Genomic DNA, 144179 nt, shown 5'->3' with positions numbered 1-144179 from the left:
TTGGATCTACATTTGGTTTCTTGATGAGAGGCTGACCGACTGCCTGTTTAAAATAAGACAGCACTGTGCCAGTAGCTAGCGAGATATGACGCCATTGTGCCAATGGATAGCAAGCTGTTGAGCATAACTAGGATACCGGGCCTACTACTAACCTAATAACCACACCAGAAACCTCTTTTATCGCTTTTAAACCGCCTGGGCTCCGGTTCAAGCTCCAGCTTCGTTCTGAACCCTCTGAACCTTGGTGCTCTCTGGCAAACCACCCCGCGTTTACACCCATTTAAGCAGAACCAACATTCCACCGTCTCCAGGCGGAGGTAGAAATAATGCGTGGAGAGCGAGCCTCAACGCGCGAGCACACACAAAAACACACACACGCACTGTATACGTTTGAAATGAATCGTTCCAGCAAAGTAGGCTTCTATTATTCTAATTACTGTTTTAATGGGTAAGTAAGTCCTACTGTAGAACATGACATATTAGCATGACATCTGATTTATTAATGCCAATAATAAACGACAACCGCAATTGGCACTTGAAAAGTGTAAATGATGGATTAGTCAGTAGCAATTCATGGCAGCCCATTTAGCTCAGCAGGTTAGTTTCCCTGCCTGTGGAGCGAAAGGTCCTGAGTTTGAATCTTGGTAACTTTTTATTTTCTTTGTAACGTTAATTAATTTATACACTGGTGTCCCAAAAAGGACAATAACACTACCTTATGCATACTGCACCTTATGTGAATACTGTGATACTGTATATTCCAGTTAGTTAGATAGTAAATTATATTGATTTATTTGTTTACACTGCTTGTGTCGTTTTTACTACCTGTACCCCCCCCCCCCCCCCCCCCATCCCCCATGCTGCTATGATGCCTGAATTTCCCCAAGGGGATCAATAAAGGAATATCTTATCTTATCAACCAGAGTGTATAAATTAATTAACGTTACAAAAAAGAATAATTTACCAAGATTTGAACTCCACAGGCAGCGCACTAACCAGCTGAGCTAAACGGGCTGTCATGAATTGCTACTGACTAATCCATGATTTACACTTTTCAAGTGCCAATTGCGGTTGTCCATTATTGGCATTAATAAATCAGATGTCATGCTAATATGTCATGTTCTACAGTAGGACTTACTTAATATGATACCCATTAAAACAAGTCATTTGAATAATAGAAGCCTACTTTGCTGGAACGATTCATTTCAAACGTATACAGCGTGTGTGTGCGTGTATTCTTTTGTGTGTTGGCTCGCGCGCTGACTCGCTACTACTCGTCTTCACAGCCCACTATGACACGCCCACTGATGATGTCACGGTTCGCAAGGAAAAAACAACTATTTTCCGGTGCCAGCTGAGCACCGATTTGTCACGTTCTGAACCAATTAATCCCGGTCTGAACGCGCCGGCCGGTGCGAGATTACGTTCGGGAACCGGCTCCAACACGGAGCCTGGCCGGTGTAAAAGGGATATTTGAAGAATCTAGTGGGGACAAGGTCATGAGGGGGACAGATTTAAGGCTTCATTTGGGCTGTGATATCCTCCAGGAGAGATGACGTGATGGGTTGTAAGCAGTCCAATACAGCAGAGATCTCTGAGGATACCGCAGACAGAAGGGTACACTCTGTTCGAATGACAGAATGTACACTGATGAATACAACTGTATTGTAGTTATGGATGTTTAAATAGCTCCCACGTCCTTAACTGCCTTCTGATAGTTGACCAATAGGACTCGCAGTCCAACCTGGAGCTCATCATTCTTCCACTTTCACTCCGCTTCTCTGAACATTTTGTCTTAACCCTTGCACTACCACACTACAGACAGTTAACTGTTATGGGGGAGACAGTGGCTCAGGAGGTAGAGCAGTCGTCTGGTAATCCGGAGGTTCCCGGTTCGATTCCTGTTTCTCCCGGGCAGCGTGTCGAAGTGTCCTTGAGCAAGACACTTAACCCCTAATTGCTCCTGATGAGCAGGTTGGCACATTGCATGGTTGCCTCTGCCGTCGCTGTGTGAATGTGTGAGTGAATGGGTAAAATGTGAGGAACAAATTGTAAAGCGCTTTGGATAAAAGCGCTATATAAATGCAGCCATTTACCCTTTACCATTTAGTGTGGTAGTGAGGTTAACCTTATGTAGTGTGGTAGTGAAAGGTTAACCTTATGTAGCGTGGTACTGAAAGGTTAACCTTATGTAGTCTGGTAGTGAAAGGGTTATGGCCCGAGTGCTTTCATTAAGCCAGGGTTGGACCGAGGGTTTCGGAAAAAGTCTAGTTCTATGAGGCACAGTTCTTGATGGCTAATATCGGTAGACAGGTGCCATCAAACAGGGAGATTACGTTGAGGATGTGTGAGCTGATAGGAATTGAAGGTGTAGGGTGTAAGAGGGACAGTGTTGGGAGAGTTCACTTTCTACATGAACTAGTTCAGTTCACAGTTCACACATTTTAAAATGAACTAGTTCAGTTCATAGTTCATAATTCAAACATTTTAACTAAAGTTCATGGTTTCAAAAATTAACTAGTTTATAGTTCTCTTACTAGTCTACTGGCCTATTTAGGAAATCCCTGAACATGAACTTGCATCAGTTTGTGATAGATTATTAGTTACTAGTTATTTCAAAGTACCTCATATTTGGTACCATTTTGAAGCTAACAACTAGGGCTTTCCAATGATATAAAATATGTGTATGATTATTGTTAAAGTTATGTGATGTATACGATTGCATGTAACTGTCTAACTGTTTCCACAAGAGGCCGCTATAGGCGGAGCTATTGACGCTGGCGCCAGGTAAGAGGGTATTTAAGGGATTGTTCCCTCCCTCTCTGTCTCTTCCCACCTACCTCACACAGAGAGAAGGTCTCATGTACTGTGTACCAATGTGATAATAAACTACGCTGATTAAAGGCTGAAGTGAGAGGACCTTGTCGTCATGATAAGTTATTGTCGCCCCATATGGCGCTTTTCCACTGCATGTTATCTACTCTACTCTACTCTACTCTACTCTACTCTACTCTACTCTACTCTACTCTACTCTACTCTACTCGCTTTAGGTACCTGGTACTTTGTTCCTTTTCCACTGCAGGTACTAAAATAAAGTACTCAGTTTGTCTCCGTGTGGGGAGGCGGGGCTGCTGGTGTACAGCTGAGAGCTCCATAGCTCTGTGAGAGGTCCAGCATAGCTATGTCCGTGAGCTAGTAGGCGCAAGCCAGAGTAAAACACAGTTTTCAATCAATCAATCAATAACAACATTAACGAGACTCTCGTTGTGTCTATTCTGCTAACGCTAACTGTTGTGAAGGGCCAGATTAAACCGAATATATATATTTATTTATATATATATATTTAATTGTATTTGTATATTCTCTAATATTCCCTGATATCCCTTGTATATTCCTTGTACAATATGCATTGAATATCCATTCTAGCCTACTGAACATCCCATAATAGTCTCCATTCTACTATTGGTCGAGACCTTGGTGCCAGGCTGCCATACCCCCCAGACCCAGTTCAAACGTACCGCTCAACATGTACGAACAAGTCCTAGTTCCGCGTAGGAATCTGGCTACCGCACCACTAATGGGACTATTTGTTCATAGTGCGTATATATACTGCGCTACTAAAGTAGGACTTCCTTTTCAGTCCAGTTTCTTACCCTCCAATAGAGTCACAGACGTAAAGCCTCCCCGCGACGCCACGTGTGGGAGTAAGGCCAAGTTCGCCTACCATCGGTATTGAGACATCGTGTATATTAATATTTGAATAGTCATATTTGGCACTATATCGTCGAGTTGGACGTAGTCTATTAAGCTAATAATAGTCTGTTAATATATAGTGCTTCGTACGGTGAGAATACTACCGTAGTCAGTACCCCATTGTTTCGGGCAGAGAACTGGCTGCTTATCCAGGGTGGTTGACCCCACGTGAAGCTGCACCCGAGGAGCCCCAGAGCCGACGAGCGAGTGGACCTGTATACCGGATTATTCTACCGACGACAGCCCGCCTTCCCAGGCACGGATTATGCTTTGTATACGTTGATTATTCCATGGATAAAGACCCCCGACACTGCCGTGTGTTGGAACCCCCCCCCCTGGAGAGGACGCAAGGTGAGGAGACGCTCTGCAAGACGAGGTCGCTTCACGTCTCTCCTCCGTGGACCGGAGGACGCCGGCCCACAAAGAGTCCATCTGCTTTCATCTGTGCTCCAAGGATCGCCGGCGCATTGAACGGCACTACAGTGGGTTCACCTGGGATACCCTTGGCCGGATGAGGCAGCCGGATTCTACCCCCCCCCCCTTCCTACTCCTGTCGGCTTACAAGCGACCGGATTAACCCCCCCTAGTGTATCCAGTCTATAATCATTAAAGTACCATTGCTGTTATTCCTTAAACTATTCCAGGTCGTATATGTACCACCTGCGCCTTCAGAGATTGGACATTCTCTATTGATATACCGACGAATACTCTTGCCATAAAAGTGCATACTAATTCCCATTCATAAATGTGATTGATTTGATTAAGTGCTTGCTCTACACACCATCGCTGTGTAGAAATAAAGACCTATTTCTAATTCGTACATTTGTGTTGGATCCGTTTCATCTACGTGACAGTGTTCATCATAATATATTTATGCCGAGTACTGGGTGGCCGAATATTAAGTACAAAGGTAGTGGTAGTAAGTATCATATCTAGTAATACAGTCAGGGAATTGTACCCCTCAGTTACACTAACGTTACCTCTCATTGTGTCTATTCTACAAGCGTTAACGTTAGCTAGGCTGTCTATGCTAACGTTAACGTTAGCATTAGGCTAACAAGCTGTAACGTTACCAGTCGCGTCTATTTGCTAACGTTAGCATTAGGTAATAACCGGTTTAAAATGGATGGTGATTACCTCACGTTGTGTCTATTCTACTAGCATTAACGTTACTCATACAAACAATCAATAGCGAGTTATATTGATCACGCTATGTACGATAGCCATGCTAAAACGCTAGCACAACATTAGCACAACATAACCTTAACCTTAACAAGTCAGCGATCTTTTTACGAGACTAAACTCTCTGCTCGGTGGCAAATTGTGTTGATGTCGGTTTTGTTTAATCAATAAATGAGGCAGAATACACAGTGACTGTATCGTTTGTTTATTGAACTTGTGCCTGCTGCAACCATAATGAAATCCTATGCGAGACATTAAAGATGGCGGCTTTCTGTTTTCGTTCAGACTCTCCAACGAGTGACGCGTCTCTCTTCTGACCAATCAGTGGTCTGCAGTGTTTCACGTGACTTTTCTAGTACCAGTTCTACCCGCTTGGCTCGCGCTTGGAACCACGACAGAGCAGGGACTAAAATAGTACCCAAAAAGTACAGAAAAAGTACCTGGTACCAGGTACTTTGGTAATGGAAAACCAAAAATACCGAGTAGAGTAGAGTAGAGTAGAGTAGAGTAGAGTAGGTACCATGCAGTGGAAAAGCGCCAATAGTCAACAGGTTATGGGCCCAGATCATGCAGGGGCAAAATAATAAGGGTAGCAAGTTTAGCTAAAGTATAGGCTAGTTTAGCACCAGGAGCACCGCGTGGCTAAAGCTAAGCTAACAGGGGAGCTAAAGCTACACCTACTATCAAAAAGGGATGGCGACCAAAGGGAAGAGCAAATGGCCCTTGTTCAACAGAAGAGCAGAGGACTATGAGCTCTGGGAAGAGCGAATGTTGTGCTGCATGCACGGTGTGGGACTGAAGACAGCGATCTTGATGGCCCCCATGGGAGAAGTAACAGCGGCCGCTCGAGCCCTGGACACCAAGCAAAATGCCGACGCATACTGCGAGTTAGCACCACTGCTAGATGACACAAGCTTGGGGCTGATATTCCGCGACACTAAGGACAAAGGCAGAGAGAGCCTGAAAGTGTTGAGAGAACATTATATCGGACGGGGAAGACCCCGAATCGTATCCCTCTACATAACACTAACCGCGCTGAAGAAGGCGCACACCGAGACTGTGACCGAATACGTCATCAGAGCTGAGCAGATCATTACGGCGCTTAAGAGTGCAGGAGAAGCACCAAGCGATGGACTAATGATGGCGATGGTTATGAGAGGACTACCGGAGCTGTACAAACCATTCAGACTACTGGTGACACACGGTTCAGCGGACATGTCGCTGGGAGAGTTCAAGGACAAGTTGCGAAACTTTGAGGCCTCAGAAGACACACACCCAGTCGCCGCGGAGGCGGGAGAGAGGGTGCTGAAGGCCCGGGCGGCACCGAGAGAGAAGACCAGACCCACGACGGAGCTGGCGTGTTGGCGATGCGGAGAAAAGGGGCACCGGAAAGATAACTGCACAAAGACTGTTTGGTGTAGCTTCTGCAAATCCACGGGGCACACAGACAAAGTGGACAAGATGGCGGCTGTGGACAAGATGGCGACGACGGTGGACATGAGACGAGTCGAGACGACGTCCGGAGAGTAGTGGGACGAGAGGACTTCATCTTCGGGGTGCAGACAGCGTACGTCACCCAGCCAATGCAGCAGCAGCAGGCTCAAAGGAAGGGACTGATCGTGGACACAGGTGCGTCGTCCCACGTCATCAACGACAGGAATCGATTCAAGAACTTTGACAACACCTTCGAGCCGGAGAGACACAGCATGGAGCTGGCGGGAACATGTCTATGTTCCCCAGGTCCTATGTTCCCCGGGTTCTATGTTCCCCTCTTTTTTTTTAATAATTTTTTTGATAAAGGGTTCTATGTTCCCCCGTCCGCAAAAGGGTTCTATGTTCCCCGGGTCCTATGTTCCCTGGGTCCTATGTTCCCCGGTAGCCGCAAAAGGGTTCTATGTTCCCCGGGTCCTATGTTCCCCCTATGTTTCCCCGGTAGCGAGTGGATTCCAAAGATAGTCACTTTTATAGATAATTAATTTGTATCTCAACGGAGTCACGGATCTAGTCGGGCCACGTAGCATTATGTCGACAAAAATCTAATACAATAAACAAGTGTAAATCAAAGAATTTAAAACAAAGTTTAGCCTATTAAATCGTTTTTATAAGCGTTTGTTCTTATTTGCGGTCTGTGTGTGTGTGTGAGTGTGTGTGTGTGTGGAACACAGTGCAGCCCTCGTTGACGTCTACATGACAAAAGCTGTCATATCTGTGGCAGCACAGACAATCTGACGCAATTGACAAGCTTTACGCAAGCTGAGGTAGAGACTGTATTACGCACGCTCCCCAATAACAGTGCATCTGGCGTGGACGGTGTCTCCTATGAACAGCTCAGAGCTACGCAGCCTGACATTTTAACATCCATATTTAACATCTGCTTGGTGAACAGGATTGTCCCTGATTCATGGAAGGCCGCTCTCATCTATAGAATCCCCAAAAAAGGCAATATCCCGACGATCCGTCAACCTGGAGAGACATTTCCCTTTTACCCACCATCTATAAAGTGTGGCATGAATGAACATGTGTTTTGTCTCAAAACGGGTATCGACAACTTTAAGCACGGGTCTAGTGAATACTTTGCTGTTTTTCTGGACTTCCGTGATGCGTTTTGGAACTTACACTTGTTTATTGTATTAGATTTATCTGTGACTCCTCCTGTGGGCACAACAGCAAAGACAGCGGGAACAATGGACTGAGTTGAGACTGCAGGGGAAGATTGCGTGTCTCCCTGCTGCGGACCATTCTGTCTCTCACTCTGTGTTGAAAAATGTTGCCATAGATGAGTGCATTGTTATCTTTACTCTGAAAGTGAGATTACAGGTCTTACCATCTAAACTGAATCTCTCCATCTGGTCATTCTCCTCACTGTATTCATCATGACAATAACCAAATAGCTGAAACCATGTCCCACATCTTAAATGGTTGCCATGTATGCAGGGGCCTCTACATAAGTAGGCATGACAGAATAGTAGATTTGATAGCAAAATATATCTCTCTTATTTTTAGGTCCTCCATCACGCTGTTTATTCAACTGTGAAGCCAAGCATGTTTAACCTGTGCAATGATGATTCCATGTTCTCTATTACAGCTAACACCACTGATGTATTTGTGGTAAATGAACACCTTAGGGAGGTGTCCATTCTTGAGGTTGGCTGTACTTTTGACTATAGCTTAGAAGAAGCCTTCCTAACCAAAATGCTGAAATACCAACAGCTACAGCAGACCATCTCACAGCTAGGCTACAGAGGGGCCTACAAATAGCCGGTCTCCCCAAAAGGAAGGCCAAGCAGTTAGCCAGGTACTGCTCAGTATCAGCAATTATAGGAAGCCGCTCAATTTGGAGGAGGCGCTGTTACCTTTTCCCATGATTCTGCCATCAATGCACCTTGTACCTGACTGTTCTTTCATAATTTTCTGACTGCACTCGCACTGTTTATGTCCTTTGTATGAGGCCTCCTTGTACTTCTGTTCATGTGGACATAAATAAACATTTCAAATGTGTGTGTGTGCCTTTCACCGAGGAGGACTTTCACTGCAGTACACAGCTGTTTGCCTTTAAGAACCAATGGTTCTCGAGCCGTAACGGCACATGGGGCAGGAGCCTATCTCCTGTTTCCGTAGCGTGAGGCAGCTTGATGTACACGTACACCCCTTGGACATGACGCTAGTATGTCGCAAGGACTTCCCCCCAAACCAACCCTTGATGCTGAGTGTCAAGCAGGGAGGCTATGGGTACCATTTTTTAAATAGTCTTTGGTATGACTCGGCCGGGGCTTGAACTCCCAGCCTCCCGAACTCAGGGAGGACACTCTACCCACAAGGCCACTGAGCCGGTAGTACACAGCTGTAACGTCATATTAAGATCAAATCGCATTCCTATTCTGCAATTACATAAATAAATGTGTTTTAGGATACACAAAGTAACATACACAAAGTATATACTGTCATGAACCAAACTCAAGGTACAGACAAAAAAAGAAAAAAGGGAGACCACACAAGTACTTCTTGTGCATCCCTAGCAATGGGGGAGCACACTGGGCTTAACCCTTAGAAGTCTAACCTAAATAGCTCCTCCTCCTGAGAATTTCCCCCTTTTTTTTTGTTACATAATATAAAATTACAGATTCATACCTTCAAAATAAGCCATCAATTGTCAAATTTGAGACGATAGTTTTCAATCAATGTCCTATCAAACATTCTGGTAAAATCCTAACACCTTTTCAGTATAGGACTTTGAACTAGATCCAAGTTCATTCAGCTATCTGATGAGAGAACTACACTCCCAGAATTCAATGTGATCATTGTCACTAGCACCATTTCACACCTGAGCAAAGGCCCAGTCATTCCTTTGTTATTCCAGTGAATGGACCCAGCAGGAGGCCTAGCCTGTGTGTGTTTCTGTGTGTGTGTGTGTCTGTGTCTGTATCTACAGTACTGTACCATATCAAAAAAAAAAAGCAAACTAGACTAGATGTAAATGTAATGTGTAAATGTGTAAATGTAAATGTGTGTGTGTGTCTGTCTGTCTGTGTATGTGTGTGTGTGTATGTGTGTGTGTGTGTCTGTGAAACATGTCTTGTACTCATTTAATTTAAAACTAAATACAGCAATGTGTAACTGTAGATTTCAAATGGCTGTGCAAATAGTTGTTTTGTTTGGCTTTGACAATGTAAACGTATGTTTCCTATGTCAATAAAGCCCATTTGAAGGAGAGAGAGAGAGAGAGAGAGAGAGAGAGAGAGAGAGAGAGAGAAAGAGAGAGAGAAAGAGAGAGAGAGAGAGAGAGAGAGAGAGAGAGAGAGACGACGTCATCTTTCCTTCACAAAGCGCCTCGGTATACTCGTTCAGGAGTTTCTGTTGCACATAGAAGCAGACTCGACACAAGTTTCGTCTCGACGCTGCCTCTCCCTATATCTCTCTCTGAATATGCACTATTGTATCAGTACAGTAAAGAATACACGTGTAAAAAAAAATCACGTTAAAAAAAAAGATTGAATGGGATTCGAACTTGTCAAGAACAGACCGCAGTAGCGCGGGACCGCTGCTCTGCGAGGTGAGCTGAAGCGCCGAATGAAAATCATGGAACAGTAACAGGCCACCTCTCTACTCTAGACTAGAGAGCTGTCATCACCGTGAATGAATGAACTGCGAACTGCAGGACTATTATTATCAACGACAGACAGTGAGAAACACAACCCCCCCCCCCCTCTCGCGCTGAAGAATATGCATATTAGATCACTCAGTGATTAACACCTATGCGCTGTGTGTGTGTGCGCGCGTGCATGTACGTGACGCGTTGTAGTTTCGGGGGAATACAGGGATATTTAGAACTATACAATTGAGCAAGAATTAAACATATTTACAAGTCGTATTATGTTTAGCAAGTAAGGATACATATAGATTACACTATTATGCACTCGAAATTGTCTTTGTGCTATTTTTACAGATTTTTGAAAAACGGGACTTCCTGAGCATTTGTGAGAGATTCTAATTATTTTGTTCTCCGCCCACGGGAGCAATAGGCCCCGTTGACTTCTAAGGGTTAAGAGATGAAATGATACATCATGTTTAAAGCCATATAATTTTAACTGTTTACTATTTAAAAATTTTTTTTTTACCCATGTTTAACATTCATAGCCTATTCTCAAGATATCTGTAAAAAATTACACATATTTTCGAATTTTAACCACTTAAATTAGTGTTTGTTTGATACCACATCAGTTTTTATTGAAAAAACCCTGATAAACCGCCATATTCACCATATATCTATTATTTTTTTCCAATACTTTACAGCATATCAAAACGGGACAAAATACCTGTGAATAAGAATCTGCCATTATAAAAAAGAAAGGTAGACTATTTCGGTCAGAAATAGCGGTCAGAAATAGCCGAGAGTCTAACGTTAGAGAGGACCGGTTATAACTCATATTTCTAGCGGGGGTACAGTAGACTTAGTTGCCGGTATATTTCTCAACACAAGAGCCCCTCCCATGGTAGAGCGAGCCCTCTCTCGTCTCACCAGTGAGCAGCCGGGAGCAGAGGGGCGTGACCAATCACAGTGATCTATCTGGCTGGTGACAACTCACACAAGTGGGCTCGCTCTGTGAGAAAAGTATATTCGACCTGCATACAAATATTAATTTCTACATTTTATACATAATATCCCAGCGTTTCAACCAGCTGCACATTATACTCACATTATGTAACTGAGGGGTACAATTCCCTGACTGTATTGATAAGTATGGTATCATTAAACCACTACCGCTTGATGTACTTTAACTTCTGGCCATCCAGTACACGATATCTAAGTATGATGAACACTTTCCCACATATGAAATCAGGTCCACACAAATATAACAGTTGAAGGTTTAATATAGCAAAAGGTATATACAACATTCACTTAATTACATTTATGATTTGAATGCACTTGTAAGGCAAATGAGTATTCGTAGGCAAATCAACACTGAATGTCCAATCTCTGGTTACGCAGGAAGCAAGTATACAACCTGGTTCTTTAGGGAAACTATAGCGATGGTACTTAAGGATTATAGCGGGATACTAAAGGGGTCCTGCTGGTTGTAAGTCAGTAAGGGGGGGGGGGGTTTGGAGAGCCGTCAGCTGCATCCCATCTGGCCAACGATTCCTGGGGAGAATTCAGGTACAGAAAACAGTGCCCGCAGGATCTTGATCCACAGATGAATACACTTGGGCCCTCTTGTAGACGGTAGCTGTAGGTCCACAACGAAGGAGAAGCGAGGCGGCCTCGGTCTGGGTTGAGCGCCGTCTCACCTGGGCTCCTCTCGGGGGTAATTCCAACACTCACTGGCGTTGGCTGTTATCCGCTCCACAAATCAAAGCACCCAAAGCAAATAGATATTCCATGCCGTATAGGCTCAGCAGTCGTCCGGGTAGGTAATCCAATGTGCAGGTCCACTCGTCCTCGCCCAGAACTCCTCGGATGAAAGCACCACGCGTGGTCTGCCCAGCCTGGTTAAGACTCTAGATAACGCGAGGAAACGATGGGGGTGCTGCTCACTTTAGAACTTTAACCGAACGATGCACCATACATAATAGACTATTATTACTTAATAGAAATACGTCCCACTCGACGGTACAGTGCCAAACTATGACAATTCAGCTATGAATTTACACGAGGTCTCAATGCCTATTCTGGGGCCAAAATAGGCCATACTGCACCACACGTGGGTCGTGGGTGAGGCTTCACGTCTGTTACTAGGTTGGAGGGTAAAGGACTAATGGACTAAAAAAGGTTCTACTTTACTTGCGCCCTATTTATATGCACGGTGAACAAATAGTACCATTCGTATTTCGGTAGCCGTATTCCTACGCGGAACCGGGGCTAGTTGGGACATGTTCGTCGGCACTATTGAACTTGACTCAAGGGGCCTGTCTGCTGGCGCCAGGTTCTTGTCCAATGAGAGAATGAACTATTATGGGCTGTAGTAGACTAAAGGGATATTCAGTGTATATGTACAAAGAATATACAAGGGATATCAAACGATATGCAAATACTATTAAATATATATCCATAAATAAATATATATATTCGGTTTAATCTGATCCTTCACAACAGCCGCACCCTAATTAGTCCCACCTAATTAGCTAAGCAGAGACAGATTAACCGCACCGTCTACCACTCAAGGTCCGCTGTAAGGGTCAGTCAACTCACAAAGTCGTGGGGTCATGGTCGTCATCGATAGTGTCTGGGAGTCTTGGCAGTTCTATTAGCCTCGCCACGGGTCGTGTGTAAGTTCGCCCTTGGACGAGCACTTCAGCTGCTCGGACCTTGCCATCGGCACCGGTGATCACTTTGCTTACGCGGCCAGCCGGCCACATAGCTCTGGGTAGTGACTGGTCGATAATCATGACGACTGTTCCTTCTGTCAAATTGTCTCTCTCTTTTACCCACTTCTGGCGGGTCTGTAGAGATGGTAGATAGTGGAGTAGGAAGCTATTCCAAAACTTGTCAGCCAGTACTTGACTGTACCTCCACATTCTTCGGCCGTTCGCTTCTTCAGGCCTGTACATTGTCTGGGGTAGCGCGGGGTCCAGCCGCCCCATCAAGAGTGTGTTGGGGGTGACTGGGTCGACATCTGCTACATCACTTGAGACGTAACCGAGGGGCTTGGAGTTCAATACTCCCTCGATCTCCGTGAGGACTGTCATTAGGACTTCTTCCGCCACAGTCTGGGCCCCAAGCACGGCGTACAGGGCTGTCTTTATAGAACGTACTTCTCGTTCCCAGGTTCCACCGAAGTGGGGTGCGTTCGGGGGATTAAACTGGAAGTCAATCTGGGATGGAGCGAGGTGGGTCTTAAGTTCTGGGCCCATAGCTTGGAAGCTCTCTCTCAGCTCTCTTTCTCCGCCTTTGAAGTTTGTCCCGTGATCAGACAACAATGTAGACGGTTTTCCTTTCCGCGATGTGAATCTTCGGAAGGCCATAAGGAATGAGTCTGTGCTCATGGTTGGAAGGAGTTCGATATGTATCGCTCTGGTGGTCATGCATTTGAATACAATACCCCACCGCTTCTCGGTTCCTCTTCCTTTCTTTATATACAACGGGCCAAAACAGTCCATGCCTGTGGAGTGAAAGGGCTTGTCGCCGAGTCGGAGGCGACAGGGAGGTAGGTCAGCCATCCGGGGTATGCTGGGCTGCGCGCGCCACTTTCGGCAGTCTAGACAGGTTCGCTGGAAGCGTCGCACTGCTTCTCTCCCTTGAAGTATCCAATAGCGACGTCTGATCTCCGCGAAGACTCTCTCTGCTCCTGCGTGGTGCACATCCTCGTCGTATTTCTTTATGATCAGCTCTGTGACCTTGTGTCGGCTGTTCAAGACTATCGGGTACTTAACGTCATCCGGTAGGTCGGGGGCTCTCCGCAGACGACCACCTACTCTGATGAGATTATGGGCGTCACTCTCGGGTGCCAGGTGGAGCAGTCTGCTGTCTGATGGGACGGGCTTTCCTCCCTGTAGACAGTCTAGCTCATCGGGGAACGAGTCTCTCTGGGCTCGTTGTAGTAGAAGAAGTTCTGCTTCTTCGTAGTCAGCTGCTGAAATGTCAGTGGTGGGCTGAATCTCTGGGTGGTGCCACAGGAATGTCTTTAGCTGCGCACTCTGTAGGGTGAGGCAATCATCTATGTTGGGGTCTGTGGAGGCGACTGTGCTCAATCCACAGAACATAGGTTTCTTGTTTTCAGCCTCCTCTTTACTCGCTTCCCGTGGGGTGGGCGTAGGCCACTCTTCTTCCGGGAGCTTGAGGAACTCTGGTCCGTCACTGTAGATGTTGTGACGGGTGAGGTCATCTAGGGACATTCCCCGGGTGATGACGTCAGCTGGGTTGTGTTTGGTGTCCACATACCGCCAGCTTGCTGCTTCTGTTAACTCTTGAATCTCTGTGACTCTGACTCCCACGAAGACCTTGTATCTGCATGAATCAGACTTGATCCATGTGAGTACTGTCGTAGAGTCTGACCACAAGATTGTTCTTTGCACCGGGATGGTGAGTTCACGTTGGATTAACGTGGCTAGATGCGCTCCTGCTAGGGCTGCGCAGAGCTCTAGACGCGGGATAGATTGTTGCTTTCGTGGGGCTATTCTTGAGCGAGCCAGGATGAAAGCGGTGTGTATCTCTCCTCCCTTCTCTTGGGCACGCAAGTAGGCCACAGATCCATAGGCTACTTCGGAGGCGTCGCTGAAGACGTGTAGATCCATCTTGCATGTCTCTGGCCTCACTGTGGGTGGGAAGTAGCTGCGGCGTATGTTGACGCCTGGGAGTGAGCAGAGTTCCGTCTCCCACTCTCTCCATGTGGAGGCAAGGTGTGCGGGTATTGGGTCGTCCCAGCCCTGGTCCTTGTCCCATAGTGCTCGTACAATCATCTTTGCCCTGGTGGTGTAAGGTAGAATACATCCCAACGGGTCATATTGTCTGGCGAGTGTTCTGTACACACTCCGTCTGGTGGTCGGTATCGCCGTCGACCTTCCCTGCTCCGTGGTCAGGGGTTTGTGTCTATAGTGGAGCGAGTCTGTTTTGAAGCGCCAGACTAGTCCTAGTGTCATTTCTTGGGCTTCTCCTGGGATGGTCGCCATCCAGGTCTCGCTACTGGCTGCCTTGTCCGCGGGGGAGAGGCTGCGCAATACTTGCGGGTCGCTGCTGGCCCACTGCCTGAGATCAAAGCCGCCTTTGATCAGGGAGGCGCGTAGCTTGAGTAGGAGAGCCTCGGCTTCTTCTTGGGTCGAAACGCTTTGTAAACAGTTGTCCACGTAGAAACTGTTCTTCACACTGTGTCGGACCTCTTCATCTGCTGCTGGGTCCTCTGCGACGTGTTTCTGCAGTGCAAATGTAGCACAGCACGGGCTGCATGTGGTTCCGAAGGGGAGGACTTCCCATTGGTAGATGGCTGGGTGCTCATCTCCGATCCTCTCTCTCCATAGGAACCGCAGTAGGGGCTTATCCTCCTCCACTAGTCTCACCTGCAGGAACATCCCTTTGATATCCCCGCTGATAGCCACCTTGTCCTGGCGGAAGCGTAGTAGCACGCCTAGTAGAGAGGGGCCGAGTGTGGGGCCGGGCAAGAGCTCTTTATTCAGATTCTGGGATCCGATCTGGTAGCTGCAGTTGAACACAATGCGATCCTTGCCGTTGTGGTGGACCTTGTGGTGCGGCACGTACCATGATTCGGTCGTCTGATCGGCCTCTTTAATGTCAATCTTCATTACGTGTCTCGCTGTGATTAGCTTCTCAATCTCAGCGCGGTACACACTCTCTTGAGCGGGGTCTTTGGCTAGGCGCCGCTCTGTGTTCAATAGATACCGCTCCGTAGCTTCTTTCGTGGCGTGAAAGGTGGGCATTCCCTCTCGCCTCAGGAGTGGAGTTGCGTATCTCATCACTCCACCGACTGTGACTCTCTTTGTCCCTTGCTCGAGGAGGTTTATGGCGTAAATGTCTTCTTTAGAACGAATGTCTTTCTTTTCGTTCTTAAAGGGCATTGTCTCTAGTGTCCATAGCCTCTCGACATGCTGCAGGAGAGTGGTGTCTTCTTCTGTCACTCTGGAGTGGAGGCAGCTAGTGGCTGCTGTTCGGTTGAGAGATTTAGCGAGGGGGCCTTGTAGTGTCCATCCTAGGCGGGTCTCGACTGCTGCAGGACAGCCTCTGGGTCCTGTATGGACCCGGTCTATCGGGACTATGAGGTCTGCATGGTCGGAGCCTATCAGCAGGGTCGGGGTGGCGCCGTCTATGAGCGGGATAGGTAGTTGACGCAGGTGCACATATTTATCCATCAGCTTGGCGATGGGGTAGGTGTACTGTGATAGTCCTATTTCTTGGCTGGTGAAAGCATTTGTAATCCTATACCGTCTCTCTGGCTGCCCGCTTGCTGCGATAGTGAAGGAGACATTCTCGCCTTTTATCGTCTTTAAATCTCTTCTTATTGTCCGAATCGTCATCTGGTTCTCGCTCCCCCGCAGTCCCAGCTGGGCCGCAGCGGATGCGAGGAGAAGGGTCTTCTCTGACCCGTCATCAAGGACGGCGTAAGTGTCCATGACTTTATCTTGGTGGCTCAATGTTACACGGACTACCTTTAAGAGCACTTGGGCGCCGCTGCTGCTGGCGGGGTCAATGTACATGACACTTGCCTTTGTGCTGCTCGATGGTACAGGTGCAGGCTTTCTTCTGTTACTGTCGTGTAGGACATCTAGATGGGCTCCGTCACACCGACTGCACCTCTTCTTTAGGCGGCACTCGGCTGCCATGTGACTGCGCGCACATCGGTAACAGCGCCTGTTGGACTTTATCCATTGACTCACTTCTTCTGCATTCATCTTCTTGAACAGGTCACATTGTGACAGCCAGTGTTCCTTCTCGCAGTACGGGCACACCATCTTCCACTTCTCTTTTCTCGAGGGGGTACTGTGGTTCTTACTGCTCGGTACTGATTCTGATTGGTGCATGACAGTCACTGATCTTCTTCCATCGTTTACTCTCCTAGGTCCCTCTCTGGAGCTTGGTGTGCTCCGCACGAATGTATCCAAGCGTAGGCTGCTGACTTCTCTCGTCAGGAAGTCGGCTAAATCGAGGAGGGATGGTTCGGGACCGTTAGGATCACGGTGGTCTCTTTGCCGCCTAAAGCGCTCTTGTCTGGCGGGCGGCAGCTTCTCTAAAATCCTCTCGACGTTAGAGTTGGCGTATAGCTCGTGCATACCCTTTTCTCGTTGCGCTCCCAGCATCCCTACCAGGGACTGCACTTTTATAGACAGGTCGTCTAGTGAGCGATTGTCTGTTGCTGGGGGTAGGCGGTCAATATGCCTTATCTCTTGGATTACGTAATCCCATATACGTCCATATCTCTGGTCCAGCGCTGCTAGAGCCGCGGTGTATGGGGTCGTAGAGGTGGCATAGGCTAGCGCTATATTGTGCGCTCGGGGTACTTTCAGGTGCTTCAGTAATATTGCATACTTGTGGCGTTCGTCAACGACATCCACCATCATTGTCTCTAAGCACATCTGGAGCTCCGTGTACTGTGCTCGATTCTCATGGGTGAAGTCTGGAAATGTCGGTGTGCCAATGTATGACGCCGTGGATGGCTGGCACATCGGTGAGCGTTGGGAGAGAGGCCTCCTAGGCGAGTCTCCTCTTGCGCCTCTCTGTGGGCTGGTACCGGCAGGGTACCATGGCCCGCTGGTCCAGGTGCTGTTCCTCGGGGCTGGTCGTGCGTCATGCTCACCCGTGAATAGAGTCGGGGGTCTGTAGCGCAGCGCCGCGGGGGTATAGCCTGGGCTGTACTGGACCTCCTGGTCCGGTGGAGTACTGTGCTGTCGTCGGGCTTGGTTCTCCTCCTCTCCCTCTTCTTCTTCTGTCAGGTCCTCTAGATCCTGTAGTCGTTTATTTAGCCTCTCCGCAGTGTATGCTGCTCCTTCCTTGTAGCTGGGTCTCGCTTGGACCGGTCGGGGAAGGGGGTCTGCGGGGGGTATAGGCTCTCTCTGGTGGTCAAGTTCAGGGTCGCTTGGTCGGTTAGGGGATGCTGCCCTTGACTGTTGTCTCGACGAGGCCCTTGAACCCCTGGCGGAGGGAGAGGGTGTTGCCTTGGTGATCAGCTGCTCCATTAGCTGCGCTTGTAGTCTGTCGCGCTCGGCTTGTAGTCTGTCGCGCTCGGCTTCGCGCTGGATGAGAGCGATGTCGCACTCTGCTTCTCTTTGGGCACCGTCAGCGGCGCGCTGGGTGTCGGACCGGTCTCTTGCCATATTCTCTTCCGTCTGAAGGCGTCTCATCTCCAGGCGTATGTGCTCTTCTTCGCTCCGCTGCTGTGTTTGGAGTCGATCGCGTTCACCCTGAAGTCGATCGCGTTCACCCTGGAGTCGATCGCGTTCGGTAGAGGCTGTCAGGCTGACGAGGAACGCCTGTGACAGCATCCTCTCCGCCTCGCTGGGGGAAGACGCTTGTAGAGGTGAGCCGCTCCTGGCTGTCCTCGTTGGGGAGTCCTGGAGCTCTATCTCCTCGGCGCTCTCCTCATCTTGTTCCGTGCAGGGTTCCACCTCTGGAGGGTTGTCTTCCTCCCGGAGCTGGTCGGGGACTACTTCTTCGGTATTGGCGGGGGGTAAAGGCATGTCTGTTCCCTCCTGGTCCCCACCGTGAGCTTGGTCAGTTACATTAGAACCCACTAGGGCCTCTGTGGTCGGGGTAACCTGGTCGTTAAGGTCAGACATAATTTTACTTTCTACTTTTACCGCGTTTACCGTCTGTAGAAGGCTAGGTAGTTGACTGACAGCGTAATCCTCTAAGTACTGAGGTGTCTGTCGTCTGCGCCGCGGGCGTTCTACGTTAGGAGGACCGTTTCGTGGAGTGTTCATCATAGGCCATTTCAATATTAATAACACTATATTAATATTACACTAGTTACCCTCCGGCTCGAAGGACCAATTGTAACTGAGGGGTACAATTCCCTGACTGTATTGATAACTATGGTATCATTAAACCACTACCGCTTGATGTACTTTAACTTCTGGCCATCCAGTACACGATATCTAAGTATGATGAACACTTTCCCACATATGAAATCAGGTCCACACAAATATAACAGTCGAAGGTTTAATATAGCAAAAGGTATATACAACATTCACTTAATTACATTTATGATTTGAATGCACTTGTAAGGCAAATGAGTATTCGTAGGCAAATCAACACTGAATGTCCAATCTCTGGTTACGCAGGAAGCAAGTATACAACCTGGTTCTTTAGGGAAACTATAGCGATGGTACTTAAGGATTATAGCGGGATACTAAAGGGGTCCTGCTGGTTGTAAGTCAGTAAGGGGGGGGGGGGTTTGGAGAGCCGTCAGCTGCATCCCATCTGGCCAACGATTCCTGGGGAGAATTCAGGTACAGAAAACAGTGCCCGCAGGATCTTGATCCACAGATGAATACACTTGGGCCCTCTTGTAGACGGTAGCTGTAGGTCCACAACGAAGGAGAAGCGAGGCGGCCTCGGTCTGGGTTGAGCGCCGTCTCACCTGGGCTCCTCTCGGGGGTAATTCCAACACTCACTGGCGTTGGCTGTTATCCGCTCCACAAATCAAAGCACCCAAAGCAAATAGATATTCCATGCCGTATAGGCTCAGCAGTCGTCCGGGTAGGTAATCCAATGTGCAGGTCCACTCGTTCTCGCCCAGAACTCCTCGGATGAAAGCACCACGCGTGGTCTGCCCAGCCTGGTTAAGACTCTAGATAACGCGAGGAAACGATGGGGGTGCTGCTCACTTTAGAACTTTAACCGAACGATGCACCATACATAATAGACTATTATTACTTAATAGAAATACGTCCCACTCGACGGTACAGTGCCAAACTATGACAATTCAGCTATGAATTTACACGAGGTCTCAATGCCTATTCTGGGGCCAAAATAGGCCATACTGCACCACACGTGGGTCGTGGGTGAGGCTTCACGTCTGTTACTAGGTTGGAGGGTAAAGGACTAATGGACTAAAAAAGGTTCTACTTTACTTGCGCCCTATTTATATGCACGGTGAACAAATAGTACCATTCGTATTTCGGTAGCCGTATTCCTACGCGGAACCGGGGCTAGTTGGGACATGTTCGTCGGCACTATTGAACTTGACTCAAGGGGCCTGTCTGCTGGCGCCAGGTTCTTGTCCAATGAGAGAATGAACTATTATGGGCTGTAGTAGACTAAAGGGATATTCAGTGTATATGTACAAAGAATATACAAGGGATATCAAACGATATACAAATACTATTAAATATATATCCATAAATAAATATATATATTCGGTTTAATCTGATCCTTCACAACACATTATGTGCTCATTAGAAAAAAGAATTTACGCATATTGGTCTGGACATGGCGAAACGCACGTTTATAAACATACTGAAGAAAAAAAGACAAATGGATTTCTTTCTTTCATTTTATTTTACAAGTGTTACAAACGCAATCACTGTGGTGTTTGCACACTGACTTAGTGCACATGTGACAATGCCTCTCCATTCTCGTTTTCTTCCCATGGCAGAGATAACACTGCCGCTTGGGTGGTGGTCTTGCCGCTGCTGCTGCTGCTGCTGCGGGTGCCGCTTGTTGCCGGGCGGTGTGCCTGGCATCCTGCACAATGCCAGCAGCGCTTAGCCCGCGGGGCAACCTCTCTCTGATTGCCACCAGCGGCATGAGGAGCTTGGTTGCCATTTCATCGATGAATAGTCTCCGTCTGTACTTCACCCCGACGTTCCAGCCTGGCTCTATGGCTAGCCACAACACCAAGGCGTTGTAGAGGGACACGTCCAGCATGTTCGCGAAGAACTTCATCGGCCAGCGACGCGTCCCCCTACGGCAGCTGTATGTCCCCACAAGCTGAAATTAAAAATAGAAACCAAATAAGATAAAAACGCAATAAAAACGCAAGTCTATAAAAAAAATTAAAAATATCTCCTCCCTAATTTTCACATCATATATCGATAAATAAAGAGAATAATTACACCAGACATGCACTATAAAACAATACATACCTTGTCCAGGTTATCCACCGCCCCCTTGCAGTGGTTATAATCCAGTATAACCTGGGGCTTCCTGTGCTCCTCCACGGACACCTGTTTAGAAAGGACTTTTATTAGTTTTTATGCATCATGTTGTTCTGCTGTGTTCTTTTTTTATATACATCTATTTATATTGTATTATTCTGTGGCACTCTGAGATTATCAGGAATGTAGGGTGCGTTACAAATTCAATATATTATTACCTCCTCCTCCCGGTGCTTTGTGCTCAGCATGAGCACATTCCTCCCCTTCTTCACCACATAGCTCACGGCCGTGGTGTTGGGCGTGAAGCAGAAGCGGGAGTCCAGCACTGGCCTGTTCTTTATGGTGCGCAGCTTGGGTGGCATCTCAGTCCTGTTGGTTTTGATGGTGCCCACCAATGCCATCTTCCGCTGAAGGAGCTCCATGGCCAGCTCATAGGTGGTAAAGAAGTTGTCTGTGGTGAGGGTGTGGCCTGCCCCCAGGCCAACCGTTAGGTCATTTACCACCCGTTTCCCCTGCTTCTTCTCAGGTGGGGCATCAGGGCGTGGTTTGCCCAAGTATGGCTGCATGCAATAGGCATATGTGGTGTCGACATCACATAGGACCCAGAACTGGGGAAGGTGCAGAAAGACATTTCATTAGCGACTCAGTGTGTGTGTGTGTGTGTGTGTGTGCGTGCGTGTGTGTGTGGCCATCTCGCGTGTGCTAGCATGCATGACAAATAAAATACTTCTAGTCAAACCAATTATTATTATTACCTTCAGCCCATACTTGGCCGGCTTGTTGGGCATGAACTGCCTGAATGGGCAGCGTCCCTTGAATGCGACAAGCTGCTCGTCGACGCAGATGTCGGTGCCCGGGTTGTAGGCCAGGGGGAGCCGCTCCACCCACTTGTCCCACACCTCGCGGATAGGTGCCATCTATATAGTCAAACAAGATAAAAATTAGATGAGGCCAATACAATTAGTCTCACATCATACATCATACATAAATAAATGCACAGATTAGCAACACGAGGCATGAAATAATAAATACCTTATCGGGATCACCGTTAGGTCGTTGACGACGCGCCTGACCCCTGGTCGTCCGGTCGTCATATCGGATGGCACGAGTCAATTGGCAGAACCTCTTCTCGGACATCGTCGCCCGGAATATGGGCCGGCCGATGCGCTCGCTCCACAGACTCCTTGTGGCTTCGCCCCGGGAGCGGAAGACACCTGCCAGCAACAGTAGCCCAATGCGGGCCTTGACCTCGATCAAATCAGTGTCCCTCCACTGGCCATACGCACGGCGCCCTACAAAATATATGCAAGAGATTTATTTATTTATTTATTATCACATATACAGATGACATGATTATTTACAATAAAAGTAATTACAAATTACTAAAATGAAATAACTAACCGTGGAGGTTGGTCGCGTCCATGACCATCAGACATATTTCATCAGTGATGAAAAATGTGAAAGAGTCCAACATCTCACCGATACGAGCGATGGCGTACCTAAAATGAATAAAATAAAAATAGAATTACTTACTTGTCCTATTTACCTATTATCATATACACTGTATAGCACTCAACACTTTCGTACAGCTAAATGACCAAATGTATACCTCGTAATCCCGGGCCGAGGTACGGCTGTCGGCAGGTAGCGAAGTGTCAGGTCACTGACAGGCGACCACACCAAGCCGCTGCGGGCAATCCAGCCCGGATCACCGGCACCAACCACGGCGGCATCACCGCTGTCCTCCTCCTCCTCCTCGTCCTCCTCCTCCTCCTCCTCCTCGACCTCGTCCGGACCAGGGACCCAGTCGGCGTCATCCCCTTCGGAATCACTGTCACTGCTAGACGCGGGACCTTCCTCTCCGAGTCCGAGCGAGTCGAATATAGCGAGGGCCTCGGTCGCGTTCATGGTCAATGGACTGGTCAGGAGTACACTACTGACTATGTGTGAATGAATTACGTGAATGAACGAATGTGTGAAATATGAATGAATGAATGAATGAATGAATGTGTGAATGTGTGAATGTGAATGCGCTAAATCAATGCTAAATGCTACAGGTAAATAGCTAAAGGTAATCTATGACTTGTCTGGGCTTGGATGAATGAGTAGTGACCCCGTTATTCTGACAGAGTAGACTTTTTATGTGATTCTTCCCTTCATCAGGCCGATCAGGCGCACCTGCGGTAAACAACGGGCCACCTCCCCGAACAATTGCTTTCATCAGTCGCACCTGCGTAAACAACCACTGCCTCCCGCGAATATTGTTTTGGCCCACTTTGCCGTACATGATTGAAGCTTCTGTGCATGACCTGGAGCTCACACACACGACCCCCCCCCCCCCCCCCCCCCCCCCAATATTGTTTTGGCCCACTTCAGGGGAACGTGTTTGAAAGTGACCCTGTCTGTCCCCATGCTGCTCTTTCATCTGCACACACACACACACCCACACACCGGAGCAGTAGACTGTGGCCGCATTCCCCCGGCCTCTTGCATGGTTAGTAGCCGGTGGTCTGCAGTGTTATTACGCCACCTTGTGTTCGAAATCGGCATCATGGGTCTTTGATTGATGGATTGGTCGAAAGCTTTGTTGTACAACACTGCATTTTATATTTATATCGAGAATTTAACGAATGAGAGCAGATTTAAAAATGGTTGAAAATGCCGTTTTAACATTGGAGTGGATGGGAGTAGAAAAAGGGACCAAGGGTAAAGAAGGCAGTAAATACTGTAACTATTGTTTTAGAGTGTTTCATATTATAAGCTTTTCACACAATGAACATATATGTAAAATTAAGATATTTACCCAATTTCATGAAATAATAATAAACACAGACACCGCTGTGCTCACACACACACTCAAAATATCTCAAAAAAGTTGAAAACATGACCAGGGGTACACAAGGGTTAAGGTTTTTAAAGAAAAGTAATTTAATTGTGTGTGTGTGTGTGTGTGTGTGTCTTGCTTTTGTCTTGTAGACGTCAACGAGGGCTGCACTGTGTCCCACACACACACACACACACACACTCACACACACTCACACACTCATACACACACACACACACACACAGACCGCAAATAAGAACGAACACTTATAAAAACTATTTAATAGGCTAAACTTCTTTTAAATTCTTTGATTTACACTTGTTTATTGTATTAGATTTTTGTCGACATAATGCTACGTGGCCCGACTAGATCCGTGACTCCGTTGAGATACAAATGAATTATCTATAAAAGTGACTATCTTTGGAATCCACTCGCTACAGAGGAAACATAGGGGGAACATAGGACCCGGGGAACATAGAACCCTTTTGCGGCTACCGGGGAACATAGGACCCGGGGAACATAGAACCCTTTTGCGGACGGGGGAACATAGAACCCTTTATCAAAAAAAATACCAAAAAAAAAAACGGGGAACATAGAACCCGGGGAACATAGGACCCGGGGAACATAGGGATGACCCCGAGCTGGCAGACGGGAAGCGCACTTACGGGTTGGCGCAAGGGAGGGGAGACGCACAGGTATGCCTCATAGACAGTCAGGGGCGCCGGTGTACAATGACGATAAAGAACGCTCTCTACATACCCTCGTTCCCACAAGAACTATTCTCTGTAAAATCTGCTACTGCAAACGGTGCCAAAGTGTTCTTCAATGAAGGTACAGATGTTCTTGTAGAGCCTGACGGTAGGCGATTTAACATAGAGGTGTACAAGAGAATGTATTATCTACAAACAGAGTGTAATGTCACGATATTCAGACATGGCATGAGATCATGGGTCATTGTAATTACGAGGATTTACTGAAACTGCAAGCAGTGACAGAAGGCATGCACATTAAAGGTGAAAAGCGTAGACCTGACAAAGAATGTGAAGTGTGCATAAAGGGGAAGTTCACTCAATCGAGAAACAGAAGTCCCACAGAAAAAGTAAAGGTACCACTTGCGCTAGTTAACACAGATCTAGCCAGTCCAGTAAGCAACGAGTCCATAGGTGGCTTTAGATATGTACAGTCTTTTACAGATGTGTGTACAGGGGCAGTGTTTGTTTACTTTCTCAAAGCAAAGAGTGACACACTCCAGGCCACGGAGAAATTCCAGGCAGACGTAGCCCCTTATGGCAACATAAGATACTTGAGGTCCGACAGCGGAACCGAGTTCACAAATAGAGAGTTCCAATCACTGTTGAGAAGGAACAAGATAAGACACGAGACGTCATGTCCGTACTCCCCGCACCAGAACGGGGTGGCAGAGAGGGAAGGACGTACTCTTTTCGAAATGGCTAGGTGTAAGCTAATAGCTGGTAACTTACCTAAGAGTCTATGGCATTATGCGGTACAAGAAGCCGCTTACACCAGAACCAGGTGTTTTAATAAGCACACGGGCACCACCCCGTATACAGCACTTACAGGAAAGAAGTGTAATCTAGCTAGAATGCACAAATTTGGATCAGTGTGTTATGCTTACCAGCAGGACAGAGGAAAGCTCGAGTCCAGATGTGAAAAAGGACTCTTTGTAGGGCACGACAAAGGAAGCCCCGCTTTTCTATTCTATTATCCCGGTAAAGGGAAAGTGCAAAAACACAGGCTAGTCAAATTTGTCACAAAGACAACATGTGAGAACGAGACACAGTCAGAGGAGCCAGAGCTGGACACAGTGTGAGAAGAGCATTTATGCAGGTGAACACCAGGAAGGCGGCTGGCCCAGATGGAATAACAGGATGCATACTTAAGTCCTGTGCTAACCAGCTAGCCCCTGTGTTCACCACCATATTTAATCGATCCCTGAAGGAGTCAGTGGTCCCTGCCTGCTTCAAGATGTCTACCATTATCCCGGTACCAAAGAAACCCTCCCCAGCAGGTCTCAATGACTACAGACCGGTGGCACTCACCTCTGTGGCCATGAAATGTTTCGAGAGGCTGGTCAAGGATCACATTTGTGCCTCCCTCCCCAGTGATATGGACCCTATGCAATTTGCATACAGGCCAAACAGGTCCACTGATGATGCGGTCTCCCAAGTACTGCACAGCACCCTCTCTCACCTGGACCGCCAGAAGGGGGGCTATGTGAGACTGTTGTTCATTGACTACAGCTCAGCGTTCAACACCATAGTCCCCACCAGACTGGTGGACAAGCTGATCGAGCTGGGTCTGAGCTCCGCTCTGAGCGCCTGGATACTGGGCTTTCTGAGTGAAAGACCCCAGGCGGTCAGGGTGGGGGGTCAGACCTCCAACACCATCACCCTGATCATCGGGTCCCCCCAGGGCTGTGTTCTGAACCCCCTGCTGTACTCACTATACACACACAACTGTGTGGCCAAGTTCAGCTCCAACTCCATAGTGAAGTTTGCAGACGACACGGTGGTGGTGGGGCTGATCTCGGACAACGACGACAAGGCCTACCGGGAGGAGGTTGAGGTACTGGAACGCTGGTGCCAGGACAACAGCCTGCTCCTGAACATTGGTAAAACCAAGGAGCTGATCGTGGATTATAGGAGAGGACAGCAGGAGGCGGCTACGTGGCATAGTGGGCAAGGCGCTCGCCACGAATGCGGAGACGCTGGACTCGCCTGTTCGAGCCCAGCGCTCCACATTGCTTTCAGTTTAGCTGGTCGTTCATACTAATACACATTGGCCGTATTAGGGGGTGGGAAACTGATGGGTGGGGATCGGGCGTTGTGGACAGCGACTCCTACAGGTCGGTTGGTGCGCCTGCGCAGTAGAATCAGGAAGTGTCGGGGGCAGCGTGAGCCTCCCACGCGTTACTCCTCGCCACTGAGAGATCGAGCTGCGCAGGTGAAAAGATGCGACTGCTGTTACCTCAAGTACCGGAGGGGACTTGTGCTATGTATGACTTAGTCCACATTGCAGCCGGCTTGTGGGAGGCAAGAAACAGCGTTCGTGACAGGGGAGGGTTGAATTGGATGATACGAAATTGGGATGGGAGAAAAATGTAGAAAATGGGAGAAAAAGTGGATCAAAAAAAAGGAGAGGACAGCAGGAGACACACACACCACTGAGGATAAACGGGGCCACCGTGGACAGGGTGAGCAGCTTCAAGTACCTGGGGGTCCACATCTCAGAGGATCTGACATGGTCAACACACATAGACACAGTCGTAAAAAAGGCGAAGCAGTTAAGCTGTCAGAGACAGTTAAGGAAGTTCAGAGTATCGGGGAAGATACTCCAGTCCTTCTACTCCGGAGCTGTAGAGAGCATCTTGACTGGAAACATCACTGCCTGGTATGGAAACAGCACGGCACAGGACAAGAAGGCCCTACAGAGAGTGGTGCGCTCTGCCGAGCGTACCACGGGTATTGCACTACCTCCCCTGCAGGTTCTATACAACAAGAGGTGCAAATCCAGAGCCTGCAGAATAATGAAAGACCCTCACCACCCCAATAACAGCCTGTTCCAGCTGCTGAGGTCAGGCAGACGCCTGCGAACACCAGCTACTAGGACAGAGAGGCTTCGGCTCAGCTTCTTCCCCCAGGCCATCAGAGCCTTGAACAATGAACACTGAGGGTCACAGAACACTGAACTCTCCACACACAAGCACACATTAGCACACACACGACACGCACGCTGTGCACGCTCGCACACTAGCAGCCACTTTAACATGAGAAAGCACTCACTCATGCTGCACACGCCCACACTTATGGCCACAAAGGAAAGGTCACTTTAAAAATAGTATAGTAACAGTGTATTGCACTACCAAGGGACCTAGCATGTCCTTCATGCTCTGTAAATAACTATGTACAAATACCGTGATGTCCCACTATGTTACCTGTTTATTGCACAATGTTGTTTATTGGATTCCATTATATGTTGTACTACTGTATTGCACATCGTTGCGGGCAAGACCACCCGCATTTCATTGTATACTTGTATGCCGTGACAAATAAAACTCTTGACTTGACTTGGACTCCAGAGTAAGTGGTGAAGAAACAGAGACACCTCAGCCTAGTGTACCTCTGACATTAAGTCTAGCTGCTCAAGTCAGTGGATATTAACCGTGTTTCGGGAGCGACGTGTTGTACTGTTGTTGTTGTGATGTGGTCGAGCCGCGTGTAGCGTCTAAATTAAAGGGGTGTTTGTTGCAACGGTGAAAATTAAAGGGGAATGTGTTTGTTGTGGAAAATTATTCCGCTCTGTGTGACAATAAATACATTAATGATGATATATTATATGTAATTTAAAACCAAAACTAAGGCCTCCGTATGAGTTTAAGACGTGGACATGGTCATGTTTGTTGAATAAAAATTTTCTTTTTTTGACTGCCGATTTTTATTATTATTTTTCCCGATCCCCGATACTCTGAAAAGCACGTGATCGACGCCGATTCCGATCACGTGATCGGATCGGGACATCCCTACTTAACAGCATTGATTACTGCTACAGAGTAGTGCGTGGAGTACCTCAGACCTTTAAAGAGGCGATGGTGTCCCCTGAATCAAGAAAATGGGAGAGAGCAATGGATGAGGAGATGAGGTCCCTAGAGGACAACCACACCTTTACTCTAACCAAGTTACCAGAGGGCAGACAGACAGTGGGAGGAAAATGGGTGCACTCAATCAAGGAGGGTATTGAAGGCCACGACAAGTACAAAGCCAGGTTTGTAGCTAAAGGTTACAGTCAGAGGGAGGGGATAGACTACAGTGAAACATTCTCCCCCACAGCCAATCTGACCAGTATAAGGGTAGTGGTTCAGAAAGCAGCTGAGGACAGTTTGATTTTACACCAGATGGATGTGAAGACAGCCTACCTGCACACACCCATAGATAGGGAGATATATATGGAACAACCTGAAGGTTACGAGAAGAAAGGAGAGAAGCTAGTGTGTAAGCTAGAGAAATCCATTCACGGCCTGAAACAGTCTGGGCGAAATTGGAACGAGATGCTTCATACATGTCTCATTGAAGATCACTTCCTACAGAACCCAGTAGACCCCTGTGTTTACTCAAGGTAGTCAAAAGAGTCAGGAAAAGTGATAATTGTCATTTGGGTGGATGATTTGATCATCGCAGCAGACAACACTAGAAAACTAGAGCAGGTGAAAAGTATGCTCTCCACCAGATTCAAAATGAAAGACCTAGGCAGGTTAAAGCATTTTCTAAGCATGGACTTCGAACAGTCTGCCAGTTGTGTGAAAATATCCCAGAAGAGATATGTGGAGAAGATCCTGAAACGTTTTGACATGAAAGAATGTAGAACAAGGGAAACACCATGTGATCAAAAGCTACCAAGAGGATGCTCAGAAATTGACAAGATGTAAAAATGTACAGAGGAAGCTGTAGGTAGCCTCATTTATTTGACAACATGTACTCGCCCGGACCTATGTTTTGTAGTGAGTACCCTCTCTGATGACAACAGCAGAGAGGGTAGGATCTTTTAACTGAATACATCATTTACACTGAATACACTGTGTACATCATTTTGAAGTGTGTGACTAAATTGTGTTGTGGAAATTGTTTGTAATTAGTTTCACCCAGCTGACAGAAACTGGAGGTGTGGCCTTTTGCTGCAGGTGTCACTCATCAGTAATTAGTGATAGTGATTTAAAGACTTGCTGGCTTAGCGTCGAGAAACGAAGAGGGACAAAGAGGAGGAGTTTTCCTGGAGTTATCCGCCGATCCACCCAGTGCTAAGTACACCATAATCCTATATTTCCCTCCCACTCTGCTATTTCCCTACTATCTCGCTTCCTCCCTACAATCTTCTCCCTGCCACTCTTGACACCACAATGTTCCTCATACCTATATCCACAATCTGCTCCTCCAGAACAGACTCAACCCATCCACGCCAGTTTGCTAGCAACCCGGCTAATCTCTCCTACCCTCCTACAGCCACTAATACACCTGTCACAGTACGGGGAGGCTTATGGAATTGTCAATCAGCAGTCAAGAAAGCTGACTTCATTACTGCCTACGCCCATAGTCTAAATCTGCAGCTCCTGGCTCTAACTGAGACCTGGATAACCCCCAATAACTCATCAACACCTGCAGCATTATCTACAAACTATAACTTCACTCACACACCTCGACCCTCCAGACGGGGTGGAGGCACTGGCCTCATGACATCTCCTTCATGGGCTACAAACCTAACACAACTCACAGAACTGTCACTCTCCTCCCTCGAATATCATGCAGTATCTGTCTCTAATCCTTTCAATCTCACCATTGTTACACTCTATCGCCCTCCAGGTCCCATCGATCACTTCACAGATGAGCTGGACATGCTTCTAAGCTCCTTACCGGAAGATGGTACTCCACTCCTTCTATTGGGCGACTTCAACCTGCCTGACTCATCTCAGTCGGTCCCAGTGGTCTCCATCCTACAACAATTTGACCTGACTCCCACTGCCATGCCTCCCACCCACAAAGCAGGCAACTCCTTGGATCTCATATTTTCCCGTAACTCCAGCATCATTAACACCACGGTAACTCCCCTACATGTATCTGACCATTCCTTCATATCCTTCTCACTAACTCTCATGCTTAACCGAAAGGTCTTCACCCCAACTCAAACCGTCTCACTCAGACGTAACCTGCCCTCCCTATCCCCCTCCACCCTCTCCTCTGACATAATATCCGCTCTACCTTTGAGTGACACCTTCTCTGCTCTCCCCACAGAGATGGCAACCTCCACCCTCCTCTCAGCCCTTGCAACCTCCTTCGACAAGCTCTGTCCCCTCGTTGAGAAATCTGCCCGCCGTTCCCCACCCAGTCCATGGCTGACGGATGCAGTGAGAGAACAAAGACAGGTCCTGAGAGCGGCTGAGAGGAAGTATAGAAAGTCACGCCTCACTGCTGACATCGACACATATCACAACCTCTTGTTAACATTCTCCAAAACCATTACTAATGCCAAAGCTTCTTTCTTTCACCATAGGATCGAGGCCTCTGCCAAGAATCTTCGCAAACTGCATGCTACCATGTCCTCCCTCCTCACTCCCCCCCCCCCCCCACCCCCTCCTCCCTCATCTTTTTCTGCCGAAGACTTTGCGATCTTCTTTGAGGAAAAAGTGGAGAACATCCGCAGCTCCTTCTCCCAACCCCCACCCATTCCAAACGCTGAATCGAGAACCTCATCCTTCACTCTGTCATCTTTCTCTCCCATTACAGAAGCCGAGACCCTGACACTGGTAACGTCGAACCGTCCGACTACATGCCAGCTGGACCAGCTTCCCTCCCCACTCCTCCAGACCATAGCACCGGACATTGAAAGGCAAAAGCGAAAGGCCTATCCTCTGTCCTGATTTTCCTAGATCTATCTGCAGCCTTCGACACAGTCAACCATCAGATCCTCCTCGTGGCCCTCGCAGGAATGGGAGTGGCTGGATCTGCGCTGACATGGCTGACATCATACCTCAACGACCGCTCCTACCAAGTGTCATGGAGAGGGACTCTGTCGGCCACCCGCCCCCTCCGGACGGGTGTCCCCCAGGGCTTGGTCCTAGGACCCCTTATCTTCTCCCTCTACACTAAATCACTGGGTAACATTATCACGTCTCATGGCTTCTCATATCATTGTTATGCCGATGATACTCAACTCTTCCTCTCCTTCCCTCCCTCAGATATCCACGTCTCTGAGCGGATCTCGGCCTGTCTGTCCGACATCTCCGCCTGGATGACGACCAACCACCTCAAACTGAACCTAAGCAAAACAGAATTGCTCCACCTGCCGGCCAAATCCTCCCCCCTGACCGACCTCTCCATCACAGTCGAGAATGCAGCTGTGACCGCGTCGCCGACCGCCAAGAACCTTGGTGTTGTGAAGGATCAGATTAAACCGAATATATATATTTATTTATGGATATATATTTAATAGTATTTGTATATCGTTTGATATCCCTTGTATATTCCTTGTACATATACACTGAATATCCCTTTAGTCTACTAACAGCCCATAATAGTTTCATTCTCTCATTGGACAAGAACCTGGCGCCAGCAGCCAAGCCCCTTGGTTCAAGTTCAATCGTGCCGACGAACATGTCGTTACTAGCCCCGGTTCCGCGTAGGAATACGTCTGCCGAAATACGAATGGTACTATTTGTTCACAGCGCATATATATATGGCGCAAGTAAAGTAGAACTTCCCTTAGCCCTTAGTTCTTTACCCTCCAACCTAGTGGCAAGACGTTAAGCCTCACCCACGATACACGTGTGGTGCAGTATGGTCAACTTGGCCTCAGAATGGCATTGAGACATCGTGTGGATTAATAGTTGAATTGTCATAGTTTGGCACTATACCGTCGAGTGGGACGTATTTCTATTAAGTTAATAATAGTCTATTATGTATGGTGCATCGTTCGGTTAGAGTTATAAAGTGAGCAGTACCCCCATCGTTTTCCGCGCGTTATCTAGAGTCTTAACCAGGCTGGGCAGACCACGTGTGGTGCTTTCATCCGAGGAGTTCTGGGCAAGGACGAGTGGACCTGCACATTGGATTACCTTACCCGGACGACGGCGAGCCCTACACAGCTTGGATTATCTACTTGCTTTGGGTGCTTTGATTTATGCCATGGATAACAGCCAACACTGGTGAGTGTTGGAACTACCCCCCGAGAGGAGTCCAGGTGAGACGGCGCTCTACCCCGAGTGAGGTCGCCTCACGTCTCTTCGTTGTGGACCGGCAGCTACCGTCTACAAGAGGGCCCAACTGTATTCATCTGTGGACCAAGGTTCTGTGGGCACCGTGTTCAGCACTCTGAATTCTCCCAAGAAATCGTTGGCCAGATGGGATATCGCCGGCGGCTCTCCTAACCCCCCCCCCCCCTACTGACTTACAACCAGCAGGACCCCCCTTTAGTATATCCAGCTATAATCATTAAGTACCATCGCTATAGTTCCCTAAAGAACCAGGTTGTATACTTGCTTCCTGCGTAACCAGAGATTGGACATTCAATGTTGATTTGCCTACGAATACTCATTTGCCTTACAAGTGCATTCAAATCATAAATGTCATTAAGTGAACGTTGTATATACCCTTTGCTATATATTAAATATTCGACTTATACATTTGTGTGGACTTGGTTTCATGGTGGGAAAGTGTTCATCATATCTATATCATGTACTGTGTGGCCAGTAGTTAAAGTACATAAAGCGGTAGTGGTTTAATGATACCATACTTATCAATACAGTCAGGGAATTGTACCCCTCAGTTACAATTGGTGTTGTCCTCGACGACCAGTTGAACTTCTCTGCTCACATCGCAGCGACAACCAGAAACTGCAGATTCCTCCTGAGCAACGTCAGAAGGATACGCCCCTTCCTGACAAAAGAAGCCACCCAACTCCTCGTCCAATCAACAGTCATCTCCCGCCTCGACTACTGCAACGCACTGCTAGCTGGCCTCCCGGCCACTGCCACCAAGCCTCTTCAACTCATTCAAAACGCAGCGGCCCGCCTGATCTCAAACCTACCGAAGTCGGCCCATGTCACCCCACTTCTTAGGGACCTGCACTGGCTCCCCATTGCTGCACGTATCCGCTTCAAGGCCCTCGACCTAGCATACCGTGCGGCAAAGGGAACCGCTCCCGCCTACCTCCGGTCAATGATCTCTAACTACACACCCTCAAGACCCCTACGCTCTGCATCTTCTGGCCGCCTTAGACTTACTCCTATCCAAGCTCCCAGAGGGTCATCAAAGAGAAGCCGCCTATTCTCAGTCCTTGCCCCACAATGGTGGAATGAACTACCCATCCCAGTTAGGACAGCCGAATCCCGTCCAATCTTTCGCCGTCGACTAAAGACTCACTTCTTCAACCATTATCTGAAATGATAAAAAAAAATTAAAAAAATCTAACCCTGACTAACCTTACTGTCATGCATTTGTCCTAATAAACTAACCTACACTGTAACACGCAACACTTTGATGAACATTGTTACTCAGCTGATAGAGTTGTACCCTTCTTGCTGTCTTGTCGTACAGAACTTGTAAGTCGATTTGGATAAAAGCGTCAGCTAAATGACTAAATGTAAATGTAAATTGTCACAGCATTTTGCTGACCCCACAGAGGAGCACTGGATTACAGCAAAACTTGTTTTTCGCTATCTCAAATTTACAGCAGATAAACAGCTTTGTTTCAGAAAGAGCAGTGAGGGCTTAGGGCTTAAAGCCTACAGTGATGCAGATTGGGCGGCAGACGCCACAGACAGAAGAAGTACCACAGGGTATTGTGTGAGTTTGAACAAAGACAGCTCACTGGTTTCGTGGAAAACAAAGAAACAGCCCACAGTGGCACTATCAACTTGTGAAGCCGAATACATGGCTCTAGCTATGACAATACAGGAATGTATTTATCTAGAACAACTGCTCGAAGGAATGGATACCTATGTATATAAGAAAACTGTTGTTTATGAAGACAACCAGGGAACCATTGCAATTGCGAGAAACCCTGTGCGCCGACAGAGGTGTAAACATGTGGATATAAAATATCATTTCATCAGATCTGTCATCAGAGAAGAAAGGATGACACTTGTTTATTGTCCTACAGACGACATGGTTGCAGACGCTATGACGAAGCCTGTTTCCAAACTGAAATTGAGAAGATTTGCAGAGGTCATGTTTAGTGTGTAAATATTGCCTGTTATGTAGTATTGACTGCCATATCCTTTTTGATGCTCTGAACTGTATTATTTTCTTTGAAGATTGTTTTTGAAAAAGTTGTACAGTATACAAGACAGCCGTAAGTGGGAGTGTTAAAGTTATGTGATGTATACGATTGCATGTAACTGTCTAACTGTTTCCACAAGAGGGCGCTATAGGCGGAGCTATTGACACTGGCGCCAGGTAAGAGGGTATTTAAGGGATTGTTCCCTCCCTCTCTGTCTCTTCCCACCTACCTCACACAGAGAGAAGGTCTCATGTACTGTGTACCAATGTGATAATAAACTACGCCGATTAAAGGCTGAAGTGAGAGGACCTTGTCGTCATAAGTTATTGTCGCCCCATAGCTAACTCTGTCAACAATTATCATCATAATTTTTATTATTATGATTCATATGTAGTTGCACTTGAACTTGTTGAAATTAAACATGGAAGATACAAATTTATTTTCAAGCACTTTCCTTACTTGTTTTAAATGTATGTGTAATTAATGGAATGTAGACAATCTTCTTGGCAATATAGAACAGATTAGAAATAACATCTATTGTTCAAAAGTTATGAATTAATTAATGAAACTAATTTAGATAAAAAAAAAAATATTACATAATTATTGTGATGGTAATTATAAAACTTTTATGTGTGTGTTAAAATTTGTCTTCAAACTTATCCCATTCTCTTCCTAGAGCCTTGTCTTGCTCCATACTCTCTGCCGATCTAGAACCATCTTTCCTGGGTAGGGAAGTAGCGTGGCTCTCCCTGGCTCTTGATGTTGTTAGCCAATGCTAGCATGGGAGCTAGCGTCCAGCAGCTAGGCCTTGGAGACACTCATCGTCAATTCTAGGTTGATAAAATGAAATGTTATATATACGAATATGACCCACTAATGAATACACTAAATACAGCAATGTGGCTATTTGAAAACACTGAATTTGCTAAATAAATACGTCAATTGTGTTCACGTTAGTCAAACGTTAGCTCGCAGCTAGCGCCAATGTTACCGCAACACAAAGCATGGCATCCTGGGTGATTATTTTACTTCACATCAGTACTTTTGAAACAAACTTTTTGAGTGGAAAATATGACCAGAATCTCTGGAAAAACATCTCACAAAGACTATAGACGGTCATAAACGTTAATGAATGCTATAATAAGGCCAACAAATTAGTATAAACAGTACTTACACGGTCGTTTCAAAATGCACGAACAAGCTCTGATTCCCCGGAGAAATAAATTCTATGACCACAAGCTCTGGAAAAATCTACCAAAGAACACGAACGCCGATTCGGGAGCGATATATATAGTCCCTCTAAGACCTGCATACTGATACTGGCGGTGATGGTGGTGATGGGTCTTACTGACAAGTAGGGATGCCCCGATCACGTTTTTTGCCACCGATACCGATCACGATCGTCGTGAGCCATATCGGCCGATACCGATCCGATACCGATCGTTTTTGATTAAAAGAAATTAAAATGTAGTTTATATAAAATATATATATTATATAATTAGACTTGTACTTGTATTATCTGCGAGACATCGCCACCACGCAACAAGCTCCACTGTCTGTGTGTACTCTAGTAGCCTCCAGCTACGACCAGGATTCTCCGGAGCTGCAGCTGGACCTATACTCGAGTAGCCTCGAGCTACGGCCAGGATTCTCCGGAGCTGCACCTGGACCCTATTGGTATAACGTCACTTAACTGTGCTCAGCAAGCGCTCAGCTCGAATACGCATCAAATCAGTGTTATAAGACATTGATATCAGGAGCTATCTGTAGCTACTGCTAGCCGGATATATAACGTTAATACAACGCCTCAGTGAATTATTTAGTTCAATGGGACATTTCGTTTTGAACAGTGAACTAACTTGCGCTAACGCGAGTTAACAGGTATCATACACGTCTCTACTATACTTGCTGGAGCGTTTGTTGATGTCAGGAGCTATCGGTAGCTGGCCGGCTAGATACCGTTCGGTTAGACAATGCCTCATCATGTATTAAACTAAAAGTGAATAGTTGACTGGGTCATTTTGTAACGGTAGCTAAGCTAACGTTAGCTCAGGGAGACGCCGTCCTCCCGTGTCCCGTCTCACTAGACTAGACCCGTGTTTACATGCGTGCGGGAGGGGCTGGAGGGATGAGCAGACGCCGCACCACCCGAGACAGAACTCAGCGACAGCGAGTGAAAATAAAGCATTATCACCAATCACGATCGCATATTTATACTGATTATCGCCCGATAACGATCGGTGGCCGATCGATCGGGGCATCCCTACTGACAAGCCATCCAAAAATGGTGTCCTTCCACCCAAATGGGACCTGACTGCATGGCAACACCGCGGCAATCTTGCGGGCGAGATTTCCGACCCTGAAGTGATTTATAGTTATTTTTTCAAGCTATTATTTGTCAAAATTATTGCCACAACTAGGGATGCTCGATATTGGCTTTTTTACCGATACCGATATACCAATATTGTCCAACTCTTAATTTCCGATACCGATATCAACCGATATCAACCAATACCGATATATGCAGGGTTTCCCTCCCCCAAAAAATTAATAATTTCAGGTAATTAACATTACATATCTCTTGTTGTGGAATTAACACAACATTATGCATACTTTTGACAATAAATAAAATCAGAATTAGTTCTTACTTGCTTGCCTGGGTAAATAAAGGTTATAGAAATGTAAAAAAATTAAAAATTAAAAAAATAAAATTTGAAAACAGATAACGATATTTTCCGATATCACATTTTAATGCCGATATCGGCCGATAGTATCGGTAGGCCGATAATATCGGACATCCCTAGCCACAACCCATATAGAACCACAGACAGCAATCAGAATACTGGCATTTCCATCACACTGTGATTATTTCTCAGTGATTCCCCTACCATTGCCTTGAAGGGGTGCCTGTGTCATGCGTAAATGTAAAGTGTCTCTCTCTGAGCGCAACACGCACATGGCAGTGGTGCGTTGGTGATTCATACCTGTGCACGCATGCATGGGAGCGCGCGTGCGTGCACAGGTATGAAATCACCAACGCACCACTGCCGTGTGCGTGTTGCGCTCGGAGAGAGACACTTTACATTTACGCATAAATGTTCCCTTGCGTGCGCACAGAATAAAGACAATGCCTAATTGCCTCTAGGAATGGAATGTAACACATTTCATTCACAAGTTTTGTGTGAATGTATCTGAGGACGTATTTGAACACACCTGGCGACCTGAGCTATTGTTATGCAAAGTAGCCAGGTGGGTACTTGGCGAGTTGGCGCATCAGTCGAGTGCAGCGCATTCTTGTGTGCACGCGCGTGTACATCCGTGCATGTGCGTGCGCATGCTCCTGCTCACAGACCTGGTTGAACGGCGTGCAACCCCGTCCCATGACCAACGCACCACTGGGTGTGTGTGTGTGTGTGTGCGCCCGTCCCAAATCTGGCACTTTTGAAAGAAGTTATACTGTGATAGAGCGCCGAGAATGAACGCGTTCACAATTACGTGCATCTAGCGGAAATACAGTACGTTCAGTTCACGTTTGCCCAAAATATGAACGAGTCCAGGAACGATCGTTCATTGAACGCGTTCAGGTACATCACTGAAGAGGGAGGCCAGAGCATCACGCGTTGCTATACAATCAGAGAACGGACATCATCGGATACTAGATTGCATATCGAGAGACCAGAAGATTAAGAGTGTGGTTTTTGGTGAGTGTGTGTTGGGCCAGACGGTGTGTGCGTGTGGGGCCAGACCCCGGCTGAACAAGGTGCAGTGAATCTACTAGACGCATATCCTTAACCACAGTTTGAGCAGTGGACATGAATATTAAAATCACAGAGTATAAGTGAGTATAAGTTAGAGGAATAGAGAGATGGAGGAATAGAGAGATGGAGGAATAGAGAGATGGATGAAGAGAGATGGAAAAAGAGAGATGGGTGGACATTAATGGAGAATAAATGGAGATAGTTTGTGGGTGGCTTCAATTAGGACTCACTTTATAAAAAATAAATACAGGGCGGCTACGTGGTGCAGTGGGCAAGGCGCTCACCACGAATACTGGAGACTGGGCTCAAACAGGTTCGCCTCCCTGTTCGAGCCCAGCACTCCACATTGCTTTCAGTTTAGCTGGTCGTCCGCACTAATACACATTGGCAGTATTAGGGGGAGGGAAACTGATGGGTGGGGATCGGGCGTTGTGGACAGCGACTCCTACAGGTCGGTTGGTGCGCCTGCGCAGTAGAATCAGGAAGCGACGGGGTGGGGCCCCTCCAAAGCCCAGACCCCTGACGCTGAAAGATCGAGACGCGCAGAAAGATGCGACTGCTGTTACCTCGAGTATCGGAGGGGACTCGTGCTATGTATGACTTAGTCCACATTGCAGCCGGCTTGTGGGAGGCATGAAACAGCGTTCAAAGACAGGGGAGGGTTGAATTGGATGATACGAAAATTGGGATGGGAGAAAAATAGAAAATGGGAGAAAAAGTGGATAAATTATAAAACATTTTTAAATACAAATAAGAAAAAGGTGAAGTTAATTTGTTGTATCAGATGGAGACTGCTTTGGCATTTTGAATAATCTCCATGCTCGGACATGTTGATATGGAGACCGTCATGGCTGAATAGATCTGTCAGATCTAAGGGCGGCTGGGTGGCGCAGCGGACATTGTGCTTGACACCAACGCAAGAGACACCGGGTTCGACTCCGGCTGTCAGCGCTGCCTCCGGCTTGGGCCGGCCGTCATACTAACTCAATTGGCGGGTGGAAGTCGATGGGTGGTAATCTCGACGTTGTGGACAGTGACTCCTACAGGTCAGTTGGGGGACGCCTGCACAGCAGAGACAGGAAATGGCGGGGGTAGTGTGAGCCTCCCACACGTTACACCTTGCCAATGAGAGTCCGCGCTGGCAGGTGAAAAGATGTGACTGGCTGCCTCCACATGTATCGGAGGGGACATGTGATGCAAGGCTTCTATCCTCCCTACGACCGGACAGTGGGGGGCACATGCGAGCAACGATCAGGACAGGGGAGGGAGAATTGGCACAAGAGGAAATTGGGATGGGAGAAAAATCACAGAAAAAGGAGGAGAAAAAGTAGGTAAAAAAAAAGATCTGTCAGATTTGGAAAGTAGCAACATCTTCCACAAAGGTTGTAATTTTGTATTATCATTAAACCTTTTATTTAACCAGGTGAGTCCCATTGAGATTATAAACTCTCTTAGAAATAAGCATTTAAAACACATATACAGTAACAGAACATGCAGCAGCAACTCACATAACCATATGCCTAAAGAAACAAGAGGAAATGGAATCTAGCTATGGGAAGCAATTACACATTCCAATTGAATCAGCCTCTTCACTACATTTGTGAATTAACTAATCGGAATCAGCTCATCTAGCTGCAAATCTGTCTGCAAGTGGTTCCAGTGCTGCAGGGGCAGCGTACATGAAGAGGGACCACCAATGGTAGTCTGTTTCCCCCAGGGGCAGCGTACATGAAGAGGGACCACCAAAGGTAGTCTGTTTCCCCCAGGGGATTTTGTGGGGCTGGGGAGGTGATCAAGGGCATCTCCGATATAGGAAGCCCTTCCAAAACCCAACGCCCGTTCTCACGCCAGAGGATTCAAGAAGAAGTATCTCATCCTATTCACATGTATGTAAAACAGAGATCCTGACCCTCCAGCTCAGCTGAGGAGTGAGGAGAGGAGAGTGGCTGCGGTTGACACGCAGACGACGACAGCAAGACGGCAGAGGAAAGTGTTGTGGCTGATGGTTGTTAACACAGCAGGAGACGATAGTTCCAATTTCAACAGGCAATTTGTTTAATGAAAGAAAGTTTTAACAGCAGAGCTATGGATCGAGCAGACGGTCACCACGGCTTGAACAAAAAACACTCTCCCTCCTCAACCCCTGTGCTTGTCAGATAAACCCCTTCTCAGCCCTGCCCCCACATGACAGATATGATGACGTGTCATATTATATCAGATATGACATGACGTACATTAAGATGACACGTAGATTTAACATCGAAGAGAGATAAAGACATTAAGAAGAACATAGATTTAACATCAAAGAGAGATAAAAACATTAAGAACATCGAAGAGAGATAAAGACATTAAGAAGAACATAGATTTAACATCGAAGAGAGATGTGATTGAGTGAGATGTGTGTGTGTATATGTGTGTGTGTGAAAGAGAGAGTCAAGATTAGTGTGTGTGTATGTGACTGAGTGAGACGTGTGTGTGTGAAAGAGAAATGAGTGTGTGTGTAAGAGAGAACAAGATGTTACAAGATTAAAAGGACAAGATATGATGTACAAGATTAAAAGCACAAGATGTGATGTACTGAAATGTCTATCTGTCTATCTTAAAGCTGTTTTAAGAACATCAGCCGGACCGTCACCCTAGTGTCTTTCAGTACTGTTAGTTGACCTATATTAAACTAGTTCACTCCATCTACACATTTTCCACAACATTCCCCCATTTGGGGCTATCCCTAGTCCCACCCAAATCATATAACCAAGAAAATGTGAACGTCTAAACAAGAAACCTAATAAATTTTAAATGTCTAACTAAACAAGAACGCTTACTTCATTCACTGGACCCCTAACGGACCAACAAAGGCTGACTACCGTTCTCACAATAAACACAAAACCGCTCAAAACAAGAGTAATAATAAAACATCAAAAAAATACCCCAACTTATAATCCTAACCTGACAGACAAATCCCCCCAACCTCCACCGCTTACCAAATGAGCCACAGTTCCGGCCGGAAACCGCGACTCTCATCAGGGAAAGGAGAAGTTGACCGTCAGAACTAAACATAGAACATCCCTCCCCAAAAAAAAATGACATTGTCTCTTCCATAACATTGAGTCCTAGTGTCCATCGCTCAGCCCCCCTTCCATGCCCACGCCATAGTCTCTTCACCGTATTGCCAAAAGTCACATTTTGCCAATACAGCAACCACCACGCCACACCTCCAGTCCCCGTAGAAACATGTCCCCATGCTTGGACGGGAGGCGCTGGTCCCGACCTCACAACGTGTCCCCCCCATCTTCACACCTCCCGGCCTGTCGAAACATGTCACGACATGCCCGGACGGGAGGTGCCCATCTTGCCCACTGCGTCAGCCCCCCCCCTTTGTCCCTTCAGTCCCCAGAACCGATCCCCAGAACACTTCTTCTCAATGCTTCCTCAGGCTCAGAACCGACACTCCGTACCATTCCATACCGATGCCCCTTCCCATTCCGGTTTGACCAGGACCATGAGTAAAATAAACAAAAATAATAAAAAATAAACCATCACTCAGACCATCCCCCGTCACTCTTAAAGGAAATAACTAATACAAAATGTCTTCAAAAAACCTTTACATGTTTTTTTTTTTTTTTTTTGAAGTAAAAGGAATAAAACAAACAAAACTGAACCAAACAGAAAGAAAATGTCCCTTCCTCACCATACGCCTAGTTAAAGGAATAAAACAAACAAAACTGAACAAAACAAAAAGAAAATGTCCCTTCCTCACCATACCCCTAATCCTCCATCCCCTCGTCTCCCTTTAAGGCAGCATAGAGCTGAGGGCATGGCCCGATTGGTGGCTCAATCTCTTTCTGCCCCACCATCAGCATTCGGCTCGTTACGTGTGAAGTTACCAGCCTACCCAAGAGAGGCATACCACAACAGAAAAGGAGAACCAATATCAACCCTGCCACCCCAATGGATATCCCCGTCTGCATCATTATGCTTCCCCACTGTCCCAATCTTTCCAACACCCCACTCCCCCACCATTCTTCATTCCGGCCAGAATTCCCCCTCAACTCCTCCCTCAAATCCTTCAGCTTAGCCATGGCCTCGGAGAACTTTCCCCCTGGCCCCACATTCGTCGGAATGAATGTGCAGCAGTACTGTCCAAACATGGAACAGACTCCACCCTTCTCCGCCATTAACCAGTTCAGAGCCTGTCTATTCTGCCACGCCACCGTACTGGTCGCGTGCATCTGGTCCCCCATTGCATCCAACGCCTCCTCGGTGTAGTTGAGATACCGCTGCTGATTGTAAAACAAATAGTTGATCCACCCGGTGTTCTTATTGACCGATATCCATGGCAGAATAGACTCAAACCCTGCCGCAATCTCATTCTTAGCCATGAACTCGGCTGGAATGCCCCTTGGCTGTCCTATGCTGTCCAGATACACCCTTGGGTCTGCCTTGTAGCTACGCTTCGTTCGAGAGATAGGAGACTCAGAAGGTCCTTCCGTCACTGATAATGGTAGGACCACCATTGGCATGATCGCCTGAACCCGGGCACATCTACCTGACCAATCTAAAGGAAGTGTATTCCTCAACCTCCTACCGCCGCAGAGCCAGTATTGGTCCGCCAGTGCTATATCCTGGACATGAAAAGGGCAAGCTACAGGCCGTGGGTTGGTATCCACTCCCTTTAACACGACCCCGTGTCCACACTTTCCTTCTTTCGTGCAGTTAGTCATGATGCTCCAAATAGTAGTGCACCGCCCCTCTGCCACCTCCCCTACGTCCCGGGTCCCCTCCTTTTGCAAGCACTCGAAATCCTTGGTCAGCCATAGTTTGACACCTCTGGGTATTGGCAACCCCGTCGCTACCCCCTGCACACGTACATCCAATTTCCTACAACGTTCCCGCATAGTGACATCCTTGAAATCCGTGACGTTTCCTGCCGCCTTAAAACGACTAGAGCCGAGAAACCCCAAACACTCTGCCTCGCACCAAGGGCGACTATTATGGGGCCCCTCCCATGCCTCTGCGTCCCTGTCACACTGAGCCCAACTGAACTTCGTGCCCTTCACCAGCAGCCTATCCGGACGTGCCTTGGAGCAGACATAACAATCCTCTATCTGATTCTGCGCGCTCGTGTACTGGACCCACTTAAACCACTCATTCCCTAAAGCCGCCCTATACATCGGGTCAGCCTCCGGGTCTTCCTCGTCATAGTCATAGTCGCCCCCATCTTGTTCCCCGGGAGGAAGCAAACCCCTCAACCTGGCCCAGAGTGAGCCCACTGAGTCCCTCAACGTTCCGGCTGTCCTCTGGAACATATCCTGTCCCCCCACCTCTTCCGACTCAGTGTCCTTGACCTCCCTTTTTCCCCTCACCCCTGTCCCCTGTGCTTGGTTCGGGACAGGCTCAACCCTCCTATCTACCCCCACCGCAGTTGCGCAAATGGAGACGTCAGCTCTCCCGTCCACGTCTACTACCTCCGTCAATGTAGCGTTGGCATATGCACGCACTATATGCCTCTCAGGACGGTCTATGCGCACCGTGCATTCAGCGGCCCAACATGAAACGGATCTTAAGTAGTATTTAGAGGCAGATGGTAGCGAGCAGAACTTCGTTGCCTCTTTTAGCGTCACCGTCCACCGTCCCACCCCTAAACTCAATCTCATTCTGTTACGCTCTGCACTCCAATGGATGATGATTACACACATATTGTGATACTGCTGAGGGCGTATTGCTGACACCAACATTGACACCGCACATTTCACAACCCGATCCTCGTTAGTATAGTGGTAAGTATCCCCGCCTGTAACGGGGGAATGGTCAAAATCAAAAACATGCCCTTGCGGTCCTCCGGGAAACACCCCTTTTGGTTGTAGTCTTATCTTCTCCCCCCCTTCCTCGATGGAGGGCAGAGGGGGTGTCTGATTCTGAGCCTGGTCATGAAAGCCTGCCGGTACTTGAGCCTGAGCGGGACCCCGTGGGACTCCTACCCACTCAAACCCGTCATCCTCAAGGACGGGTCGACCGTGACGGTTCTCAATGACGTCGTTGCCCCCGGCCGACCGTCCGCACACTGCTGCCAACATCTGCGGGAGCATCAGCAGGCACTGCACCTTCCAGTTGCCGTCTCGGGCCCTCCATGTCGGGTTCTGCATAACTGCAATCGATTGTATCCCCCAAGAGATCGCCGCTGGCCTTTATACAGTGATTGAAGTGGAACCAGGTCGCTGATCCTTTGACTTGGACTGCCGTTCCAGTTGATCGGATCACCTCGTACGGGCCCTCTCTCCGGGGTGATGACCACTTTCTCTTGTGGACCTTTACGAAGACCAGGTCCCCAGGGATCAGCCTCGGTTTGGTGGCTTCCTTCTCCGCCTCCTTCACCCCCCTTTTCTCCTTTCTCTGCTCCTGTCGAAACACAGCTTCATGTATTTTAGTCACTTGCTGAAGATATTTTTTCAGATCTTGCTCAAAAATATCTAATGCCGGGCCCCTAGCCAGGTGTCTAAATGGCGGTGCTGGCATGCTGCGGCCTGTAAGCATTTCATGCGGTGTTAGCTGTGTTTGGCGGTTTACGCTGCTTCTAATAGCCATCAGAGCAAGTGGCAAAGCATCAATCCAGTTAAGCTTAGTTTGCATACAGATTTTCAACAGTTTGTTTTTAATGACCAGATTGGCCCTTTCCACCTTTCCCTGCGACCCGGGACTATAGACACAGGAAAGGCGCTGTCTTATACCTAATTTCTGCATCAGCCCTTTAACCACCTTGTCGATGAACTCGCGGCCATTATCGCTTTGTAATATCGTGGGAATTCCAAATCTCGGAATGACCTCGCGACACAGGAACTTGATCACTGTGTCCGCGTTCTTGTGTTTAGATGGAATGGCCTCAATCCAGCGACTAAAGCAGTCCTCTACTACCAGGAGGTATCGTTTGCCCTGCACTGGCGTTATCATCGCTTTGACCCTTTTAACCTCCTTCCAGTTAAGAGTACCCTCCTCCCGTTCGGATGCACTCCTTCCCCTACTTAGATGCACCTCTCCCCGTAAGGTTTAGGCAGTCCGCTACGACGCAACAACCAGCTCCTTTCTTAGGACTGCCTTGTCCGACGTCGGCCCCTCTCCCCCAACAGAGATGCAGGTCTCCACTTCCGGCGGTAAGGTCTCCTCTCATGAACGGAAGCAGTCCCCTTATTTTACCTTCAGGTGCAGTTTAAGGCTGGGTCCCTTTCCAACCTTAGGAGAGACAATCCAGATTCCTCTGAATTGACACCCCTTACCCTTCTGCTTCCCAGTGGTTCTTTTCAAACCTGCTGATCACAGAAGCACAACTCGCCTACTAACCCTGTATCGGTTAGTAAGGTTACTGTGGCCTGACTGTACATTGAGCCAGGTGCATTCATGCCACTGTTGTCCAGTCACTCACGGTCCCACATCCCGCGTGTCTGTGACTATAAACAGGGTCATAACGCTCTCCCAACCGGCTGGCGACCCAGTCGATAGCGACCTCATAGTCCGTCATCAAGTCAGGACCCCAAGCGGCTGACTGTCCGTAGTACCTATCAGCCACTCAGTTTGGAAACCGACGGTCTTGTCCCCACCCCGCTTGCTCCGGGCATGGAAATATTGACCGTTTTCGCCAGCCTTGCCTGTTCACGGCAGGAGCTGTGCCCCCTACGGTGCACCGCCCTGCTCCTAGGTGTGGACTGTCGCCCACGTACCACCCAGTGCCCACACCAACTTACGTGCGACGTTTCCTGGGCCGACTAGACGGTACCACAGTGATATGTTATTTCATACCTCGTTACGCACGAGGGCCTTCAGTTTCTCCCCAGCACTATAGGATTGTGTTTAACGTGCGCCCAGACTCTTGCGAGCCCACTGCCGCCTGTTACAGACTAGAGGTTCGGGGTGCCTACCCCCTCCCTAATCTGTGTAGTCCATAATCAGGTGTCTGAATGGTCCCTCAGGGAGGGGTGTGTAAGCCGCCACTGTCGGTACTCCTTTGCGCACATTGCCCTGTAAGCATGTTAAACACCTGGCTAGTGTAACGTCAATTTGTGCCTGAAGCTTTGGGGACCAAAATCCCATTTTCGTGATTCGTTTCAGGGTCTCTGCTCTTGCACAGTGATCAACACCATGAGCCTCAGGTATCACCAAGGACAGAAGATCGATGGAGGCGACTATCAAACCGTTATGACTCCTCCACAGACCATCTGCCCCCCTTACAGCCCCCCTCTCCGTCCACGACTGTTTCTCGGCCTGCGTGGCTGAGTCCTGAAGATCACTCAAATTATCCTCAGTTACCTCAGTCGTCAGTTCGGCCGCAAACATCAGAACAGCCGTGGACGGCACCGCAGCCGCTGCCTTCGCGGCCTCGTCCGCCGCGTTGTTTCCCGTCGTCACAAAGGACAGGTCTTTTCTGTGTGCCTGGCACTTTACGATAGCAATGCTTTTGGGCAACTTTACAGCCTGAATAAGCGCCACAACCTGCTTGTGGTGAAGGATCGGTGAGCCGTCCGATTTCTTAAAGCCTCTTGCCTTCCAAATGGCCGCGAATAGGTGGCATACGCCATGCGCATAAGCAGAGTCTGTAAAGATGTTAACCGTGCGATCTTTAGCTATTATGCATGCTTCTGTTAGTGCTATTAGTTCTGCAAGCTGGGCCGAACATGGTTGCATGCATTGTCCGGCCTTTCTTGTTAGTGTTTCTCCGTTAGGTTTGCACTGTACGACGGCGTATCCTGACCTTAAATTTTCCCCCTCCCGACAGCAGGACCCATCCACAAAAAGTGAGAGTTCTGCTATCGCGAGCGGGTCGACTCCCAAATCAGGACGGAGTTTCACGAAAGCCTGTACCTCCACCTCGCACTCATGCGGTTGACCCTCGCTCGGGAGTGGTACCAGATCCGCCGGGTTACTGCCGTGGCATGTTTTTATCGTAACGTCCGAGTACTGCAGGAGCCTCATGTAAGCCTGTTGCCGTTGGCTGGTCAGCACAAATTTGCCTCTTTCAATCAAGTTTGCCAATTTGTGATGTGTCCAAATGCAAATGTCATATCCCATTGTCACGGCCGTTGCTTTCTCATACATCAAATGTGCTGCGGCCAGGGCCTGATAACAAGGTGGCAGACCCTGCTCTACCGGCGAAAGAGCTCTAGAGTAATATGCTATCGGTTGTTTTTTCCCACTCCCCCCCTGTGTTTGAGTCAGGACAGCTGTCGCATGCTGCGCTCTATGTGAGACGAATAGGTGGAAACACTTCTCATAATCCGGCAGCGCCAGGGCAGGGGCCTGTAACAACAGACGCTTAATGTTTATGAACGCGTCCTCCCCCTCCTCGGTCCATGTCAAGGGAGCGCGAAGCTTGTCTGTACCCGCCTCTTTTATCATCATCCTCAACGGCGCTGTCGCTATCGTATAGTCCTCCACCCACTCAGAGCTGTACCCAGTCATCCCTAAAAACGTCATCATCTGTCGGACCGTCAATGGCCTAGGTGCCTTGGATACAGCTTCGAGCTGCGTGGGTGAGATGTTTTTTATGCCCTTTTGAATGACGCGAGACAAGTACTCAACTTTTGGCTGGCAGTACTGCAGTTTTGAACGGGATGCCTTGTGGCCTCCCACGGCCAATCCACTCAAAACTTTGATGGAGTCCTCATGGCACTGCTGACGTGTATCCGAGCAGATTAGAATGTCATCTGCATACAGTAAGACCGTGCTGAGTAGTGTGTCGCACACTCCTTGCAAGTCTTCCTTGAGCGCCTTCGAGAAGTAATGTGGCGAACCCTTGTGGCAACCGGGTGTAAGAGTATTGTTTCCCCCTGTGGGTAAAAGCAAACAGATACTGAGACTCTTTTTCCAATGGAACACTGAAGAATGCCTGCGTGAGATCAATGACCGTATAGTACTGCGAGCTACTCGGGATGTTTGTCAGGAGGGTGTGTGGATTAGCGACTTCCGCCTCTGGTCCAGACACCACGTCGTTCAGCGCCCTCAAATCGTGTACCAGTCTGTACCTAGCCCTGTCCGCCTTTAGCACTGGGTGGATAGGTGTATTACATCTGGATTTGAAAGGGACGAGCACTCCTGCCTTTAACAGTCCCTCAATCTGATGTGATATAGCTTCCTCCGACTCTGGCTTCATTGTATACTGTCTGATAAAGGGTGGTCTACAACCCTTCTTTAACCTGACCTTCACTGGCTGTGCCGACAATATTAGACCCACATCTGTGTCGTGTTTTGACCACAACCGTTCTGGGGTGCGCGCCAACATGTCCTGTTCCAGCAAAGCATCCGCCTCTGGAATAACGCAAGGGTCTCCTGGTAATCTGATTACTTGCGGTTTTGCCAAAACTGAAAAGGAAATCATTATTTTTATGAAACTCCCATCTGCGCTGTTCCAAATGAGCAGAGATTCCGTGGAGACCCACCTTTGAGTCTCGGATTCCTGTATCATTGAACCTAGATGTTCGGATTCGTAACCAGGATTTATTCTCAGAGTGATGTGTGGGGCGGCGTCTCTTAGTCTATGTTGTTCCCGTAGATACTTACTTGTGTCAACCCTCAACGCCGCGCCCTGTCTCCCTACAATTATCGTAGATGAGTTAATCTGCACCTGCTCGGGCTGTCCCTGCAACCATGCCTTGTTCCTAACTAGGTCACTATTCGTCAAATACTGTAGTGTGCAATGTGCCTCCATGTTTGTTTGTCTAGACTGAGGCAGTTGGGTTTTCAGAAATGGCTCCCAGGGGTCACAGACCCTTTGCAGCTCTGCATCTATGTTGCCCAGCCAGAACACAGTGGCCTCTCTCTCCCCTGTCCCTTGTAACATCATTTGGTACACGTCTTGTTCAATTTGAATCCCCTCAGGCGTACATAGGATTTTACAGCCTAGTTTACACATTGCATCTCGTCCCAAGAGATTGCGCGGGGTGCTGTCCGAAATTAATACAGGTATTGTTATGGTCTTGCTGTTAAACGTCATAGAGATTGGATCTGACGTGGGTATTAATTGTGTTTTTCCCGAGAATCCGACCGTCCGAACATACTGTCCAGACTGGGGTAAGTGAGCGGCGTATTTTTGCTTTATGCAGGAAAAACCTGCTCCAGTGTCTGCCATCATCTCTGTTAATTTGCCCTCCACTAGGACCTGCAGAATAGGTTCTTGCTCAGCTCCCTTGGAAACCACAATCATTTGATTTCCCCCCGTCGCATTCTCTGGGCACCCCTAGTGATTACCCCCCTGGTTTCGGGGCCCTCCTGTCTCCCCCTGGTTGTAGGGCCCTTGTGACTCCCCCTGGCGCACGGGTCTTCCATACTCCGAGCCGGGACGGTATGGTTGCCCACATCTCATTTCCCTGTGTCCCTGCATGCCGCAGTTCCAACAGTGGAAACGGGGAAACTGTTGTTTGTTCCCCGGTCCCTGTGTAATCCGTGGGCCTGATTGCCCATTCCCTGCCTGCCGCCTGGGCGCCTGGTTCTGTGAACTATAGCCATAGCTTCTCACTACCTGAGGTGCAGGCGGGGGTCCCTGGTCCTGCATGGGTGGAGAGGTAGCAGATGACACCATTACTGCCTGCAGCCTCCTTTGGGGCTGCAGTTGTTGCTGAGTTAACTTCCTTGCGTCATTTCTATCCTGATCCCTGACTCTCTGCTCCTGAGCCCTTTGCTTCTCCACACTATGTGTTACATGTGCACAGAACAAAGGATAAGTCATGTCCATTAACCCCACCACGTCTTCCAGTCTATTCTTAACCACCTCTGGAAGCCCTCTCATCACACTTTCTCTAAACATCGCTCTCTGCAACGGGTCAATTTCTGGGTTGTGTCCTAGCTCACCTCTCCACTCCTTCAGTACTTTGTTCACATAGGCGCCAGGCCCTTCCGTCTCCATTATGGGGTTGCCTGCCAGTTTTGCCGGATTAATACGTGATGGATATTGATTCCTGAGTTTGTACCACAACGCCGCTCTATGCGCGTTGAATATGTCTCCATCATGGGCCTGCGTGTCGCATGCCACTCGCATCGATGTATCACCCATGATGTCCCGGCAGGCACCAACTCCTAGCAAACGCGTCAACAGGGCTTTGACGTCACCCACTGCTAGCAGAAAAGGTGACGTACTTTCCTCAAACTGCGTGATCCACCTGGAGGCTCCTTCTGAAAGGTCTGGTAGTCTTGCTATTAAGCCATCGATGTCTAGAGGTGACCATGGCATGTGAAAGATATCGTTCCCCTTTATTAGCAGGGGAAACTGGCCTGTGCTTGTCACACTTCCCACGAATGTAGGGGCGAAAGTCAGGGTTCCTGTAATGTTTCCTTTCTCCTGTCCTGGTTTCGTGTCATTCTCATCTTCCTCCTCAGTCAACAGTTTGTGTTTCTCTGATGTCTGCTGTGCCACATTTTGACGGGGCTCCTCCTCTATCTTCCTCCCCACTCCCTCCCTCTGCCTGCCCAGGTTCTCTACCTCCTCTTCCTCTGCATTATACAACTGCCGACGTGCTGTCTCGCCATATGCCGCCAGGTCTTTCGGATAGAGATCCTGCGGGGTCAGTTTGGGGGGGGTATCTCGCCTAAGGGAGGTCTCTGATCTAGCGGGGGTTTCTGACCTAGCGGGGGTCCCTAATTCCGTCTCCTCATATTCTCCTCTTATTGTCACAGTGCCCACCGGCAATTGCGTGACATAAGGTGGGGATGTTGGTTTCCCTATATCCGTCTCTCTCTGATTTAGCGCTAAAGCTTCCTGCCTGTATGCTCTCCCCTTCTGGGCGTAGAGCTTCATTACCCCCAACTCTTCTGTCCTCTTTTTCAACCTCTTTTTGCTGTTGTCGCCTGGCTTGTGGTTACGAATCATTACATTCATCTCTTCGCATAGGTCGAGATCAAAAGTACCTCCGGAAGGCCATTTTGTGTCCCCGGCCTTTGTACGCCTCTGCCAACGGACACCTACAGATACAGCTGGGAAAAGTCCAGGAACAGCTGTTTGCCTGCCGTTATGATGCCGTTTTGCGAGGTTAATGTTAACAATGACCAGCGGGGGCGCTCTCATACAGCTGGTGACAACTGCCCGACGCGCCGGCTTTTGTTCATTCATTGGAGGAGCTCCGCGCTGGACTAAGCTCGAGTTCCATTCAATTCCATTACAGCTGGTGACTTCATTCATAGGATGCTACAACGTCCTACAGTATGTCTACAGACTGCATGAATGAATGTTGCTGAATTAAAGAATGAATAAGTTAAACGTGTCAATTCAGCAGTCAAAGTGTATAATATTAAAACGTGTCAAATCTAACTTCATTAGATGGCCGACGTACGGCTCTCTTGTCCATTCATTTCATCAAAAGAAAGCGTTAGTGTAATGCTTCTTGGTAACAATAAGTTTGTGTACGCAATGTTGCTGAATAAAATAATTAACCAGTTAAAACCTGTCGAATGGAGCAGTCAATGTATATATTTTGTGTAGATAGCTAGGTGGGCTCTATTTATATTGATATATTTTGACTAGTACCGTGGTATAGTGGTTTATCCCCATTCCTTTCAAGCCGACGCCCGGGGTTTGATTCCCAGGCCTTTCTAATATTTATATTTTTTTTTTATTATTTATCAAATTAAATTGCCCGCAACGATGTGCATAATACAATAGTAATAATATATAATAAGAATCCAACCAATAGAGCGACATTGTGCAATAAACAAGTAAACAAAGTAGGGCATATCGGCATTTGTACATGAGTTAAGAGTGTTCTCACGGCGCGTCATCAAACCGGAAGTCGGCCTACTTGGCGATAAACTTGGATGTAAACAACGCGTGATTGCATCGAACTAGCAACTCTTCAAGTTCATTTTTGCTCAAAATGGTCAATTATTGCCGTGTTCTTGGCTGTACTAATAGGTCGGATAGGGAAAAGCATTTGGAGTTCTTCAGATTGCCAATTGTCATCACAAATCAAGGAGAAGAGGGCAAACAATTGTCTCAGGAAAGGAGACGTTTGTGGTTGGCCAAACTGAACCAGGATTTCCATGGCAAGACTCTTGTCAACATTCGAGTTTGTTCTGCGCATTTCTTGTCAGGTAATGTGAAATATATTCTTGGCTGGATATGATTGTTATCTCATTTCATAACCTACTACAGTAGTAGTGTAAGACTCAGTTTACGTTATGGTAACGTTACGTCAGGTAACGTTATGTGAAATATTAATAACAGCAACTATCATTTTACAGTGGAATAGTATGAGGCTGGATATGATTCTTATCTCATTTCATAACCTACTACAGTGTAAGACTCCGTTTCTGTAAATGTTCCTAAAATGTAGTGTCAAAACAAAGTGTTTCTTGTCAGGTAACGTTATGTGAAATATTAATAACAGCGACTATCATTTTACAGTGGAATAGTATGAGGCTGGATATGATTCTTATCTCATTTCATAACCTACTACAGTAGTAGTGTAAGACTCAGTTTACGTTATGGTAACGTTACGTCAGGTAACGTTATGTGAAATATTAATAACAGCAACTATCATTTTACAGTGGAATAGTATGAGGCTGGATATGATTCTTATCTCATTTCATAACCTACTACAGTGTAAGACTCCGTTTCTGTAAATGTTCCTAAAATGTAGTGTCAAAACAAAGTGTTTCTTGTCAGGTAACGTTATGTGAAATATTAATAACAGCGACTATCATTTTACAGTGGAATAGTATGAGGCTGGATATGATTCTTATCTCATTTCATAACCTACTACAGTAGTAGTGTAAGACTCAGTTTACGTTATGGTAACGTTACGTCAGGTAACGTTATGTGAAATATTAATAACAGCAACTATCATTTTACAGTGGAATAGTATGAGGCTGGATATGATTCTTATCTCATTTCATAACCTACTACAGTGTAAGACTCCGTTTCTGTAAATGTTCCTAAAATGTAGTGTCAAAACAAAGTGTTTCTTGTCAGGTAACGTTATGTGAAATATTAATAACAGCGACTATCATTTTACAGTGGAATAGTATGAGGCTGGATATGATTCTTATCTCATTTCATAACCTACTACAGTAGTAGTGTAAGACTCAGTTTACGTTATGGTAACGTTACGTCAGGTAACGTTATGTGAAATATTAATAACAGCAACTATCATTTTACAGTGGAATAGTATGAGGCTGGATATGATTCTTATCTCATTTCATAACCTACTACAGTGTAAGACTCCGTTTCTGTAAATGTTCCTAAAATGTAGTGTCAAAACAAAGTGTTTCTTGTCAGGTAACGTTATGTGAAATATTAATAACAGCGACTATCATTTTACAGTGGAATAGTATGAGGCTGGATATGATTCTTATCTCATTTCATAACCTACTACAGTAGTAGTGTAAGACTCAGTTTACGTTATGGTAACGTTACGTCAGGTAACGTTATGTGAAATATTAATAACAGCAACTATCATTTTACAGTGGAATAGTATGAGGCTGGATATGATTCTTATCTCATTTCATAACCTACTACAGTGTAAGACTCCGTTTCTGTAAATGTTCCTAAAATGTAGCGTCTAAAGTGTGCTATATTTTTCATTATTGTATTCCAGGTAAAAAGTGTCACCTGTACAAGAAAGATGACCCAGATTGGGTGCCATCTGTAAATATGACCGGAAAGCAACAGCCTTCTTCTCTGCAACCACCTAAAGAAACACAATACCAACGGCGTGTGAATCGTACCCAGCAGAAACTGAAGGTGGATGCTGCCCATGCCTTGCTTCTTATGGACATACCAGCTGCTGCTGATGATTCTGCTGCAAGTGATAATGTGTGCAGTATAGGTACTCAAACTGATATGACTGGTGATTTTATTTATTCTATGACCAATGAAGTTATAAATCTGAGAGCGGAAAACCTTCAGTTGCGTTCTGATGTGAAACAGTTGTCCTCTACCTATGACCAAAGTGCATTTGTGGGTAAAGATGAGAAGGTTTTATTTTTCACTGGTCTACCTACATTCCAGATTTTGTTAGCACTCTATGCATACCTTAGTCCCCACCTTCCTGTGAAGAAGTCGCTTAATCCATTCAAGATGCTGATGCTGACATTGATGCGACTAAGGCTTAATGTTTCTACAACCTTCCTATGTTATGCATTCAATGTGTCAATATCCACTGCTTCTAGGGTATTTACTTATTGTATTTTGCACAATCACAATGTTGAGTTTTTTTGTGGAGGACATCTTCAGTTTTGCAGGATTTTGAGAAAGCATGGCACTTGAGACAAAACACACTATATCCTATATAATTGTATTTTAATTCCTCTTGTTTCTTTATATACATTGCGTACAGCTTGTTATATTACATTTTATTGTATTTTCTTGTTCTTGTGGCCATCTTGGTCGACAGGTCATTTGTCAAGTAATTGGTCAAACGTTTCACACCGAAACGTCATGATATGATTTCAGGCTGCCAATAAATTTGGAAAAACCTGGAGTGCGTGCCTGGACATTGTTTTTCCCTATTTTTATGTGTGGTACAATACACCATTCCCATCAGAACACTTGAATAACAGAAGAGACAGTTTTGTATGTAACGTGTTTAATAATTGTTTAATAATTTTGTCACAGGAGAGATTAGCCTCTAGGATGGAACCCAGGTAGGTAATTTCATCTTTCCTTGTGACAATATTGTCACCCACTGTAACTGAGAAGTTACAAGTTGTCGAACAGAACTTGTAAGTCGCTTTGGATAAAAGTGTCAGCTATTTTCTTTTCTATTTTTTTTTTTATATCCTTTATTTATCCAGGAATGTCCCATTGAGATACAATATATCTTCTTCCAGAGAGTCCTGACCAACACGGCACACAACACGTTTCAACATAAAAACAAGGGCATTAAACAAAAAACATACAAATCAAATATGTGATAGTGGCTTAGCCACACATTTTGCAGAGATTTGTAGCAGTGTTCCATTCAGATTATCAACACCGCAAGGTTTATCTGGTTTAAGTGATAGGAGGAGCTTTTCAATATCATTTGGACTTGTGCATTTAAATTTAAATCGGCATTTCTTGTCATACATTATATGTTTTTTAATTACAGAGTCTGACAGCTTACCACTCATTGGCAACATTTGATTTATAATTGTGTTTACCTTGGAAACAAAGTAATTGTTGAAATGAGTTGCAATGTCAAATGGTTCATTCAATGTTTTCCATAGTCTCTTACTATCCCCTTTACACTCCTCCAATCTGGTTTGATAATAATGTTTTTTCTTCTGTAATTGTATTCATTTATAAATGTATAACTGTTGATTGATATGCACTGTCCCTGATCAAATAAACTGAGTAAACTCAAACGAAACTATTGTTTTATTGCACAATCGTAGCGGGCATTGTAACGTTTGGGGTTTTGCGAGAGAACCAGTGTTGCAGTGAAAGATTAAACAAGTGAGAGAGACAGATGGACAGAATGAATTAATGAAAACTTTATTTAACTGATTGCAGAATGGGTACAATACAGTATGGCTCAATACACACAAAATGTTTAAGGGGATGCAGAGCAGAGAAAGACTAGCCTGTGAAGGTGTCACATTGGATTGGCAACCCCCCACACACCATTGAAATGCTAATTGTTGGGGGACCCTGATGTAAACAAGACGAAAGTATTTCTCAGGTCTGCACCCCCTTAACAATTGTATGTATTGAGCTGGACTAAGCTCATTGAGCTGAGTAATATTATTGGCAAAACTTAGCCTGAAGTATATAATTAGGTTGCTGTATATCAAAAAAAATAATAATAATTGTTCTTGTTACTGACTCGTGTCAATCTTCCATGTTTTCGCTATAGTGTGTAGACCTTGCTACACATGTATTTCGTTCATATTGTTTATGGACAATGAGATGGGAGTGGAACTTTGTACATGCCCTTTGGGCTTCGTTCCCTCCTAGCACTGTTTTTTTAAATAATGTGCTAAATAAATAAAATAAACTAAACATATGAAGCTAAATACTCTGCTCTCACATTGTAGCTTCCTGGGGGCTTGTTCAGAGGAGGCTGAACTCACATTTCGCCGTGAACTCAGCTGTAACATTATTACTGACTGTGGATCGCTCGTGCTATCGCGCAACGTGATTGGTTGTTTCAAAACAAAGTGGGTCTGGGAAATGAAGTGTGGATTCGCGCAAAATGAATTAATATATATACATTTAATAACGTTAATTTTTAATCGTTGGGCATGGGGGGAGGTATCAAGTCTTTTCAAGTCAAGTGAAGTTGCGTAGCAACAACAGACAATAAGTTGACTCAGAATAACTCATGTACAAATGCCGATATGCCCTACTTTGTTTACTTGTTTATTGCACAATGTCGCTCTATTGGTTGGATTCTTATTATATATTATTACTATTGTATTATGCACATCGTTGCGGGCAATTTAATTTTATAAATAATAAAAAAAAATATAAATATTAGAAAGGCCTGGGAATCAAACCCCGGGCGTCGGCTTGAAAGGAATGGGGATAAACCACTAGACCACGGTACTAGTCAAAATATATCAATATAAATAGAGCCCACCTAGCTATCTACACAAAATATATACATTGACTGCTCCATTCGACAGGTTTTAACTGGTTAATTATTTTATTCAGCAACATTGCTTTAGACATGGTATGGTATTTATTTTAGACAACAAAACATACAGATCGTTATACAGTATACTGTGTAGGACGTTGTAGCGTCCGTCTAATGACTTTGCGCCTCCTGGCGGCATAAAATAGAACAGCAGCCTGGGTTCCTAATTCATTTCCACGACGTGATATAACCGTGCTCACGTCGCGGCAAAGCGCCCAGGAAAACTAAAAGCTTCATCTGTACCTTGAGAATTAGGTTTTTTAGGAGCGGGTCCGGTCTAACAGTATGTCTTCTGCTGTATGCATCTTGATTGAATTTAGGACAGGTGAGGCACCAGTGAAAACAAACCGTTATGCCAAGTGTGTAGTTGTTCATGTTTACTAACTTTGTATATGTCTTGTGTGTTTATTGCGTTGTTTAGTGTGTGTGTGTGCTTATTGTGTGTGTGTGTGTGTGTGGTTGTACTACAGCCAGGACACGGTTAACCTGGTTCTACTACTCCAGCCAGGACACGGTTAACCTGGTTCTACTTACAGCCAGGACACGGTTAACCTGGTTGTACAACAGCCAGGACACGGTTAACCTGGTTGTACAATGCTACTACTTCAGCCAGGACACGGTTAACCTGGTTCTACTTACAGCCAGGACACGGTTAACCTGGTTGTACAATGCACAGTTATAACTACTACAGCCAGGACACGGTTAACCTGGTTGTACAATGCGGTGTGTGTGTCTGTGTGTGACTGTGTGTGTGTGCGTCTGTTTGTGTCTGTGTGTGACTGTGTGTGTGTGTGTGTGACTGTGTGTGTGTGTGTGTGTGTGTGTGTGTGTGTGTGTGTGTGTATGTCGGTGTGTGTGTGTGTCTGTGTGTGTGTGTGTGTGTGTGCGTCTGTTTGTCTGTGTGTGACTGTGTGTGTGTGTGTGTGTGACTGTGTGTGTGTGACTGTGTGTGTGTGTGTGTGTGTCGGTGTGTGTGTGTGTGTGTCTGTGTGTGGTGAGTGTGTGTGTATGTCTGTGTGTGTGTGTGTGTGTGTCTTTGCACAGACGTGTGTGTGTATTGTATGTGTGTATTGTATGTGTGTATGTATGTAATCAGCAGGTTTCTTATAAACAGGTGTTAACTCCACCCGCCTGCCTCACAACCCACTGACTACCGGGACACAGGAATGTGTGTGTGTGTGTGTGTGTGTGTGTCGGTGTGTGTGTCTGTGTGACTGTGTGTGTGTGCGTCTGTGTGTGTCTGTGCTGACTGTGTGTGTGTGTGTGACTGTGTGTGTGCGTGTGTGTGTGTGTGTCTGTGTGTGGTGAGTGTGTATGTCTGTGTGTGTCTGTGTGTGTCTGTGTCTGTGTGTGTGTCTGTGTGTCTTTGCCCAGACGTGTGTGTGTATTGTATGTGTGTATTGTATGTGTGTATGTCTGTAATCAGCAGGTTTCTTATAAACAGGTGTTAACTCCACCTGCCTGCTCACAACCCGCTGACTACCGGGACACAGGAATGTGTGTGTGTGTGTGTCTGTGTGTGTGTGTGTGTGTGCGTCTGTTTGTCACAGGAATGTGTGTGTGTGTGTATGTGTCGGTGTGTGTGTCTGTGTGACTGTGTGTGTGTGCTGTGTGTGTGTGTGTGTGTGTGTGTGTGTGTGTGTGTGTGTGTGTGTGTGTGTATGTGATCAGCAGGTTTCACAACCCGGGACACAGGAATGTGTGTGTGTGTGTGTGTGTGTGTGTGTGTATGTGTTTACAACCGGCCGGTCGAGTATATAAAGGAAAGGAGTATTTATATAAGGTAAATATAGCAAACAAACAAACGCTGCCCTCCTTCTTCAAGGCCCAACAGTGGAAACAAACTAGAGTCTCGTCAAACGCTGCCCTCCTTCTTCAAGGCCCAACAGTGGAAACAAACTAGAGTCTCGTCAAGTACTGAACAGGTCAAAAACAGATTAAATGCCAAGATGACGGTAGGTCTGAAAAACGTATGTAGATTCCAGAAAAAAATGGAATTAACCCTTTAGAACACTGCCTTCCTTTACCGGCCCGTTTGTTTTTCAATCTCTGCTCATATTATCACAGCTGGCTTCTCTGTAGCTACTTATTTACGGATGCCCTATCTACTATCTTCGTTCGTTTTTATTTGGCTTAAAAAGATCACAGTGAACTCACATCTTTCTCTGAAGCGCTGTTTCTCCTAGATGAGAATGAGTGTGTATGTGTCTCTGAGAGAGTTATGTGTGTATGTGTGTGTCGGTGTATGTGTGTGTATGAGAGGGCCGGAACCTACAAAACAACCATGACACAGTTAACCACAGTTATAACAAGGAAGTGGGGAATGGGGAGAGTGTTTTGTAAAGGGTCAGAGAAAAGTTTGACCAAAAGGTCGAAAACATGCAATTAAAATTGATTAGCAAAAATGCGCATTTATAGCCTGTTAAAAGAGGATTCGCCCTAGTGTCAACACCTCACCACTCGTGTTCGTTTTCTAGTCGTCCATCCAAACCAGTCACACTTTTTCCTCCCGCAGAATCTCTCACGGATATTATAATAAAAAGCACAACGCTCACCTTATCTTTGTCGACAACCGCCAGAATGTCTACGGGAGATTCCAGGAACTGGCCGTATGAAAGGCCCGGCAGGGCGATCTACAGGTCAAGGGTCACCAAATGTTGTGGCTGATGGTTGTTAACACAGCAGGAGACGATAGTTCCAATTTCAACAGGCAATTTGTTTAATGAAAGAAAGTTTTAACAGCAGAGCTATGGATCGAGCAGACGGTCACCACGGCTTGAACAAAAAACACTCTCCCTCCTCAACCCCTGTGCTTGTCAGATAAACCCCTTCTCAGCCCTGCCCCCACATGACAGATATGATGACGTGTCATATTATATCAGATATGACATGACGTACATTAAGATGACACGTAGATTTAACATCGAAGAGAGATAAAGACATTAAGAAGAACATAGATTTAACATCGAAGAGAGATAAAAACATTAAGAACATCGAAGAGAGATAAAGACATTAAGAAGAACATAGATTTAACATCGAAGAGAGATGTGATTGAGTGAGATGTGTGTGTGTATATGTGTGTGTGTGAAAGAGAGAGTCAAGATTAGTGTGTGTGTATGTGACTGAGTGAGACGTGTGTGTGTGAAAGAGAAATGAGTGTGTGTGTAAGAGAGAACAAGATGTTACAAGATTAAAAGGACAAGATATGATGTACAAGATTAAAAGCACAAGATGTGATGTACTGAAATGTCTATCTGTCTATCTTAAAGCTGTTTTAAGAACATCAGCCGGACCGTCGCCCTAGTGTCTTTCAGTACTGTTAGTTGACCTATATTAAACTAGTTCACTCCATCTACACATTTTCCACAACAAAAGTCAATATAAAATGCAGAGAAATGGCCGTACCCCGGGCTAACGTTGTTGAACTAAGGGACTCTGTGTGGGGATGTTAGTGACTGTCTAACTGTACATATGACTGTTTACACCTGTAACTGTCTACTTGTGTATATATATCTGTCTCCACTGGAGGGCGTTCTAGGCATAGCTACCTGAGTATTCTACCATAGAGGTAACTATAAAAGAGATTGTCCCCACCCATTTCTTTCTACTCCAACGGCTCTCAACAAGAGCAGAGCTCTGTACAAAATACTGCTTATATGTGAATAAAGAAGCCAAGACAATTCAGGCACAATAGAGAATCCATGCCTCTTGACCACATTATTGATGCCCCAAAAACAAGTTCTGTTAACAAACGTCAACACAGAAACAGCAGAGAACTGATCCTATATCTTAGCGATGTACGAGGTATGAGATGGTTTCCATGCATTTTTCAAATGACTACAAACCTTGGATTTTATTTGGTACACAGTAGTGGAAAACAAACAAACATGCACTGGTGCAGACACACACATGCATGCACACACACAGATATACAGTAGACACATACACGTACGGTATAATAGAGAGGCCCTTGCGTATCTGCGTTCTGCCAAACCCTAGAGGGGAGTTATTCCTGCCCATATGTCACACAGAGGCAGTTCTTATTCATTGCTTTGTACTTGGTAGGCTGCAGACATACAGTATCCCTGAGCTGCATCGCTCCTTCTCTTTCATACAGTTTATCCCCCGCAATCCGTCTCCTCAGAAGCTTATTCAAAGACACCATCACAGCAATGGCACGCATCGAGATGTGCCAGGAATGGCAATATGATGCTTCATACTGCATCAATACCACCACAGGTATGTGTGTGCGTGTGTGTGTTTGTGTGAGAGAGAGTGTGTGTTTTCCTTATTATGCAAGTGTTCAATTAGGTTATATACACAGACAGGATGCGTCTATTCGAATCCTAACGCTAATTTGCTTCCGCGTTCGCGTTTTGCGCTCTGATTGGCCACTGACGTTTCTGGTCGCGCCAATTGTGTGACGGCAAGTTATTTCGCCGGTTAAGCTTAGGCACTCTTTCGAAGTTGATTAAGGTTAGAGTTTGTCTTAGAGCAGGGCGATAGAACACCAGCCCTGATTCCAAACTCTAACCTTAACCAACTTCGAAAGAGTCGCCTAAGCTTAACCAGTGATAAACTAGGCGTTAGGTAGTTTGCTGCTGGTCAAGGCGGAAATGGGCGCGTCACGCGATTGGGCGCACATGTCACATGACCAGAAACGTCAGTGGCCAATCAGATCGCACCAGAAACGGCAGTGGCCAATCAGATTTGCAGAACGCGGAAGCAAATTAGCGTTAGGATTCGAATAGACGCAGACAGGATCAGCATCAGCCAAAGGGGAAGACAGAATACTTATACATGAGGCAATGACAAGACGAGACACACCTGGGTTGATTACAAATGGGTACACCTGGAAAGGAAACGATAAGGACTACAAAACCAGGATATGGAACTACAGCTAGACATAACACATCACACTAGGAATACCTGATCAGGGTACAGACAAACATAAGGATTTACCCCCACACATAACAGCAGTAAAGACAATTTGCAGATAACAAATCAAAAGCTTTTGAATATTATCTGGAATATAATTTAAATCATATACTGTTGAATCGAAATTGGAGAGAATGAATATTACATTTAGAAGTTTACATCGCTCACATTCAGTTGATTTCAATAAGTAACCTTTTTTTCTTTGGCTTTTTTGTTGTTGTTGTTGTTGAATCAACTAAACCAGCCTATGACCTGTTCTGTATCCCAACTCTGTCTCCCCACGCTGGCTCCCCTCTCTCCTGCCACTCAACTGTATAAAAAAGAAAGAAACCAACCCTGCTGACCTTCTTGAATCTCAGGTGACTTGCCTCCGTCCTCACCATTTATCTCTAATCTTGCTTTGCCTCTCACTGACAAAGTAATACTGGACAATGGCAAGCTACCCACTCTTCCGGGCCTGTATTTATCAAACGTCTAAAAGTAGGAGTGCAGATCTGAGGCCAGATTGGTTCATAAATCACGGCGAGGTGTGATTTTGAAACCATTCCCACACCTCCCGCTGGATACGGTTGGTTGGTCCTCTCTTGGAGAGAGGCGTGATAAACATTGGTATTTATTTATTTTCAAAGCTCTTACTGAAAGGCTGAATTGGAATTCTGGGTTCTATCAAACCCGCTCATTGATTTGCTCATGCTTAACACTTTGTTTGCCGATCACGTAGATTTACGTTTCTGTGGCCCAGCGGTTGAGTGCCGGAAACATAGATCTACATTTTTGTCTCGGTTTTCCTTTTATTCGCTATTGCCATTCATAATCCATTGAGGCACCTTGTGCATGCTGTACTGAATGTGTCTGAGATCGCAGACGGTCAATACCGCCACCTAACGCCTTGCGGCCGGTATTGCACTCTGTGACGTACGTGGGTTGGTCATTATCATTATTACTGTATTTTGGAAGACCATGTGAACATCAGATTAGTATCATGAGTATGGGTTATGTTATTCTTGGTTGTGTGATGTGTCATCTGTTAATTCTGTTTCTTTTCTCTTTTCCCAGATACCACTCATCCCCCTGATTGAGCTGATTGCACCTGCTTGATTACACCTGTGGGCAGTCAGTTGGATGAGTGGATATAAACTGGAAGATGACACACACACGGGGCCCTCATTTATGGAAGTCACTGCCACGTTTCAGAGTGGAGTGAGGAGGCTGCCGTCTCACCTATCAGTTGCCTGAAGCAACACTGTGTGGCTGGGTGCCATTTATCACATTGAGTGTGGATTAAACCCCATAGCTGTGGTGTCCTATGATGGGCACGTGGTTGTATTGGCTATTAACACATTGGGTGCCACGCCCCCTTCCGGGAAGTGCATAGGCCTTGCCGCCCATTAACCCCATGTAAGCGCGCATCTTGTTTGTAGAGCTAAACCTATATTTTATATTATAGCTATGGATCTAATAATGCCGTAGATTGTCAGTGGATTTCTTCGAGTCAATGTGCAAAAAACAGATACTTTTTTCATCTATACATTTCCGTTTTATACCGTGGTGAATATGAGTATAGTTTGAGTGATTCTGAGTAATCAGAGAAAAAGACGCGAAAACAGCGTTTTTGTGTAATTCAATAAACACGTTGCCATTCCTCGCTTGGATCAACAATCAATCTGAAATCAACGCTAGATTATCGGTATTATCTTTCATCATGCACGCATGAAAGGGGGGTTGGAGCGGGGCGCACCTCCGTGCCATGATGTGACCAACGCCACACACACATACACACAGACACAGAGCGATCGCGGGGAAAAGAATATCGGTAAGAGATTGGTAATATATAGTCCTTACCTTGTATCTGGTGCACTGCAAAAAGAATAATCCAATTATCTGATCGCCATTCCAAATACTGGCCGCGGTAGTCTGTCCCACGTTATACAGCATTGCACATGGACGGACGGGCGGATGAACTCTTCGAGGCAACCGTGGTGACCGCTTGTCTTGCCGGAGTCTTTAGAACCCACCCCCACGCCGCAGCTCGGTAGAGAAAACAAACTACATCCTTTCAAATGGAGTGTGTCATGTACGAAGGTCTAAGAATAACAACTGGAGGGCGGCAAAAGCAGCCTCTCTCAGTAAATGCGTTCAAATCAAGGTCCCAGGTATAGGTAAAAGAAGACACAACACAAGATGTTTTCCAAATAGTAAATTATATATTTATGGTGATAGGGATTTAAACCTCCACCATAATGCAAAAAGGGGAAAAGGTAGGGGAGGACAAACAATACATACATGTAAACAAACAAACACTTAACACATTCCCCGCCAAAGACGAGTTAACTCGTTTTATTACATGGCGTTTTAACATTCGCCGAAATGCTTGATTGTGATTGGTCAATAGTGCTCGTCAGAGGTCCGTTATTACTCGATAACGGACCTCTGCCGAGCAATAATGACCGCTGTTTGCAGCTGTAGCAATCAAGACCACTGACACACACTGCATCAGTGCAGCCAATCAGACACACCTGCCGGCTGCCGGCGAAGCTGCCGGCGATGACAGCGCGGAGCGACAGAACAGAACTGCGTCTGCATTTGATCTCATCTTGTCGATGGTGTAAAATGAATTAGGTATACAGTATTGTTAGTAAGTTAGCCATGTAATAAGCAGGATAATGTATAGCCTATACTCGGTCATTGTCGCAAAATAATTGACCTTCACTGACGTTTAGAACACCTCGGCGAGGCGCCTCGGTATTCTAAACTCCGTGTCTGTCAATTATTTTGCGACAATGACCTCGTAGCTATACATTATCCCTTACATAGCCCACCAATCGTTGGCTGCCAACAACGCTTTATTCGCTATTTCCATTCATAATTCATCCAGCAAGGCTGTGGGAAAATCTGGCACTGCCTGGTGGTATTCGGCCGATGTTACACTTACTTTCTGCAGGAAGCTTGGCTCTGTGCGTCAGTGAATGTCGTCCGGGCGGAGTTATTTTGTAAAGTGGTTCCAGATACACAGTCGAGTGCATTGAATCACCTTCGAGACGCAAGAATAAGCTTTTGGAGCTTATGGCGTCGGCCAAACGGAAATACGATCTAGCAGATGGCAATCAAATAATTGGAATATTCTTTCTGCAGTCTCATCGACCAGAGGTAAGAGCAATCTAACGTTAATTCCAGCTCAATTGTCCATGTCTATCATTGCAATCGATCTGATCAACGTATGCTGTTGTACTAATGAATACCGTTATTGACAATCAATTAATCATAAACGACCCCCCCCATTTCCTGCATGCATGATGGAACGTAATATATACCGATCATATGCATTTAAATTTTTTATTGTAGCGTGTATAGGGACGAAATGCCAATGGATTAAGTATAATATGCATCGCGGCCTATTACTAGCGTTCTAGGAATTATCCTAGACCACTCTAAAACTATACTATACTATATTCACCACAGTATAAAACGACAATGTACGAATGGAAAAAATATTACTTTCCCACATCTTGAACGATAGATACCCGATGTCAAATGGGCCATAGTATTGCAGATATAGCTATAATATTTAAAGTTATATCCCTGCAAACAAGGTGAGCGACTCCCACCGTTTACAGTGATGGCGTCAGCTACTAATAATGCTTATATTGCGTGGCAGCTATTGTGTTAACACAATGGCGCCCGACCACGGAGATCTCCGTGTTTCGATTCCACCCGTTGTGGACAGAAGCACGGATATATCCGTGGCAAGTTGTTTTTGCTTTTATTCCATTTTAATAACCTATTCAAGGTCGCCGAGATGCACTGCAGATGTACCCTACTCTTTGAATTCGAGAAAGTGCAATACCGGCTAGATCCTCTTAGGGGCGCTATCGCGATAATGCAGTGTGCCCTGTGGCTGAACGGAGCAGTCTTTTTTTTTTTACTTTCAATGGAGTTGTCAGTTAGCAGGATTCTGGATGTGCAGCATGTAGCTTGGATTGTAGTTTTGGAATGTGGATTTCACTATGCAATAAGGGGATTTATCATCAGCCAATGGACATATCGATCTACCAGATGGCGATCGATAATGGGGAAATGCTCGGGGGGATCCCACCGGCCCACGGTAAGATCTTTTTCACGTAAAGTACATCCCGATCGGGCTTTGTTTTGATAGCCATCCATCCGATCAATGAATGAGGCTAATGAGGCTAACGCGGTTATTGGTAATCAATAATCAGAAACGACGTCCCCCGCCCCCCCCCCTTTCATGCATACATGTCGTCATCAGGGGCGCCTGCTCTGTCGAAGCTTTTAAATCCCTGCTTATGACCCATCTTTTCTCTCTCTCCTTCAACCTACCCTGATCTCACCTGGTCAGGGACTGACCTCTAGATTAATCTGTCTAGTTTAGTTTGGAAGTTTATTTTATTTTTCCCCATGTCTGCTTTTTTGCAGCACCACAAACATGGGAACTCTCTAACTCCCCCCCCCTCCTTCCCCCCCCCTCCCCCTCTTCCCCCCCCCTTCCCTCCCCCATCTCTCTGAGTGCCCGTCTCCCAGCGCTGACTAAGGTGATGGATGCCTCGGGGTCTTGGCCAAGATTGCAGTGACTGCTCTACATGCACCACCGAGGCCTTGGATCAGTTATTTACCGTCGTCTGTCCGTGGTCCTGTCAACTGATGTGCCAACGCGGTTTCATTGCTGGGTTAAGTACTTCTATTCTATTCACATAATATGCTTACTTCATATATCTACTCCATTCACATATATGCTTACCACTTGTATCTATTGCTATGTCCGCCCACTACAATCACATGAGCTGTCTAACGCCTGTCCCGTCTCCCTGTCCCCCTGCGAGTTGCTGTCCTAGAGTGCTGACCGGCGTGTCGGACATCCCGTGATGAAGGCCGGGAGGATGCAACCCCCTCTGCGTGCCCTCCTGTCTCCGGAGGTCTCGTAGTGGTGACCGGAGTGCCGGACGTCCCGCGATGATGTCGGGGAGTTCGCGACCCTCTCTGCACCGCCCCCTATCTCCCTGTCTCCGGCTGTCCCTGAGCAATGACCGGAGTGTTGAATGTCTCGTGATTAAGACGGGGAGGACGCAACCCTCTCTGCGCCGCCCCTGTGCCTCAAATAGATTCGCTATCAGCTCTATCTTCAATCTTTCAAAATGTTCAGTTGCTATCGCTATCAGCTCTATCTTTCAAAATGTTCAGTTGCTATTGCATGCACTCATCTGTGTTTCACTACACACTTGAGTGCATGCTTACCAACTGTTAGTCTGCAACACTACTATCACCGACATCTAAGAAGGGAGATCCCCCCTTGAATGGCCCTTCTAAGGTTTCTCTCCTCCACACTGCCTGTGGAGCATTTTTACCTATTGTTAGGTTTTAGTGAGTTTTTCCTTACCTTCGCATGGGGTATGTCTGGGAGTGCTTGCATTCTTTCATTTATTTGCATTTATTTTAAATTTGTTGGACCTTATGGTGTCCTTGTTCTGTTCTTGACTTATTGTTATGTTTTCTTCTTGACTTGTTTAAAGAAGACCTGTACGGCCCATGGGGACATTAACGTGTGTTGTTGGGCCTTATAAATAAATTTGATTTGATTTGATTTGAGGATCGTGCCGATCATATGCAGTTTGAGTTATTTCTGTAGCATATGTATAACGGAAATGCCATTGGATTTAACGTTATTAGCTATTAGCCCTGTATCTCCCCTTCCAGGAAATATCCTAGCCGAAATCCCGTATAACGCTTATATTCACGGCGCTATAAAATGAGAATGTATTGATGAAAAAAAAAAATCTTTAAGCCATTTTGAAACTCCATTGAAAGTCAAAAAAATAGTGCACCGTTCTGCCACAGGGCACACTGCATTATCGAGACAGCACCCCTAAGAGGATCTGGCCGGTAATGCACTTTTCAGAATTCGAAGAGGAGGGTAGATCTGCAGTGCAGCTCGGTGACATCGAGTAGGTTAATACAATGGAATAAAAGCCAAAACAACCTTGCCACGGACATGTCTGTGGTTGGTCCTCAACCGTTGGATTCGAAACACGGATTTATACGTGGCTGGCCCGAATGTGTTAAGGATCTTCTGACTCACTTTGAACTTCCTTAGGCGCCTAAGGAAGTAGAGGCGCTGCCGTGCCTTCTTCACTACACTGTCAATGTGTGTGGTCCATGTCAAGTCCTTGGATATGTGGACTCTGAGGTACTTAAAACTGTTCACTCTCGACCGGTGCCCCGTCGATGCTGAGGGAGCTGTAGTCCCTGGCCCCCGACCTCCTAAAGTCCACAATCATCTCATTTGTTTTGCTGACGTTCAGGGAGAGGCTGTTCTCCCAGCACCACAGCGCCAGGTTCTCTACCTCTCCCAGGTAGGCCCTCTTGTCGTTTGCAGAGATCAGGCCCACCACAACTGTGTTGTCAACAAACTTGATAATTGTGTTACTGTTCCGCTGTGCCACACAGTCATGTGTGTACAGCGAGTAGAGGAGGGGACTCAGAACACAGCCCTGGGGGGCACCTGTGTTGAGAGTGATGGATGAGGAGGTGCAGTTGCCTGCTCTCACCACCTGGGGTCTTCCTGTCAGGAAGTCCAAGACCCACTGGCGTGACTAGCAGATGTCGTAGTTCAAGCCCAGGTCTCTGAGCTTGACTACGAGATTGGAGGGGACTATGGTATTGAATGCTGAGCTGTAGTCAATAAATAGCATTCTCACATAGTTCCCCTGCCTCTTGTCCAGGTGTGATGCTGCTGTGTGCAGCACATGGGCTATGGCGTCCTCCGTGGACCTGTTGGGGCTATATGCAAATTGCAGGGGGTCCAAGTTGATGGGGAGGGAGGAACAGATGTAGCCCTTCGCTAGCTTCTCAAAGCACTTCATGGCTATGGAGGTCAGAGCTACAGGGCGATAGTCATTGAGGCAAGCGGGCGTGGAATTTTTGGGTACAGGGATAATGGTGGACTTTTTCAGACAGGTGCACAGTAAAATTCGCAGTGTCAAATATGCAGTGTCAAAGTACATTGACTCTTTCAGAGTTATTACAACAACAGTTTGAGTAAAATGCAGACAGTGTTGGTGAAATATTTCGTAGTTAATTGGCTGGTGTCATCACTACTCTGGGAAGCTCCGCCCATCTCCTTCTCTTGAAGAATGTCCAAGACACGCCATTTTCTTCACGTCGCGGCAGAGGTAACTCAGCAGGTAAGTTTCTCCTAATCACATATTAATTAATTAATTCGGTAGCTATTGGCTTCCAGCAACTTGCAAGAGGTAATGTTAATGTTGTTAAATACAATGTGGAGGGGTGATTGTGAATTGTATCGTTTGGAAAAAAAGATCGAAAAAAACACAGGGCGATACATTGGCTTAGTAACAAACATTTGCACGCCATGTTCTGAGGTAAATGTGTCCTACAGTATGAAATCAATTAACAGTTATTTGGCATTTGACCAACATTATTATTTTGTTAAGTCCACAGATTTCGGCGACAGCCAAGAAGACTGCACGCACGTGCGCCATTTAACATTGAGTGAGGCCTTGAACGTGAGCCAGCCCTTCGTGAGTTTTTTCAAATGTGTCTTGCTAGCTAATGTTAATGCGGGGAAATACCCTTGAATGATATAAGTAATCTGTACTATGAAATGGTGTGTTATGAGAGTGAGTGCATTAGAATGCATACAATATGGTTGATTGAGTTTAATGGAAGAAACACAGGGAAAATGCAAGGAAGGCCCTGTTACCAAGCTGCTAACATTGGCTTAGTAACAAACATTTGCATGCCATGTTCTGAGGTAAATGTGTCATACAGTATGAAATCAAGTAACAGTTATTTGGCATTTGACCAACGTTATTATTTTGTTAAGTCCACAGATTTCGGCGACAGCCAAGAAGACTGCACGCACGTGCGCCATTTAACATTGAGTGAGGCCTTGAACGTGAGCCAGCCCTTCGTGAGTTTTTTCAAATGTGTCTTGCTAGCTAATGTTAATGCGGGGAAATACCCTTGAATGATATAAGTAATCTGTACTATGAAATGGTGTGTTATGAGAGTGAGTGCATTAGAATGCATACAATATGGTTGATTGAGTTTAATGGAAGAAACACAGGGAAAATGCAAGGAAGGCCCTGTTACCAAGCTGCTAACATTGGCTTAGTAACAAACATTTGCATGCCATGTTCTGAGGTAAATGTGTCCTACAGTATGAAATCAAGTAACAGTTATTTGGCATTTGACCAACGTTATTATTTTGTTAAGTCCACAGATTTCGGCGACAGCCAAGAAGACTGCACGTGCGCCATTTCACGTTGAGGGAGGCCTTGAACGTGAGCCACCCTATACCCTTCGTGAGTTTTTTCAAATGTGTCTTGCTAATGTTAATGCAGGGAAATACCCTTGAATGATATAAGTAATCTGTACTATGAAATGGTGTGTTATGAGAGTGAGTGCATTAGAATGCATACAATATGGTTGATTGAGTTTAATGGAAGAAACACAGGGAAAATGCAAGGAAAAAACCCTGGGTTATATAGCTCTCCTTTTTTTGTCTGTTTGCATCTGTGGGAAATTAGTGTCAGGCTTGAATATTCAGTGACTTTGTACTTATTATTTACCTTATTGGGGACATTGATCTAAGTAAAACATTTAATAATAACTTAACTTAGATCAATGTCCCCAATAAGGTAAATAATAAGTACAAAGTCACTGAATATTCCAGCCTGACACTAATTTCCCACACTTCCCTGTGTTCAAGTTGCCCATAACTCTCTTGCAGGCTTGCTGCAAGCATGCTGTTGAAAGTACAACTGGGAGATGTCCAAAAGTTTGTTCGGATTACAGAAATAAATCTGATCGAGTTTCTGAGTGCAGGTAAGAAATTGGGATCATTGGGAAATTGTCCTCAATGTGATACTCAATGGTTATCCACTGGGTGGATCTGTGGCTTCATCTATTGTATTGCAGACAGCAATTATTCAAGATTAAGTGAATATTTAGTGAGTAGATTTAGAAATCACTGGATACATCCAATGACATTTCTGTTTACAAAAGCTTTTGTGCCCGTTTCTAGCATTTGCAAAGTTTGGTGTCCCAGCTGTAACGGAAGGTGTGAAGGTTTTTGACAGTTCGGGGACCGAATTGGATGACGATGTTTTTGAGGAGGTAGCAAGAGATGCATCCACTGGGGTGCTAATCATCAAATATGACACAGGTTTGATTACATTTGTAATATATATTTAATGAATAAGTTATTTGTCATGTGAAGCTTACATTCGATTAGATAAGGGACATCTTTATGAGGAAACTGTGTATAATCTTTTTATTTATTTATCCTGTCTCCACGCTAGCCTCATCTGAGCAGTCTGTCTCCACGCTAGCCTCATCTGAGTGGTCCCAACCATCATCCCTGGATTCGTCAGGGTCCCAGCCATCATCCCTGGATTCGTCAGGATCACAGGATACTGTCATCATTTCAGAGGACCCTTCACGAAAACGCCATAGGCTGGATACAGAGGCCAAGCAAGTAAGAGTTGACACACATGTAATATGTATGCATCACCCTGTGATTCACAACTCAGAAATGCATGTTTTTTACTGTCAATGTTATGCCCCCATCTTTTCCATTGTACTGGTCGCGTGCCTGTAAGAATATTGTAGCTCACTTGAGATTGGATGGATCTCTCAAATTATCATCTCCACGAGTCAGAAGCATGCTAGACAGACCTCAGATAGGGTTAAAACTGATATTAAGGATACTTATCCTTTACCTTAACTTTGAATTGCAGTCTACAGTATATTCCTAACACTGAATTGTTTTTTGTGCATGTGCTTTTGTGCTTCAAGTTGGTGGAATCCATTCTTCGTGAGAAATCTGGTGGAGAACGCATAATAAATGAATACAATCGAACCAAGTCCTTGCACGATGACAACAGAAGGAAAATGGTGAACCTATTGGCAGCTGACTTGACAGAGAAGAATGGGTAATTAGCTCCTTGTTTTTAGTTTGTTCTCAATCTAGCTTTCCGATTAATTTGAAATCTAAATGAAATCCAGGGAATATGACTGAGAAATACATTCTTCTTTAATCTTAATCTTCCAGTACTTCACCACCCAGACATCTGAAAGAAAAGTATGCCAGAGGAATCGTGACCTTATTCCCCTACCTCAGTGACCCACACTCTAAGAATGGCTATGTGAGTTGCACACAGTAATGGTTGTGGCAATATTGATAAATTTTTTATCCTACCAGAGCATGCTGTTTTTCACTTTTAAATGTGAAGTGTCTGTTTTTATTCCACCCTCCAAGGAGCATTATTATGATGGCCAGAGTGGCAGTGGATACTTGCATATCTTGAGTACAACGAGTTGATTAACAAAACAAGCGGCATTATTGATTACTGTATACAGGGCCGTAGCCAGGGTTTAGAAATTAGGGAGGTCCATTTATTTTTTTGGCCCACTATAATCGGTTGGACACCACCCAGCCAGGGTTTAGAAATTAGGGAGGTACATTTCTTTTTTATACAAACTTTATTATCTAGAGATCAACTTAAGGTCAGTCACTCACAAAGTAATTTACAGGACGTGGGGGCACTTACAGGTGAGTGGCCTAAAGAGTGCACCAAAGCCCTGTGGTCTCTTATGCATTTATAATTTGGTGAATGGGCTAAATGCATACCAAAATGAGTTATACAACCCAACCTATTCATTCAAAATGCATTATCTATAATAAAGTCACCTGTTGTTGGTAAAAAAAATTATTTTACTGAAGTATTAATATATTTCTCCACTTCTTGGCTCACTGAAAGTACACAAAATAAGGACAGACAAAGACAGAGACACAAAAAGCTGTACAATTTAAACAATACCATACTGGTAATGAGCAAATATGAGCAATTAATGCATGGAGCTGTTCCATCTTATTTCATTTGATACTAACTACTCAGTTCATACAGATTTCAAGTATCCAAATATCCATGATGAATATTGCATAAGGTTTACACAGTAAATAGATCACCTGTTTTATATTCATGCTCAGAGAGGAGTAATAGTTAGATCTTTATGTGTGATTTATATGTCAATTAAATCAATGGTGTGCTTGTTTGGTTGGGGAGTTTGACCTCGGTGGCCTCATAGCTGGCTACGGCCATGACTGTGTACCTGCAGAACTCCATCAATCAGGCCTTTGGTAGATTCTTTTTTTGTGTGTTTTTCCCCATATTCTGTAGAATCCTGTGGAGAACCATCTCGTGGAGGAGGACCAACTGCCAGACGAGATTCCCATGTTGTTGCAGAGACTGCCCTGAGCGAAGAGGAGTGCAAGGAAGCGATCTCACTAATGAAACATTCAGCTGATGAGGACACAGTGAAGAACAAGATGAAACTGACATTTAACTATAGGCACAACAAGGTCCTCGACCCCCAGCAGTCAAGCAACATACTGTCTGACTTTCCACGTTTCCAAGACGTCAAGGGCTTGGTAATTATCTATAGTTAGTAGAAAAGACTCACGCACATCCCAAGTGTATAGTCACGGGTGCTAGACTCAAAATAGATCTGTAATGTTGTGGAAAAAAAGTCTGCACACCGTATGTAGTGTTCCCAAGTTTTAATATACTTGAACACAACGTTTCGGCCTGTGGTAATTATCTGCCATTATTTTGACCATTTTGTGACACTTGAATGATAGACGGTAGATGTATTGTACCTCAACTAGCACCCACTAACTTTGGTTGGCTGTGAAATCCTGAAATTGTCCCCCAATCACCCCTCTACAGGTTGAACAGGATTTCGTTCTGATGTTTGGAGAAGGTGTATCGGGCAAGCTTCTGGAAAAGTGGCCGACCACATACAAGAAAAAGATCATCCAACAATGCAGACGGCTTCCATCCACCAGTGAGCTTCAAGAGCTCCTGCTGATAGCTGATCCTCCTGAGGATGACACTGAAGTGGATGCTGACGTTGGTAAGCTGCTTTTGAGCATACCATTCTTGTTGTTTTTCACTGAACTTCTGTGAAAAATGTACGAGGCATTTTGTATTATCAACCAGTCAAAAGTGTCTTCCCATTCACTTGAATGAGTGCATCCAAGCTTTTTACTGGTACTGTATATTCATATTTTGAGTGGCAGAGCTTCTTGTGATGAACTGCTGTCTTTTATCTTATTTTGTAAAAATACTGCTAACATTGCAGATGGACTGAATTTTGTTTATGGTCTACATAATTCAAGTGTCTTAACATCCAACTTGTATCGTTACAGGTTGGGACAGTGACCTCTCATTGATTCTACTGCTGTTGCACTTGATCCCACCCTCTGCTCAGGGGCGGAAGAGACCAGGGAAGGTGTCGGCGTCCAACGCGGAGCAGCATCTTGTGATCTTCAAGAAGGCTGGTATTTTCTCCTAATGTACACATTTATAATTATAATGCTACAATCATGTAATTATTATTATTATTTTTTATATTCCCCCCCTCCTTTTTCTCTGTTTTTCTCCCATTCCAATGTTAGTCGTTATGCCAATTCTTAGCCCCTTTCGTGACTGCTGCGCCACCCAGCCGCCACAATCATGTAATTCTAATTGTTTCTCCATGTGTGTTTGTCTTCTCAGACTGGAACAAGCATCCAAGAGCATCTTGATGCCATCACTACCAGCAATCAACCCTATCTCCTGGCTGTTGGAGTGAAGAAGAATGCGATCCACCGGTTCTACATCATTCTTGACAAGAAGGCCATACCTTGCAAGTCAATCTCTTCTCTTGGTGCTTTAGATGAACTCTTTAAGGCACATTATGTGTTTGGCACAGCATACAACACCATGCTGCGCAACATGTACACGTTCCTCCAGACCACTGTGTACAGTATTGATGTTGGGAAAGTCAAGGAGAGTCCTTATGTTGCTGAAGTTAGGGCGAGGTTGCTTCATTAGTGCATGAGGCTTCTCCTCCGCCATGAAGTGTTTTGATTGTCGGAAGGAGTTAGGTTGTACAAATAGGCTTGTTAGGCATTTGCGAATAGTTCACGGTTACGTTCAAGGAAAAAAGCTTTGCCTTAAATGTGCTCAGACTGGATGTGGCTATAGGTTTGGTACGTTTTCAGGTTTTAGGAAACATTTAGACAACAAACACACTGAGTATATTGACCAAGAGGTTGACACTGATGTTAATGTAAACAGTGTAGGAGAGGCGGTGATCGCTAATGTAGATGAGACCGCCACAACATCTGATGTCGATGCGACGGCCACATGTGGACTGTTCAGAAACTCTAATAGGAGCACTCTCGATATGTGTGCAACTGCTGTTGCACAACTCAAGGCTGCTGGAACCTGTCAGTCTACTGTAAAAAGTTTTGTCTCAACCATGGAAGAAGTGATTTCTGAGATTCATAGTCACGCTAAAGATGCAGCTCTACAGTGCTTATCTCCACAGGACACAGAAAATAAGAACAGCATAGAACAGTTATTCCAAAAGTTGGAAAACCCATTCACACACTTAAATTCTGAGGCAAAAATAAACAAACACTTCAAAGAGAAATGGGGAAAAGTTGAACCCGTTGAAAAGGTGCTTGGCACAAGATTTGACAGCAGAAGAAACAAAACTACTGGGACATATGACCAGGTCATTGTAACTGAGTGATAAGTTTGCATATGTTCCCATTTTGGAAACGCTGAAGAGCATTTTTCAAAACCCAGAACTTGCAGACATGTTAAAGCCCAGGCACATGACTAAGGAAGGTGTGTATGCAGACTTGAGAGATGCCACCTATTTGAAAGAAAGTCCCCTGTTTTCAGTAGAAAAAGATTCCTTTCAAATTCAACTTTTTTATGATGACTTTGAAACTGCAAATCCATTGGGCTCTAAAAAGGGTATACATAAATTAGGTGGTGTATACTTTACATTAAGAAATGTCCCCCCAATCTATAATTCCTCTTTGATTAATATTCATTTGTGTGCTCTTTTCCATGCACAGGACATTAAGCGTTATGATTTCAATTTGATACTTGAGCCACTTGTCAATGATCTGAAAGTACTGGAGACAGAGGGACTTAAAATGCCCATGTTTAGACACGTAATTCGTGATACCATAGTTCAGGTCAGTGGGGATAACCTTGGCTTGCATGGTCTGTTTGGGTTTGTGGAGTCATTTGGGGCTCGGTATTGCTGTCGTTTCTGTCTCCTTGAGAAAGCTCGTTTTCAGACTGTATTCTGTGAAGATGATCCGGCTGTTGTACTAAGAACTGTTGAGATGCACGAACAACACTGTCAAACTATACAGACAGATCCAACGCTACCTCATATATATGGCGTGAAACGCAGTTGTCTGTTGAATTCACTTGAGTATTTCAACACAGCCACAAACTTCTCTGTAGATATCATGCATGATATTTTAGAGGGGGTTGCTCAGTTTGAGGTGAAACTTATTCTCAAGTACATTCTTCAGGAGAAACTTCTAAATGCTGAACAACTGGCTGGCAGAATACATGCTTTTGACTATGGTTACAATCCGCAGCAAAACCGTCCACCAAGAGTCAAGTTGTTGGATGAAAGTAAGGATTTGGGGTTGAATGCCACACAGTCTTGGTGCTTGTTGCGCAATATGCCTCTGATATTTGGTGATTTAATACAGACTGATGATAAGTACTGGCATCTTCTGCTTTTGCTTCTACAGATTGTTAACATTGTATTTTCACCAGTCCTGTCATATGGCATGACCATTTATCTCAAACATGTAATCACTGATCATCATCGGCTCTTCAAGCAGTTATTTCCTAGAAGCAACCTATTGCCAAAGCATCACTTCATGATACATTACCCTCGTAATATAAGGAACATTGGCCCAATTCTGCACATGTGGTGCATGCGTTATGAAGCTAAACATAACTTCTTTAAGAGACAATTAAAAAGCTTTAAAAACATTACAAAGACATTAGCCCAAAAGCACCAAAGTTGTATGGCAATGTATCGGGAGTCCTTTACCAAAGAAAGATTAACCATAGGTCCAGGAAAGATGGTGGCACTTGTTGAGCTCAAAGAAGGTCCAGAGATTGCTTCCTTATTTGGAGATGTAACCAGTGTTTTTTCTGCCAAGTGGATAAAACATCATGGTACAATGTACCGCTGTGACTTGATTATCTGTACTGAGGTAGCATTTGAGATGCCTGTGTTTTGTAAGATCAAGACTATTGCTGTGAAAGATGACAGTGTATTGCTCTGTGGAAAACTGATGGAAACCATGTGTTTTGATGACCATTACCATGCCTTTAAGGTCAGACTGCATCCAGACTGAGTTGTAAAGGTCTTGGATATAAATCAGCTGTGTTACTTCAAACCATTTGATATTCAAATGAATTATCGAACGACAGATTGCTCAAAGTATATTGTTCCATATTGCCACTTTATGCAGACCTGCTAATGTGATTGTTTTATTACTGCATCCAGACGGAGTTGTAAATAGGGTTGGGTACCGAAAACCGGTTCTAATAGCAACCGGTTCCTAACATCCGGTTCTGGAACCGGAAGTAACATATTTGCATTTCGATTCTTAATTTTTAATTTTTTTTACTTTGTTAATTAATACCATAGTTACAGTACAGCAACCAAATTAAGTTAAATCAAGTCAACTGAAAATGTGAATAGTATGAAAAAATGTACACATTTTCAAAAAAAATCTGAACTGGAATCGTTCAAATCCCAACCCTATATAGTTGTAAAGGTGTTGTATAAATCAGCTGTGAAGTATTGTTCCATATTGCACTTTATGCAGACCTGCTGAGGTCAATGTATATTTATGTTTTATTTTTTTATAAGCCTGCCTGACCCTGCCTGACCAACAATAAAATTGTTGAAATCATTTTGTGGTAACTTGTGATTTTTTAATGTATATTGTATGTAAATGCAATTTCACACTATACAAGAGTAAATTAAGTGTAAAATTAACACCAGTGAGGTTTATTTTCACCAATATAGTGTCCGGTTTCATTGACACTGTGCAGTGTTAATGGGTGTTATTTGCAGAGTTGTTTTTTCACTACTAGTGAGTAAATTATCAACACAGTACTGTGTAATGTCAACACTTCAGCAGAGTTATTTGACCTCAGTGTTAACTTTTAATAACTCAATGCAGTGTTAATGAGCATTGGAATTCAACTCAATCAGAGTTAATTTGTTATCACAAGATGCCAAGATGACAACCCCGCTGCTCGCGGAGGACCTTCTCTCATGGACGTCTCATCTACCCGGGGTTCTGCCACGAGGAATACGTTGTCTATGGGCCCAGGGAAATGGGAGACTTTCCCCCTATGCAGCGCGCACTTGCGACGGCAAGCCGACCAGCCCAGCGAGGAAGACCTGGCTCCTAATTCTCCTACTCCTGATGTCGGGTAACGTGAAACCGAATCCAGGCCCAGAACTGTGTCAGCTGCAAACGCCAGAGGAGTTTAGAACGAAAGACGGATTACGTCTTTTTCACCTTAATGTTCGCAGCATGATTAATAAGATGGACTCCATCAGAATATGGGCCGATTCGACTGACTCTGATATCATTATCCTTTCTGAGACGTGGCTCAAAAAGTCGATTACAAATGATATGATAAATATAAAAGATTACAATGTCTTTAGAACAGACCGTGTGGGAAAAGGGGGCGGGGTTGCAATTTATGTTAAAAACCATTTAGACTGCACCTGCATCGAATCCCTAACAAAACCGAAATGCTTTGAACTCTCTGTAATTAAACTATCGCTCCCAAATGGTTCAGACATTATAGTGGTCGGATGCTACCGCCCGCCCGCTGCCACAAGCGAAGCCACGAACATACTCTCCAATCTTCTCCATAACTGGACTAAATCCGAGATGGTTCTACTCGGAGACCTAAACTGGGACTGGCAAACGGATTTACAAAACTCTTTCAAGGACACTTGTGACTCTCTCTGCTTGGTGCAACTAGTTAACTCGCCAACTCGGTTAAACCAAAAAGATTTAGAGAAGTCCACTTTGATTGATGTTATTCTTACAAACGCACCTCACCGTTTCTCCGCAGTAGGCACGTTTTGTAATGATATAAGCGACCACTGCGCAATTGCTTGTGTGAGAACCTGTAAGGTCCCTAAAGGAAAGCCACGTTTCATTCATAAGAGACGATTCAAACATTTCGATGAGCAAGCGTTTCTACATGATGTTTTTAATAGTGATTTACACATTGTTTCACTTATGACCGATGTTGAGTTAGCATGGAATTATTTTAAATCCACCTTCTTGGCTATATGTGACAAGCATGCTCCCTTTAGGACATCTAGGATAAGCGGTAAAGATAACCCCTGGTTTAATGATTCTATGTCCTCTCTCATTCGACAGAGAGACACTGCCTGGGCTAAAGCAAAGAAATCGAATATTCCATTAGATTGGAATCTGTATAGGACACTAAGAAACAAATGCACTAAGCTGATTAAAAACTCTAAATGTGCCTACTATCTTAATGCAATTCATGACAATTTGAATAACCCTGCAAAGTTTTGGAAACTTGTTAAATCCTCCTCAGGTTCTATCACTCCAAACAGCCTTCCTGATCTCTTAAGGGTAAATCAGAGTGAAATCAAGGGCAAAATGGATATTGCAGACAGCTTTAATAATCATTTTATTTCTGCTGGCTCAATCTTTGATTCTAGCAACTCAGGGATGATCGCTGCAGAAGGAGAGCCAGGTCCTCCGCCACTTGACCCTGATCAACTGTTCACCTTTGCCCCCATCTTGACTTCTCAGGTTCACAAAGCTTTAATGAGCCTAGATGTAAAGAAATCTTCAGGCCCAGACAAGATAGAGCCGTTCTTCTTCAAAGTTGCTGCAGGTCTGATTGCAGAACCCATAACCTCTATTTTGAATCTCAGTCTTTGTGCTGGTGAATTACCTAGCTCATGGAAGTCGGCCATGGTTCTCCCCTTGTTAAAGGGCGGAGACCCCTCTGACCTAAATAATTATCGCCCTATTTCCAGACTGTCTGTAATGGCCAAAGTCTTTGAATCTCTTGTAAACGAACAACTGAAAAAGTTTCTAACTGACCATAATATTCTTAACGAGTCTCAGTCAGGCTTCAGATCAGGCCATAGTACTACTTCAGCAACTATGCTAGTCTCAAATGACATAATTGAAGCACTGGACAAGAAAAAACACTGTGCAGCATTGTTTGTTGATCTGTCTAAAGCTTTTGATTCTGTGGATCATGCATTGCTACTGCAAAGGCTTGGCTGCATAGGTCTTGGTAAAATGGCTTTGAGCTGGTTTAAAAACTATCTATCTGAAAGAACTCAGTGTGTTTCAGTAGAAGATTATACCTCAGCTGCTCTTACTGTAAACAAAGGTGTTCCACAAGGTTCTATTTTGGCCCCTGTCTTATTTTCCATCTTTATAAATGAACTAGGAAATGGGATAAACCCAGCACGTTTTCATTTATACGCCGATGATACAGTTGTTTACACAGTGGCTTCCTCTTTAACTCAGGCCATAGAGCTTCTACAGGATGCTTTTAATACACTACAACACTCCTTGCTAAGGCTAAGACTGGTCCTTAATGCAAAAAAGACCAAGTACATGACCTTCTCTCGCTCTCGAGCTAATACAGCTGTCCCCCCGATTCTGACACTGGAAGGGACATGCCTTGACAAAGTAGCATCCTATAAATATCTGGGCATATGGATTGATGAAAAGATGGCCTTTGATGTTCATATTGGGAACCTACTGAGAAAACTTAGACCTAAACTGGGCTTTTTCTTCCGGTTAAAGAAATGTTTCCCGTCTGAAGCCAGGAAGAGAATTGTGCAGAGTTCCTTTCTGCCTGTATTAGACTATGGCGATGTAATCTATATGCATGCTCCTTCCTCCCTGCTTAAAAAGCTGGATTCTGCGTACCATACTGCCATACGTTTTGTAACAGGTGCAGGCTCTCACACCCACCACTGCACTTTGTATCAGTCATTAGGATGGTCCTCTCTGTACCAAAGAAGACAATCACACATGTTGATTTTTATCCTTAAGTCATTGCTAGGTAAGCTGCCCTTATATATCTCCAGACTTCTGTCCTTTTATACTTGCTTTTTTAATACCAGACGAGCAGCAAATGGGATGCTGTTAAATGTTCCTTTGATGCAGTCAGAGCTTGGTAAAGCTGCATTCTCCCACTATGCTCCCTTTTTATGGAATACGCTGCAAGTGAAACTTTGTCTACAGGCACTTCCTACTGTGAATGCTTTTAAAGGTATGCTACGATTAGCCCTTTATGAAACATGTAACTGTTTTACCTGATGCTATTGTTGATGTGATTATGCTCCTTGCCACTGCACAAATGACCCTCTGTATTTATATTTGAATTGTATGTTTTTTGTTTAATGCCCTGTTTTATGTTGAAACTTGTTGTGTGCTGTGTTGGTCAGGACTCCCTGGAAGAAGAGATCTTGTATCTCAATGGGACATTCCTGGATAAATAAAGGATAAATAAAAAAAAAAAAAAAAAAATAAGAGTAAATTATCAACACTTCTGAGAATAATAATTACACTCTCAAGTGTTATTAAACCTATAGTGTTAAGTTTAAATAACACCATACAGTGTAAGCGAGTGTTAAATTTGTACTCTATTTAGAGTTAATTTAACTCAAAAAATGTAACACAGGAGCAAGAGTCGATTTAACACTATTCGTAGTTGGAGTCATATACACTCTGGAATAGTGTTAAATTCGACTCTTTAAGTGTTAATTTGACACTGCGAATTTTACTGTGTGGGGATAAGAGACTGTTCTAAGGACAGGTTGAATATGTCAGTGAATACCGGGGCCAGTTGGTCGGCACAGACTTTTAGGACGCGACCGGGGATACCGTCCGGTCCTGCTGCGTTCCTGGTATTCACTTTCTTAAAGGTCCTCCTCACCTCATGTTCTGTTATCCTGAACACTGAGTCTCCATCGGCAGTGGCTCTACTCTCCATTGCAGTGGCCTGTAGGCTGTTGTTGTTATTTACAGCCTCAAACCGTGCATAGAAGGTATTGAGTTTGTTTGCCAGGGAGATATCATTATTCAGCATGGGGGGGGGTGCCTTTGTAATCTGTCATCGTTCTGAGGCCCTGCCACATACCTCTGGAATCAGCCTGTTCCACCTTATATCCCTGTATCGCCTCTTTGCCTCTGTTACTGTCCTCCTTACATTGTATTTCGCCACCTTGTGCTCTGTTATGTTGGAAGAATCAGACAACACGTAGTTTCAGCATGTCGGTGTTTACTCAACTCAAGACACATGCATTCTAACGTACACCAGAACATCAACGTCAACGTCACGTATGGCCATATGCCGTAACGTGAAACTCAACAGAATAACACGACACTGTCGCAATAGTTAGAACACTAGTTAAAGTGCTGGCACTCGCTAGAGTACCAGACGTAACATTTCCCCCTCCTTCACTCAACCTAGGAGTGATACTCAGTCTCAAAGTCATTCAGGTGTGCAGGCCTGTTGCGCGCTCGGAGTGGGCGGGGCCCGGGCACTGCAACAGCCAACGGCGGAGGTCCCGCAGCCTCAGGCTGAGCCGCGGGTGCTGGGGCTGCAACATCATCAAATTGTCTGTCCTGCAGAGCTATAGCCGCGGGTGCTGGGGCTGCAACGTCATTGAATCGTCTGTCCTGCAGAGCTACAGCCGCGGGCACACCCTGTCCCGGGGCAGCGGGAGCCTGCACCCTGCGCAGTCGGCCAGCATGCCAACGCGTCCCATCAGCCAGCCTGAATGAGGCCGGGCCAAGCTGCTGTCTGACCTGGACCGGGTCAGACCAGAATGACCGGAGCTTGTTGTCCCGGTGGGGTCGCCGAATCCTGACCCAGTCTGAGACGGCGATGGTAGGTGGTCTCGCATGTCGGGTCCTGTCGAAACGGTCCTTCATCCGGCGCTGGCGTGCGTTGACTGTGGCTTGAAGCGGGTGGGCTGGAGCCTGAGCCGGAGTAGGGCGCAGCCTGTCCAGGGGCAGCTGAAACTCGCGCCCTAGCATGAGGGAGGCTGGGGAGACGCCTGTGGTGGCGTGTTGAGTGGCCCTGTAGTGCAGGAGCGTCTGTTGGAGACCGTTGATGAATGTGCACCCTTGTGCCAGGTGGGCCCTGATGCCATTCTTCAGGGATTGGTTCAGCCGTTCCACCCCCCCGTTCGCAGCCGGGTTGTAGAACGACGTGCGGATATGACGTATCCCCTTACCCCCCAGGTAGGAGGCCAGTTCGTGGGAGATCATTTGGGGCCCATTGTCTGTCGTGATCCTCTTGGGCAGGCCCCAGCGTGTGAACAGGGACTCGAGAATCTCAATCAGCACCCCGGCTGTGACCGAGCCCACGGGCGCCACCTCAGGCCACTTGGAGTGGAGGTCGTAGATCACAACGAGGAAACGCTGGTGATGCGGTACCCCGTGCAGTTCACCACAGACGTCGAGCTGCAGGTGCTCCCAGGGTTGGGACGGCCAGTCCAATGGCTGCATGGGTGGGGGCGGGGCTGGGGCCCTGGTCTTCCCGCTCAGAAGACAGGCAGTACAGTCCTTGACCAGGGTCTCGATTTCCCTGTCGATGCCTGGCCACCACACCAAGTCACGACACCGCTGTTTGAGCCTGACTATGCCCAAGTGGCCCTCGTGCGCCATAGCAAGGACACGCGCCCGAAGGACACTCGGGACCACAGTACAGAGCCCACGAGCGACGCAGGAGTCGTTCCAGCATGACAACTCGTCCCGGAGTCTGCTATAGGGAAGCAGCTCGTCAGGTGTCCTCGCCGGCCAACCCTGCCTGATGTAGGTTGAGAGCGCAGAGAGGACAGGGTCAGCAGACGAGGCGTCCTGGAGCTCCTGCAGCGACACTGTCTCTTGGAGGGGAGTGTGGAGGAGCTGGACCAGGTCATGCTCAGCCTGATCCCGATCGGGAGTCGAGGGCGGGGCCGTGGGGGAACTGGGGATGGCGCGTGACAGTAGGTCAGCTACTACGTTGTCCCGGCCCGGCGTGAATTGCAAACCGAAGTTGTACTGCTGCAGGCGGTCAGCCCAGCGGTGGAGGCGGAGCGGTTTGTGGCCAGTGCCTGACGTGGCGAGGAGGGTAGTGAGAGCCTGGTGGTCCGTCCTAAGCGTGAATGAGCGGCCGTAGAGGTACATATGCCAGCGCTCACATGCCCAGATGCAGGCCAGGGCCTCTCGCTCCCCCACTGAGTACCTCTGTTCTGTGGGGCTAAGGGCCCGTGAAGCGAAAGCGACCGGCCTCTCCACACCCCCGTGCAGCTGTGACAGTACCGCGCCCACGGCTGCGGCGGAGGCGTCACACGTGACGAGGGTGGTGCTGTCTAGGTCGAAAAACGCCAGGACTGGTGATGAGGTGAGCTGGGACTTGAGGAGGCGCACAGCCTTCGAGCAGGCAGGCGTCCAGAGCCAGGGCTCGTCCTGCTTCAACAGCTTCCGCAGCGGTGCAGTTGTGTCGGAGTAGTGTGGCAGGAAGCGGAGGTAGTACGCCGTCATGCCCAGGAAAGAGGCCACCTGGGCCGCTGAGGTGGGCTCTGGGACACTGTGTATGGCCTCTGTGTTTGACTGGAGCGGGTACATGCCGTCAGCCGAGAGGCGGAACCCAACAAAGTCAATGGTCGTGGTGGCAAAGACACACTTCTCGCCGTTGAGTGTGAGGTGGTGCTTCGCCATCGCACTTAAGACACTGTGGAGGCTCGCGTCGTGACTCTCGGCGTTGGCCCCGTGCACCACGATGTCATCGAGGTAGATGGCCACCCCGGGGATCCCGGCGAAGACGGAGGCCATGATCTTTTGGAAGCAGCTGGGGGCGGAGCTTAAGCCAAAAGCCATGCGTTTGTAACGGAAGACCCCCCTGTGGGTGATGAACGCGGTGAGGTTGCGGCTCTCTGGGTGTAGTGGCACCTGGAGGTACCCCTGACGAAGGTCCAGCTTAGAGAACACCTTGGACCCGTGGAACTGGGCGGTGAGCTCCTCTGTGGTTGGCAGGGGGTATTTATCAGGGACGATGGCCTTGTTTACCGCTCTCATGTCCACGCAGAGTCGCAGGTCCCCTGTCTTCTTCTTTGCTACCACCAAGTTGGAGATCCAGGGTGACGCGTTCACCTGTTCGATGATGTCGTTGTCCAGCATCTTCTGTAACTCGGTGGCGATGCCCTCACGGAGAGCCAGGGGGGAGCGGCGAAGGGGCTGGATGACCGGAGTCACTTTTTGGTCTAGCAGGGGCTGGTGAGCGAAACCCTGGAGGCAGCCCACGCCGTTGAACAGTGCCGGCCACTGTTGCTGCCAGGAGACAGCGGTGACGGTGTGGATCTCTGAGCCTGTGGTGTCCAGCAGAGAGAAACCGAGGCCACTGAAGAGGTCGAGGCCGAGGAGGTTGGTCCCTCGGCGTGCGATGTTGAAATTGAAGGCAGGCAGTGTCCTTTCTCCGTACCTCACCGGCAGCTGGAGGGAGCCAACGATGTCAATCTTGGAGTCGGCGTAGCCTCGCAGGGTGGTGGTGGGCGGGCCCAGTGGTTTGTGGGAGAAGAATTGAGAGTATGTCGCCCAATTCAATAGAGACACTGTGGCTCCAGTGTCGAGGAGGAGGGGCAGTGTGATGTCACCAACCACCAATGAACATGTTTTGAATGGCACTCGTCCTGAGCTGACATTATGGATGATAGTGGTCGGTGGCTTGGAAGCGCTAGCTGGGGCTGACCTGCAGACCTTTTGGAAGTGGTTTAGCCTCCCGCAGTTGGAGCAGGCTTTGCCACGGGCAGGGCAGGTCTGGGCTCTGGAGTTGTGTGAAAGGGAGCCACAATTCCCGCACGGCTGGCGTGAGCGGTCACGTGACTGGGAGGCTAGCAGTATATTGTCCCCGCCGTCGTCTGCACTCACATTGAGGAGGGACACCCTTGAGCTGAGCGTGCTCGCAGCCTCTACTGGCATGTGTGTGTTGGGGCGGGGGAGGTAGACAAACTAGCTGCACAGTTCATAGCAGATTCCACCTGCACTGCTAGTCTAATAGCTACTGCTAATGTCAGCTCGTCATTTTCCAACAGTAGTCTTTCCCTGATTCTATCACTGTCAGTGTTCAATATGAGTTGGTCTCTCACCATTTCATCCTGTAATGCCCCGAATTTGCATGAGCTAGCCAAGCCCCGTAGGTCCGCGACGTACTGTGTTATTGACTCGCCAGTACGTTGATGTCTCCGTCGGAACACAACTCGACGGAGGAGTGCAGTCTGTGGAGTGGCGAAATGTCCCTTTAGGAGCGCCACCACCGACGTATATGTGTCACTGTCTAATGTGCCGAGCGTTTCACACACACGCTGTCCCTCCACGCCTAAACAGTGCTGTAGTAATGCACGTTTTCTCACCGCGGACAAGTCCAAACCGGTAGCCAGGATATACGTCTCGAACGAGGAAATCCAACGCGCCCACGGGACGGGCGGCTCACCGGGCAGCGGTAGGAAGGGTGGAGGGGGTGGGATAGATAATTCAGCCATCTCTCGTCGCCAATGTTATGTTGGAAGAATCAGACAACACGTAGTTTCAGCATGTCAGTGTTTACTCAACTCAAGACACATGCATTCTAACGTACACCAGAACATCAACGTCAACGTCACGTATGGCCATATGCCGTAACGTGAAACTCAACAGAATAACACGACACTGTCGCAATAGTTAGAACACTAGTTAAAGTGCTGGCACTCGCTAGAGTACCAGACGTAACATGCTCATCCATGTTACCTGTCACGAGCCCGGTGTTATAGGCTGAGGTGCGCACATTCAGAGCCTCGCGGACGGATTTGTCTACCCAAAGCTTTGGTTTGGGAAAACTCTAATTGTGGTGGAGGGGATTGTTTCTTCTACCAACAAAGTCCAGCACTGTTTCAGTGTAATCATTTATGTTATCTGTGTTTTCACGGAACACGCTCCAGTCTGTGTAATCGAGTGCCGCTTGAAGTGTGTTCCCTGAGTCCACAGACCAACTCTTCACTTCTCGCGTTACCATGGGAACGCGCTTGAGACTCTGTTTGTACTTTGGTATAAGAAAGATGGCGGTGTGATCAGATTTACCGAAGGGGCAAAGAGCCTGTATTTTATACCCGTCCTTAAATTGCGAGTAACAGTCTAATATATTCTCCCCTCTGGTGGGACAAGTCACATGCTGATAGAAGTTTGGTAAAAACCTTTTTAAGATTCGCCCTATTACAATCCAAGTAAGTCAGTCATGTCTTTTGAATAAAAGGTCATTGACATAATATGCTGGGTTTATCTGCTTAATGATGTTATTTTTACACATATACAGACAGTGAGGGATGTTTTAAAAATATAAATGGAGGGGGGGTTGATTGGGTGGTTGCTTCACCAACAATGTGGGTCAGCAGCCGCCACTGACACACGCACACACGAAGAACCCATAGGAAAGATGCAGGCTCTACATATGATGGCCATGTTTGCAGCGGGACAGTGCTTGTTTGCACACTAAATTGTCTTCCATGTTGATTTGACAGGAAGTGCTGTGGATTTTACATTTGCTCAAGTAGTAGATACATACATAAATCCTCTATGGCATCTGCCTCTATAATATATCGAGGAGTGTATTTCTTCATATATACATATATTATGCTTGAAGACTGTCTCTCCAATTTCATCTCTCTGAGATTTACATTCATGTAATGGCCCTTCTTTTGACACAAGGGAAAGTTTAATGATTTTTTCTCACCACTTGTCGATTACTTTGATTGCTACTGAGAACACCAGTGTTGACAGAGTCACCTGGGGAGTAGCCCCTTTCGTGACTTTCGGTTTGCAAGCCTGGGGCTTTTGTGACCGGAGTCACTTGCTCACACGCCCCGATTACCCAGTAGAGAAACGACCAAGCGTCATCAAGGGGCTCGCGGTGTGTCAAGAATACATCAGATCTGAATTTCAAAGATACCCACAGTATCTAACACAGCTTCACGATGGGGTCTGGAAGCTCGGAGTTGCTAATAAACAGTTTAAAACATTGTTGGGAAACACAAGTGCTACTCACAGCGAACTCTGGCAGCAAGATGGCGTCTTCTCCTTCTGCAACTTTCCTTGTCGCATGCCTGGTGTGTCCATCGGTGTATTGTTGTAATGACCAACAGGTACCGATAGGGAGCGCAGTGATTGCTAAACGCACCAGGCATGCGACAAGGAAAGTTGCAGAAGGAGAAGACGCCATCTTGCTGCCAGAGTTCGCTGTGAGTAGCACTTGTGTTTCCCAACAATGTTTTAAACTGTTTATTGGCAACTCCGAGCTTCCAGACCCCATCGTGAAGCCGTGTTAGACCCATATTGTACGCTGGGTATCTTTGAAATTCAGATCTGATGTATTCTTGACACACCGCGAGCCCCTTGATGACGCTTGGTCGTTTCTCTACTGGGTAATCGGGGCGTGTGAGCAAGTGACTCCGGTCACAAAAGCCCCAGGCTTGCAAACCGAAAGTCACGAAAGGGGCTACCTGGGGAGCAACAATAACTTGGCCATGACAACAAGGTTCCTCTCTTAAGCCTTTGGCGTGGTTTATTATTTCACACATCATTATGCACATGAGACCTTCTCTCGTGAGAGGCGATGGAGGAAGAGACAGAGAGGGAGGGAACATTCCCTTAAATACCTCTTACCTGACGTCAGCTCCAATAGCTACGTCTCCTTGCGCCCTCCTGTGGAAACAGTTAAGCAGTTACATGCAATCATATATAACACATAACCTCAACACTCCCACTTATGGCTGACGTGTATACTGTACAACTTTTCCAAAAACATCTTTCAAAGAAAAGAATACAGTTCAGAACATCAAAAAGAATATGGCAGTCAATATTACATAACAGGCAATATTTTACACACCAAACATGACCTCTGCAAATCTTCTCAATTTCAGTTTTTGAGACAGGCTTGGTCATAGCATCTGCAGTCATGTCGTCTGTAGGACAATAAACAAGTGTCATCCTTTCTTCTCTGATGACAGCTCTGATGAAGTGATATTTTATATCCACATGTTTACACCTCTGTCCGCACACAGGGTTTCTAGCGATTGCAATGGTTCCCTGGTTGTCTTCATAAACAACAGGTTTCTTATATACATAGGTATCCATTCCTTCGAGCAGTTGTTCTAGATAAATACATTCCTGTATTGTCATAGCTAGAGCCATGTATTCGGCTTCACAAGTTGATAGTGCCACTGTGGGCTGTTTCTTTGTTTTCCATGAAACCAGTGAGCTGTCTGTTCCCAAACTCACACAATACCCTGTGGTACTTCTTCTGTCTGTGGCGTCTGCCGCCCAATCTGCATCACTGTAGGCTTTAAGCCCTAAGCCCTCACTGCTCTTTCTGAAACAAAGCTGTTTATCTGCTGTGCCTTTGAGATAGCGAAAAACATGTTTTGCTGTAATCCAGTGCTCCTCTGTGGGTTCAGCAAAATGCTGTGATAATTTACTCACTACAAAACATAGGTCAGGGTGAGTACATGTTGTCAAATAAATGAGGCTACCTACAGCTTCTCTGTACATTTTTACATCTGTCAATTTCTGAGCATCCTCTTGGTAGTCTAGTTTTTGATCACATGGTGTTTCCCTTGTTCTACATTCTTGCATGTCAAAACGTTTCAGGATCTTTTCCACATATCTCTTCTGGGATATTTTTACACAACTGGCAGACTGTTCGAAGTCCATGCCTAGAAAATGCTTTAACCTACCCAGGTCTTTCATTTTGAATCTGGTGGAGAGCATACTTTTCACCTGCTCTAGGTTTCTAGTGCTGTCCGCTGCGATGATTAAATCATCCACTTCTGTATTTAAACATGGAATCCACTTCAGTATTTAAACATATAATACCCTCCTTCTGTATTTAAACATGGAATACCCTCCTTCTGTATTTAAACATGGAATACCCTCCTTCTGTATTTAAACATGGAATACCCTCCTTGATTGAGTACACCCATTTTCCTCCCACTGTCTGTCTACCCTCTGGTACCTTGGTTAGAGTAAAGGTGTGGTTGTCCTCTAGGGACCTCATCTCCTCATCCATTGCTCTCTCCCATTTTCTTGACTCAGGGGACACCATGGCCTCTTTAAAGGTCTGAGGTACTCCACTCACTACTCTGTAGCAGTAATCAATGCTCGTAAGTGTACTGTCATCCTCGTCACTTTCTTTCTGGGCATAGTCTTTCAGATACTTTGGGGGTTTGTGTTCCCGTGAGGGATACCTCCCACTGCATGAGGCACGTGACGTCACCCTCGGATGCTTCCCGTCATCATCCTCTGGGGGTTGTTGACTGTCTGTCTGCACGTCTGTGCTCAATACACAGGGCTGTGGTGTCTCTCTTTCTTCACACCTTACTCTGGAGTCCAGCTCTGGCTCCTCTGTCTGTGTCTCGTTCTCACATGTTGTCTTTGTGACTAATTTGACTAGCCTGTGTTTTTGCACTTTCCCTTTACCGGGGTAGTAGACTAGAAAAGCGGGGCTTCCTTTGTCGTGCCCTACAAAGAGTCATTTTTCACACCTGGACTCGAGCTTTCCTCTGTCCTGCTGGTAAGCATAACACACTGACCGAAATGTTTGCATTCTGGCTAGATTACACTTTTTCCCTGTCAGTGCTGTATACGGGGTGGTGCCCGTGTGCTTATTAAAACACCTAGCCATTTTGAAAAGAGTGCGTCCTTCCCTCTCTGCTATCCCGTTCTGGTGTGGGGAGTAAGGACATGACGTCACCGCCATATTTAATCAATCCCTGGCGGAGTCAGTGGTCCCTGCCTGCTTCAAGATGTCTACCATCATCCCTGTACCGAAGAAACCCTCCCCAACATGTCTCAATGACTACAGACCGGTGGCACTCACCTCTGTGGTCATGAAATGTTTCGAGAGGCTGGTCAAGGACCACATTTGTGCCTCCCTCCCCAGTGATATGGACCCTATGCAATTTGCATACAGGACAAACAGGTCCACTGACGACGCGGTCTCCCAGGTACTGCACAGCACCCTCTCTCACCTTGACCGTCAGAAGGGGGGCTATGTGAGACTGTTGTTCATTGACTACCATAGTCCCCACCAGACTGGTGGACAAGCTGATCGAGCTGGGTCTGAGCTCCGCCCTGAGCACCTGGGTACTGGACTTTCTGAGTGAAAGACCCTAGGCGGTCAGGGTGGGGGGTCAGACCTCCAACACCATCACCCTGAGCATCGGGTCCCCCCAGGGCTGTGTTCTGAGCCCCCTGCTGTACTCACTCTACACACACAATTGTGTGGCCAAGTTCAGCTCCAACTCCATAGTGAAGTTCGCAGATGACACGGTGGTGGTGGGGCTGATCTCGGACAACGACGAGAAGGCCTACCGGGAGGAGGTTGAGGTACTGGAACGCTGGTGCCAGGACAACAGCCTGCTCCTGAACATTGGTAAAACCAAGGAGCTGATTGTGGATTATAGGAGAGGACAGCAGGAGACACACAGACCACTGATGATAAACGGGGCTACCGTGGACAGGGTGAGCAGTTTTAAGTACCTGGGGGTCCACATCTCAGAGGATCGGACATGGTCAACACACACACATGCCTCACTGTTTATGAGGCATACCTGTGCGTCTCCTCTCCCCTGCGCCAACCCGAATGTGCGCTTCCCGTCTGCCAGCTCCATGCTGTGTCTCTCCGGCTCGAAGGTGTTGTCAAAGTTCTTGAATCGGTTCCTGTCGTTGATGATGTGGGACGACGCACCTGTGTCCACGATCAGTCCCTTCCTTTGGACCTGCTGCTGCTGCGTTGACTGGGTGACGTACGTTGTCTGCGCCCCGAAGATGAAGTCCTCTCATCCCACTGCTCTCCGGGCGTCGTCTCGACTCGCCTCACGTCCACCGTTGCCGCCATCTTGTCCACAGCCGCCATCTTGTCCATGCGCGTACCGAGTGTCACCAGCAGTGTGAACGGTTTGTACATCTCCGGTAGTCTTCTCATAACCATCGCCACCATTAGTCCATCGCTCGGTGCTTCTCCTGCACTCTTAAGCGCCGTAATGATCTGTTCAGCCCTGATGACGTATTCGGTCACAGTCTCTGTGTTCGCTTTCTTCAGCGCGGTCAATGTTATATAGAAGGATACGATCCTGGGTCTTCCCCTGCCGATGTAGTGATTTCTCAACACTTTTAGGCTCTCTCTGCCTTTGTCCTTTGTGTCACGGAATATCAGCCCCAAGCTCGTGTCGTCCAGGAGTGGTGCCAACTCGCAGTATGCCTCTGCATTTTACTTGATATCCTGGGCTTGCGCTTCCGCCGTTAGTGGTCCGTGGGGCCCACTCCGTGCATGCAGCACAATATTCGCTCTTCCCAGAGCTCATAGTCCTCTGCCCTTCCGTTGAACGAGGGCCATTTGCTCCTTCCTCTTGTCGCCATCCTCTTTTTGATGGTAGGCGTAGCTTTAGCTCCTGTTAGCCTTAGCCACGCGGTGCTCCCGGTGCTAACCTAGCCTATACTTCAGCTAAACTTGCTACCCTTGCTTATTTCGCTCCTGCGTGATCTGGGCCCATAACCTGTTGACAGAGTCACCTGGGGAGCAACTATATGTGACGACAAGGTTCCTCTCTTTAGCCTTTGGCGTGGTTTATTATTTCACACATCATTATGCACATGAGACCTTCTCTCGTGAGAGGCGACGGAGGAAGAGACAGAGAGGGAGGGAACATTCCCTTAAATACCTCTTACCTGACGTCAGCTCCAATAGCTACGTCTCCTTGCGCCTATAGCGCCCTCTTGTGTAAACAGTTAAGCAGTTACATGCAATCATATATAACACATAACCTCAACAAACAGGATCCTTGATGGCAGTATATTAAATGGTGCGCTTCCATTATTAGCCTCTTACTTTAGAGTAGCTGTCATGGGTTGACAGGACAGTGCTTCCCAGACTAACTTTTTACCGTGTGACTTACCTGATTGATTGATCGAAAACTTTATTAACAGATTGCAGAATGGGTACAATACAGTACGGCTCAATACAAACAACTGCTAAGAGGATGCAGATCAGAAAAATACTTTCGTCTGGTTTACATCAGGGTCCTCCATTTTCAATTCATCAAGACATTTATGACATACAAGACATACAAATATACAGTACTGTGAGAAAAATAGATCATAAAAAATATATATACATCCAAAGGGGAAGAAACTGTACATTTGAGGGGGTTGGGTGGGTGGGTGGGTTGGTCGGTGGGTGGGGGTTTCTAATTGCAGCCACCCGTAGGTGCTCTTTGAGAGCGGTTTTGAAGGTGGGTAGGGATTCACATTATTTTAGGTAGGGCGTTCCACATTATTGTGGCATAATTGCGAAACGTGTTTAGTTCCTTGTTTGAGCCGAATCTGGATTGAACATGATTTGTGGAACTCCCTCTGGTGTTGTGGTTGTGGAATTCACTGACCTTTGGAAAGTATTTCAACATGTACATGCAGGGCCGGACTGGGGAAATAATTCAGGCCGGGAAATATAGTGCGAAATATAGTCCCAGTCAGGCCACTTTTTAAGCGGGGGGTCTGGGGGTCCCCCACCAGGATTTTTTTTTGTTACAAATACTTAATTTCCTGCATTCTGGTGCAGGCATTTTTGAAATTGTACCCTTTAACACTTTGGCGACCAAAGTCCCCCGGCGATTTATAGTCCAGAGGACCGAGCGTTGTCAACAAACCGATGTACTTTCTAACAGCTATATATATACTTTATAGTATTGCTATCTGTCCATTCTCATTGTCACTTGAGTGCATAAACCGTGCCTTCATAATGGCTTAAAGAAAATAAAAATCCATCGGTTGGTTGTCATTTTATAGCGCCGTGAATATAAGGTTTATCGCAGTTTTCGCCTTGTCTTTTTTCTGGGGAGCTAGATAATAGGCTAAAGGCTAGTCACGTTATATCAAACGCCATTTCTGCTGTATATATACGAATGAAATAAAACAAACTGCGTAGCATCCGGACTATTACAGAGCATCTATGGATGAAATGGGGGCAATGGGGGACGCCGATTACTATTATTGATTAGCAATACAGTGTGCGTTCAAGTAGCCATTTTCACTGATCGATCATGTTGCGTTAAAAAAAAAAAGTCCAATCCAGCTGTAATTTGGGGGAATAGTATCCTACCGTCAGCCCATGTGATCGCCGGCAGCATTTCGTCATTAGTCATCGGAATCTGGTAGATCGATATGTCCATTGGCTGATCATAAATCCCATTATTCCAGGCTGAAATCTGCGTTCGGTAACGTGATCAAAGATGGAGTATGTTCGGCTGGGATCGAGGCTCATATGAAACGCCCACAGACAGGGGCGGCTACGTGGCGTAGTGGGCAAGGCGCTCGCCACGAAATCTGGAGACGCTGGGCTTGCCTGTTCGAGCCCAGCGCTCCACATTTGCTTTCAGTTTAGCTGGTCGTCCGTACTAATACACATTGGCCGTATTAGGGGGTGGGAAACTGATGGGTGGGGATCGGGCGTTGTGGACAGCGACTCCTACAGGTCGGTTGGTGCACCTGCGCAGTAGAATCAGGAAGTGTCGGGGGCAGCGTGAGCCTCCCACGCGTTACTCCTCGCCACTGAGAGATCGAGCTGCGCAGGTGAAAAGATGCGACTGCTGTTACCTCAAGTACCGGAGGGGACTTGTGCTATGTATGACTTAGTCCACATTGCAGCCGGCTTGTGGGAGGCAAGAAACAGCGTTCGTGACAGGGGAGGGTTGAATTGGATGATACGAAATTGGGATGGGAGAAAAATATAGAAAAAATGGGAGAAAAAGTGGATAAAAAAAATGAAGCGCCCACAGACAGTAAATTTTTTTTTTCAATCGCCCTCAATGATACTGCAGTGGAGCAATGGCGCCCCTAAGCGGATCTGGCCGGTATTGCATGTTTCGAAAATCAAATATGCGGGTAGGTCCTGCAAGTCGATTGGGGACGTTAATAGCGTTATTAATATGGAATAAAACAATAACAACTCGCCACGAGTTAACTCGTGGCTCTGGTCCACAACGCATGGCACCCTAACACGTATAAACTCGTGGCTGGTCCTTAAAGTGTTAAATGCCAGTGTTTGTGATGGCATCACAAATTATTGTAAAAAAATAAAATAAAACACAAACATTTAAATATCTTCAATATATCAAATGCAAAGTGGATTTTTATGGGGGGGATTATTACAGGCTAGCATAATGTCAATGATTAGCAACAACACTGATTTCGATGGATTTTTTGTTTTTTGTAATGTCAAATTGAAAAAAATACTCACTCTTACCATTAGGGAACTACATTGTCCTGTAGATTTTTCTGGGGGGGATAATTACAGGCTAGCATGTGTCAATGATTAGCAACAACACTGATTTTGATGGATTTTAATTTTTTTATGTCAGATTTAACAACAACTCTTTTCAGAAAAGTGCGAGTATTTCATTTTTAACCTGACTTTACAAAAACATCTAAAAATAAAAAATGTTATGATCAGGACTGAAGTTGAATAAAATATGTATGACTGTTTAGACTGCGTTACTCTCTGTCTGTTTACCCTCTGTCTGTTTTTTTTTTTTTTTTATCCACTTTTTCTCCCATTTTTTCCATATTTTCTCCCATCCCAATTTCGTATCATCCAATTCAACCCTCCCCTGTCACGAACGCTGTTTCTTGCCTCCCACAAGCCGGCTGCAATGTGGACTAAGTCATACATAGCACAAGTCCCCTCCGGTACTTGAGGTAACAGCTCATAGGGCTGGGCGATATGGAAAAAAATCATATCGCGATAACGATATAATTTTATTTTATTTCTCGATATCGATAATTATCGAATTGTTATAAGTATAAAACAAACTAAAAAGATTTTTTTTTTTTTTTTTAACAACAGATGTATGTTTATTTTGCAGCAATTCTTTGTCATTGCCGCCATCTTTAGTGTTACATCCCCTCACACTCCAGTTCTCAGGCTGCAGCTGGTTTAAAAGCTAAAGTAAACCGGCTTCTCTGCTGGCTGTGGCTCCAGAGGAGTTGAACAGTTCTGGCTCTGCTAGTTTATTTTCGATCTTTTGGCGCTTTTTTGGTGGACAAACCACCGCACATGTGCACTGTGACTCGTGACTGGAGTCTAGTTCTGCTAGCACACATAGCCTACTGTGTACAGACGGTTTCAAAATGTATTTTAAATTAGAAAGCAAACAAAATAAATGGACAAGAGAAAAATAAATCTGAATTTGGTCAGTATTGTCATTTGGACAAGCAAAGCCATTACTTTAAGTTGGTTTAAAACTGCCCTGTTGCAGGTAAAAAAAAAAAAAAATAAAAAAAAAACGATTTTTCGATATTTTTTTTATTTCGATATTCGATATCGATTATTAAAATATATCGCGATATTTATCGTTATCGTTATATCGCCCAGCCCTATAACAGCAGTCGCATCTTTTCACCTGCGCAGCTCGATCTCTCAGTGTCGAGGAGTAACGCGTGGGAGGCTCACGCTGCCCCCGACACTTCCTGATTCTACTGCGCAGGCGCACCAACCGACTTGTAGGAGTCGCTTGTTCACAACGTTCGATCCCCACCCTTCAGTTTTCCCTCCCCGTAATACGGCCAATGTGTATTACTGCGGACGACCAGCCAAACTGAAAAACAATGTGGAGAGCTGGATTCGAACACGCGAATCCTAGCGTCTCCACACTGGTGGCGAGTGCCTTGCCCACTACACCACCTAGCCGCTCACTCTCTGTCTGTTTTTTATACTTTAGGAGCACTTTATTTATTTTTTTGCTATGCGACTTACCATGAAGCACAAGTGTCATGTCTAAATGTGCTATATACAATTAAATTTGATTGATTGATTGATTGATCGTCACAGTGATCTCCTGGTTGTTCCCCACTTAGGTTATCTAACTATCGCATCGCCGCAACTAGAAACACTGGCCTGCTTCTAAGGCCATGTCCAGACTAAAACGATTTCGGTCATATCAGGCAAAGTATTTGATCGTTTGCACCTTTCAGCCACACGGAACTGCGTTCTGGCAGCCTGAAGACGCTACGTAAAAAAAATTCAAATAAATGTTAATCCTCTCTTTCTCTGTTTTTCTCCCCGTCCCAATTTAGTCGTTGTGCCAATTCCCCCCCTCCCCTGCCTGGTTGTTGTGCGCATGTTCTCCTACTGGTCGGTACAAGGGAACCCTGAAGTCATCCGCACGCTTCCTCCGACACGCGCGGTGACAGCCAGTGACTCTTTTTTCACCTAGACCTGACCTGTAGGCGTCGCTGTCCACAACGCCAGATTCCCACCCATGACTTCCCTCCCCCTAACTCAGCCAAACGAGTTAGTCTGCTAAGAAGCATATATTATTTATTATTATTAGAATTTAATTTCATTGGGTTTTTAGCCCTAGTTGCACTTTTGTTGCATCCCCAGTTATCCCATTAGTTCCCCAAACTTAGGTCATGTTAAGCTAAGAAGTCTGCTAAGAAGCATATATTATTATTTATAATTATTATTATTTTATTTCATTGTGTTTTTAGCCCTAGTTGCACTTTTGTTGCAACCCCAGTTATCCCATTAGTTCCCCCAAACTTAGGTCTGTTATGTTAAGCTAAGAAGTCTGCTAAGAGAAGCAGCATATATTATTTATTATTATTTCATTTCATTGTTTTTTTTAGCCCTAGTTGCACTTTTGTTGCACTTTTTTGTGTTTATTTCAGGTTTTTAACAGTGCATGAAAGATTGTGTATTACTGCAAAAAAAATGACATTACTATGGCCCATTCAACATCGATTATCTATCGTTCAGGATGTGGGAACGTTATATTTTTTCATTCATACATTGTTGTGTTAATACCTTCGAGAATATAAGTATGTTTTTAATCTTTTCTGCAGTAATTCCAAAAACGAGAGTTATAGGCTCTGACGCATATGATACTGTAGATTATCGATTGGCGTTCCTTTCCTATACACGCTATATTAAAAAATTCAAATGTATATGATCGGTATACATTATGCTTCATCATGCGTGAAGGAAAGGGGGGGGGGTCGTTTATAATTCCTTGATCGTCAGTAACGGCTTTATTTAGTATGGGTTGATACGTTGATCAGATGGTTTGCAGTGAAATGAATAAACAATCGGGCTGAAAATAACGTTACTATCCTCTTACCGTTCGCTGATGAGAAAGATCCCAATTATTTGACGCCGATCTCCTACATCCATTTCCGGTTTGTATGGCGCAATAAACGCCAAAATCATATCGATTAAGTTTAGAAAGCGATCCAAATGCAGTATAGTGTTTGTCTGGAGTATCGTAACAAGATGTGACTGCCGGAGGGATTTCCTCGACGCACAGATCAGCACTTCCGGTTTTGGCGAGAGTGTAACTCGCCCGACCATCCACCAGGCAGCGGTATTGAGGCGTTGCAATCTCATACAGGGTCCCGCTGGAGTCCGGAGGTTGGCTGGATGAATTATGAATGCCATTTGCGAAAAAATGTAATATTGATCCCAAAAACGGCGTAAGTCGTTCACATCAAATTAGGTCTTACACACAAGATAGTTCAAAATACAGGTCCGAAATATCTATCCAATTACTTTAATCGATTCCGTGACAATCATTCATACTCCATTAGAAGGAGCAGTACAGATTTTATTCTGCCAAAATTCAACTCACTAATGGGCACAAATACTTTTTTATATTCTGCAGCACTGGAGTGGAACAAGCTTCCAGTGGCCCTGAAAAACATCGAAGAGGGGGGAAGCTTTAGACGTGCCACAAAGAAATGGCTAGCCAGTGAAGTATAGAATAGCCACGTCTAGAAAGGAGAGGGTAGGGAGTGTTTTATGGGGTTGCTATATGTTTTATTATGATGCTCTGTTTTTTATTATGATGATCTATGTTTTATTATGATGCTCTGTTTTATTATGATGCTCTATGTTTTATGATGTCTGTCCATGTCCAAAATCAGGGACCATGATGGAAATAAGTGCTTGCACTTTCTCATGTTTTTATCCCTTGGATGCTGTCTTTTACTCCACAATAAAAATCAATCAATCAACGCATGGTGGGCAAAAACGGCGTAACTCGTTCTTGGCGCAGGATGTGTTAATGACTAAGGAAAGTGTTGGGTCCCGAGGCTAGACCAGTTGAGAACCACTGGTGTAGTGTATCTTGTAGACCAAGCCCATTGCAAGTTGCTGTACTCTGTCATCTACTCTAAGCCATCCTAGGTTGTCAAAATGGGCAGGGGTAAGGTGGGTTTTAGGAGTAAGGCCAAGCAGTAGTCTGACCAGTTTGTTTTGTGATGTTTGTAGCCTTGTTTTTAGGGCCTTTGAGGTGCTTTGGTACCATGAGGTGCAAGCATAGTTGTAGTACCCTTGAATGAGGGCTCCTGTTAGAGTCTTCAAGGTATTCTTGTTTACCAGAGAGGAGATCTGGTACAAGAATCTTGTTTGTTGGTTGACTTTTTTTATTACATTGGTTGCCATTTTGTCACAGGAAAGATTTGCCTCTAGGATGGAACCCAGGTAGGTAATTTCATCTTTCCTTGTGACAATATTGTCACCCACTGTAACAGAGAAGCCGTTGGCCTTGCTGAGTTTGCTATTTGATCCAAAGAGAATGGATTCTCTTTTTTTTTTTATTAAACTAAAAATGTTATTAACATTTATAGACATACAACACTTAGACACTACTTACAATGACATCAATAACATAACAATATACAAACATGGGCCCCTTGAATTTCTATAATACGGCTGCGTTCAGCCGCCCAGACCCCCATAAGAGGGACCCCCCATCCACCCCTAGAAATAGGGCTCCCCCACATCCCAGGTCCGCCCCACGTAGGGCCGAGCACTCAGCGACACGGGTCCCTTGAATTTAATTGGGCCAGGCTCAGTAGAGGAGCGAGGGGAGGTACTCCCCCCCCATGAGCCAAGCCCGCTACCTCCCATGTCAGCAAGCACCCCACCCCATGCACAACGCCCCCACAACATACAAGACCCCACTCTCCCGGGCCAAACCGCGGAAACGATGCCCCCCCCCCCGACATTCCCCCCCCCCCTGAGTTAAACCTGTAGGACTCCCCCATATCCCAGGCCGGGATAATTGGGCCAGGCCCAGTAGAGGAGAGTGAAGGAGACTCCCCCCCCACCGAGCCAAGACCGCTACTAACCATGCCACCGAGAACCCCACCCCATGCACACCGACCTCACAACACACAAGACCCCACTGGGCAAAGCTCAGCCGCTCTGACCCCCCTGAGAGAAACCCCTCCCTCCCGCCCTCCTCCCCGAGAAACAGAACACCCCCATATCCTGGTCCACCATGCGCGGAGCCGAGCACCCAGAGCCCCCACCCGCCCGACAGTCAGGCCCCCGGCCCACGAGAACCCCAAGCCCAGGCCCGCAGAAGGCCAAAGCACCACGCCTCAATGGCCCCCCGCAACCCCAAGCCCAGTGTCCCCCCGGCCCAGTGACCAGACCGCCCAGGCCACGGCGGTCGAGGGCCCCAGGAAACCCCACCCCACCCATACCGATCCCACAACACGCAAGGCCCCCCTCTCCCGGGTCGAACCGCCGGAACGATGGCCCCCGCCCCCAACATTCCCCCCCACTGAACTCAGCCTGCCCACTTCTGTACCTCCCATGTCACCGATATCACTATGTACATTTATAGCAACCGCTATTCTAACATGACTTACATTTTTTTAACTGAAAACACAATAAGCTATATAGGGCTCCCCCACATCCCAGGTCCGCCCCACCCACGCGGGGCCGAGCACTCAGTGACATGGGTCCCTTGAATTAAATTGGGCCAGGCCCAGTAGAGGAGAGGGAAGAAGACTCCCCCCACCGAGCCAAGCCTGCTACCTCCCATGTCACCAAGCACCCCACCCAACGCACAACGACCCCACGACACACAAGACCCCACTGCAGCTGCTATTCTAACATTCTAACATGACTTACAAAATAAAAATAAACAAAATGGGCCATATAATTAGCACTTCCCAGTATTGCCCCCATTGGCGGGTTGGAGGGGAATCAGCTCTCCTAGGGAGAGCCCCCCCCCCCCTAGTGACAGAGTTATCCCCAATGAAGATTCTCCCAAGCCCCTATTATTGTCAAATTTTTTATTTATTTTTGTCCTTCACAGATGATCATGTGCACATTCAAAGCAACTGCTAAAATAACTCAAAGAAAAAAGACAACATTTGGTGCTCCCATGGTGTTAGAGGATCTTAATCGTATCCCTCTGTTCCCCGTTGGAAGGGTGAGGAGTAATGGCTCTCCTAGTGAGAGGGCTCCCCCTAGTGGCGAAGTGCGCACGATATAAGTCCAACATTCGTTCTGTGGATGGCATCAGAGCTCCCGGTCAATGTTCTGAATTTGTCTTTCTTATGCTCATGTTCATTTGTATTGTGTGTCATATGTAATCCTGTAGTTCCTTCATACAAGTCCATCGTGTATTATTCCCCAATATGTTTCCTAATCAGCGTGTGCCTTTTTTTTTTAATGTCAAATCGTTTGTCTATAACGTGTGTATTGTAAATCATAGTGTTAATTATTCTAAATTCTGGTGTTATAGTTTTCTTATACTTCTTGGGGTAACTGTTCAATTATCTTTCCTCTGTTGCATCTATTCTCATCCCCAGGTCCCCTGTGTGTATGTTTGTATTGGGTACTCTTCAGCATTGATTTTGTCTTGTATCTTTCCTTGGATCACCGTGGCCCTTCATGCCCCTTTCTCGTGTCCCTTTGTCGTTCTTCATAGTTGATCTGCTTTGAATCAGTTCAGGTCCCCTCTTTTCCTCCTCCCGTCCTCCTCTCCTCATCCTCGTCTCTCGGTTCTGGTCCACCTGCGCGCCCTCTCCATCCTCTGCGTCAGCGTAGGCCTCTCTCCTTCCCCTCCCAGCACCTTCCATCCTCTCCGCGCTGTGTCCCTCGCCGCCTCCTGCACGTTGTTGGGACCTGGTTCCTTTCTTTTTCTGAATTTTCTTTATTTCTACATAGCTCCGACGCTTCATTGCCACCTCCGTTGGATTTTTCAGTGTTACATTGTATGGTATGGTATGGTTTATTTCTTAATCCCCGAGGGGAAACATGGTTTGCCACCAGAGCGAATACACATATACAAACATGAAAGACACAGTTACATGATACAATACACTACAGGATACACAACACAATAGGAGAGCCTCTTAACACAATGCCATCGGTGTTCGTTAATTTGTTTTACCGCAGCAGGTACAAAGGACCTTCTCAATCGCTCAGTAGAGCATTGAGGCATCAGCAATCTGTTACTAAATGAGCTTCGCAGAGCATCGAAAATACTAAACAATGGGTGGCCTACAAAAGATTAAATGGTGTTCAGTTTAGTCCTGGTTCGTTTGACTATGGTGATCTCCAGGGAATCAGGAGGAAGGCCAATCACTGAGCCAGCCTTTTTGATGATTTTATTTATACGGTTTTTGTCCGAAACAGTGATGCTGCCCCCCCAGCAGAGAACAGCATTGAACAGGACACTAGCCAGGATACCTTGGTAAAATACATAGAGAAGTGACCTGCTGATGTCAAAAGAATGAAGTTTTCTCAGATGAAAGAGCAGATACTATGTACTGTATGCTCCGCATTGCTCCTAATCCAATCTATGTGGTGGCCTGGTTAGCCTCTATGTTAGCTTGTAAGCTAGTTTGTATGTTAGCCTGTAGCTTCTCTGCACTGACATTCAGCGTCCCGCTAGATCAGACCTGGGCATTGTACGGCCTGATTCTGACCGGCCCGCGAAAGATTACATGATAATAAAGAAAAAAAAAATTGTTTTACTTTTTTCTTTTCATGTCAACGTTCACACGCACAATATACGCTTAGGAGACATGCTCAGAAGATGTTGGTTCTCTTTGGATCCACCTACATATGTGAACAGACATTCTCAGTCATGACATTTACCAAGTCCAGGTACAGATCCTCTCTCACTGATGAACATCTGGCAGCTGTGCTTCGCATCTCCACCTCAGACATGCAACCTGACTTTGATGGACTTGTTAAAGCTCAACAGAGACTGGATTTCTCACACTGAATGAAACAAAAAAGAACTGAAGAACACTAAAATGTGGAAATATAACAAGTGAAATGGGACACTTGATATATTTTTTTCTTAAATGTTTAATATAGGCATGTAAAGTAAAAAAGGCTACAAAACGGGGACACTTTTCTTTACACAGTTCAGTGACATGTCTTGTTTATTTTTGCTATAAGATGATGTGATGTCTTTAGAAAGCTAAGAAAATCCTTGTTTCAATAGAAACAATAGAAACTCGTTATTAATGTTTCACATTTAGTTTATCATTTTGGAAATAAATTCTATTTGAATAAATGATATTTTTGAAAGCTAACCTCACCTTTTAATTGCCAAATAATAACATACACTCTTACCAGGGGTCAAAACAATGCCATTTACTGCTTTTTATATAGAAATAAAATGTATATTATGCATAATTGAGTTTGGAATTTTGGCCCGGCCCCCCAACATATTTTCAGTTGCTCATTCGGCCCCCCGGGAAAAATAATTGCCCACCCCTGCGCTAGATTGTTCTACCTGTTGCATCATTGCCCCGTGTTGAGTCTTTTCCATCAGTGTATTTACTTCATCTGGGGTTGCTTTTCTTTCATTTGTCCTCGTGTTCATTCTTCCTTCTTTCTTTTGTCCTCGAATCTTCACTTTTTATTTCGTTTTGAATTGTTTTACTTCCTTTTTTTGATATTCATTGACCGGGAGCTCTTTCATGTGGCTGCTCCCCAGAAGGTCGCAAACCGGAATTCATGGATTCTGTTTTACCCAGGTGTAATGATAGTTTGTTATCAGCGAGCCAGGTGCAGATTCTGCCGAGTTCAGAGCTGAGGGCTTTTTCAACCTGCAACTTGTCCCTGTCAGAGACCAGCAGGGCTGAGTCGTCCGCGAACAGGAACAAGTTGCTCTGGCATAAGTATATATATATAATTAAGTATATATACTTATAAACTGTTAATTATCTTAATACAAACTGTGGATTACCTGTGTATCCTGAATGCAGAGGGAGGAGTGTGGGTTTACATGCACAGTATGAAGGACTTGGATGCTGCCTGCGTGTTTTCTCACAGCCGTGCCTCAGAACGTTGGACATTATTGACTAATTGGTGCATGATTAGGCACGGCTGTGGGCATTTAAACTCATCGGGAGAGGACCTGGAGATTGGCCGACAGACAATCCCTGGGCGCCTCCCCCTGCTCTCTCCCAATCTCCCATATGTGTGTGATGAGGTAATGGCACCATTACCTCCTATAAGTGGTCTGTTTCCACATGCATACAATTGTATTAAATCCATTTCCAAATAAAGATTCACAGATGTTCATCTGTTGTCTTGTGGGATTACTGTTTTGGGAACCTGCGGGAACTAGTCAATTTCCTCGACCTGTGACAGACAGTTTATAAATTTTTTCTGTGGACTGAATGAATGAACGAATGAACGCATTAATGAATGAATTGTTTTATTTTGAACAATAAATATAAAGAAATACAATGTAAATTCTTTTTTAATTTGCTGTGAAAAGAATAAAATTATAATAAAGTAAGATAAAATAATAAACAACAGTATTTTGTCTGAAAAGGAATAGGAAGAAGCAATATACTTATCAGGTCCTACCCCCATTATTGCAATAATAGTGTAACTGAGGGGTACAATTCCCTGACTGTATTGAATAAGTATGGTATCATTAAACCACTACTGCGTTATGTACATTACTACTGGCCATACAGTACACGGGTATATGTGATGAACACCCCCACAATAACACGGCTTCACAAGAAATACTGTTTATAATAATATTTATTAGAAGAGCACCAAGATTATCTTACATTATTTATCAAGATTGAGAGTTGCGCTTGTAAGGCGAAGAATGTGCATGAATAGGTCAAGAGCGTAAGTCCATGAACATATTACGAAGGGGATAATTAATACCACCTGTAGCATAAGAATTATATATGGTACACTAGTAGGTCAGCTGGAGATACTAAGGGGGTTCCCTCCGGTTGTAAGCCAGCAGGGGAGAGGAATGTTCGGGAGCAAAAGTCTGGATCAACGAGGAATCAATAAGCTCCAGCTACGGGAGGCGGTACATTACTCCCTTGATCGGCAGACGAAAGCAGCAGCTATAATCCAAGTATGCGCGACAGCATAGGTGAAAGCCAGCCAGCCTCTCCTAGAGACGGGCTCGAGTGATGCTCCTCACGGGTAAATCCCACACAGCAGCGGGGTAGACGGTCCTCTGCTCCAGCAGCCACAGTACCAAAGCAATATAATAATCCAGGCGGAAAAGGCTCTGCATTCACCGGTGTAGATTCTCCGGTGCACGGTACTTCACATTAACTAGGTCGAACTTGACGTTATTTCACTAAGCTCTGACACTTTTACTATCCTATTCGCACGCGGTTATAATTGCCCTATTTAGACGCAAGGTTGCTCACTTCACTTGGTCGTTGACTCGTATTTATACGTACGGTGAATAATCTAGTGCCAACCTCATTTCTGTCTCGTATTACTGCGCAAAACCGGGCATGTTCAGGCATGTCTTAGCGGTGACTTTGAACTAGACATTGGGGGTATGGCCGTGGCGCCTAGGGGATCGCTTCCAATAGGAGAACGAATATTATGGTCTGTCCTGTACCAGTTAAAGGGATATTCCGTGTATATGTACAAAGAATATACAAGGGATATCAAACGATATACAAATAGTATACATGGGATCTCAAGCAATAAATATATATATTCGGTTTAATCTGACCCTTTGTAACAAATAGCCTCAACAATATTTCTAAACACAGTGTTACATTTTCTTACAACAGAATGATCTGCAAACAAAATCACATTGATCAAGTTATTGATATATAATAATTACAGTTAATAAATTATAGATTTATAGTTAGAATCAAGACCAAACCAGATTGGCAACTATCCTAAAATAAAAGTTGAAAGTTAAATGCAAAGAGAATCAAATTCAACTCCAAACTAGCAAAAATTTCTAATTGTGCAATAAGATATTGTTACGTTCTGGTTTCTGACTGCTGTCTGGAACCACGCACCATTCTGTCATCTGTCACTACTCACTTGGCTACTGTCACCTGTCTCCCCTGTCACTTAGTGCTGTCACTTAGGGTATGGTTCCTGATTGGCTGTGACGGGGGTGTGTGTGGAATGTTAGAATGTGGTGTCTATTTAACCTTCCTATCTTCTGCTTGATCTTCGTCAGGTCTTCATTATAGCGTTCGGAGATAACGCGGGCGGTTCCGTTTCTGGACCACCACTAAGCTCCATTATTCTTATCCCCTCTTCTTCCTGCCACTCGGCATTGTATCCTAGTATTACTCTTTGTGTTCTTTACTATTAAAACGAACCTGCTTAAGAGTACACCATCTCCGTCTCTGTGATTGCATACCACAATTGGAACTCACCTACCTCCATCCTGACAAGATATAGGGAGTTATGCCTGTCACATCCAACCAACCCAGGATACGGTATAAATCAGCCCTAGGTTGTGCCATAATATACTAGAGTGAGTCCACCTGTAGGACCCCGTCAGGCCTCCTAACTTTTCTCATAATGGTAAAAATCGATTTCATGGGCGGCTGGGTGGACTAAGCACTCGCCTACCACCGCAGAGACTCTGGGTTCGAATCGAGCGGTACCTCCGGCTTGGTCGTCGTCCCTAATAATACAATTGGCAATGTTAACGGGTGGGAAGCCGGTGGGGTATGTGTCCTGGTCGTTGTAAACTGCGACTCCTACTGGTCGGTCGGGGCACCTGTTCAGCAGGCAGGGGATCTGGGGGAAATAAACCTCTGCACGCGTTACGTTCCCCCAGTGAAACTCCTCGCTGTCAGGTGAAAAGAAGCGGCTGGCGACTGTGGTAGTTCTACACCTTCCCCAGGCCGACAGTGGGGCAATGCGCACAACAACCAGGAAGGGAATTGGCATAACGACTAAATTGGGATGGATGAAAAATACAGAAAGTCCAAAAATAAATAGAATTAAAAAAAAGTATAATGAAATTTTTTTTTCATTTCAAGCGAGAAAAAACTAAAGTGCAACTCCGCCGACTGCGATGTGAGACATCCCGCTGTATATTCCAGCGAGGAGCACAGTACCACAGGGAGGCGGCCCTTTGTCATGATCCCCTGTCACACTAAAGGTCATCATTGCCTTGCATCTCCATGTTATTCTCTCAGCAGATAACCAGCGCTACATGGGAGTCATGTACCCGTTCATCCCCAGACCCCTCACCTTGTCTGTCAGAGTAATTACATCTACTGAGTAGCTCTCATCTCCTCAGGGACGCTGCCATCAATCTGACTTGTGTGTGTGTGTGTGTGTGTGTGTGTGTGTGTGTGTGTGTGTGTGTGTGTGTGTGTGTGTGTGTGTGTGTGTGTGTGTGCGTGCGTGTGCGTGTGTGTGTGTGTGTGTCTCGGGTGGGTGGGGTATGCTTATTGTGCTGGAAAATCTCTGTTTTTCAGAAGTATATAAGTATGTGTACAGAGATTCTTTTTATTTTTGACCAGGGTCCAGCGTGTCAATTTGTGAGCTTTGTGCTGTGAGCCCCCTTCATCGCCAGGTCTTTATTCAATGGATATAGTTTTAGACTGCGACATTTGCGAGTGCTTAAAATATATCTTATATTATATCTATGGGTTTAATAACGCCGTCGACTGTCAGTGAGTTGCTTCCAGTCAACATGACCAAAACAGATAGTTTTTTCATCCGTATATTCCGTTTTGAATAGAGTATGGTTTGGGTGCTTTTGAGTAATTCCAGGAAAAATACGAGAAAAAGGCATTTTACTGTAATCCAGTCATCACGTTGTAATTTTTCGGCTGATTATCTAATCATCCTGAAATCAACGGTAGATTATCATTATTATATCGCATTGTGCATACATGAAATGGCCATCGTAGCGGGGCGCTCACCTCCCCCCGCAGTCAACGGTAATAAGCACATAGACCTACACACAGATAGCTTTGATCGCGGTAGAAATAAATATCAGATCAACGCAAGGTTTCAGTGTTCTTACCTTGTCTCTGATGTAATGCAAAAAAATTATTCTAATTATTAAAATATATCTAATTATCTCATCGCCATTCCAGTTATCCACAGCGATCATGTCCCCAACATTACGAAGCGTTACACGCGGACGGGGTTAATATTCACATTGGTCGTTGTAAGCCCCTGGCTCGCCTGAGTATTTAAACCCTGCCCGCCCGGCTCAGATCGGCTCCTAAAACACACCAGCCCATTTCAAATGGGATGCAATAGCTCCGCATGGCAGTAGAGGGCGGTGTTGACCATCTGCCAGCTCAGACAGGGTCTGAAGGGTATACCAGAGGCTGAAGCTATGAATTATGAATAGATATAGCGAATAAACGAAATAACGATCCCAAAAACTCGTTTCTGGCGCTGAACGCATGGCGAGCAATAACGAGTTCACTCGTTTTTGGCGCAGATCCAGTTAATAATAAAAACTGCACAGACTCTGCTGAAGCGTGTTACTACGGTTTGGACCATGGATACCATCATCACTATTACTACTGTCAGATTTAATAATATATAGACATGCTGCTGTTACCACCCTTAAGCCCCAACATAGACAAAGAGACAGACAGGGGAAACTGTCCCATTGTCTCCTAGTTGTTAACCCTAGTTAAATAACAGGAAGCTATTGTGGTATGGAACAGGGCTACATAAGTCAAAAGGTCAGCTTATAAAACAGAACAGATCTAAGGGCGTTTTCACACCTGTAGTTTGTTTGCTTTGTTCCGACACAGGGACTATAATGATACAATGTTGCACTTGTCCCTTATAGTTCGTTTGTGTTCACACGGCTGTGTTAACAGCGGACCAAAACAAACGCATGCGCGAGCAAACTGTCACTCATTGGTCAGATTTTGGGGTGTCCCCCCCCCCTAACCCTGAATCTCCGCGTTACATTGAAATCGGGGAGGGGAGAGCGGGGGGAGCAAATTAATGAATGTGGATGAGAGCCGTGATGTAAGTGGTTGCAGATACGGCTGTGGGGGTGCTAGAGACATGATCGAATAGACTTGTATGCGCCAGAATCTCCTGAACACGGCACGAGCCATTCCTAATCGATCAGAACTAAAAAAAAAAAAGCCAGTTTTTAAGCAGAGTATCCCCCATGCACATGCGCAGATTGCCCACGGATTGTGATGCAACGCACACCCGCCCTGGACTGTTCCATCAGAGGGGGGGAGCTTCGGTGGCCAGTGTCCTTTCAGCCGAACAGGATAATGAAGCAATGATCCCACTAAATGACCAGACGCGTCTTATGGCGACATCTACAATTACCTCATTGAGTCTCCAGGTAGACTAATGTTTATATTTAAGTGCAGTGGTCTGTAGCCACTCACACTGGCCACCGAAGCTCCCCCCTCTGATGGAACAGTCCAGGGCGTGTGTGCGTTGCGTCATCATGCAGCGTGTATACAGTACGGCAAGTGAGTTGTGTCGGTTTGTTAAATCGATTGCATTCTCACAGCGTACGAGTCGCGTCGGGTTCGTTTGGAAGTGCGCCGAGACCGTCTCGGCCCGCTTGTTTTGTTCCGCAACAGAATGTGATTGCTGTGTTCATATATGCCCAACTGAACCGAAATAGGGGGTAAACGCTCCAGGTTTCGGAACAACAGCTCCAAACGAGCTAGGTGTGAAAACGCCCTAAGGTACATCTTAGATACAATTCCTAACAACTATTACATAGTATTCCACTATTGCACACCATTACATATTATTACACTATTACACACTTAAGCATGGGTGTGTGGTTAACCTAGACCAATGAAAGTAGTAGTCTGTACTGAGTTCATTGACCCCTCCAATAAGTCTCTATGACAAACGGTTAATGAGATGTGAAAGGGTGCTGGACTTATTTCAATGGACAATGATGGAAAATAATTAATAGATGTTTGATGGGGTATAGCATAGGTATAGCAACCACAATAGGTTCACTATGGCATTTCCATGTTGTAAACAGGGGCCAGAGAGCTGATTCCTGGTGGCTCTGAGCAGCGAAGCTGTGTAGTATCGCCCTCTGGTGTTCAAAAGTTGTAACTTCATACTGAATATGTATTTCAATGGTCAACAATGGAAATTCACTCAAAGGCTTCCTTTGTAGTGTGGTGCAGTTCAGTAGAACTGCTGTGGATCTGACCCAGTGGCATGCAATTAAATACAATGCAGAGGCTAAATGGTAAATGGCTGCATTTATATAGTGCTTTTATCCAAAGCGTTTTACAATTTGTTCCTCACATTTGACCCATTCACTCACACATTCACACACCGACGGCAGAGGCACACATCACACACCGATGGCGGAGGCAGCCATGCAAGGTGCCAACCTGCTCGTCAGGAGCAATTAGGGGTTAAGTGTCTTGCTCAAGGACACTTCGACACACTGTCCTGGAAGAGCGGGAATCGAACCGGGAACCTCTGGATTACCAGATGACTGCTCTACCCCCCCTTTACTTGTCACAGTCTCATCAACTCTTCTCCATCCTCATCAGTCTCATCAACTCTTATCCATCCTCATCAGTCTCATCAACTCTTATCCATGCTCATCAGTCTCATCAACTCTTCTCCATCCTCATCAGTCTCATCAACGCTCATCAGTTTCATCAACTCTTATCCATCCTCATCAGTGACATCAACTCTTCCATGCTCATCAGTCTCATCAACTCTTATCCACGCTCATCAACTCTCATCCATGCTCATCAGTCTCATCAACTCTTATCCATGCTCATCAGTCTCATCAACTCTCATCCATGCTCATCAGTCTCATCAACTCTTATCCACGCTCATCAACTCTCATCCATGCTCATCAGTCTCATCAACTCTTATCCATGCTCATCAGTCTCATCAACTCTTATCCATGCTCATCAGTCTCATCAACTCTTATCCACACTCATCAACTCTTATCCATGCTCATCAGTCTCATCAACTCTCATCCATGCTCATCAGTCTCATCAACTTATCCACGCTCATCAGTCTCATCAACTCTCATCCACGCTCATCAGTCTCATCAACTCTCATGCATGCTCATCAGTCTCATCAACTCTTATCCACGCTCATCAGTCTCATCCATGCTCATCAACTCTCATCCATGCTCATCAACTCTCATCCACGCTCATCAGTCTCATCAACTCTCATCCACGCTCATCAGTCTCATCAACTCTCATCCATGCTCGTCAGTCTCATCAACTCTCATCCATGCTCATCAGTCTCATCAACTCTCATCCATGCTCATCAGTCTCATCATGGTGTTGTGGTTATGGCCATTGAATGAACACTGATATATGAATGGTGAAAGCTCCTGCTCTTGGGGAGCTGTAGTATTGCTATCCTGATGCGAGCAGGCTTATTGCGTGTTGCTCCAAAGGAAACATGATACTCTCTGGTTTAGTTTAGAGAAAAAGGTCTTCCCAATAAACACAGCAGGGACATTCACTTAATATGATATGAAAACCCGCTCAATCCACGTGGTAAAGTTATAACTAAACCCAAAGTTCTCTAAAACAAATAAAATGTAATTCTACTCCACCTCAAATGCCTGGGCAACTGGGGAAGCTGATCCGACCAAAATATGTAAGCAAAACGGTTATTAAGGTCTATCATCTAGAGATCAATACAGTATGTAAATCCACTGGAGATGCAGTGAACAGGTACATTTAGCTTGATGTGTCATTACCATTTGATCAAAGCAGTCCTTTGAGTTTGGAGTATGTAGACGGCTGAATGGTGGTACATTTAAAGAATCAGTCCCTATTCATCTTCCTTTAGAAGTTAAATAAACATAGCAGGCTTCTCTTTGGTTTGTCTGACTCATCTGACCTGACCTACAAAATTATTGCACCCAGTAAATCAAATCCACATACGTTCAAACAAGAGGAGAGTACCAGATATATCTGAGACATTAACCAGACCCCCTGTTCCTCTATGCCGTAGGCAGCTCAGTGTGTTGATGACATAGCAGTGGCTTTAAGAGGACACCGTAGCTCCTCTTAATGTCTTATGTCAGAAGCAATTCTATATTTAGAAATCAGTGAGTGTCTGAGACACACTGTGGGGCTTCAAGAGAGGGATCATCAGCAACAGCGGATAACAGGGATCATCAGCAACAGCGGATAACAGGGATCATCAGCAACAGCGGATAACAGGGATAATCAGCGATAACGAATAACAGGGATCATCAGCAATAACGGATAACAGGGATCATCAACAACAGCGGATAACAGGGATCATCAACAACAGCGGATAACAGGGATCATCAGCAACAGTGGATAACAGGGATCATCAGCAACAGTGGATAACAGGGATCATCAGCGACAACGGATAACAGGAGAGATCAAGGCGTTGAGGTAAAGAAGTGAGGCGAGAGGGGAAGAGAGAAAGATGGACGTCAACTCTTATTTTCAACCACCCTAAATCAGGCCATCCTCTCAAACAGTCCTCTCACCATCCCTCACTTACCACCTAAGTTATTAGTCAGGAGGAGCCTTGGCAAGCAGCGCCGTCTCCCTCGCGTGATGGAAAATCTTCCGACGTGTTTCGAAGACGCTTCTATTTAACTTGCGTCTGCGGGGCCCGGGGTCTGCCATCCGTCTGTCTCAGCCGGAGCCTCCTCAGCTGACACAGAACAACCTCTCGCTGAGGTCTCCATTACTCCGACAACAGCCTCTGTCTCTCCAAACTAAATATATGGCGCTGATACCTCTGCTGCCGCTGAGACATTTCATCATTTTCATTTCAACCTTTATTTAAAATCGTAAGCTCCTGAGGTTTCCCTCATTTACAGAAACGACGATTGTACAAATGTAAACAGTACATAATAGAAAGCAATATTCACAGAAAATTCAACACAAAAGAGTAATAAAGAAAAATAAAAAAAAATCTGCTAAACCAGTGTACACACACCAAGAGAAAGACCTCCCACTTCAGAGAGAGTTGGAGGACATTCCAAGAGTTAGAGGCATCAAAGGAAAACGCTGACTTCCCTAGATCAGAACAAACTTGAGGGACCCTAAGAAGCATCCAGTAATTTGATGCAGGTTCCAACAATATGTACATATCAGGAGGCCGGTTCAGACTCAGAGAGTAGATGTGGTAACTAACATTTAACATACATCCTGTGACCTGTGGAAAAAACAGATGCCTCCAGTTACCTCAAAATACAAGGGAACCGGCGAACAGCGACGAGAGGTTGCCGTGAAACACACCGTTTTATCAGAAATATGTCTGGGGGCTAACAATAGGTCTAACTGCGGGAACCTCGGATTCTATTATTTGTTTGTTTTGCTATTTGTCTCCATGACGATTTCCCTTCAGAGTGAATGTCATTGCTGGCTTCGCCTGAAATGCACGCTCTAAAAATACACACTGTGCGGAAGGACTGGTCATGCAGCCTGGGGTCCACTGGTTCAAATCTAATTTCCTGAGGATTTCTCCTCCAGGTCCCAGGATACCAGGGGTTTCCAGTTAGAGGAGCGGGAGGGAGAGAGACAGTGAGAGAGATAAAGAGAGAGAGAGAGAGATAGAGAGAGAGAGAGAGAGAGAGAGAGAGAGAGAGAGAGAGAGAGAGAGAGAGACGACTAATGCTAATAAATTCTTTTCACATCCACCACTTGCCTGTCACCACCACAGACCTGCAGGGCACAGCCATCCACACTGAGTTGGTGCTCCTGTTCCGGATGTGAACCTTCTCACAGCGTGTTTAAGAGAGATGGATGGAGGCCGTTACACAACGTTCAGAAGTGAGGGGGCAAGATCAGTGGGAGTCTGTTGTGGCAACCTGGGAGAAACACTGCGTCGCTGGACAGCATGTGACCAACAGAGGTGCAGTACACCACAAGCAGGATAGGCTGCTGTCCCGGCCATTACCTAACCTCACCGACCGGGTGATTCAGTCCGTGACCGGTAAAAAAAAAAAAACGCGTTCCCATTTGGTTATTTCAACTGCGCTCTGATTTCAGTGTAAGCTAATTCTCGTGTCAAACAAACACGGATTCCCACAACAGCCTGTAGTCAGAAAACACAGAAGAAGAGGGGGGTAAACAGAGAGGGGTCCCATCCTCTCCGTAAACACTTCAGGGTCCGTGCGGAGAAGTCGGGGGCCTTCTCTCAATGTACCAAACAGAAGGTGTTTTACAGCCGTCCTCTCCTCTCCTCTCCTCATTAGAATGCAGCCCCAGCCTGCTGCTGCATGCAGTGCAGAGAGAGAGGAATGATGAAACCAGGGCTAAAAATAGCTGCCTCCCAGGATCCCCCCTCTCACAACACTGTAAACACTTAAAGCCAACCACAGCCAGTACCTAGGCCAGTGTGAGTACAGTGGTTGTGTGTGTGTTTGTGTGTGTCACACACACCCCCCATCTCCCCCATCCCCTCCCACTGCCATAAACCAGTGTTTGAATTGGCAGCCATGCATCATCGAGCTGCTGTACAATTAAAGCCATCTGTGGGGTTTTGTTGAAAAGGGTTTTGAGGAAACTTACATCCTATGAAAGGCATGTACTATTATTTGTACAAATACAGTTTTGGCTACGCGCGCACACATTCCATCGTCTTAACTAGATCAAAGCTCAGCCGGTCAGAGTATTACACTAAACTACACCAAGATTCCCTTATAATAGTAGCCATCATGTAATAATCAGCATTGTGTGAGCCTGGAGATATAGAGAAAAGGTTACAGGCCTTATTTAGGGTGCCAGTCCTTCTCTCAGCTCATCTGTTATGACACTGTCTTTCCACACTTCATCAGCATATAGGGAAACAATGTCAGTCACTGTACACACACATGCACTGTATACACACCCAGACCACACATGTTAGAATAGATTAAGCAGCATAATAACGAACTGTTATGAAACTGTAACTAGCTCTATGTCTAATGGGGCACATAAAGCCGGTGACTCTCACAGTCCAAATTGGGTAAAGAATATATATTTTTTAATATATAAGATAAGATAGGATATTCCTTTATTGATCCCCTTGGGGAAATGTGGGTGTTATAGCAGCATGGGGGAGGGGGGGGGGGGGGGGAGATGAAGGTACAGCATGGAAGGGTAACTGTAGAAAGACATAAATATAGGCAATTAAATTAGATCTGAATGTAGAAATATGAGAAAAAATAAATAGTGTAAACAAAGATGAGATGCAGATAATAATAATAATAATAACATTATTTGTATAGCACCTTTCATACAGGGGATTGCAGTTCAAAGTGATTTTCATCAGTAAGAAATAAGACATAAAATCTGTGTAAAACAAGCAGCAAGAGCAAAGCATAAAGTGGGATAAAATAATGCAGATATATTAATCAAAATCATATCAGAACCTCACGTTCCAATAGGCTTCTTGAATTTCTGTAATCTGTTACAAAACATGATAAAGGTGAGGATCTGTATGCCCTATCGGTTATATTATATATATATATATACAGTATACATCATGTGAAGAAATGTTACCACCCATCATTCGAATGAATAGTCCTTTAAAAGGTCATTGGTTTGATTCACTAGATGAAATTGATCCAGAATCCCATATCATTATCAACATTGATTCTGTGCTCATTGGTATCACCAAGTGCCACATCTCTCAAATGCAATAACAAGTATTGATATTCCACCCGTGCATCGCGGTTCATTGAAATTGATTCAGTGTATTGATAAATTGTTTTATCCAATAGCCAATGACTCGGATGTCTATTTAGCAATCTATCATTCGGGATAAAACATAAAGGTATTAGCTTGGACACAGAATCATTCCTTACACAAGCCTTTTACCGTAACACACATAGAAACGTCTTGCCTGCATGCATGCAGTTAGGTCAAAGAACGGCCAGAGTAAAAACCTAAATGAAATGTGTCAACGTTGTGGCGAGATGTATTTTGTGAAAGCAGGATCGCTCGTCTTTGCAATAATACAGGATGGATCATGGAGAAACAGAGGGAGATGGGTTTCCATGGCAATGCTGTCCCCCCTCCCCACTCTCCAGGTTGACGTCACATCAGCCTCTTTGGTAAATCCTTTGCACAAAGGTGTGTGTGTGTGTGTGTGTGTGTGTACAGTATGTGTGTATGTGTGTGTGTGTGTGTGTGTGTGTGTGTGTGTGTGTGTGTGTGTGTGTGTGTGTGTGTGTGTGTGTGTGAGTGAGTTAGAGAGAATATGGAAAAGTGAGAAAGCAATGCGTGATAAAGAGACACTCACTGTATGCTCTATGAAATCTGAATCTCTCTGAATTGACAATGAAACTTTGGAAGCAAGAAGGTCATACAGACTCTCCCTGCATACGTAATCCTTATCTACGACTCGTGTTATATTCTATTGTGTTGCCCAATATACATAATTATCATCACAGAACGATAATGATCGAGAATACAGACGTTAACATGTTTCAAAACAATGTCTACTAATGCATAACCAAACCGTTGTGGCTGAACTGGGTTGATGTGATGAACCCGGAATGATGCATTACAACACATATACATTACAGTACACTGAACTTGTTGTGTACATGTAAAGCTGTATAAATACAGTATTCTATGTGCAACGCTTCCATCTAGTGGTATAGTGTGAGCATTGTGGAATATGACTGAGGTTGCGTCTACCTGATATATATCGCATATTATTACAGTATAGACTTCTTCAACGTGAAACTGCATATTGTCCAAATATTGTAATTCATGGTCAATTCTCCCAATCGTCCTACAGTACATTACACCATTTGCTGGATGCCTTTATTCAAAGCCTGTACAGTGAATATACCCCAGTACTGATTTCAATGTTCAGGCCATGCCATAGCCCCCATATAGCCCAGAATAGGTCAGGATAAATATAGACCACTTTTACCAGTTTAATTCATTATTACATATTTATAATATCACACAGATGACTGTAAATGTGTAAGATGCACAACTGAAGTCCATATATTGTGCTAAAATAATTGTAATTGTATTTTCCCAATGTCTGGCTATGTCAAGGCTAGATATAGCCCACTTCTAGCCCAAACATTATTACATATTTAGTATATTTAGAAACAACAGCTAGGTGTTATCTAGATGTCTGGCCTGCTGCAACTCCTTCCATCAACAGAACGTCCTTGAATCACCTTTAAATCCGTTTTGACAACAGGATAATAATAATTTCTGACGCTCAATTTCACACTCACTGTGCTCAAGCTGTCGCATCCTAATATGCCCCCATTGTTTAGCCCAGTCTACCAGAGAACGGGGTCAGTCGTGACAAGTGGAGGCGAGAGAGGGGCTACGTGTCCTTGGGACATTATAATGGAGACCTGTTCCATTTCAGAACAGCTCTTTCCTCATTCAAGAGCACTTGTTCATTCTCCCTGACTGAGGTGACATGTCTGGGCATACAGAAAAGGCGGTCACTAGAGATGTCATTTCATTTAGAAGCTGCCGTAAATGTCCAATCAGTGATCCAAGTGTGAACAAATGGGCAGCCAAAACACTTTAAAATAAGAAATAATAATAATAATAATATAAATGGAGACATGTTTTTATTTTCTAATTAATTGACACATTGCTCTTGATACAAGGACTAACACTAGACAACAAATAAATATGAGTATGGGTATATACTATTTGCTGTATTTTGATGCTGTAAAAGGTTTTCTTACTTACAATAGTAGTAAAATAGACCTATATTCTGCTTCATGATTGGTTAAGAAATGTCACCAAATTGACTTTCAATGTACAGATCAAACTCTTCAAGAAGGTTTGTGAATTCGCCCATGTATTTTTGATATACAGTAGTAAAAAAAAAAAAAAAAGGTGTGGCTTTAAATGCACAAGAGTGAGAGAGCGGGGATGGTGAATAAGTGATGAGAGAGAAATGAAAGGAATCAGCTGTCTCTGTCCATGCGCGTCTGAATAAGGTGTATAGTGGGGGGTGTCCCTCCCTGCTAAGAACTGGGCCCAAATTAAGGTCCCAGCATGTCCCTCTGTATGCCAGGTGCATGAATGGGAGAGTGTGAACACACGTGTGCATGTGTGTACATGTGTATATGTGTGTGTACATGTGTATATGTGTGTGTGTGTGTGTGTGTGTGTGTGTGTGTGTGTGTGTGTGTGTGTGTGTGTGTGTGTGTGTGTGTGTGTGAAGGGGACTGTGTGATTCTTGGCCAGCTGAGAGTGTGATGGGCAGACGGCCACATCGCAGGGACGTATACTGTACCTCGCCACAGTTGATCTCCCCAGAGGAGAGGCCCTGGGACAGTTTACAGTAGAGTTCCTCAGCGGATTCCACTCGATGCGCTGCCCTCACCGGTTCCACCGACACTGTGGTCTTTCACCACAATCTGACGCATACAATTCAATAGATAAATGTGAGAAAAAAGATCTCTAAAGTAATATTATTGTATATTATACCCTGGGTGAATACTCGATTGTGATTGGCTGGAGGGGTGTTGATTATGTTCAGATATAGAAGGTTTTACTGGAATTATATTGCTATCGGTAATGTATATGACATTTGACGGGACCAGAGTTGAGCATAATCAAATGAGATCTACATTTTTAGATTTGACAAAAACAAGAAAAAAGTTATCGGTACAAGACTGTGTACCTAATGCAATTGAATTTCAACTTGTTTCCATGGTAACCACTACAGTACCTATGTCTCAGCGTTTGAAGAGCACTACTGAGCTGATAATATCAACACAAATATACAACACAAAACAAAATGTTAATGACGTTACGAAACCAAAATGGTCAAAACAACAGACAGAATACACTATTGGAATTATATGCTCATGATTACCTGACTTTGTTTTTAAATGCCGTAGTTTTCATGTATTAAAAGTTTTCTTCATAGCTACAATGAAAACAAAGATGGCGGCGAATGCCACGAAAACAAACGAGAATGATCCAGAATGACACAAATGTCAAAGTAGTTGTGCTATTTTTTTCTTCTTCTGATGCATATGGATACTGTAGTAGTTACCATGGAAACAAGTAAATATTTTATAATATAAAACACATTCTCTCAAATATTAAGTTAAAACATGTATCTTTATTGCTTGTAACAGTATAATAATTAAATAATATATACCTCAGTCAAAGATGAACCTACTGTAATACTTATTTTACAAGTATTGATCTTCAATGAGTGGCTACAATGGGGGAAATCACAGGTGGAACTAGGGCTGGGCGATAAAACGATAACGATAACTATCGCGATAAATTATTTCCTCGAAATAAACATGAAACGTGGTCGCAAAGTTTCGATATATCGATTTTCCAAGCTTGGCTCCGTTCAGCCTCGGCTCAGCACACTCAGTAACAACAACCAGCGTTACGTGATGACGTACTTACGCACAACAGCTAACAACCAATCAGTGAAGGAGATGGCCGAGACCCGGAAGGAGGTAGGACTCACTCAACAACAAGGCTTGCTAGGCTAATTAGCTTGCACGGCGGCGTTTTATATATTTACGTGCCGAGTATGTGTGTGTTTTGAATTCTGAGGCCACGTTTATGGTAGTGTGGGATATACAGTGGACGCCGTTTCAATATATTGTGGCGGAAGAGAGTATTTTAGTGTCATATTTAGCACATTGTCATGGAATACATCGCTTAGAACCAACAGGCTGGCTAGGATAACTAGCTTGCACGGCACTGTTTTATATATTTACGTGCCGAGTATGTGTGTGTTTTGAATTCTGAGGCCACGTTTATGGTAGTGTGGGATATACAGTGGACGTCGTTTCAATATATTGTGGCGGAAGAGAGTATTTTAGTGTCATATTTATTGTCATGAGATACTCCGCTTGTCGGCTAACGTGCGCAGACTGATGACGACATCAACTCGACTTGAGACATTCGCAGCAGCATAAGAAGTTAATTAAACTTGACGGACATTATATCGACGATAATTATCGATATCGAATTATATGAAAATAATTTTATAATTTTATCGCGATAACGTTTTTGGTCATATCGCCCAGCCCTAGGTGGAACCTCACTCTATCTATCTATAATTAAAGTCAGCAGTGAGCAAAAGATAAATAACATATTCCTACATATTTGAATATATAAAATATGAGTAAATGGCACATATTTTTGGTATAAACGGGAAAATACACTCTGAGTTGTGTATTATCAAAGTCTGTCTAAAGAGAAGTCTGTTCACTCTGTCACCATCTTGATAACGGAGACTAATGACACTAACAATAGTGTCATAATCACGGCGAGAGCCTTCCTCACTCCTCCTCATCCTCCCCCACATTCACGACGGAAGCCTCACTCACCCCTTATCCTCTCACACCCATATATGGGCAGCATCCGTTCCCCGGATTCACACGCTGCCAGCTGTCACTCATCCCCTCATCAACAAGATGGTACTTCAGCTGGCAGATCCTGTTCCATCTTCATGGGAGTGTTAAACTACCTTCCTATACGAAGACTGAACCTAAGCCTTGCAAACCTGTACTCGTTGATATTCCTTGACCTAACCTTTGTTCTCCATGTGCCCAGGACCTCCGCTCCAGTACACCTCCTACCTGGACATCCCGTGCTGGTGCTGCACAAGGGGTGCTCCTGCTCTCACCCACGACACAGCCCTGTGTCTACCTGCCTCGTGCTGCAAGGAGTGCACGTGTACTAACCCTAAGAACATTCCTGTACCTGTCTGTCGCACATTCCAATTGTCAAACTGTCTGCTTGGGGAAACTATATTAAAACACCCTAAAACGCCCCATTCTCTCTCCTCCTGTGTTCTGCTATTGGGCTCCGCCAAATCCCATCCTCACAAATAGTCATCCATATCTATATACATTCATACATTTAGTTGTTATGTCTAGTAACATCAGGGACTATATTACGCTGTGCATGATACCTGTGTAACAGGAGTCAGCCTATAACAGGACGGAGCATGCGCAGGACCACCCCGGGAGTAGCCGGCTAAGCATGCAGTCGTGTTCCGAGTCAACCCATACCTGATGTTGAATAAAGAGTGTTTATACTAAACCAACCGAGTGATTATTCAACATTACATGGTGTCAGAAGTCAACCATGGCAAAGTTCCCACCGCCGAGCAGTTTGGACTTCAGCCATCCGGAGCAGTGGCCTGAATGGAAACGCAGATTCCACAGTTACAGAATTGCGACCAAATTAGACAAAGAGGAGGAAGAAGTGCAAGTGTGCACTCTGCTGTACGCGCTCGGAAGTGAAGCCGAATCGATCGTCAAGACCTTCGTTTATACAGCCGACGGAGATGAAAAAGTATATGCAATTGTGCTGGACAAACTGGACAAATATTTTGTGCCGAAAGTTAACGTCATACACGAGCAAGCAAAGTTCCACCAGCGTGCACAGAAGCACGGAGAAAGCATGGAGGAATACATCCGCTGTTTACACGAGTTGGCGAGCACGTGCAGTTTTGGAACTGTGAAAGATGAAAATGTAAGGGACAGAATCGTTATAGGAGTATTGGATAAAGAATTGTCACAAAAGCTTCAAATGATGTCGGATTTAAACCTAGAGAGGGCATGCAGACATGCCAGGCAGTCGGAACAGATCAAGGGACAGATTTCCGAACAGAGTGGAGCCACAGAGTTGTGTGAGGTGACGCACACACAAAGACGAGCCTACTCCGCGCGGCCGAGAGGCGCATTTCAACCAGAGAGGAGAGGCAGCTACAGACCCCCCAGGCAGCAGCAGCACGCAGGCACAAGACATGCAGCTCAAGGCAACTGCGACAGGTGCGGCAACCAGCACGCCGAGAGTGATATGTGCGCAGCCAGACGTGCTGACTGTCGCAAGTGCGGTAAGAGGGGCCACTACGCTATTGTGTGTCGCACTCTACAAGTCAGTGATGTGTATGCAGAAGAGCAAACCGAACCTGATGATTATTATTTCTTGGGCTCTATCACTGTGCAGGACTCTAATAAGCCATGGCCAATAAAACTGCAACTCCGGGAAGGTGAGGTTGAGTTTAAGATAGACAGTGGAGCTGACACCAGTGTTATTTCTCAACACACCTATGACGCATTGGTGACAAGGCCGAAGCTGGTGTATACACATACTGTTTTGGATGGTCCAGGGGGCAGACTAATTAACAAAGGCAAGTTCAAAACATTCACTTGTCACAAAGGGACAGAGTACTGCTTCGACATACATGTTGTGGAAGGTCCCACAGTCAACAACCTACTGAGCAGAGAAGTGTCAGTAGCCATGGGTCTCATACAGAGAATGGAAAATGTGACAAATGTGCCCAGTGAGGCAGTGGTACCCAGCGAGTCAGTGGGACTTTTAAAAACAACTCCAGTGAAAATAAAACTGAGGGAAGGTGCAGTACCCTACTCTGTCCACACATCTCGCAGAGTCTCTGTACCCTTACTCCCTAAAGTGAAGGAGGAGCTTCAGCGGATGATCAAATGTGGAGTTATTGAGGAAATAACAGAACCAACTGAATGGTGTGCCCCGATGGTGGTTGTGCCACGAAAGAATGGTCGAGTGAGAATATGTGTGGGACTAAATCGCCTCAACGAAGCCGTGCAGAGAGAGAAGTATATCTTACCGACTCTAGATGATATACTCCCCAAGCTGGCCGGTTCAAGCATGTTCTCACTGCTGGACGCTGCTACAGGATTTTGGCAAATTCCTCTGGAAAAGGACTGTGCCAAATTAACAACGTTCATCACGCCATTCGGAAGATATTTCTTCCACCGCCTTCCGTTTGGTATATCCAGCGCTCCAGAAATATTTCAGAGGGAGATGAATAATCTTCTCAAGGACCACGCAGGTGCAGCAGCCTTCATGGACGACATAATAGTCTATGGAGAAACCACAGAGGTGCATGACCAACGCCTGAAGACGGTACTGAAAACGCTAAGCGATGCTGGATTGAAGCTCAACGAAGAAAAATGCAAACTGAGACAGTCACAGGTCCAGTTTTTAGGCCACATCGTGGACAAGCGTGGTGTCAGGCCTGACATGGGAAAAGTGGAGGCCATAAGAAACATCCAGCCACCTGGAAACACCACAGATCTGAAGCGGGTCATGGGCATGGTGCACTATCTTGGACGCTATCTGCCCAACCTAGCAGATGTCACACACCCACTCAATGACCTACTGAAAGCTGACACAGCATGGGTGTGGGGCCCGGCACAAGACAAGGCTTTCACTAAAGCCAAGCAGATGTTGACAGAGGCGCCCATATTAGCCTTCTATGATGTCAGCAAGCCGACAGTTGTAAGTGCCGACGCCAGCAGCTATGGATTAGGAGGTGTTCTCCTTCAAAATCACAGTGGACAATTATTGCCAGTCGCATACTGTTCTCGCACCTTGACAGATGCTGAGACAAGATATGCTCAGATTGAGAAGGAGTGTCTGGCGGCAGTCTGGGCATGTGAAAAGTTCTCCAAATACCTATACGGCCTGGACAACTTCACCATTCAAACAGACCATAAGCCATTGGTCCCACTCTTCAACCTCAAAGACATTGATGCAGTGCCACTTCGTTGTCAACGACTGCTCCTGAGGATGATGCGATTCAACGCGAAAGCGGTGTATGTCCCAGGCAAACTGCTTGTAGTAGCAGACACGCTCTCAAGGCATCCTTCTGCAGCGCTGCACCTGGAGACGGTTGAGCTGTCAGACGACATAGCGGCTCTAGAGGAAGCCACACAGGCAGCATGGCCAATGTCAAGTTCACGTCTGGATGAGGTTAAAGAGCGCACAAAAGAAGACCCAGAGCTACAGACGGTGATACAGTTTGTGAGAAATGGCTGGCCAAGATACGCATCCAAAGTGCCAAGCAACATCATGCCATACTATGCAGTGAAAGATTCCCTTTCAGTATGCCGCAACCTGCTCATCTATGGCGACAGAATCGTTATTCCCAAATGCATGAGGGCAGTAATAGTGGAACGACTGCACGACGGCCACATGGGCATTGTGAAGTGCCGTGAACGCGCCAAGCAGAGCGTCTGGTGGCCGGGCGTCGGTAAAGCCCTGCAGAAGTGGATAGAACACTGCAAACAGTGCCAGGTGACAAAACCCACCCAGAACAGAGAGCCGCTCATGCCAATGCCTCTACCCGACAGACCCTGGTCAAGAGTGGCTGCGGATATCTGCGAAGTGGACAAAAGAAACTACCTGGTTGTAGTCGACTACTTCTCAAGGTATATCGACCTTGTCTACCTACCAGACATGACAAGCGCCACAGTGAGGTCTCGCCTCAGCGCCATCTTTGCAAGGTGGGGCTGTCCCACGACCCTGGTGACGGATAATGGGCCTCAGTTCTGTGGGCATCAGTTTCAGCAGTTTGAAAAGGACTATGACTTTCACCATGTCACAACGAGCCCACATTTCCCACAAGCAAATGGAGCTGCTGAGAGAGCAGTGAGGACGGCTAAACACATTCTGAAACAGAAGGATCCAGCCCTCGCTCTTCTCAGCTACAGAGCAACTCCCATCCAGGCAACAGGATACAGTCCAGCCCAATTGATGCTGGGCCGCCAGATACGTACTCCTGTACCCATATTGGAGGAAAAGCTTATTCCCCGGTGGCCAGACATCAGACTGGTGAGGGCAGCAGACTCCAGAGCCAAGGCTGCCTACAAACACCACTATGACAGACGTCACTCAAGCCGCCCATTGCCCCTACTCAAGCCGGGTGACGCTGTTGCTGTCAAACTTGACAGTCAAAAAGGGTGGACTACAACTGCCACTGTCCTGGACAAATGCAGTGCCCCAAGGTCATACCTCATCCGCACCGGAGGCGGTGTTCTTCGCAGGAACAGGCGACACCTGCGTCTGCTGACTTCACCACTTCCCCAGCCCGAGCATGAGGAGGAAGAGGAAGCAGACGGGGTAATCGAGGAGGAAGCAGACGAACAACAGTTAGAGACGGTGACACCAATCCAGACACCAGCCACGGTCACCACGTTGAGAGGCAGAGTGGTTAAAAAGCCATCACATCTGAAAGACTTTTTCACCTGAAAGACTGTATAGTGAGTGCGTAGGGAGCCAATGAGGCAGAATAATCCTCGGCACCTATGTGGGCAACCGGTAGTCGACCCGGGAGTCTAGTTCAGGTTCATGTGACAGGGCTTGAAAATAAACTCTAAAAGCATTCACTAACGTTAATAATAAGTATAATATGTTAATTAAAATAGCTAAGGTTAATATTGTAGTCATGTTCCATGGACTGCTAGATAGTTTAATTGGTTTACTTCCCTCAGGTTAAGCTACTCAAAGGAGGGAAGATGTAATGTTATGTCTAGTAACATCAGGGACTATATTACGCTGTGCATGATACCTGTGTAACAGGAGTCAGCCTATAACAGGACGGAGCATGCGCAGGACCACCCCGGGAGTAGCCGGCTAAGCATGCAGTCGTGTTCCGAGTCAACCCATACCTGATGTTGAATAAAGAGTGTTTATACTAAACCAACCGAGTGATTATTCAACATTACACTAACCTTTGTTCTCCATGTGCCCAGGACCTCCGCTCCAGTACACCTCCTACCTGGACATCCCGTGCTGGTGCTGCACAAGGGGTGCTCCTGCTCTCACCCACGACACAGCCCTGTGTCTACCTGCCTCGTGCTGCAAGGAGTGCACCTGTACTAACCCTAAGAACATTCCTGTACCTGTCTGTCGCACATTCCAATTGTCAAACTGTCTGCTTGGGGAAACTATATTAAAACACCCTAAAACGCCCCATTCTCTCTCCTCCTGTGTTCTGCTATTGGGCTCCGCCAAATCCCATCCTCACAAATAGTCATCCATATCTATATACATTCATACATTTAGTTGTTTTTCTTTCATATTTGAAGTCACTGGTAAATTTCTGACAACACAGAATGGTTAATTTGGTAAAAAAAGGACAATTTTGTGATAGATAAAATCTTTTTTTCCCCACTTAGACTAGCTCCTATGCAGGCCTCTTTCGCTTAACATAAAATCACATCACATTTAATTATTCTTTCTGAATGTTTGTTTTGTCACTTCTTTGTAGTTTCTTTGTTGCCGCCATCTTTAGTGGTATGGATTTTGCCACTCAAAACCGCACAGTGCTCCATCTCATCATTTAGATTGTCTCTGGTGTTATTCCTGACTTAAGCCACACCATGAAGGCTGTCCATGACTTTAACTGACATTTACCTCAGAAGAGAAATCAAGCACATTGTAAAGTCCTTGTGGAGAGGCAGTGGAGGTGGCTCCTGTATTGATCACAAAACACTGGCACAAACTCAAGAGATACCAGTGTAACCAAGTTGATTTGGGACCCTGATGTAAACAAGACGAAAGTCTTTCTCTGGTCTGCATCCCCTTAACAATTGTGTGTATTGAGCTGTACTGTATTGTACCCATTCTGCAATCTGTTAATAAAATTTTCAATCAATCAATCAATCAATCAAACCACAGGCGGCCACACTAACCAGCTGAGCTAAAGCCAAGGGTCAGACCCGTTAGAAGGTGCTGGCTGACTGTGACCGCCTCGTTAGTAGTGTGACCTCCCGTCCATCCAAAGACTCCTTTTGAACTGTCCTCTACCCCCATCTAGTGGCCATCTGCCTGTACTGCCATTGCTCGTGTTTAACCTTTTGTGTCTTGCCCTGTCTGTGATCTTTAATCTGCTCTCTGTCATGTTGTCATTCCCTGTGTATCTGCTATCTGCTGTGTTCCCCTGTCTAGCCTAGCGTTATGTCTCCAGTGTGTCTGTGTGTATTGTTATTCAGTCCAGTCGTGTTTTGGTGTTGTCTGTAGTCTGTCTATGGTTCCCCCCAGCTGTCGCTCATTATAATTATGTTGTGTATTTAGGTGTGCGTCTCCCTGTCATCCGTGTTGCGTCATTACCCTGTTTCCCGTCATTCTGTCGTGCTGCTCGTTACCCTGTGTTTCGCCGTCCCGGCTGTACTTGTATCCTGTATTTCGTGAAGCTCCCTGTTTCCTGTATTTCATGAAGCTCCCTGTATCCTGTATTTCGTGAAGCTCCCAGTATCCTGTATCTCCTGTTCCTTCGCCGTGTAGCGTTTTGCACCATGCGCCTTTTCCAGCCAAGCTGTGTTTAGTTTCTCGTGTTTTCTAGCGTTCTCAGTTTATTGTCGTGTACCCTTGTTTGCTGCCTTTTCAAGTAAAGCCTTTTTGTTTCACACCCCCGCCGACTCCTGCTTGTCTCTCCACCCGCTCTCTGTCCTGCGTTTGGGTCCTACTCTCCACACTCCACCCCAGATCGTAACAAGTCGTTTACACCAGCAATAGTCTCAGGCTACAGTCTCCCAGTACAGTCCTGAAAAAAGCCAAATATAAGGCGTCCATTTTTATTACGTAGTATTCATAATTTTTTTTATTTACTTTTTCTCCCCTTTTTTCAATTTTTTCTCCCATTCCAATTTAGCTGTGCCAACTCTCCCCTCCCCTGTCTTGATCATTGCTCGCATGTGCCCCCCACTGGCCGGTTGTAGGGAGGATAGAAGCCCATCGCATGTCCCCTCCGATACATGTGGAGGCAGCCAGTCGCATCTTTTCCCCTGCCAGCGTGGACTCTCATTTGGCGAGGAGTAAAGTGTAGGAGGCTCACACTGCCCCCGCCATTTCCTGTCTCTGCTGTGCAGGCGCCCCAACCGACCTGTAGGAGTCGCTGTTTACAACATCCAGATTACCACCCATCGACTTCCCACCCGCTAACTCTACCAATTGAGTTAGTATGACGTCCGGCCCAAGCCGGAGGCAACGCCGACAGGCGGATTCGATACCTGTATCTCTTGCGTTGGTGACGAGCGCAATGTCCGCTGCGCCACCCAGCCGCCCTATTACGTAGTATTCTATTGCTGTAGGAGAGATGGACAGGAGGACAACCACTTACATCATGTTGTCCCCATGAGAAGACGCTCCAAGGCCACGTAACTGAACTGTTGCCAGTGAAAGAGCTCTTGCCAAAGTCCTCACTGTGTTGTTCCTATTAAAGGGGAACTATCTTATAAATGGCCTTTTTGAGTGTTTAGCATTGTTTCCTAGCTATGTGAACTTATATTAATATGATCTATGTCTCTAATTCTCATATTGGCGCATTCTTCCAATTCTCCTCTCACAATATTCACCCTCACTGAACTGAGTCATCTGAAAATGTGATGACTTGTGATGTCAGAGAGACACCGCTGCATGATAATGTGGCTGTGTGGCATCAGGTACATGATGAGCTGCACACAGTGGTTGGAGCCCAGGCTCAAAACGGCTTAAGATCTTGAGGTAGAAAAATGCTGTTTTTGAGGACTTGATTAGAAATACAAAACAATGAAAAAAAAAAAAAAATTACAGAGGTGTTCCATAGACTCACAGGAATTGTGTAAGTGCCCAAATAGTGAAAGAAATAGTAAAATAGTTCCCCTTTAAGTCATCTTGTGATAAAATATCAGTCGTCATCAAACATGTACTTTTATTCTCATTTAACAACTTTACTTCTCTCTGCCTTTGTCTGTGTCTGTCTTGTCTATCTTAATTCTCTCTCTCTCTCCTCTTTATTGTTGCCATACAAGGCGACTCTGTGGTCTGGAGAGTTTATTTGTATGTTCTTTCTCCAGGATTAACGTAATTCCTCTCAGATGGAGGGGCCAATCACAACCTCTGCAGATAAAAATAGCTCTGTTTGAGGGAACGTTGGTCTCACTGAAATAACATTCTTACCGCAGGTATTTTTAGAAAACGGCCCCCTTTGAACGTTCCGGTTATCAGCTGAGACGTTTTTATTGATGTCTGATGTGTTGAATTGTAAAACCGCTACGGGACAGGCAATAATGTATGATTTGTCAGACTGAATATTGAGGACATTTGTTAACACATTGGGTGTCATGCAGTATGCCCATCTTTACCACTCTCTGCCAGCGCTGCAACCCTATGGAGTGGCTCACCTTCTTTGCCGGGCTATAACTTTTCAAATATTATAGCTATATCGACATTACTATGGCCCATTCAACATCGGGTATCTATCGTTCAGGATGTGGGAACGTTATATTTTTCCATTCATACATTGTCGTGTTAGTACCGTCGAGAATATAAGTATGTTTTTAGACTGTATAGCAGTAATTCCTAGAACGCACGCTATACGCCCGACGCGTATTATACATTATCGATTGGCGTTTCGTCCCTATACACGCTATATAAAAAATTTCAAATGCATATGATCGCTAATCGCTATACATTATGCTCCATCATGCGTGAAGGAAAGGGGGGGGGGGGGGTCGTTTATGATTCCTTGATTGTCAGTAACGGCTTTCTTTAGTAAGACACCATACGTTGATCGGACAGATTGCAATGAAATACATGGACAATCGAGCTGGAAATAACGTTAAGTTCCTCTTACCCGTGCCCGATGAGACTGGAGGAAAAAGATTCCAATTATTTGACGTCGATCTGCTAGATCCATTTTCCGTTTGTATGATGCAATAAACGGCAAAAGCATATTGATTCTTGCGTCTCGAAAGCGATCCCATGCACTCAAGTGTGTATATTGATCCACGTAACAACATATCTCTGGCGGAGCTTTTTCCCCGATGCACAGAGCCCCACTTCCGGTTTAGAGTGCAGTGTAACTCGCCCGAAATCCACCAGGTGGCGGTATTGAGGCGTTGCAATATCAGACAGGGTCCAGCTGGCTCCCTGGATGAATTATGAATGCCAATTGCGAATAAAAGAAATAATGATCATTGGCACTCAACGCATGGCGGCCAATAACGAGTATACAGATCCAGCACTTGAAATTAAGATCCCTTCTACCGCCATTCTACCGTTAATGCCCTCTAAAGGCCTGTGTCGACAGGGGACGTTTTATGAGTTGCCAGCTCCCTTCTGTCATTCATTTCTACAGACGCGACAGGCACGCTCCTTTTCCCAGCGCCGCGCCTTGCGTTTTAGCGCTCTCGGCGGCTAGCGTTTTTGGGCGGAGCGCTCCCAGCGCCTAAAGTTGAAAATAGTTCAACTTTTGGAGAGGAGATGCCGCTCATAATGTAACTTTTTTCGACCGACCAATCAACATCGAGTAAGTGGCGGAGCCGCAGGACTAAAGCTCAACAAACATGGAGAGGAGAGGCTGAAACTTGTCTGACAACCCTGTGATTTATGACCTTACTTTGAAGGGCTACCACGATAATAACGTGAAGAACAACAAGATACTTTAATGACACACAACAGTGGTTGGTGGTAATTGCTTTCGGTACAGCATGTTAGTTAGCACTGGGACATCATCAACATGAAACATCAAACCTGGAGAGATGTCTCTGCTTTTTTGCGGGTTTCAGGTGAGAATTATTAATTGTCTTGTTGGTTTGATGTTAGCTTGCTATTTACCTTGTAGTTATGCTAGCTAGCTACAGTAACATTAGCTACTAACTGTCAGTTCGTATCATCTTAGGTTGATGTTAGCTAAGGTTGATGTTAGTTGTAAACAAGACAAACGTCTTTCTCTGGTCTGCATCATCTTAACAATTGTGTGTATTGAGCCGTACTGTATTGTACCCATTCTACAATCTGTTAAATAAAGTTTTCATTCATTCATTCAGCTTGCTGTTTACCTTGTAGTTATGTTAACTAGCTAGCTAAGGGTTAGGGAATGGGCTTGTATATCCTGCCCTCAGTGTGCGTCTGTCTCTGTACACAAATCAACAGGTAGTGAACAAGAGTAAAATAGATCCAGAAGCTGGAGCAAAGCTGAACGCTGATTGTCTTTACTGTTTGTTGTTCTCCAAGTACAATTTTGTAAAACATAACTGCCAGTTCAATAACGTTAGTGGTTCAATATCGTGACATTAGAATTTCAAGGTTCTAACTGACATTTTGGACATTATTATTGTGTCCTAAAATGAGTTATTGATATATCAAAGCTCTGACAAGTGTCATTTATGTATGACTGGTTGAACACCTCAAATTGTTTAAGTGTAGCAGTCTGGAAAATATAGTATATTATTCAGAACTGCTGACTGTGTTTTATATCCCTTTTGTACACAAAGACATTCTAACTAGTGTCATTGATATTCACACGAACAATGACATAAGCGTCCCCTTCCGAAGAGCACTGCAATATGGATTATAACTCTGGAGTATATTCATCATCCTTCTCTTGTGTGACTGGCAGGCGGGACCAGCAGGGGGCAGCAGCCGACAGAGAGAGATGCGAGGACATATATGGAAGGTGAAACCGGGAAGAGAGCCTCTTCGAGTCGGGACCTTTGTTGCGAACAGACGTGTCTCGGGGAGCCCCGTATTGAACTTGAGTGGTGGTGGTCGGAGGGGCCGTAGGCGATGATTATTCGCCACGCTTCCGTGAGTCTGCCTCAGGGCAGCTCTGGCTGCAATTGTAGCTTACCACCACCGGTATGACTGTGTATGAACGAATAATGGACTCTGTAAGCGCTCTGGGGTCACTGGGGTGTCATGAAGAGCGCTATATAAATCCAATCCATTATTATTATTATTATTATAGTAGACTACGGGTTATCCTCTATCAGCAAACGTAGTAGCGTGTTGCATGTCTTTCCCTGAATTCCCTAGTGATATACCACGGGTTATCCTAGAATAAGAACGTTATAGCCGAGTTGGGCTTAAAGTTAAAGTTAAAGTTATTTCCTCTAGCGAGGCGCCCCGCCAGTGTGGCGCGAAGAGGAACGGTGCTTAGGAGCACCCTGCGTTAGGATATATCTCGTCTAGCAGAAGGGCTGTTTGAGACCCATAGTTTAGCTGCAGTGTGAGTGAGGGAACGCTAGATCCGCGTGTCTACCCAGCACCAGCTCTACAACCACACTGCTCCGACTGCCTGCAAGATGCCACCAGTCTGCTACGCCAGCCTATGATCACCTGGCTGCCTGCAGGACACAGGAGTTCTTTCCCACCAGCAGAGGTCGTCATCGGCCAACACTGCCTCCCTGCTCCAGCTCCGCCTGCTAGCACCTGCGACGCGAGTGTTTGACGCCATCTTGCCTCCCGGACAACAGTGGAGTGGCGAGGCGGCCATTTTGGATGAGTACCAATGAGCATTGACGCTCCCGAATTACTATACCGTACACAGTGTGGTGCAGCCTGCGGGCGAAAGTAACGTTGCTACCACCATTCCATAGGGGTACCCCAAACAATATATGCCGGCATTAAGATAAGACTTACTGGTATTTTGTGGGCCCACTATTTTGGTTTTATTTCCTTTTCTTTGAGCGTGATAACATGTGTGTTTATTAATATTTTCCCATTCAATTAACCCTTCCCTGTGAGGAAGTTACAGACCTGGTGCATTATAATTAAAGCCTTTGGAGGTATTATTCTGGCCGTATAATCAAAGCCTGTTGAGGTATTATACAGGGTGCAGACCCAGACGTGGGTGATGAGTCAAACACAGTGAAGTATATTATCCCTGATATTAACCCAGAGGTGGGTGCATAATATACGTGTTTATGAGGTATTGAGTTACACCCGGAGCTATAGTAGGACTTCAGTCCAGTAGACCACTCCTATTAAATAATTGTAACTGACAGTATAATTAACATAAAGACTTGAATGGGGTTCTGTGTGCGTGTCCATTCCTGTGCCCAGCATTAACTCTTTTGGTGTGGGTAACGTATCTATGGTTAACCCCTTCCTTCCCAAATCTCCCCTTTTCATTGTAAGGTTTCTAGGGTCATTGAGGGAGGGTACTGCTTGCGGGGGGAACTCAGAGTATTTGATTACAATTCAGTCACGAGGTGTGGGAGGGTCTAAGGAGCAACTGGGAGGAGTGGGAGCGTGTTGGGGAGTACTGCTGACAGCCCTGCGGCAGGGAAGGAAGACCAGAGTACCAGACCAGGTGGGTAAATCCCGGGCCCCATCCACTCACACTACCAGCCTCCAGTCGACGCCCCAGGCCCAAAGACGAGGGTGCAGTCAGACAGAGTTCTACTGGGTCCAGCTACCTCCTGACTGCCAGCAACCGTTCCCACGAAGCAGGGATAATCCACCCTGCTACATTTGGCGTCACGAACAGGATCTACATCCTAACTTACTCCCTTGATCGGGACCCGTAGAGAGACCCATGATGTCTGAGGAGATGGCGGCGGCGTTTCAAGCCGCAGCCATGAAAGAGTTGACTGACCAAGCCCTCCACACACAGGCGGCCCTACAGGAGCTACGAGAGGGCCGGGACGCCGCCACCAAGATACAGAAAAGGGAGACTCACGCCGCGCAGGAAAGGGCGGCGGAGTTAGAGGAACTGCAGGAGGAGTGTCGGGCGAAGACGACACTACTGGCGCAGCAAGCCGAAGCGATGAAGGAGATGACCGAACTGGCCCTTCAAGAAAAGCGTTACACCCAGGCGGCCCTAAAAGAGCAATGGGGCGGCCAGGATGCCGCCGCCGAGGTAAAGGAGGAGGAGGCCGAAACCATGGAGGAATTGACCGCGCAGGTGAAGGCCCTGACGAACAGAACCCACACACACGCCGGCCTCCTGGACCGACAGGCGCTGGTCCTGGAAAAGACCCAAGCCGCTCTCGACCGGGACGGCTGCGAACCCCGCACCGGCCCCTCCACCGTGTACGTCCAACGGGACCGCAAGTGCAGCGAGTTCGGAGGGGGGAAAGAGAGAGGAGAGCCGCTGGTGGAAGACTGGATCCGAGACATGAAAGTGCATTTTCGGAGCAGCAGAGTGCCCGGTGATAAACAGGCGGAGTTCGTACAACAGCATCTAAAAGGCGAGGCTAAACGGACAGTGCGCTTCGTGCTAGAAGGGACCGCCCCAGAGCCGGACGCCGTGTTCCGGGTGCTGCAGGAGACATACGGAGACAAGACCTCGGTCAGTGCCCGCCTGAGAGAGTTCCTCGACCGCCGACAAAGAGATGGCGAGACCGTGAGGGAGTTTGCTTACGATCTACAAGAGCAGATGCGTCGCATACAGGGCCGAGAACCCCAACGAGTCGCGGATCCTGCCGCCCGGCTGCAGGAGCAGTTTGTGGTAGGCCTGAAGGATGGGATGCTGCAACGGGAGATGAGGAAGTCCATAAAAGAGAACAGGCAGCGGACGTTTCTCGAATTGATGATGGCGGCGATAGACTGGTCGGAAGAGGAGATGGTCCTACCCCCCACTAGGGGTGGCGCCCAGGCCCTGGTCCACGCCGCAGCCGCAGAAGGACGAGAGGCCCCGATGAGCGGAGACGCAATACAGGAAGCTTTTAAGCAGCTCTTCACAGGGCAAGAGCGGCTGGGCGCATGTCAGGAGCAACTCTTCCAGGCCGTCCAACAGACGCGGGACGCGACCCAGAGAGGCGGCCCCGGACGGCGACGCAGAGACGACGCGCCCGCCACTAAGCGGGAATCGCCTAGGGGGGCACTGAGACGCAAGACCTGCAAGGGGAATGTCTCACCTTAGACGTCCAGATTGACAGGGTCGAGACCCGCTGCCTCTTCGACACCGACGCCGAAGTCACCACCATGACCGAAAGCCACTTCCGCAGACACTTCCCGCGGTCGAGGTTGACCCCCTCCAACTGGATCACTCTCTTCGCCGCCAACGGGTTGGAGATCCCAGTGGTGTGGTGTCTCTACGCCGAAGTGAAGTGCCTAGATATGACATTTCCGGGGAAATGCATATTCATACTAAAAGACGATTCAGGCCGAGTGGCCACAGGAGACGCCGCCGAGTGGCCACAGGAGACGCCATCCCGGGACTTCTGGGCATGAACGTGCTCGGCGGGGTAGATGGCCTGTTCAAGGGGATCAAGGGGATGCGGCCGGCGAGCCGAAGACGTGTCGACGCTGGGAGCGTCGCCATCCGCCGTGTGGTCGCCGCCATGGCCCAGGAAGCCCGAGAGTGTATCGCCCCGGGAAGGATGGGGTACGTCAAAGTGGCCGGCAGGGAGCCAGTGGTCATTCCCCCGCACAGCGAAGTGGTCGTCTCAGGCCGTTGTGAGACGACAGCGGGGATGCGGCGTCCCGTGATGATAGAGCACACGCCGAGTGCCAACCTGCCTCCCGGACTATTGGTGGCGAACGTGGTGGCATACGCCCGACAGGGGAGAGTGCCTGTGCGGGTGTTGAACCCGACCAACGTCGAGATGGTGCTCCGACCCCGGGCCAGGTTGGCAGAGATCCACTGCCCCCGTCAGGTACGGCCTAAGGAGAGAGTGACCGTGGAGGAAGTAGACGGAGGCGTCCGAGTGACGGCGATTGAGACTCGGGATCGCCCGCCAGAGGCGGAGCCGGACGGGAAGACCCGCGGGCTCGCCGTGGCCGTACAGGCGAACCTGCAGGATCTCACACCGGCCCAAGTGAGCCGGCTGAATCAAGTATTGGAGAAACACAAGGCGGTGTTCTCCGTTGACGACGGGGACTATGGTTACACAACCACGGTCACACACTACATTCCCACTGGTGACGCACACCCGGTCAAGCAACGGCACCGCCGAAGGGGAACAGCGGATATGACTGGGCGGAAATGCGGCAGCTCCAGGCAGACGACCCCGAGTTGGGTCCGGTGTGGCGGGCGGTGACACAGGGCCCGAAACAGGGGGTCCAGAAAAGACCGTGCATCGAGACCAGCTCAAGACCTGTCCCTTCCTGGCTTCTGACCCGGAAGTGCGGGGGAGGGCCCCTCGACAGATCCCGGTGGCACCGCGGAGCTCGTCCGAATCAGACATTGGAGGTGCTTTCGGGCACCGGCGGGAACCGCATCCTAGGGCGTGTAACCACCCCGGGCCCCTGCGGGACGCCCCTGAGGAGGTTGCGAGTGCCGAGTCAGAGGTGGAGTCGACCCCCTCAGGAGAGGAGGGGGAAGGCGGCGGAGACGGAGTCGAAGAAGAGGTCGTGGGCGGTCCACCGATGGCCCCGGAGGGCGCGGCTGTGGTCCATGACCCGCCGACGGACACTGAAGAATCCGACACGGAGTCGGAGGTGGGAGAGGTGGAACCCCCCAGAGTGGAGCACGCTCGGCCCCAGAGGAGCACCAGAGGTCGGCTACCCGCTCGGTATCGCCAGGACTACGTGCTCAAGAGTGTGTTCGCTGAACAGTGTGTCCAACTCCTGAAGGAGTGTGTAAAACTGTTGGCATAATGTGTAATTGTCAATCGATGTGTGAAACTGTTGGTCTCAGGACCGTTTTCATGCATGCGTTTGTTTTGTTGTTAACTTGCAGAGGACTTAGCAAGTTCAAAGTGGGGGGAAATGTAGCAGTCTGGAAAATATAGTATATTATTCAGAACTGCTGACTGTGTTTTATATCCCTTTTGTACACAAAGACATTCTAACTAGTGTCATTGATATTCACACGAACAATGACACAAGCGTCCCCTTCCAAAGAGCACTGCAATATGGATTATAACTCTGGAGTATATTCATCATCCTTCTCTTGTGTGACTGGCAGGCGGGACCAGCAGGGGGCAGCAGCCGACAGAGAGAGATGCGAGGACATATATGGAAGGTGAAACCGGGAAGAGAGCCTCTTCGAGTCGGGACCTTTGTTGCGAACAGATGTGTCTCGGGGAGCCCCGTATTGAACTTGAGTAGACTACGGGTTATCCTCTATCAGCAAACGTAGTAGCGTGTTGCATGTCTTTCCCTGAATTCCCTAGTGATATACCACGGGTTATCCTAGAATAAGAACGTTATAGCCGAGTTGGGCTTAAAGTTAAAGTTAAAGTTATTTCCTCTAGCGAGGCGCCCCGCCAGTGTGGCGCGAAGAGGAACGGTGCTTAGGAGCACCCTGCGTTAGGATATATCTCGTCTAGCAGAAGGGCTGTTTGAGACCCATAGTTTAGCTGCAGTGTGAGTGAGGGAACGCTAGATCCGCGTGTCTACCCAGCACCAGCTCTACAACCAGACTGCTCCGGCTGCCTGCAAGATGCCACCAGTCTGCTACGCCAGCCTATGATCACCTGGCTGCCTGCAGGACACGGGAGTTCTTTCCCACCAGCAGAGGTCGTCATCGGCCAACACTGCCTCCCTGCTCCAGCTCCGCCTGCTAGCACCTGCGACGCGAGTGTTCGACGCCATCTTGCCTCCCGGACAACAATGGAGTGGCGGGGCGGCCATTTTGGATGAGTACCAATGAGCATTGACGCTCCCAAATTACTATACCGTACACAGTGTGGTGCAGCCTGCGGGCGAAAGTAACGTTGCTACCACCATTCCATAGGGGTACCCCAAACAATATATGCCGGCATTAAGATAAGACTTACTGGTATTTTGTGGGCCCACTATTTTGGTTTTATTTCCTTTTCTTTGAGCGTGATAACATGTGTGTTTATTAATATTTTCCCATTCAATTAACCCTTCCCTGTGAGGAAGTTACAGACCTGGTGCATTATAATTAAAGCCTTTGGAGGTATTATTCTGGCCGTATAATCAAAGCCTGTTGAGGTATTATACAGGGTGCAGACCCAGACGTGGGTGATGAGTCAAACACAGTGAAGTATATTATCCCTGATATTAACCCAGAGGTGGGTGCATAATATACGTGTTTATGAGGTATTGAGTTACACCCGGAGCTATAGTAGGACTTCAGTCCAGTAGACCACTCCTATTAAATAATTGTAACTGACAGTATAATTAACATAAAGACTTGAATGGGGTTCTGTGTGCGTGTCCATTCCTGTGCCCAGCATTAACTCTTTTGGTGTGGGTAACGTATATGTGACTGGGCATGGGGGCGCGGGACTTGTTGAGGTAAGGTCCAATTTTTTTTTTACATATTGTGAAAGTACAGATTCATACCTTAAAAATAAGCCATCACTTGAACATTTTGGTGGGATATTTTTCAAGCTACATCCTATGAATCATGGAGATATCAGTAAACGCATTCAGAGATGAATGGTCTTCGAACTTGTGGAGAGGTTCACACCTGTGATTTAATCAACTACAACCCTACCCAGAATGCATTGTATTCCATGGCCCCCCTCTCTCTGGGGACATTAACACCTTGCATCAGGCTCTTTTGTTATGGCAATGACTCTGTCTTGTGGCAAGTTGTTGTGGCAGTTGAAGTATTTGCCTTGTAAGTCTAAAAGCTAAATGACTAAATGTAAATGTATTATAAGGAAAGGTTAACCTTCTGTAGTGTGGTAGTGAAAGGGTTAACCGTCTGTAGTGTGGTAGTGAAATGTTTGTTGGAAGCCTCACATAAGCCATGTAATGTTGGGGGTCAAGGTATTGGCTGAAGGAAAGGCTACATCAATAAGCATTTAGATGTTTAGATTTAAAGGTTAACCTTCTGTAGTGTGGCAGTGAAAGGGTTAACCTTCTGTAGCTGTGAGAGAATTGTTGAATAGATACACAAATGTTCTAGAATGTTTGATTATGACATCATACTGTGACATCACAAATGTTTTCGGGCATTCATAACATTATTTTCTATGATGAATTGAAAATGGGGGATCCTGATGTAAACAAGATGAAAGTCTTTCTCTGGTCTGCATCCCCTTAACAATTGTGTGTATTGAGCTGTACTGTATTGTACCCATTCTGCAATCTTTTAATAAAGTTTTCAATCAATCAATCAAGTTAACCTTCTGTAGTGTGGCAGTGAAAGGGTTAATCTTCTGTAGTGTGGTAGTGAAAGGTTAACCTTCTGTAGTGTGGCAGTGAAATGGTTAACCTTCTGTAGTGTGGCAGTGAAAGGGTTAACCTTCTGTAGTGTGGTAGTGAAAGGTTAACCTTCTGTTAACTCACTAAACCTCACAAACACCAGCAAGGAAAGGCTGCATCAAAATAACTGTTTTGTTTCGTAGCTGCGTTTCTGCCACTCTTCACAAGCAAAGAGACTGTTTCCATTCCGTGAAAACCCGCCCTACTCTGCTCTGATTCGCAGACTGTGGGTGGGGGGGGAGAAACGCTGAATGTGATTGGATCAGAGTAGCCAGACAGACAGGCAGAGCAGCCAGTCGGACAGTGGAGCACTGAGAGAGAGGAAACAGCGGAGGATTTAACGAGGCGCGTTAATACAATTTTGTTTATCTGGCTTATTGCTGCGGATTCAAGCCAAGTTGCAATAATACAGTACAGCTCAATACACACAATTGTTAAGGGGAGGCAGACCCAGAAAGACGTTTGTCTTGTCATCAAATGAATTGCCAGCGCGCGTTCGTCTACAACAACAACCAACGCGTCCTATAATGATAATAAGTTGTTTGTTATTTTCTTTGAGTTTCCCTATTGAATGAATTTACTTCTTATAACATTAGGTTGCAATAAATTCACTCGAATGAAATTCGTTCGCTCATCAAATTCGTGACATTCTAAATGTGTTTTAATGTTGTTTAATTTAATGACAATACACCCGCGCAGACTCGCGTTTTTTTTAATCTTTTTTATATGGACAGGACACTGCGTTTGTTGCGTTGCTATAACTTATAACATTAAGATAAAGTGTATAAACATTGTTCTTCTCCCTGCTAAGAAAGGAGAGCGTTTGGCTGTGTGTGTTTCAACACCTCTTAAGTACCTGTTAAGCTGACAGACCCACACCGTAAATGCCCTCGCGTGTAGTTTTTCCACAGTATTGAGAGACAATACTGTCGAACTATATAACAATAATTACCTCATTTACAAGTTGTATTTAAGTTTGCAAATAAGGGCAAATAAGAGAACACATTATTGACATTTCAAAGATGTAAAAAAAAAACAGATTTCGATTTTTTTCGATTTTCTGAAGAGTAAGACAATTGTTCCTTTTCTGGCACTTGTTTCTCACCGGATCAAATCGGGTTTGGTCACGTCGAGTCACATATATGGTTAACCCCTTCCTACCCAAATCTCCCCTTTTCATTGTAAGGTTTCTAGGGTCATTGAGGGAGGGTACTGCTTGCGGGGGGAACTCAGAGTATTTGATTACAATTCAGTCACAAGGTGTGGGAGGGTCTAAGGAGCAACTGGGAGGAGTGGGAGCGTGTTGGGGAGTACTGCTGACCGCCCTGCGGCAGGGAAGGAAGACCAGAGTACCAGACCAGGTGGGTAAATCCCGGGCCCCATCCACTCACACTACCAGCCTCCAGTCGACGCCCCAGGCCCAAAGACGAGGGTGCAGTCAGACAGAGTTCTACTGGGTCCAGCTACCTCCTGACTGCCAGCAACCGTTCCCACGAAGCAGGGATAATCCACCCTGCTACATAAGTAAGACATTTTTTTAATTAATGTTCTAATAGAAAGTTAGCTAATTGTAGATACATCTTATATCAACAGTTGACGCCTGCAGAAAAAATGGAAATACCTCAGGGACAAGTATTTAAGTTCCCTCTCACAACCTCAAATTTAGTAGTGGTTCAGGGAGGAGGTGTAGCAAGCTGGTAAACATGTTTAAATGTTTAAAGCATACCCTAGTGTATTACTGCTGGACTATTCTCCATATGGTTAACTCAGGTAAACTTAAAATATTATGTTTTCTTTACAGGTTGTGGAAAGTGAAGAGGAGGCAGCAGGCCCACCAGTTCCCAGTGTCAGCAGACACATCTCCTCCATGGACCTCTACGAGGGTTCAGGAGACCCATAATTCACGAAAGAGAGCACACAGCCCCTCAGTCTACCTTGGAAAAATACACTGATGAGGATGAACATTACATGATCAGTCTGGTCTAATCAAAAGAAGGCGCAAGTTCGAATGCGCTTTCAACAAGTGCTTTTCCGACTTCCGGACTTGCCCGACCATGGAGTAATAGCTCCTCTCCCGTTTTTTTTATTTCGCTTTTAAAAGCCTATTTGTATACCACCAATGCGTTTAAACCTTGACGTATATCAACTGATATTTTCAACTAACTATATCGACCAAAATAATCAAGATGGGACTACCAAAGAAAGATAAACAGGCTAAATCAGCCGAAAACGAACCGACTGAGGGTTTGGCTAGCGTGCGTAGAAGAGCAAGAGAAATCGAGACCAAAGAAGAGGCTGCCACTTCATCTACCACCACTGCAACCCCCGCAGATATAGAATCTGCGTCAGAATCTCTGGAAACTCAGAATATCTTTATTGCTAAGCTAATAAAGACCTTAACCGATAAAGTGGAAGCTAACACAGAAGCTATCAAAGCCAACATCGAAGAGCTAAGGGCAGCGGCTGGTAAACAAAGCGAACGCACTGCAGCAGTGGAAGCCGGCTTGGAGGAAAACACGCAGAGACTCGATCAGATTGACGCGACCATAGATGGAAACGACAAGAATACAAAGAATAAGATTGAGGAGAACTACGAGGAATTAAAGGCTAAAATATTCGATCTCGAGTATCAATCCTGTAAACTGAATATCCGTATAGTGGGACTTGATGAGTCAGTGAGCTGCGCACGACCCGAAGAGTTTGCGACAGTATTATATCAAATTCTTGGAAATATTCTTCCTACAACACCTGAAGTGGATCAGTTCTACAGGATGGGGTCCCAAAACCAAAAACGACAACAACGGCAAACCGAGGGTGGTTATGGCTATCCTACGTCAGTTCAGAATAAAATAAGCGATTATTCGGGAGACACGCAAAGTGAAAGGCAGCCTGAAATACAAAGAGGTACCAATCTACTTCTTTGAGGATTATTGCCGGGAAGTGGTGGTTCTATGAGCCCGCTACAAGGCAGTGATGTCTCAACTTTTTGTGAAAAGGTTCAAACCCACACTGTTATATCCTGCAAGGCTTCGCATCACCGATAGACAGGCCGTTAAATACATGGAAGAACAACGTGCAGGATAGTTTGTGGTGGCAGAATGCCATTTAAGTATGCCAACATCAGAAACCTGTTTTTATGATATTCTGGTAGAAACAGTAGGTAAAAAAAATGAACAATGAATAGTCCCATCAGAGGTAACGGATGAACGACTCTGTTTGGTGGATGTATGGTCCCATCAGAGGTAACGGATGAACGACTCTGATTGATGGATGTATGGTATAGCTGGCACACGCTGCAATGATTATGATTGGTCATGGTAAAGTGATGTAAAGCTGATCAGATTGCTCACGGTGTGCTGTGACCAGAATTTTCACATGTTGCAGGGCGGGGTGCAGTTTTTTTTTTTAAAAGGGAGTGACCCCTGGCACAAAGGTAACAGATGACTTTGTTTTGTACACAAGTGACAGAGATAACGGCTACGACTCTGGAGTTGTGTGTGTTTAACGATTACGTGTGTGAGTAGCGTTAAGCACATTTTAAGTACCTTTCCTCTAGGAGATCTTGTGTGATCTGAACCTGTGGGAAGGAGACAGATTGAGGTAACGAATGACTTTCTGTGTTTATTGTGTGATATATATAGATATTTTTATTTATATTTTAAATTGTAATGTTTGAAGTAGGTGAGAAATCTCGTGACGGGGCTCTGTGTGTTGTACAGGGTGTCTTGGAGCAGTGGGGAGAGCCAGGGCGTTCTCCACATACTTTTGTTCTGGGCAAGCACATAGTGGAGGGAGCCAGGGCATGCTCCGCATTCCTTTGTTCTGGGCACAGAGCCACATCTGGTTTCAATATACTTCTAGTATGAATGGACGCGTCATTTATTTCAGAAGGGTGGGGGTTTTTAAAAGTCTGTGACACGGGGCCATGTCTATTTATAGACAAGGCACAGACAGGCTGTAGAGAAATGAACAGATAGCACCAAGTACATTTGATATTCATATGAATTGAAAATCATTAATGAATTATGTTTCTTGTCTTCCCTGTTAAAACTGGACAGAGGGATCACCGAGGGTAGATAATCAACAGAGAGGAAGCAGGGAGGTGGAGGCAAATTTCGCTGTAACATCCAGACCCGTATATGTTGGACGTCCTGTATGTACAGCTAGGGAACCGAACAGATACACAGAGGGGATGTATCCAATTCTGGTAAAGGGCACAGAAGTTCACTATATCCTGTGGCAGACACAGGATCTTGCAGGGTTAATTGCAAAATTGCCTGACATCCATGATGGTGCATCAAAATGGATCAGAGCATTTGAGGAAGAGACGATTGGCAGGATGTTAGCGATCTGTGACATAAAGACGATCTGGGCACAAACCTTGGGGGCGTCCACTATGGAAAACATTCTCAAATATCACAGAAATGATTGGATGATAGACCCTATGGCCGATGGAACTGAGTTCAATGCGTACCGAACGGAAGTATGGCAGGCATTGAGAGTTGAGTACCCCACAACCATAGAACCTAAATCACTAAAAGGGGACGCGCTCAAAGAAACAGAAAACCCTGCGGCTTACATAAACCGTTTGTTAAATAAGAGGAAACAGGAGTTGGAAATATTACATTTCTTTAAACAAATAGGAAAAAAACTACAGATAGATGACTTAATGGCAGCTATGATGCTGCCGACACAATTAGCCATCATCAAATGCCAGGCACATAGAAAAGGTAATGATGATGTAATACGAGGAAACAATGCAGCCGATGAGGCTGCCAAAACAGCGTCAAAATGCCTAATAGCCATTTTTGCACCTGTAGTGTCACTAGAACCTATTATGACACCTGACGACATCATATTGATACAGAAGGAGGCGAACGAGAAAGAGCAGAACACGTCTGCCCCAGGGGAGGAGGACGCTAAATAAACAAAGTGAAATAAATAGAAAACAAGTCTACAGTAGTCAATGAAGAAATGATTTACATTTTCTACATTAATTCACATTAAGTGTGAAGTATAATAAGAATTATATATTTAACAGTATATTGTGGTGACCTATATTAAGAGACATTCACCAAGGTGGGCTTGTGCCTTTAAGCGTGTGGGTTGTACTGTTTAGGGGACAGGTTAAATACCACGTCCGGTTCCGGGTTAACTTTGTTGTTATTGGTAAATGCTATGTGAGTGAGAAGTAAAGTACCTCAACTCGAACCACGTCTCTGGCTCGCTACTTTCTTATTGCCACATTGGTGACCCTGACGTGAAGACATTCCTTCTGAAGCTATATGAACTGTCAGAACTGGAGAAAGCGGACCGCCTGCTGTCCCTCAACGGCCTCGGCGATGGCAAACCGTCGGAGTTGATGGAAAAAATGCTGGCTGTACTGGGATCAGCTGATCCCTCTTTTCTATTTACACACATTTTCTTGCGACAGCTTCCAGTGCCTGTGCGCACAGCACTGGCGAGTTCCCTCCTCTCCTCCACCAAGGACTATCGCGGCCTGGCTGCAGAAGCGGACAGGGTTTTCCTGGCCAACAGGCAGCAGCAGTTTGTCCATGCGCTGCTGCCCCACCAGGGCACCTCTGCCCCACCACTGGAGGCCTATACAGACACCGCGGCTGCGGTGACAGCCCGACGCCAACCCGACGATGGGCTCTGCTATTACCATGCCAGGT

Source organism: Notolepis coatsorum, assembly GCF_963971535.1.
Source record: "Notolepis coatsorum genome assembly, chromosome: 3".
Classification (NCBI taxonomy): Eukaryota; Metazoa; Chordata; class Actinopteri; order Aulopiformes; family Paralepididae; genus Notolepis; species Notolepis coatsorum.
Note: the sequence above shows the minus strand (reverse complement) of the source record.